We start from the raw sequence: 144,179 nt of genomic DNA, 5'->3' as shown, positions 1-144,179 counted from the left end.
TTGAGGCTTAGACCTTTGGAACGATATATAGTTTGTCAAGATTAATTTTGTCTCGTTTCATTTAATCTATTCGTAAACATTGACACGTGCAAACAAAGAGTTACGACAGCATCTAAGTGCGGGTTAACTGGTTAACAACGTCAAACCTTGCTTCAGTGCAAAGCTCAAACAGCTTCACCAGGCCAAAGAGGACGCCTACAGGAGTGGGGACAAAGACTTGTACAAACAGGCCAAATACACACAGATTACGGAGATGCAAAAGTTAAGCTACAAAAGTTTAGATCATTGGCGCCGATACAGGATGGCTGCCTACATGATGTGCTCTGCAGTTGTTTTTGTGTTTTTGTTAGTTTGTCCTGGCTTTAGCTATATTCCTGCAATCAGTTTCACCAGGGACAAATTGCTGGACATTCGGGAACACACATCTCCCAATATATCACCGGTTTTCGACTATTCTGATGTTTTGCTGGACATTCTTGTTGGGGAGCGGCTGCACTGATCACAAGCTTCAAGAGGACGCGCAGACGGGGAAAAAAGAGCTGGCGCGCTCGTGAAACTCAGAAAACGTGGATTTCAAACGCCGTTGCCTAGCATCCATCTGGCAAATCTCCGCTCTCTACCCAACAAAACAGACGAACTGCTTCTGCTCTCTTGGACAAATAAGGATTTCTCACACTTTTCATGGATACTTGGCTTAATGATGCCATAGCGGACAGCACGCTCCATCTGCCGGACTTTCAGCTGTTCAGAGCGGACCGCGAAGCAGAATCAACGGGGAAATCACGCGGCGGCGGGACATGCTTTTACATCAATGAACGATGGTGTACAGATGTAACTGTGTTAAAGAAGATGTGCTGCTCAAATCTCGAAACACTCTTCATTAACTGCAAGCCGTTCTATTCGCTGCGGGAGTTTCACTCGTTCATTCTGGTGAGTGTTTACATTCCTCCGCAAGGGAACGTGAGCTCAGCTTTGCAGAAACGCGCTGATCAGATCACAGAGACAAGACAATAACACCCGGACTCCATTTTAATCATTCTTGGGGCCTTTAATAAAGCCAATCTCTTACGTGAACTGCCAAAATACAGACAATATGTTAAATGTCCCACAAGAGACAGTAATATATTGGATCACTGTTACACCACAATAAAGGATGCATATGGAGGATTAGATGACCAAGATGGCGGCGCGAACACATCGCGAGGCTCAGCGTCTCTCCAGTTTTTGCAATTTTGCAGTTTTATTCCTGCTCATCTCATACATCATACACCCGACAGGAGCTTTTGGATATCGGTGAGGACTTTACCAGCAGTTTTATCACCAATCTTCGACTCATCCCTGAGATCGCTAGAACACCCGAGGCTTCGCACTCTACCCGGCCGGGAGGAAGTGCTCGCAGGCGGCGTCGAGATCGTAAACAAAGGCGGGGGAAGCGCGGAGGTCTAAGAGCGAAGCTAAAGCTAACACCGCTCCGGCTCTCTTTACCCAGCATTTTTCTCGCTAATGTGCGGTCACTGGTGAACAAAATGGATGAGTTACGACTCCGCATCACCCACAGTAAGAGACTTCTGGACTGCAATGTCATGGTTTTCACAGAAACATGGCTACACAGCGACGTACCCAACAATGCTATTGAGCTAGCAGGACGCTACACGCTCCGGGCAGATAGAACGGCAGATGACTCCGGCAAGACAAGAGGTGGTGGATTGTGCATTTATGTCAACAAAGCTTGGTGTACGAACACTGTCATTGTTGGGAGACACTGCTCAGCTAACCTAGAGTTTCTCATGGTTAAATGTAGACCTTTTTATCTGCCACGGGAGTTCACTTCCACCATAATAACCGCAGTCTATATTCCACCGGATGCTAATGCCAAGCTTGCTTTGAACGAACTTCATGCAGCCATTAGTAAACAACAGACTGCTCACCCGGAGGCTGCTTTTATTGTTGCGGGTGATTTTAATCACTGCAAATTAAAAACAGTACTCCCCAAATTTCACCAGCATGTTTCCTGCCACACCAGAGGAGACAAAACTTTGGATCATGTTTATACAAACATTAATGGAGCTTACATCGCGAGCCCCCTCCCCCACCTCTGACAGTCTGATCACCTTTCTTTGTTTCTCACCCCTAAGTATTCACCCCTCATCAACCGTGTGAAGCCATCAGTGAGGACCATCAAAGTGTGGCCAACTGGAGCTGACTCTTTACTTCAAGACAGGTTTCAACACACTGACTGGAGTATGTTTGCTTCACAGGCTGCCTGTTCTCTCACACGGACATTGATATCTACACCTCCTCTGTACTGGATCACATCAACTCCACCATTGACAGTGTAACAACAGAAAAACAGATAACAACATACCCTAATCAGAAGCCATGGATGAACAAGGAGGTGCGACTTCTGCTGAAAGCCCGCAACACCGCTTTCAGGTCAGACGACGCTCAGGCCTACAGTAAATCCAGGGCTAACCTGAAAAGGGGCATCAAAAAGGCGAAGTACTGCTACAAGCTGAAGGTAGAGGAACACTTTTCCAACTCTGACCCCCGACGCATGTGGCAGGGCATCCAGATCATCAGTGACTACAAGTCAAGCAACTCCACACCAACAGTCACGGACGTCTCCTTCCTTAACGAGCTAAATGACTTTTATGCTCGCTTCAACAGCGACAGCAAGGAGACGGCCACCAAAATCTCAGCCTCTTCAGACCACCAACCTCTCAAACTCACCTCCACAGATGTCCACACTGCACTGAGCCGGATCAATGCACGCAAGGCTGCTGGCCCTGATGGCATTCCTGGACGTGTGCTTAGGGCATGTGCAGAGCAGCTTGCAGGGGTCTTCACAGACATTTTCAACATGTCACTCATCCAAGCAACTGTGCCTACATGTTTTAAGTCCACATCCATTGTGCCAGTACCAAAACACTCCTCCCCAACGTGCCTCAATGACTATCGCCCCGTAGCACTCACACCCATCATTATGAAGTGCTTCGAGCGACTGGTCCTAGCACATCTCAAAGACTGCCTCCCACCCACACTGGACCCACACCAATTTGCCTATCGCAGAAATAGAAGCACAGAGGATGCAGTATGCACAGTGCTGCACTCTGCACTCACACACCTGGACCATAACAACACGTATGTTAGGATGTTGTTTGTTGACTTCAGTTCAGCATTTAACACTGTCATTCCCTCCAAGCTGACCACAAAACTTGGAGACCTGGACATTAACACCTCCCTCTGCAACTGGATTATGGACTTTCTGACCAACAGGCCTCAGCATGTTCGGTCAGGCCACAACCACTCCACCACCATCACACTTAACACTGGCGTACCACAGGGCTGTGTGCTGAGCCCATTCCTCTACTCCCTTTACACCCACGACTGCAAGCCTGTGCATGGATCCAACTCCATCATTAAGTTTGCAGATGACACCATGGTGATTGGCCTCATCAGTGACAACGATGAGACTGCCTACAGGGAAGAGGTACAGCACCTGGCCACATGGTACGCTGACAATAACCTGCTCCTTAACACCAATAAGACCAAGGAGCTCATTGTGGACTTCAGGAAGAAGAAAGGAAGCACGCATGACCCCATCCACATTAACGGGATGGTTGTTGAACGTGTCTCCAGCTTCAAGTTCCTGGGAACCACCATCTCGGAGTACCTATCCTGGACTACAAACACCTCCAGCCTCGTCAAAAAGGCTCACCAGCGCCTTTTCTTCCTCAGGACACTGAAGAAGAACCAGCTTTCTTCAGCCATCCTAGTGAACTTCTACCGGTGTGCGATTGAGAGCATCCTGACCAGTTGCATCACAGTCTGGTATGGGAACTGCTCAGTGGCTGACCGCAAGGCACTGCAGAGGGTGGTGAAAACTGCCCAACGAATCACAGGGACACCACTTTCTGCTCTTGAGGACATCCAGAGGAAACGCTGTCTACGTCGAGCTCGCAGCATTCTCAAGGACTCCTCTCACCCTGACCACGAACTGTTTAACCTCCTCCCCTCCGGAAGGCGTTTCAGGAGCCTCCGGACAAGGACCACAAGATTCAGGAACAGCTTTTTCCCTAAAGCTGTCTCCTTGCTGAACTCTGCCCTCTGACACCCCTCAACACCCCCCACACCACACACATAGACTCCTCCCCCTCTTCAACACTCTGATTTATTTATTTACTCACAACAAGCAAAAAGTAACTTGTTATTACTTGCACTACTGTCTGTTCATCCAGGAACACTGTATAATCCATTTGCACATTGAAATATTTTTTTTTTTTCTATGCACTTTACTGTCCATTGCAATACTGTAAATTATGTTCATAGTTCTGCCTATAGTGTACATACACTTTTACATAGCCCATCTGTATAGTATGTTCATAGTACACCTATCTGTATATTGTGCTTATAGTATTTAATATCTGTAAATTATGTCCATAATACTTACCTGTATAGTTATTGTACATATTATAGACCTTTATTCTGTACTTACTGCTTATTGCACTTCTGGTTAGATGCTAACTGCATTTCGTTGCCTTGTACCTACATGTGCAGTGACAATAAAGTTGAATCTAATCTAATCTAATCTAATATCTCTCTGTTCCACGAGCAGCTTTGGGACGTTCTGATCACCTTCTGGTTCATCTTATACAGACCTACAGGCAGAAACTAAAATCAGCTAAACCTGTATTAAGGACTGTAAAAAGATGGACTAATGAAGCAGAGCAGAATTTATAGGATTTTTGAAGCTGCTGCCACCAATCTGGATGAACTCACAGAGACCGTAACATCATATATCAGTTTCTATCAGGATATATGCATTCCTACCAGGACTCAACTAAATTACAAAAATGACAAACCGTGGTTCACTGCAAAACTCAGACAGCTCCGTCAGGCCAAAGAAGATGCTTACATGAAGGGGGACAATGTCTTGTATAAACAGGCTAAATACACACTGGAAAAGGAGATCAAAGTGGTAAAGAGGAATTATTCGGGTAAAACAAGGACTCAGTTTACTTCGAACAACTCCGCATCAGTGTGGAAAAGTCTAAAGAAGATCACCAATTACAAGACACCACCCCCCAGCACTGTGGAGAATCAACGACTGGCAGAGGATCTGAACGAGTTTTACTGCAGGTTTGAAAAATCACCTGCCCTGAACACCTCCCCACACAACCATTCACAACTCCTGCCACCCATCCTGTACACCTCTCCAAACAACCGTTCACACCATTAACAGCTCCTGCAACCCGCCCTGAACACATCTCCAATCAAGTGCTCTCACCATTCACACCTCCTGCATCCCCCTCTCCCCCACACCTGCAATTCAGATCAGCAAGGGTTCGGTGCGCCAGGTCTTCCGGAAGCAGAAAAGTAAAAAAGCACCAGGCTCAGATTGTGTTACACCAGCCTGTCTGAAATCCTGTGCTGACCAGCTGGCCCCCATCTTCACAAAGATCTTCAACAGATCGCTGGAGCTGTGTGAAGTCCCTTCATGCTTCAAACGCTCCACCATCATCCCCATCCCTAAGAAATCCAAAATTACAGGACTAATGCTAGCCCACCTGAAGGACATCACTGGACCCTTGCTGGATCCTCTTCAGTTTGCCAACAGAGCAAACAGGTCTGTGGACGATGCAGTAAACATTGGACTGCATTATGTTCTGCAACACCCAGACAGACCGGGGACTTATGTGAGGATCATGTTTGTGGACTTCAGCTCGGCCTTTAACACGATCATCCCAAACCTCCTCCTGCCCAAACTAACTCAGCTCTCCGTGCCCACCTCCGACTGTCAGTGGATCAACAGCTTCCTGACAGACAGGCAGCAGCTAGAGAGGCTGGGAAAAATCACATCCAACACATGCACCATCAGCAATGAAGCACCTCAGGGCTGCGTTCTCTTCCTAATGCTCTGCTCCCTCTACACAAATGACTGCACATCTAAAGACTCCTCTGTCAAGCTCCTGAAGTTTGCAGAAGACACCACAGTCATCAGTCTCGTCCAGGATAGAGATGAGTGCCTACAGATGAGAGGTTGAACAGCTGGCCGTATGGTGCAGTCACAACAACCTGGAGCTGAACACGCTCAAAACTGTGGAGATGATCATGGACTTCAGGAGAAACCCCCCTGCTCTCCCCCCACTCACCACAATGAACAGCTCTGTGGATCCAGTGGAGTCATTCAGATTCCTGGGCACAGCCATCTCTCAGGACCTGAAGTGGGACATTCATATTGACTCAATTGTGAAAAAGGCCCAGCAGAGGTTGTATTTCCTTCATCAGCTGAAAAAGTTCAACCTGTCACAGGCACAAAGGACACAGTTTTACTTGACTATTATTAAGTCGGTTCTATGCTCTTCTATAACTGTCTGGTTTGGGTCAGCCAGCAAATCAGATTTAAGAAGACTGCAACATACTGTTAGAACAGCAAAAAAGGATCATTGATGTGAACCTGCCCAGTCTTTAGGACTTGTACAACTCCAGAGTGAAGAAACGGGCAGGTAACATCATCAAAGACCCCTCTCACCCCGGACCCAACCTGTTTGCACTTACATTTACATTACATTTACATTTATTCATTTATCAGACGCTTTTATCCAAAGCGATTTACAGATGAAGACAGTGGAAGCAATCAAAAACAACAAAAAGAGCAATGAAATATAAGTGCTATAACAAGTCTCAGTTAGGTTAACACAGTACACGTAGCATGGGATTTTAAATAATATAATAAATAAAAAGAAAACAGATAGAATTAAAAAAAGAATAGAGCAACACACACACACACACACACACACACACACACATATATATATATATATATATATATATATATATATATATATATATATATATATATATATATATATATATATATTGCACTTTCGATTACTCCCCTCACTTGAGGGTCTTTGTACTGAGTGCGCTGATCCATAAGGGTGGGTGATTGCACTCCGCTCACTTTAGAGGGTTGTTAAGCTGAGTGCTTGCTCCCTAGAGCTCTATTCACACTTAGGAGCATGGTTAATACTCCTAGCTCAGTACTCTAGCTTTTTTTTTTTACACTCCGTAGAGCTCTGCTTAGACAGAACTATTAATATGTAGGCTCTATCGTGAGCCTCACTTACTGTGTCTAGCGTTAAGTGTAGTCAGGTCTCCTCTCCTTTTTGAGAGTTGCTTCCTCTCATTTTAAAGTCATTCTGCTGAAGCCTCCACTCCCCATAGCACTGCTTAGGCAGCACTATTGGTATGTAGGCTCCTTATGTGAGACTCACTAACTGCTTCTGCTGCTGAGTGTAGTCAGGTCTGCTCTCGTTTTACAGAGTCATCCTGCTGAAGACTTCACTTTTCAGAGCTCCATCTTTGGCAGTAATATGGGTTTGTAGGCTCTTTCTTTTTGAGCCTCACTAAATGCTTCTGCTGTTGAGTGTAGCTAGGTCTCTTCTCTGTTTAGAGAGTTGTTATGCTGAGACCTCTTAGAGTTCAAATTTGGTGGGTGAGCTAGTCTATGATGTTGGTGAGCTCTGAGCCTGCCTGTAGAGCTTTGTAGCTCGGGTGCTGGCCAAAGTGATTTAGTTGGAGCAAGGATGAAGTTCTTTTGTGATGGTCTTCATCAACCTCTACGATCTGAGCTTAGACGTGAGGGTCCGCATTGTTTTTTGGACTTCGCTTTGTTGACTGTTGACTCTCTATTCACTGTGGGAGAAGGAATGTGTTCATAGCATTCAGGCCAGTAATGGCAGCCACAAGATCTAGTCAGCCACAAACTCAGGGACATTCAAGGTTACTGATCGCTACTTTAGTGATTCAACCCACTCATGAAATGGCGGCCGGAGCACACTCTCATAATGGTGGCGACAGTGGAGTCCGTTCACAAAATGCTGGCCACAACAATGCTCCGTCATGCCACAGCTGCCATCCATGAGTCAAGTCAAGTCACAGCTGATTGTCATGAGTCAAGTCAAGTCACAACTGATCGTCCAGAGTCACGTCACATCACAGCAGATCATCTTGAGTCTTGTCATGTCACAGCTAATCGTCCAGAGTCTCGTCACTTCCTGTTTGTTGCACTCAGATCTTTAAGGTCAGTACTTCAGTGTCCCAGACTGGCATCCAGCGTGGAGGATCCACCACTGGTATCAGCAGTTGCTGCTGGTATCAACAAATCCATTCGCTCTAGCCCTCCTGTTTACTGATCTGATTCCTCTGTCTATAGCGCTTCTCATAATGGGGATTGCTTTATGGAGTGTTTGGGCTGCATAGACTGAGACTATTGAAACAGCGGCGCCTACTATGTTTTCAGAGGTGGTGACTGATGCTGCAGAACCTCCCAAGGTAGTGGAGTTTGCTGCTGTTTCCCCAGAGGCGATGGTGCCTGCTGCAGCTTCTCCAGAGGTTGCAGTGCTCTCTTTAGCTCCTTGTACGGTGGTGGTGCCCAGCAATGCACTCTCATCCGGTCATGACGTGGTTGAAGGAACAATTTATAAACACTGTACTTTTCCTGTTAAAGAGAATATTAATGAACTCTCCCTATTTTCTGATGGTACTACTGTAGAACCTCCAAAGGTGGTGGCATCCATTGCAGAACCTCCAGAGGTGTCAGTAGAATCCACCTGTGTCCTGTCACGGCTATGGAGGCAGTCTGTGAATCCTCTTCCTGTCCTGTCACGGCTATGGAGACTGTCTGTGAGCTGTTTGCCTGTTCTGTCATGGCTACGGAAGCCCCTTTTGTCCTACTCTGAACTGGCCAAGGAGGCCATCTCCGAACCCTCGTCCTGTTCTGAACCAGCCATGGTGGCTGTGAACTGTCTGTCCATCCGGTCTCAACTGATGTGTCTGATTTTGAACTTTCTGTCTCTGTCAATTAATCTAAACCTGAGCTGTCTGTTTGTCTCAATGCATCTGTTGAGTCTGAATTTGAATTATATGTCAGTCCCGGTTAAGTCATTGAATCTGTTTTCAAAACATCCATCTTATTATAAAACAGTCTGATTATCCTGCTTCAATCACTGAACTGTCTGCCAACCCAGTGTCAATCAATGCATCTTATTGCGAACTGTCTGTTGGTTTAACTCTGCAGTTAAACCTGATTCTGAAATGTCTGTCTGCCCACTCTTAACTAATGAACCTGAGGGTGAATTGTGTGCAATTCCAGTCAATGAATCAGTGTTTAACTTTCTGTTAGTCTGGTTTCAGTCAATGAGCTTGATTATGAAATGTCTGCCTGCTCAGTTGTCACCAGGGAAACTTTTAATGGTCTTCTTGTGTCTCCTGCCCCGGTCCTTGAGACTGTATATGCTCTTTTTGTCTGTGGGTTTCTGATCAGCCTGTTCGGCCGTGGTGCTCTACTGATCCATCATGGTGCTCTTCTTTTCCATCTGCTCCGCATAGGTGGGCTCCGTGGAGGTCTTTTGCCCTGTCTGCTCCACACTGTCTGCTCCATACTCAAAATGTATTTATTTATTTATTTATTTATTCCTTTTTTTTAGCTTGTAGTTATTTGAACAATGTCTAAAACCTGGCATCACAAATGCTTCCTGTGTTTAGTTGCCTCTTTAAGAAGAATTGCTTTATGTATCCCCCAATTGTAAGTCGCTTTAGATAAAAGCATCTCCAAAATGTACAAAAATGTAAGTGAGATAGAGAGCATATCTAAAATTCATGGTTGCTTGTGTAATCATAAAATGTATCTTTATTATTTCCCAGTTCTAATCTGCAACATTTTATTATAAGGTATGAAGATTTTATGATATTATAAAAGTAACCATAATAATTTCCTGTAAAGCTGCTTTGAAACAATGTTTTGTGAAAAGCTCTAGATAAAGTTTACTACCGGTATAAAACACAAACAAATGTAGAATGGGACAGATTACTAAATATATTTACATTAATGCATTTGACATGCTTTTATTGAATTGGCATTCAAAGCATACATTTGATATGTTCATGCATTATTTGAGATTGGAACCCATGACCTCTCACAAAAGCTATGAATTTGTCTTTTGTCCAGTATGCAACGTGGCTCCTGTCTGTTTATTTGTAGACGTCCAAGATGCTCAGTGTGGTCAAGTGACTGCTGACTTCATGGACCATGTGAGTTCTCTGTTGCTCTGAGAAGGTGACCTTGGCCTCATTGTCTATAAACATCTCCTGGAGGTCAGCCAGCAGTCAGACCACACCAAGGAACCCGTAAATGCTGACTGAATCCTCCAGGATCTGCTTTGTCCATCTGTAAAGAGCATACAAATATCAATATTTACAGAAGCAAATGTCAGATATCAAGAGTCTACTGTGACATTATCCCTTAATGGGTTCAGGTGTACCAATACGTCACGAGTTGAAGAATGTTTTCCATCCTGTTGTGACTGAGCCAATACCAAATATAACAAAGATAAACACGTGCTAAAGCTGTAAATACAGCTTCATCAAATGTCACTTTTCATTTGCGTGTTTTGTTTACTTCATACCAGTATACTAGTGGAAAATTCAGAGAAAAAACAATGCACTATGGCTGCTGCAAATATGTTAGGAGTGTGAGATGGGTTTGGAAACAGTTACATAATATGACTGCATAAGAACATATATTATTTTGTGACTTGTCCCTTTACTTTGAGAGTTAAGGTGACTCTTGGAGATTCCGGTGTATGATCCAGCATCAATGACATATGAAAGTATCACAGCAGCCTATGCTACTTTTAGCTACTTTTAACCTCATGACTGGACTCACTTTTCCTGGAATCCATCCCAGCCATCGGAGCTTTTATAAAAACACATACTATATAACAGAAAAGCTTGCCTTTTGAAGTTCATAAATGCTTTAAAATGTTGTGATTAATGTCAAAATTTTGAGAGTAAATAACCAGGCTACAGAAGGTGTTTTATTGAAACACTGGGTGGAACATCTTAGGTTGGACTTGGTGTTCTCTGGCATCCATGACTGTGGAAAACCAGAAGACTTTAGAAAGCAACTGAAATATTTTTCTATTATTAAACCATGGCAGGTGATGGAAACACTGAGGACAAATTACCAATAGCAGTGGGGTTACCAAAGTTTGCAGATTAAGCCAGGAAACCTGCACCAGCATCCAAACACATACTGTAGTAATCAGAATGGCATTGCAAATATCCAAATAAAGTAGCGAGAGATAAACACATCAATAAGATCCTCTTTTGGATGTAACTGGGCACTGAATAATGTAAAAATTGGGAACCTGCAATTGTTACTTACCAGAACTATTTCTTTTTTAACCCATATAAATTTATTTTGTTGGCAGAATTTAATGTATTTGGGTTGATGTGGACATGTGGTGATATTAAATAATATTTTTGACTTGAATATGAACAGTTAATTTTGATGTTGCCATTTTTTTGTATGTTGCCCACTACTACACTACATAATAATTGTGGTTTTTAGTTTGTTTGTGAATGCTAAGGTCATCTTTATATTAGTGTACCTCAAAATACTGAATTTTACTGATCCTGTACTACACAGTAACAGTTATGTTTTGGGATGGAGCTTCATTTTTTTTCACATCATACCTGTATATATGAAATCACCACTTCGTACAATAGCCATGTTTTCCAATAATATCAGATTAGAAATATGTCAACAGGAAAGAAAACACAATGTGTTATTTCTCTGGTCATTTTTAACCATTCAGGGTTTGATGTTACATCCCAGCAACGAAGCAGGATTAACTGTAACCCTAACCTGTCTTCTTCATGACTGACCTCTTTTTAATTAATTTCATCATATATACTTTTTTTTTTCAGGAGATCCAGACAAATACAGAAGAATAAAAATCTGAGAAACCTGTTCATTGCGGATAGAAATACACATTAATGTTTCACTAAGTTTATGTCCATGGATTGGGATTGTCTTATCTGTGAAAGTTACACAGCTGGTCAGAATGAAGCACTGGCAAAACAAGCTGTCTAGATAAGCAACTCGTTAGGTTTTGATGAACACTAGGATAAAGCTGGGAATTACTGGGTGTGGATGTGACATAACCTCCCTCCCTAACTTTGACTTCTGACATGCGTATGGGGCAAACCTTGGAGAGTGTAAACAACATAAGCTGGGCTGCTGTCAACATCTAGTGGAGAAAGGCTTCAGTTGGAGATTGTGTGGGTTGAATGGAGGGCAGAGCAGGGTTTTTTTTTTTGTGAAAGACATGACGTGTTTATATATTTCTTACAGATTGACAAGCAGAAGCTTGGTTTCTACTGCTACATTCTATCCGATTATCAATCGGTGGAGGTTGGTATCTTAAAATAAGTTGGCGTATAATGCTGGTGAATTAATTGGTTCTGCTTGAGGAAGATATGCCTATATGCCTTTTGAAAAAAAAAATCAGTAGTAATTAGAGTAGCAGTAACCCCTTGGAATACTGACTGATCAACAAAAATTATGAAAGAGTTTTGTGTTTGCCAAAACAGCATGGATTGGCGACAGGAAGGTGCATCTATTTGCATATGATACTAGAGCTTAATCCACAATTAGCCTCTTCAACCTTTTTCCTAATCCTACTAAATCTAATTCAGAGTTCAGCATCTGTACTGAATTTTGTAAATGCTGAGACACTGCTGACTCAGACAACGTTACTTAGGGTGACAAGTGAATGTTATATTGACAGATTACTTCCATTAGCAATGTTTGCTATGTGCCACACATCACCAAGCAGATAACACAAATGCAAGCAAATAGAGTTTTCCCTTAAGCACACAATACCATCTGTGTGGGGAATGTGAAAAAAAGAACTATAGCGCATGAGGTTTTGCTCAATCTCAGTCCCAGTTCACCTTAAATAATTATTAGATTTCTTGTAATTATCATTCTTGGTCATATGCATTTCAAACACTGATAGTCTCAAACATATCCATCATTTTTAAGAAGTAAATTGTGACCTGCTATGTTGCCATCCACATATTTTTTATGAGAATTTGCACATAAAATCTTCAAATGCACATTACAAATGAATGTATGCTCAAATGAGGCTATATAAACAAAGAGGCAGGAATGCATGCACATAAACTATGATGGAAAGTCATCTACTGAATAAATTATTGTATAACTGGACTAACTCATTTACACACCATGTAAAATTTGTTTTAGTCATTCTGAAATGTCTTAATCAAAGTCTGAAAATGATTTAGTATAATTACTTCCCAGAAGTCTTACACAAATGCATTCCCAAAAATCAGGTGTCTAAATGCCAGATAACATGACATGACGTGTTTGTTATTGCATTTAGTAATTTATTTACAGTAAGGTGTAAGTTTGCAGCTTACTTTAAACTTGTGGTTTACGGTTGCATCTTTTTAGCATTTTATAACTGATACTTTCCTACTAAAAGAAGATGTTGTTTAGCTGATCGAGTGGAATGTAAATGGTGATTTATTACAAATGATATATGCGATTTTGAAAATTTTCATACTAATTTAAGTCAGATTGGAAACATAGCTACTTAACACTCCAATTAAGCACAAGAGACCACAGCCTGTTTGTCGAGAAAAGATAAGCAAAAAAATCTATATGTGGTATACCAAATGGTAAATCTAAATGATAGTTGCATGTGCAAAGAACACCATCACCACAATGCTGTGGGGTTTGAAAAATAGTTTGCCCCATAAAAACTGATTTAACGTTTTAGTACATGAAGGAGTATATATTCTGGTAATACTCTTAGCATTTATGAATCAGTCTTATGCTTTTGGTTTTGTTTGCAGTAATTTTCCTTATTGCACTTCTAGTCTCCTGTTCTTTATTTAAAATGGGTGGCACTGTTTTTATAACCATGCAGTTATGTCTAAATGCGTCCATGCATATTTGCGTGGGCGGCTTTTGTTGATTACAAGAAAATGGCCAAAACATGAGATGGGCAAATTCATGCTTTTTTTAAGAGGTTAATGAATGGTTTAAAGCACAGGGAAAAGCAAAGCTCTCATCTTCAGTGCTCGGCGACCTCAAATGCACCAAATTTACTCACTTTCTCTGCATGTAAAGTTCCTGTAAAAGTGAGAGTCAGCAATTACAGAAAATCATGTGGTTATGACCTTCAGCAGAATTTTGCATGGTAGCCAGCAGATTAAGACGATTGGTATGATGCATTCGCCAAGTTATCCATGTCCTACATGCCCATTTGGTCTGCTGACAAAACCTCAGTGGAGCCTGACTTGAGCCTGAACTAGACAGCTTTTGTGACATTCAAGTTACAGCATCTTATATGAGTCCCATTAGATGCTGAGTTGTACATACCACAATACATTGGTTAACCAAACTATTTAGCAATTCTGTTGCCGCAAAAGAGCACAACAGTAACTGCTCGCTTTCACAGCAGACTTGCTTCTGGAATTCATTCATTTTCTCCATGAGGATTTCAAAAAATCCTTCTATAAGCCAAAGTAAGCCATCAGCAACAAGCCAAATCAAAACACAAAATAGTTCTCATACATTGCCTTATGTGATTCAGCATGTAACCACAGCTAAAAGGTATTTAAAAAAAATTAATAAAATGGAGAAAAAAAGACTTAAATAATTTTTTGATCAAATGAACTACTCATCGCATGAAGCCTCGTGGATGAATCAAATGTCATGACAATCCAAACCTACTGACTGATACTCACTGACTTTATTGTATGAGCAGGATACCAAGTATTTGAATGCAAAATACTAAACATACTGTACATGCATATAGTTTGAGAGTGTTGGTAGAGTGAATCATTTATGTCATCTACGATGCTTTATGTGAGTGGACAGTCACTGTTTGGATCTTCTGATATAATTTCCATATCCATGGCAACATAGGCTTAACTGACACAGTGTGTACACTGGAGTGTGTACACAGCAGCTTGAGTCTGTCTATAATGGAAGTGTTAAAGCACATCTAAGAATGATCACTCACATCTACTAATCGACTGAATGCTGGATACTTGATTTGAGCAAAGGTAAAATGGATGAATAACCAAGCATCCAACTTTATGTTTTACAGAAAATCCACTGGTTTAAATATTGACTAATTATATAACTTTGATGATAATGTTTTGTTCCTAACTTCATAAAATGTGATTAAAAAACAAAGATTACTTCAGTTTGTAGAGACAAGAACATCACAAGCTGGATTTTATGTAATGGGTAAAAGTTATTCAACACTATAAAGTCTGACATATCAAATCATACTAAAAGATAAAAAGGTGTATATATATATATATATATATATATATATATATATATATATATGGTCGCCGTGATTTTGCCAAGTAAGACATGTTCCTGGATCAACATCTCCTGATGATCAACATTCCAGTCCAAAATATATAGACTTAAATATATCCCCACACCTAAACCTAACCCTATATATATATATATATATATGTCACAGGTCGGGGGGGGGCCGAGCCAGACTGCACCCACCCCTGAAACCCAGGATCACCTCGGAGAGTGGACCAGAAGAACCAGACGGACGAGAGTATAAAAATGAACAAGGTTTTATTTGATTAAAAGCAATTTAAAAGTTCAGTGTTCCTTCCGTGTCTCCCGACCAGAACGGAGCCAAACCTCGGACGCCGGGAAGGCGTGGAGTCGTCGGCAGTTTGTGCCTGTACGGGGCCAGCAAGAGCCAGGGTAGTCTGTCACCCGTCCCGGAGTGAGGGGGGGTATCCGGGTAAGTAGAGCTTGTGGATGTTTCGGTCGAGACCGGGAAAAGGAATAATTCTCGTGTCCACCTCTTTCTACAGGGGCATCACATACAGCATTCAGCCCAGAGGATCCTGCGATCTGCACAGCAGAGTAAGTAATCAACAGCAAGTATGTGTTCTTGCATAAGTGATGGGGCTTACGGCTGGGAGATGCTTCGGTTGTGACCGGGAAAAGGAATAATTCTTGTGTCCACCTCTTTTCATAGGGACATCACATGCGGCGTTCGGCCCAGAGGATCCTGCGATCTGCACAGCAGAGTAAGTAATCAACAGTAAGTATGTGTTCTTGAATAAGTAGTGGGGCTTACGGCTGGGAGATGCTTCGGTTAAGACCGGGAAAGGAATAATTCGTGTGTCCACCTCTTTTCATAGGGACATCACATGCGGCGTTCGGCCCAGAGGATCCTGCGATCTGCACAGCAGAGTAAGTAATCAACAGTAAGTATGTGTTCTTGAATAAGTAGTGGGGCTTACGGCTGGGAGATGCTTCGGTTAAGACCGGGAAAGGAATAACTCGTGTGTCCACCTCTTTTCATAGGGACATCACATGCGGCGTTCGGCCCAAAGGATCCTGCGATCTACACAGCGGGGTAAGTAATCAACAGCATGTATGTGTTCTTGAATAAGAAATGGGGCTTACGGCTGGGGGATACTTCAGTTGAGTGCCTGGGTGTGGATTACGGTGACGGTGGTGGGCTCTCGGGGTGGTGAGCGTCCGGCATTAACTCTATATATCTTCCCCACACTCTGTAACTTCACTTCAAACGGTTTATTGTGCAAACACACCACTTCAGACACGGCACACCCACTCTTAGTGCAAATAGAGCCAGCACTCACCCAACGATGGCTCCGTCCACTTCACAACGTTATCACTCCCAGTCCAGATGTATACAATTGATCGAAGTCCCAGATCAGGTCTCTTAACTTCCCTCCGATAGTGATGGTCTTCACTTACTTTCCAGAGCTCACACTCTTTCTGTCCTGAATATCTCACTCGATCGCTGATATATCTGTTACACAGCCAGATAACTGAAACCCCACAATAGTCTTCAAATACCTCCACACGCCAGCCCAAACGTCCCAGGAATTCACCTCTCCTAGGGGAACACGTCCAAAGAGAAGAACCACACACGGGGGCAAGCCAACCAGGAAGAATAGCCGGGAGAACGAACGACCAAATAGAATCCACCACCCTCCTCATGGTCTCTGCACTTCTCTTTTTATGTGGTTACTCCGCCTCCATAATCCTCTCACAGATCGCCACATCAAACTCCCCACACCAGATGTCAATCTGTCATTAGCGTTGTTATTGCGACATCGGGCGCAACCCGGAAGTGGACCGGTGTTACCGCGACACCGTCCCGAGGGGAACACAAAATTCCGGCGGGACTTAGTTCCGCTTCCCTTTTGTCACCCCGTGACATACCCCCCTGCCAAACCGTTCTAGTCCCTAGAACGCCTTTCAGTCGCCCATTCTCCATAGCGTGCCGGGGGCCGACCTCGGTTCTCCCTCTGGGACCGTCGTGGTGGCGAGACAGGGTCGATGTCCGCAGGCATATCCATCGGGTCTCTGGGGGACATTTCTGCGGGGACATTTCCCCGTTCTCCTGGGATCACGGCCCATCCTGCTATCCACGGGGCTACAGCTTCAGGCTCCTTTGGCGCCTCCTCTACGGGGCTGGGATAGTTCGGACAGGGGCGGATCATGTTCCGATGGACCACTCTAGCGGGCCCGGCTTTTCCTTCGGGCCAAATTGTATATACTGGCTGTCCAGGCCGCTGCTGGCCCTCGACCACGTATGGTGCATTCTCCCATCGGTCACTGAGCTTCCCCTTCCCTTGTCGCCGGTTGTCCCTTACCAGGACCCTTTCTCCTTGGAGAAGGGGGGCTTCCCGAGCCGTCCGGTCGTACAGCCTCTTGTTTTTCTTCCCAGCCGCTCGGATCCGTCCCGAGACTTGCTCGTATGCAAAATGGAGGCGTTGGTGGTGGCGCCTTACCCATTCAGTTACGTTCCCCTCCTCCTCGGTTGCTGCCGTCCCCAGCAATAAGTCGGTAGGCATCCGCACATGCCTGCCAAACATCAAATAAGTGGGGGCGTAGCCCGTGGTACTGTGCGTACTATTATTGTAGGCCTGAACCAGATTTGGTAGCGCACTCACCCAGTCGCTCTGATGTTCTTGGTCTAGCGTGCCGAGCAAGTTCAATAGGGTCTGATTGAACCGCTCGCATCCGCCATTTCCCTGGGGGTGGTAAGTAGTGGTATGGGTCTTGGTGCAGCCGTACACTTTACACAGCTCTCTGATTACCCGAGACTCGAAGTTTGGCCCTTGGTCCGAGTGTAGGAACTCGGGGCAACCGAACGGCTGGAAGACAGCTCTCCACAGAGCAGTGGCGGTGGTGTTCGCCGTCTGGTCCAAAGTAGGAATGGCCCAGGAGTACTTGGTGAACAAGTCGGTAATGACAAGGATGTTCTGATAGCGGTCTGCCGGCCGACCCAAAGTCAAGAAGTCTATTGCGACTATGTGGAGAGGAGCCTTTGCCTGTATGGGGACCATCGGTGCTCGTGCCTCCTTCCTGGCTTTGAACAAGGTACAACGTACAACGAGGACAGGCCTGAACGAAGGTACGTACCGTTGCTTCTAGGTTGGGCCAGTAGAAGTGTCGCCTCAAGAGAGAGACCGTTTTCTCGTGCCCTTGGTGGCCCAGCTGATCATGGTACGCTATCAAGAGCTCTTGTACCTGGCCTTCGGGGACAACGATCTGTCGGAGTTCCTCGTCCAGCCCCGGATCTCGGACAGACCTACAGAGTACTCCCTCCTTCACCTGTAGTCTGGCCCATTGTCCCAACAGCTTCCTTCCTGTTCCCCCTTGGGCCCGTTGTTCGGCCAACGTCGGTTTTCGGCCCCGTTCCAGCCACCGCATCAAGCCACTGATCTCCCTGTCGGCCTGCTGTCGCTCTTTCCAGCGGCAGGGGTCCCATCCCCAACTCACAGGCATCCCCTCATGTTGAGTCCCCGGCGCCTCCACAATGCCCACCATATACTCCTCTCCTTCGGGGTCTGGCGTGGGTTCCGGTGGATCCCTCGGACCTTGAGCTTCCGGGAGTCGGGACAGGGCGTCAGCGTTGGTGTTCTCCCGTCCTGGCCGGTATCGGAGCTGGTAGTTGTAATTGGCCAACTGGGCCACCCAGCGCTGTTCCACTGCCCCCAACTTCGCCGTCTGTAGATGTACTAGGGGGTTGTTGTCAGTTACTACCGTCACCTGGGCACCCCACAAGTAATCTTTAAACTTTTCGCTGAGTGCCCATTTCAGCGCCAGCAGTTCCAACTTGAAGGAGCTGTAATTGGCGTCGTTCCTCTCTGCTGGATGAAGGCTCCGGCTTGCGTAGGCTACGACCCGCTCTACACCGTCCTGTTGCTGGGCCAACACGGCCCCCAAACCCAGGTTGCTAGCGTCTGTGTATAGGACAAAGGGCTTGGAGAAGTCAGCATACGCCAGAATCGGCGCCTGCAGCAACTCGTCTTTCAGTCGCCGGAACGCAGCCTCACACTCGGGGCTCCATAGGATAGCCGGCGATCCGCGACCTCGGGGGCGTCCTGTCCCAGCCAGCAACTGATTTAGGGGCTTTGCGATCTTGGAGAAGTCCTTGATAAAGCGGCGGTAGTACCCCACGAAGCCCAGGAATGACCGGACCTGCTTCACCGTCTGCGGGGCAGCCCACTCTCGCACCGCCGACACCTTCTCCGGGTCAACCGAAACTCCCGCCGCGCCCACACAGTGTCCCAAGAATTTGACCTCCCGCCGTAACAGATGGCATTTGTCCGGCTGGAGCTTCAGCCCGTATTTCTCCATGGCCCCGAAGACCTGCTCAAGGTGTTGTAAGTGGGAGTCGAAATCTGGGGAATAGACAATCACATCGTCCAGGTATACCAAGGCGGACTCCATCAACTGACCTCCCAGGCACCGCTGCATCAGCCTCTGGAAGGTGGCAGGAGCGTTGCAGAGGCCGAAGGGCATCCGGTCCCACTCAAAGAGACCGAACGGGGTGGTAAAGGCGGTCTTCTCCCGGTCGGCCTCGGCCACTTGTACCTGCCAGTAGCCACTTGCCAAGTCCAGCGTGGAGTACCATGCCGAGCGTGTTAAGCCAGCCAGGGAGTCCTCGATCCGGGGTAGGGGGAACGCGTCCTTCCTAGTGACCAGGTTCAGCTTGCGGTAGTCGACGCAAAACCTCCATGCGCCAGTCTTCTTCTGTACCAACACGATGGGAGCTGCCCACGGGCTGCTGCTCTCTCTAACAACCCCTCGATTGAGCATACCTTGCAGCAGTGTACGGACCTCCGTGTACAGGGTAGGTGGGACGGGTCGGTACCTTTCTCTACTGGGCTCTGCATCTCCGGTGGGGATCCGATGTTGCACGACGTTGGTGCAGCCGTAGTCCTCTTCATGTGCCGAGAAGACATGTTGCCACTTGCTCAGCAGGTCTCGCAGCTTCCTGGCCTGTGTCGGTCCCAGCTCCTCCCCTTGCAGGGAACTTCCCTTCAAGTGGCCGGGCACCTCCTCCCCTAGACTCTGGGGCGACGAGCTCGCTTGGGTAAGGGCCACTTCCACCACCGCGGGGTGTACTTGGCGAAAGCTCACGTCCTGGTCCTCCCGCACCTGATGGGATTCTACCGGCATTACCTTGACCAGCCGCTGATGTTTATGTAGGTGCACAACATGGGGCGTCCCGTTCCGAACTCTCACCGGGATCCGTCCTCTTCGTGCCACGGCCAAACCTCTGGCGACTTCTACCTGCTGGCCATCCCAGTGGGGCTCCACCAACACCCATTCCTCCACTCCCACGTCCTGCTGGAGGACTCGCACCCATACTAGGGCCTCGCTGTTCGCTGGCACGGACAGGGCATAACGGCACGCTACCCGACCTGTCCCTTCGCGGCCTTGCCGGGCCCGGGACATCTGGATCCGTCTGCAGTCAGCGGCCACACGTTCCCATTCCTGTTGTTCGGCCAGCGAGGTCCCTCGAGCGGGCGTTGCCCGAAACAATTCTTCCCAACATGCAGATAATACATTCATACCTAGCAAGGCCCGGTGACTCCCCAGACAGTGGTCCTTTACGATGATCACTCCCTTCTGGGGCACGATCACTCCGTGGATCTCCAAGTCCGTCAGCCTGTAGCCAATGTAGGGGATGTCCAGACCATTTGCTCCTTTCAGGGAGAGCCAGGGGGCCTCCGTCCCATGCATCCTCTGATCTCCAAACAGCTCTTGCGACAGGCTCTCCGCGAATAGGGTCACCTGGGATCCGGTGTCGACGAGACAGGGCACCTTCACACCACACACCTGGACCTCCACCACTGGGCTATGCCCGACCAGCCTGTCCTTGGAGCCTGCTCCGATGGGTGGGTCATCTAAGGGGGTCCCGACCACACGACCCACTGTGGCCGGTCGACCTAAAAACCCCCCTCCGAACCTCTTCGAGGACCACACTGTCGGCTGTAATGGCCTGGTTGGCCACAGCGGTTGCAGATAGGTCGTCCTTGCTCGTCCCATTCAAACTGTGGCCGGTTGGGCCGGTTAGGTCGCCTCCCTGCGTCCCTGTTCCCATCCGAGTACACCCGGTCCCGCGAGATGGGCCTCACCTCTGGCCTGGTAGCCTCAGAACGCAGCTCGTCCACGAGCGTCTTGGTTAGCTCCGCCATCTGCTCCCGGACATCCTTTAGGAGTTCGAGCTTCAGAGTCTGTCTCCACTCTGCCATGTCGGGGACAGCCACTGCGGAGCTACTTACGGCCGCACACACAGGGGGTTCTTGCACCTCAACCTGATCGTTCTCCAATGCCACCGCTTCCTTCTTTAGGTCTTCGAAGGTGAGTTCCGGCTCCCTTCTGAATTGGACTCTAAGTCCCTGGCGTACTGGGCCTTCCCTTAGCCCCAGCAGGAATTGGTCCCTCAACAGAGTCTCACTATCTCCGAGACCATGGTCTGGGCGTCCCTGCAGCCTGGTAACTCGCTCCCGTAGTTGGAGGGCGAAAGCTCTGACGGATTGGCGGGGGCCCTGCTTGCTGCTGAAGAACTGGGCCCGGAGAACCGCAGTTGGAGTGGCGTCACCATACCTTTCCGTCAGGAATCTGAACACAGACTGGGCGGTGGTTCGGACAGCTTCGGGGGCGGCTTGGACTTCCCGCCGTGCTTCCCCGTCAAGGGAGTTGAGGGCAAACTGTAGCTGTTGGGTCGCGCTCAGTCCCTGTAGCCCGGCCAGATATTCGATCTGCGCCCGCCATTCGGAGAGGCGCACCTCTGACTCATTTCCTCCATATTTCTGGACCCAGGGGTTTCCCATGAACACTGGCATGACTCGGGGTGGGGCCCCCAGTGCCTCGTCGTCGGCCATCTGAGAGTCCCTGGTCGCTCAACCAGAGGTGAAACCCTGCCGACTGCGCCAAATCTGTCACAGGTCGGGGGGGGGCCGAGCCAGACTGCACCCACCCCTGAAACCCAGGATCACCTCGGAGAGTGGACCAGAAGAACCAGACGGACGAGAGTATAAAAATGAACAAGGTTTTATTTGATTAAAAGCAATTTAAAAGTTCAGTGTTCCTTCCGTGTCTCCCGACCAGAACGGAGCCAAACCTCGGACGCCGGGAAGGCGTGGAGTCGTCGGCAGTTTGTGCCTGTACGGGGCCAGCAAGAGCCAGGGTAGTCTGTCACCCGTCCCGGAGTGAGGGGGGGTATCCGGGTAAGTAGAGCTTGTGGATGTTTCGGTCGAGACCGGGAAAAGGAATAATTCTCGTGTCCACCTCTTTCTACAGGGGCATCACATACAGCATTCGGCCCAGAGGATCCTGCGATCTGCACAGCAGAGTAAGTAATCAACAGCAAGTATGTGTTCTTGCATAAGTGATGGGGCTTACGGCTGGGAGATGCTTCGGTTGTGACCGGGAAAGGAATAATTCTTGTGTCCACCTCTTTTCATAGGGACATCACATGCGGCATTCGGCCCAGAGGATCCTGCGATCTGCACAGCAGAGTAAGTAATCAACAGTAAGTATGTGTTCTTGAATAAGTAGTGGGGCTTACGGCTGGGAGATGCTTCGGTTAAGACCGGGAAAGGAATAATTCGTGTGTCCACCTCTTTTCATAGGGACATCACATGCGGCGTTCGGCCCAGAGGATCCTGCGATCTGCACAGCAGAGTAAGTAATCAACAGTAAGTATGTGTTCTTGAATAAGTAGTGGGGCTTACGGCTGGGAGATGCTTCGGTTAAGACCGGGAAAGGAATAACTCGTGTGTCCACCTCTTTTCATAGGGACATCACATGCGGCGTTCGGCCCAAAGGATCCTGCGATCTACACAGCGGGGTAAGTAATCAACAGCATGTATGTGTTCTTGAATAAGAAATGGGGCTTACGGCTGGGGGATACTTCAGTTGAGTGCCTGGGTGTGGATTACGGTGACAGTGGTGGGCTCTCGGGGTGGTGAGCGTCCGGCATTAACTCTATATATCTTCCCCACACTCTGTAACTTCACTTCAAACGGTTTATTGTGCAAACACACCACTTCAGACACGGCACACCCACTCTTAGTGCAAATAGAGCCAGCACTCACCCAACGATGGCTCCGTCCACTTCACAACGTTATCACTCCCAGTCCAGATGTATACAATTGATCGAAGTCCCAGATCAGGTCTCTTAACTTCCCTCCGATAGTGATGGCGCGGCCTGGTCTTCACTTACTTTCCAGAGCTCACACTCTTTCTGTCCTGAATATCTCACTCGATCGCTGATATATCTGTTACACAGCCAGATAACTGAAACCCCACAATAGTCTTCAAATACCTCCACACGCCAGCCCAAACGTCCCAGGAATTCACCTCTCCTAGGGGAACACGTCCAAAGAGAAGAACCACACACGGGGGCAAGCCAACCAGGAAGAATAGCCGGGAGAACGAACGACCAAATAGAATCCACCACCCTCCTCATGGTCTCTGCACTTCTCTTTTTATGTGGTTACTCCGCCTCCATAATCCTCTCACAGATCGCCACATCAAACTCCCCACACCAGATGTCAATCTGTCATTAGCGTTGTTATTGCGACATCGGGCGCAACCCGGAAGTGGACCGGTGTTACCGCGACACCGTCCCGAGGGGAACACAAAATTCCGGCGGGACTTAGTTCCGCTTCCCTTTTGTCACCCCGTGACATATACAAACCTGATTCCAAAAAAAGTTAGGACACTGTACAAATTGTGAATAAAAACAGAATGCAATGACGTGGAAGTTTTTAAATTTCAATCTACACAATCTTGACATATCAAAAGTTTGAACTGAGAAAATGTTAAATTTTAAGGGGATAATAGGTTGATTTTAAATTTCATGGCATCAATACATCTCATAAAGTTGGGACAAGGCCATGTTTATCACTGTGTGGTATCCCCTCTTCTTTTTATAACAGACTGCAAACGTCTGGGACTGAGGAGACAAGTTGCTCAAGTTTAGGATTAGGAATGTTGTCCCATTCTTGTCTAATACAGGCTTCTACTTGCTCTACTGTCTTAGGTCTTCTTTGTCACATCTTCCTCTTTAGATTGTGCCAAATATTTTCTATGAGTGAAAGATCTGGACTGCAGGCTGGCCATTTCAGTACCCGGATCCTTCTTCTACACAGTCATGATGTTGTAATTGATGCAGTATGTGGTCTGGCATTGTCATGATGGAAAATGGAAGGTCTTCCCTGAAAGAGACGACGTCTGGATGGGAGCATATGTTGTTCTAGAACTTGGATATACCTTTCAGCATTGATGGTGTCTTTCCAGATGTGTAAGCTGCCCATGCCACACACACTCATGCAACCCCATACCATCAGAGATGCAGGCTTCTGAACTGAGCGCTGATAACAACTTGGGTTGTCCTTGTCCTCTTTAGTCTGGATGATATTGTGTCCCAGTTTTCCAAAAATAACTTCAGATTTTGATTCATCGGACCACTGAACAGTTTTCCACATTGCCTCAGTCCATTTTAAATTAGCCTTGGCCCAGAGAAAACACCTGCGCTTCTGGATCATGTTTAGATATGGCTTCTTTTTTGACCTGTAGAGTTTTAGCCGGCAACGGTGAATGGCACGGTGGATTGTGTTCACTGACAATGTTTTCTGGAAGTATTCCTGAGCCCATGTTGTGATGTCCATTACAGTAGCATTCCTGTATGTGATGCAGTGCCGTCAAAGGGCCGAAGATCACAGGCATCCAGTATGGTTTTCTGGCTTTCACCCTTACGCACAGAGATTGTTCCAGATTCTCTGAATCTTTGGATGATATTATGTACTGTAGATGATAACTTCAAACTCTTTGCAGTTTTTCTCTGAGAAACTCCTCTCTGGTATTGCTCCACTATTTTTCGCTGCAGCATTGGGGGAATTGGTGATCCTCTGCCCATCTTGACTTCTGAGAGACACTGCCACTCTGAGAGGCTCTTTTTATACCCAGTCATGTTGCCAATTGACCTAATAAGTTGCAAATTGGTCCTCCACCTGTTGCTTATATGTACATTTAACTTTTCTGGCCTCTTATTGCTACATGTCCCAACTTTTTTGGAATGTGTAGCTTTCATGAAATCAAAAATGAGCCAAAATTTGGCATGAAATTTCAAAATGTCTCACTTTCAACATTTGATATGCTATCTTTATTCTATTGTGACTAAAATATAATAAATATTAAAAAAGTTAATGATATTTGTAAATTATTCAACTTATTTTGCTCAAAATTTGTACAGTGTCCCAACTTTCTTGGAATCAGGTTTGTATATATACAGTGCCCTCCATAAGTATTGGAACAGTAAAGACAAAATTGTTCTGTTTGCTTTGGAGTCAAGAAATCTGTAAATATGATTAAAAGATGAATATGAGACAAAACTACAGAATGTCACATTTTATTATTGGGTGACTCAACACAAGGTGTTTTAGCAGCTAAGAAGATCAGCACTTTTAGAGTTTCATTTCTCTATCTGATGTGAGCAGAAGTATTGAAATAGTGTCCTCACAGGTCTTTCTAAGAGTTCAGCTGTGTCCTGTTGCATTAGTTCTTCAGATATTAAAAGCAGGGAATGTGTCTTCAGTTATCAGTTATATCCATTACTTCTGCATTCTGTATTCTAAGTCTTGCATTCGATGATGACACACACAAACCAGGATGAAGATTAGGAAACCGACTCTGAAAGAAAAGCAATCAATTTGGATGCTAAAAGAAAAGAGGAAGTTAATTAGAACTATAGGGAAAAAAAGGGCATGGAGAAATCAAGCATACATGGCTGTCTCTAGAACAGGATCTCTTGATTTTAATGATGCCATAATGTATGATGGAGTTGTGATGGATCATCAATTAAGCTTCACAGCTTCACTGACCACATTGCTACAACGACCCGGTCCTGCAGGTTTGCCTTATACAACATTTGGAAGATTAGACCCTTCCTGTCAGAGCAAGCAACCCAACTTCTTGTCCAAGCTCTTGTTCTCTCCAGACTGGACTATTGTAATGCTCTCCTGGCGGGCCTTCCTGCATGTACTGTCAAGCCTCTGCAAATGATCCAGAATGCAGCAGCGAGGGTTGTCTTCAATGAGCCAAAAAAAGCTCATGTTACTCCTCTCCTCATCAGGTTACACTGGCTACCAGTAGCTGCTCGCATCAAATTCAAGGTACTGATGCTTGCCTACAAGACGACCACTGGCACGGCACCAACTTACCTAAACTCACTGGTTAAATCTTATGTGCCCTCCAGAAGCTTGCGCTCTGCAAGTGAACAACGCCTTGTGGTGCCATCCCAAAGAAATTCAAAATCACTCTCACGGACCTTTTCCTGGACTGTGCCCAGCTGGTGGAATGACCTCCCAATCTCAATTCGTACAGCTGAGTCTTTACTCATTTTCAAGAAACATCTAAAGACTCATCTTTTTCGCCTGCACTTAACCTACTAACACCAGTACTTTTCCTTTTCTTGTCTTTTTCATTTAATAAAAAAAAAAAAATGTATATACACCTGGCTATGCGTTCTATACTAGACTAACTGAGACTTGTCATGGCACTTGAATTTTGTTGTTGTTCTCTTGTTGACCTGACTGCTTCTATTGTTCTCATTTGTAAGTCGCTTTGGATAAAAGCGTCTGCTAAACGATTAAATGTAAATGTAAATGTAAAATATTTGGGGCAACAGAATGTGGGCAAGACATTTATTAGAATTGGAGTGACACATTTTTAATGTGACGTAACGTCGCTCGATTTCTTTAGAGTCATGGTCAATGCAATATTTCATGGTAAAATCACAATCTCACACTTTTTAACATGAAAGTTGTAATTACAAACTTGTGGCCTCTTCAGTAGCATATATGCATGGGCTTCAGGGAAAAAATGAATGGAGAAAATGCCATTTCCTGTAATCTAGTGCCTAGCCTAGCAAAAACTTCAGATAACTAAGTGTAATTGTAATTCAATGCTGCAATAAAGACTACATGATGCCTTTAAAAGCAACAGGGGGAAAAAATGATGTCCTGCCAACAAACATGGTATCGAGGCTAATTGTTGAACAATTTTGATAGAGAAAATGAATAGGATTTTGATATCAAGAACTTCACAACACTGTTGTGGTTTATAAACAGCATTGCTGACCTGCAAGTAAGTTTTAAAAATATAAAGAGTAGTTGTGGCCTTTCCTAAATAGTGCACATTGCAGAATTAGCATCTTAATGGTTTCCAATAAGGTTAACATATCCTAGACCATGATAGAGCGGGTGGGCTGTGCGGACACAGATGACACAGGTCAAAGGCTTGTAATGTCCTCATCTGAACTTATGACCTAAGTGTTTCTCTCTGCTTTACCACACACACACACCGACACAAATGCCTCTGCCCACACAAACTTAGTCACTTGCAAAGTAGCCATTAAAATCAGTTGTTAGAGACCTCACACCATGTCACAAAAGACCTCACACCATTTCTGGAGCTGTCACACAGAAATATACTCCGTGACCTTAACAGGTGTCCACAGTGGTCCAGGAGCCTTGTGAGGTTCAAATCTAGACCCGGCTGAATGTCTATAAGACATCGTGACATGCTGTTCACAACCAATTTTTCTTGCATAATGTAACATATTTTTAAGTGAAATGTGAAATACACTTATAAGGCGCTTTCTTTGGTTACTCCTTTATGTAACCATAGCTTTTAAGCCATAAGCAGATGTCATCTGGTGGTTCCCAACCTTCCTTGAGTGTTTCAACCCTTACCACAACACTCTTCAGTTGGTGGGTCGGCAGTGGTCTCTACACATATGCTCATGGCTTCCAGCTTTCTTCCTCTCTTTTGCTCCATATCCAGCATGAAGCTCGCTCAGCCTCCTCTGCCATCCCACGAGAAGCTTGTTTCTTGCTCTTCTCGTACATGCCTACAGCTGACATCAGCCTTCATACTGATTTGGCAGGAAACAGCCATGCCTGCCATCCTTTTGCTTTACACTCCTGAATTAAAGGCTGACACTTTAATGGTTTCCTCTCGTGAGCCTCTTCACTACCATCGTCCCACGGCACAGTCAGCTCAATTAAAATGATTTTATGGTCTTTGGCTGACCACAAAACAATATCTGGGCGAAGAGCTGTGGCACCACATCTGGGAGCTGCAGCTTCCTTCCAGCATCGACTGGATTTTTAACATGACAAATGTAGGATGGAACCAAAAAGGTCTATAATACCTGGAGAAGTTCAGTATTCCTATTCATCTCAATCAGGGCCTGAAATAAACACAGTTTGTTCCTTGCAGTTGAAAATGTGATATATTTTATTTCCTTTAAAATGGTGGGCGTTCTGGCACAATATGGCTGCCATCACATCATCCAGGTGGATGCTGCACATTGGTGGTGGTTGAGGACTTTGAGTACCCAGAAAAGTGCTATATAAATGTAACAAATTGTTATTATTATTATTAATAATAATAATAATTTTATATCACAGCTCAATAAACAAGAAGTTAATATTACACAACTTTCATTAGACAGAATATTTACAGTATAACTGGATGAATATGTGGTTTCGAATCACATCGAATGAGTGTATGATTCAATGACTCAATCATTACGAAAGGGGCTTGGCACCACCTACTTGCAAGTTTTATTTTAAAACCTATATTTTTGATTTATTTCATAATTCAATAAACAAAATGTTATATTTAACAACAGCCAATTTAATTATAATATTTATCATATATACACACATAATCACAGGTGAAAAGTTTTGTTTCTGAATTGATTCATTCTTAATTCAGAAGGTAAAGATACAGTGTCAGTTTAATAAATGTTTGTAAACCCAGCCAGTCTATACACAGTGAAGGCATTCTGGATGTAAACAATATATTCTATGCACTAAATAAATCCATCTGATAATCCTGAACAGTCTGCATGTGATAAATAAAACTAAATGCACCTCAACGACAATCTGACTGCCACCTAATATGTTTTTGCTTTACATTTGCTGAAAGTTAAGCATTTTTTTAAAAACTTTCCACTGGTCTCAGATGCTCTTAACAGTTTGACTGATCTACTGTGAATCCCACAATCCACTGCTCAAGCATATCAGCCGTTCCGTGCAATATTATCAGAGCTCATTCAGCCAGAGTGGGCGTAGGGGACAAGGACATATATATAGCCTGTTCTTTATCCAAGAAATGATACAAATGTGTAATTGTGCAATCTGTGGAATATAGTCAAAATACTGAATGCCTAGAAATAAGACATGAATATGAGTGTGTGCAATTTTCCCACTATCATTTTGGAATGCTCAGGTTTTTTTTTAATGCTTTGTTTCACATCACAACTCACATAACAAATGGAATTCACAAATTATTAAGTTTCGAGGTGTTTAAGCTGGCATGTAAAACTGGTAATAAGGGCTAATTTTTGGTACACTGGGCACTCATTATGGACACTTGCATGAGACACATGCAACTAACGTCTAAAATCACATTGCTGTATTTCAGTCAATAATTTTTATAATTTCTCTTTGACAAAATATTATGTGGTAATACTACAGGCCTAAAGGGTCTGGAATCCTATTTTGAGCTCTCATTTGAAACTGATGCATTTATGCCATTATGAACTTATAGCTCCCCCATGTGGTACGGAATTAGATTTTTTTAAGTTGACCTTGGCATTAAATGAATCATTTTAGTTAAAATATGTCTCTGCATTAAATGCAAATATAAATTCAAAAGCACACCAGGCCTCTTTCAGATTAGCTTTAGAGAGTGTTATCATGAATTAAGACTAAACAAGACATTCACCCTTGTTCTGCAAGAAGAATTAAATCACTAAACTGTGGATGATTTGGCTACTGCTGTGGATGATATGATTTCCGTTTCTTTCAGCCAAAATAAGAACAAATTAAAGTATACAAGCACATGCTCTTTGAAGGATAACAAGAGATAGCAACCAGTGAGGATGGTGTGCTGTGTGCTCCATGCGTGATCATCATCATGTCTTTCTGTCAGGCGTACTGTAAGTTACTCTGAATAAAAGTGTCTGTTTAATGACTGACTTACTAATGAAAGGTTCTCAGTGATTCAGAATCTTGTGAAGGACAAGGTAATCACAGCACTTGATAATGGGTAATGCTAAAACGTTTCTGAAAAGATTAAAGGCGTAAATTACTCAAAAATGAAAATTCTGCAATTATTTACAGGATTCTCCCTCATATTGTTTCAAACCTCTCCAGTTATTCTTTAGTGTAAGACATAAGGATAAATTATGAATGATCCATAAGGAGATGTTTTCAATACAATGACAGTTCATAGTCAAGTTTCTCAAACTCCAAGTGATTTCAAAAGGTATAGTGCATAAAACATATACACATTTATGATACTTTTATGAAATGTATGTATTTTTGGAGCTTCATAATCATGGTCACCGTAAACTGTTGTTGTATGAAAAATTTATCAAGATTTTCACAAAAATATGAAGCGGCAAAGTCTTGAGCAGCAAATCAGCATATTATAATGATTTGTGAAGATCATGTGACACCGAAGACTGGAGGAATGATGCTGAAAATTCAGCTTTGATCACAGGAATAAATTATATTAAAAAAAAATATATATATATATATATATATATATATATATATATATATATATATATATATATATATATATATAGAAAAAACATATACTTTGAACTGTAACTTTTTCCTCAAATAAATGCAGGACAAATTCTAAAACATGATAACATCTTACTGCTCCTAGAGCTTTGAATAGTAGTGTGTGTATGTACACTACCATAAGTAGTCAAGTCAAGTTTGGATAACCCAAAGGATAAACCAAGATGGCAGCGCGGTCAGACACAGCGGCTACTCCGGGTCCCTAAAACAGTGTTTCTATGTCACGAAAACAATCAGAAACACATCTATGATCAACAAAGCCTTCTGGAAATCAGCAAACTGTACAAACATCAGCCTTCACTGGTGACTTACTGAGAAGCTGTGAGGCCTCAGTCTGCTGCTGAAGCCGAACCCTGAGACTGTGGCCTCACCTACTGATGCTACTAGCACAAGAGTGTGCGAGGGGACAGAAGTGTGGAGGCACATGAGCTAGGCTAAGGGATAACTGCACTAGTCCAGTGATTCCATCACTAATGCTCTCAAACGTTTTCAATGAAACATGGCTAAACGAAAATATCCTGGACTCTGCTATACAGATGCATGGTTTAACCTGCTACAGAGCGGAAAGAAATAAAGAACTGTCTGGAAATACTCATGGGGGTGGCTTGTGTGTGTACATCAAAAAAGAGTGGTGTAATAATGCTGAGGTAGTGACAAAGCACTGTTCATCACTGCCAGATGATGCTACCTTTCAGTGCACAGACTGCAACATGTTTAAAGAGGCAGCCACCTACAACAACCACACAGACCTGTATAAGTACACTGAAACAGTGACTGGTTATATTAAAAAATGCACTGATGGTGTGACCAGAAGCTGGAAGCCGTGGATGACAACAGAGGTTCATGGGCTGCTAAAGACCAGAGATGAAGCATTCAGATAAGGAGATAAAGCAGCCCTCAAAACAGCAAGAACCAATCTGTCCTTTGGCATCAAAAATGCAAAACGGCAATATGCTCAAAAAATCAACAATCCCTTCACAGACAGGAGAGACACACAGAGCCTATGGCAAGCCACTCAGGCCATCACTGACTACAAGCCCCTGCCACAGGCCTATGATGACACATCTCTCCTGGATGAACTCAACCACTTTTATTCATGGTTTGGCCTTAACAGTTCCCTCTGTAATTGTATCCTGGAAGACCTCAGTCAGTCCATGTCTGCCACAACACCTCGAGCACTACCACACTGAGCACAGGTGCTCCACAAGGCTGTGTGCTCAGCCCGCTGCTCTTCATGCTAAAGACCCACGACTGCACTGCCAAGTTCAGCTCCAACCACATCATCAAGTTTGTGGATAACACAATGGTGGTATGGATCATCTGCAATGAGAGATCTGGCACTAACAACCTGTCCCTTAATGTATGACAAAGGAGGGTGTGATGGACTTCAGGAGAAACTACTCTTACCACACCCCACTGACTATCGACAGCTCAGCTGTGGAGAGAGTCAGCAGCACTAAATTCCTGTGGGTGCACATTACAGAGGATCTCACCTTGACCACCAACACCATGTCACTCTCTAAGAAGGCACAACAGTGCCTACACTTTCTCTGCCCTGTGAACAGAGCAAGTCTCCCTCCACTCATCCTCACCACGTTCTACAGGGGCACCATAGAGAGCGTGCTGACCAGCTGCATCACTGTCTGTTACGTGAACTGTAGTGCAGCAGACCACAAGACCCTCCAGCAGACAGTGAACACAGCTGCACAGATCATCGGTGCCCCCTCCCCTCCATCCTGGACATTTTCCTTATTATGAAGGACCCCACCCATCCCTCCCACAGACTCTTCCTGCTCCTACCATCAGGAAGACAGTACCAGAGCATCAGAGCCCGATCCGGTCAACTGCTCAACAGCTTTTTCCCCCAGCCCTGATCTCAAATCACCCCGCCCTCCTCTGAAACCACACACAAACCCCCTACCTCCTGAAACATGGACCATCCCACCTCCTCCACCCCCAAACATCCCCAAACCTTACCACATCACAGAACAAAATGTCTGAAACTCTCTGTTTTTTTCTGTGCAGTCCGAAGTGTGCTAAATGCAGGTGAGTGGACCTGTACAAACCACCTGTAGTTACACACTCTCCTCTTTGGCACTAGACACTTTTCACACACACGACCGGCTGGAGGCGTGACGTGTGGTCGGAGCTAAAGAATCAAGAGCGCAAGGTAGGCTTTTGCGTTGAGAGCGGTTGGAAGTTGTGTGACATTACCGTGAGAAAAAAAACCATCATCCAAAACAAAGCAGCAACGACTCGCTCCGAGCGGGGCTCGAACCCTGGGTCTCCGGCATGGGAGGTGGACGCACTAACAAGGAGGCAGAGATATTTGAAGCAGTTTTACTCACCGCCTGTGGTTCCAACACACGATTGTGACCCTTTTTCGTTGGGATTGCATCATCCTTAAGAAATAAACGATGTGCAAATCCATCGTCAAACTGGGCCTTGTTTGTAAAACAAGCATCTTCGAAATGCGAAGAAACAAACAAAACCACATGCACAACTCCGTTGATGCTCTGTAAAAATAAACTCCATCCACTGGTCCCTTAATGCTGATCAGTGAAATGTCTGTGCTGCTCAGCCTCGCTATACGGGAGCGCGCGCTCTTCCGGGAGAAGTGCCCTCAGGACCCATATAAGGAAATTCCGCTCCATCTAACGTCACACAGAGCCATACTCGAAAAAAAACTTTCCGAAACTTGTGACAAACCGGACGAAGTATTTTGGGAACAAAAATACTCTTTCAAACGTGCAACTTAATTTTTGAAACTTTGTCCATGTTTAACATGGGAATCCAACTCTTTTAACAGTTTAAAAAACTAAGTATGCATGAAATAGCATTTCACCCCCCCTTTAATAGTTGTATGTCTGTAATTATTTAGCACTGTGGTCCTGTGAGCCGTGACATTTTGTTCCTCACATGTAGAGGAATGACAATAAAACTCAACTTTACTTGACTTGACTTGAAAGGAGGTCACACAAAGTCAATACCATGTGTCAAATCTTGCGTCATAAGTCTTCTTATTCTTTCAGTATTATCCGCTAAAGTTAGACTGGGCATCCATTAATCATCATGTTATCACGTGTCGTGTACACAGGAAAACGTAGATGGAAGCTTCCAAAGTTAGCTACCAACACATCTGATCATTTGGAAACTGAAAATCCAGAGCAGGACTTTTAATGCAGGACATTAAGGTCCTCTATGATGTTTCCTACAGGCCCCTAGGGAGAAATTTGGCACTCCTTATTTGTTTGGCATTCCTGAGCCTGAGCAGAGCTGCAGTCCACATGTGTCATTGCTCAATGGGTATGACAAAGCACAAGGTTCCAGCATTAGCATATCTCTCCAGTGAATGTCAGCCACTGGCAGGTTTATTTATAAAGGTGTTTATCAAGGTTGGCTATGTCTGCCTCCAGTCTTGCACATTCTCATTCTCATGCACAGCTGATCGCGTCCCTGGGCTGACAGTGTGAGGAACAGGCAGAACAGAATAGCTTGTTCCTCAGAGCGTTCTGTCTTTGGCTTATACGAGTGATGACAGCACATGTAATGAAGCAATGAAATGTTTTAGACCTCCTTACTTATAGGCCAAAGAACCAGTTAGAGCCAAAAGCAATCAGGGTATTTGAAGTGTAACGTGTGCAAAGATATATTTATATCAACATTAAGGTTAAAATAAGTTCCATATAATGGAGAATATATCTTTTTGGTAATGTGACTGTTTTTCACCATGTATTTACTGCAGTTTTGTTTGTGTGTGTTCACTAGTTCACAGTCCTGTCATATGACAAAATAAATCTATAATAAATTTATATTTAATTAATAAATATGCCATCCATTATTACTGATGTCCATTTAGTTACCATAGTAGAAAAACAAATTTCCACAGGTGTATTCATCACAATATGATTTTTATTCATGAACCGAATGCTGCCACATAATACAGTCCTAACATGAATAGTATCCAAATGGTCATTTACTCTCAATGTGGCATGAGATTTAGTCATGACTAGTTGAACAGAATGGAATCTGAATGAGTGTATTAGATCGTAAACATCACATGGGTCAAATGGTGCAACTCAACCAAAAGCTTTAGGCACATACTGTATACTGTGACAATCAGTATTTGTCCCTTATCTGGTAACAGATCAAATAAGATAGCGCTCCGTCTCCATGCAGCATGTGCAATTGTGACAAGCTTCAGTCCTTAGCCTGTGCTTGATGTTAGAGCACATAGAGGTCAAGGAGGACAAAATCAGTTAGTGACCGCCTTAGCCATAATATTCATAACAGACCTTCAGCTCATATCCTCTTGTTTTAAATATTAACCATTATCTCAGGAGCCTGAAGGGGATGTGTTAGGGAGGAGGAGGTGGAAAAGAAAAGAGATGAGCTTCAGCTGCTGACCTCGCAAGTATTTTCCAAAAGTGGCACACTGGGACAAAGTGGATCTCATGCCTATTACACTTCCACCCTACATGCTGCTCTCAACTAATGGCTGAACTTTAAACCACCCAACATACGCTGTTATTTCCAGTCCAATGTCTTCATCAACTGATGCCTGGGAGTCTAAATCAAGACTGGAATTCGGGTAAAACTGATATCATTCATTGCTTGTATGTTAAATGTATGTTGCAGAAAGATAACATACAGGAACATGTTTTTTGTGCATCTAATTTACATGATTTAGTTTCAGGGTCTGAAGAAAAACATAAACTACAAACCTTCACCTGTGCGTGCCACATTGTGTGTCAGTCCCAAAATTGTCTTACAAGACGCAAACAGTGTTGCGGTTCAATTTTGATTCAAAGGTGTAGACACATACAGACATCACCATTCAGCATGCAAAACACAGCAATACTAACCTAATTATTTAAGATAAGACTCTAAACATGCCAAAACAGCTAATTAAACTTGAATGTAGCTACTGTGTGATTTAGTCATGCTGCGATGCGCTCTGTGTCAGAAAGAATTAGAAACCGATTTGTTTATAGAAATGACAATGACTTAAACATCACAAGTTGAACGTGATCTGGGTCAGATGATTGTGATGTCACATGAAATAATGCTTCCTGGATCAAAGTGCTTGACCTAATTTTCAAACCCACTTTTCTGTCCAACAGAAACATTATTTGATAGAAGTATTATCAGTGTTGATTGGCACCAGGTAAATAACAGCCCCTACAGGCTAACGTCCTACATGTGTTTATATAGTGAAGATATATATATATATATATGTGTGTGTGTGTGTGTGTGTGTGTGACAAGTTGTTGTAATAATATATTTAAATAATTAATATATTAATATATTTATTAAAACAATGTTGTGTTCTTCAGATGACAGTAGTATTGTAAATTTGGCCTCTTTGTTTCAAATCAACTGTGTATTTTTCTAACTGATCCAGCTAAAGATCATGTGCATACCAATATCATTTTAATGCCACTGGTATAATTTTTGATATTATCTTGAAGTTGATTTTATTTGATTTCATTTTAATTTAATTTCGTTTAGCCAGATTTGTATTCCCTTTTTTAATTGTTTATGGCTTAGTTTAGTTTAGTTAACAGTTGTTATAATTTTTCACAAATTCACTGGATAGCTCTGAACCTGTGAACGTAACATTGCACATTTCCTTCCAGAAATCAGATCATGCATTGAAACGAGTAATCAGACACCTTGGATACAAACACTCTTCTGAATGATGCTACTGATACTGAACGCAATAATAATAATAATAATAATAATACATTTTATTTGTAATGCGCCTTTCTTAATACTCAAAGCACAACAATCATCATTGCGAATCACCAGATCAAGCATCATCAACAAAGGACTCAACCTTTAAATGAACAGATTGCTCATCAGGTCACAGTCCACAATGATGATTCACAATAAAGATGGCACTGACTTCCATAAAGCCCTTATCAAGGAGTGTACAATCCAAGGCATGCTCTGTATTATCTTGCAAGTTTTCTTCTGTATGGTTTCCACCAGCGCCCCGAATGAACCCTTGCTTGGCATTAACTTTCACCCACCCATCATGACAGCGGATAGACGTGCTCTCTGACAGCCCAGAATTAAGCCATTGCACAGTCGATGCTTGGACTCGGCCTGACAGAAACGAGAGAGAAATCATTCATTCAGGAATAAGAAACCCAAATGTTATAGATGGTTATTCAAAACAGCTTTAAAAGTGCTGCATTTTAAACATGTATTAAAAATGTAATCAAGATGCATTTCAGTGGAAACGATACATTTTGGCTTTACAAATTTGTTTGTTGTGATCTTGCATAATAATGCAGTGTAGTAAGTAACTTAATAGACATTTTGAGTCTGATTATTATTATTGCTTATGAGTCATGTTTACGTTTGCTGCATGGATTTGCGTCAGTAGATTCATTGTAACCGGTCTGGTGTTGGGTTGAGTGACCGCTGGTAAGAAACAAAGGCTTTCCTTAATAGAGGGGAACACTGTGCTAATGACACCTTAAAGGAACAGTTCACTCAAAAAATGAAGATTCTGTGAAAATGTCTTCACCCTCAGACCATCCAAGATGTAGATGAGCTTGTTTTTTCATCAGCAATGCTACATATCTCCAAATACTTGCCTATGAACAAACAAATCTCACAAATCATCTTGGATTAGAGTGAGTATATTTTCAGAAAATTTCAATTTGTATCCACCATAGCACCCACTAAAGACAACAGCCAACCTGGTTTCAGCATTGAATACAACCACATATAAAAATGCACTTTTGCACAATGTAATCTTGTGATAATGTCATTTTTCCCTAAACACAACAGCAATAAGACGTAAAAGATTGCATGTCTTTCATGACACAAACGTGTCTCTGTTATTTTCTGTTATGGCATGCTTCTCCTCTGCATCTCGTGCCTCTATCCAGACATGTTAGTCATTCCAAATGAATAAATGATGCTGTTGATGGGGCTCTATCGTATGCATCATCAAAGTCAGATGCCTCAATCAGTTTCCAAGTGAGATTCATTGCCAAGTTCCTGTGGGCTTTGCACAATGACAGTCAAGTCCTTTATTCCACTAACGTCAGTTTCCATTCACAAAGACAAAGCATGTCACACGGCCAGATCACGCTGCTAAACACACTGAGCCATTGACAACAGGGTCATCTTTTACAGGTTATTGATTACATTTTACATTTTTATCCACAGGGCTTTGAGATTGTGATCCATTTTGATTTATTTGACTTTTTTCATTGATAAAAAATGAATGTCACAAAATATGGAACAGCTTCCATTCCATTGAAATGTCTTTAGGTAACGTATTTCAAGTAAATATTTCATATTCTATATATTCTTATTTTAGTGATTAAATTCCAGTCACTCCATGTTTTATAGGGATAGTTCACACACACACACACACACAAAAAAACCTCACCCTCTTTATTCTACTGAAAAAAGAAAAAAAACATGTGGCCAAACAATTTCTTGTTCCCATTGATTTGTATTTATTTGTGAACTTACCCTTTAATTAAAAAATTAATAATCTTTTGGTAACATTTTGTTTTAAGGACCAATTCTCAGTTTAACCAGCATGCTGTTTTTTGTTATAAAGCACATATTAATGGCTTATTCTGCATGACCATATTTTAGATTCCTTAATCCTTAAACCCCATACCTAAACTTAACAACTTCCTTAATATCTTTTTTACTTTTTGTTATATGTAGGTCACATTAAAACTGGCTTGGGAACTTTTCACCATGCCTTCGCTATTTGTTTTTGCAATTTTAAAAAGGTTTTTTTTTTTAATGCTATAGATTCAGATAGATTCTTATTATAGACTATAGATTCTTATTTATTTATTAATTTATTTGTTTTTTATAAAATATGAATTATACCTTATATACTTTATGTGCAAATAGGATAATCTAAACAATAGCAATTGGCATAGTATTGAATATGTCATGTCAGTGCTTTTTTTAGTGGTGATTAACTAAACCTAAACTTGACATGAATATATTTTTGTTACTGGAAATAAAAGTGTTAAGACTTAAAAAAAAAATAATAATAATAATAATTATAATATATATATATATATATATATATATATATATATATATATATAAACCTTGATGTATTACAAAAACTAAATTTTAAATAATAAATAAAAAACGATCTAGATATTTTAAATAAATCTAATACAAATGACAAAAAAAAAAGTAACTAAAGTGAATATTATTGTAGCATCTCAGTGATACTAAAATAACACTGACACAAATTATGACTTAACATAATTTCTGCCATTTTACCTCATAACAGTATTTATTATTTTATTTATGCATTTCAAATGTTTTGGTAAAAAGGAAAAAATACAACCAGAAGTAGAACAAGCGTAGTGGTGCTAGATTCACACAGACAAGCATTGTTGCTATGTGAACAGCGATGCTGTTGTGTGAGGGTTCTGAGCATGCTCAGATGATCAGTGCCAGCTCCCTCACTGGAGAGTCTGCGCCCGTCTCACACGTACACATGCAGAGGAAAGCATACCGTATAAGAAACTAAATGCATCTTCTGAGAGTCATATATACAATTTGAAATCTGCTTTTAATCTGTGACATATTTGTACAATTGTGTTTTATGTAGGAGCAGAAAAACAAACTCATCCATGATCAATCGCAGCTGGCAGAATAGCAAACCCCTGTCAAAAGCATGTAGGATGAGCATAGCATGGGAAAGACATGGGTGGACTCAGAGCTGAGAGACACGGCTCACAAGAACACCTCATTCATGCCAGACACCCAAAGAGTGATAGTATTGGCCCTTCCAGACCACGAGAGATGTACACAGCTGGTCTCACTTTCAGTTCATGAGTGTGAGTATGCATTGGTCGCATCCCACAGGATGTTTCGTGTTCTTTACTGCTGATAACTGCAGACTGATAACACTATTTACAAATTACTATAATAAGATTTAACACAATTATTCAACTCATTAGTTCAAATAATAAAAATGAATTTGTGAATTTTTTTAGACTAGACTAGACTGCACTGCACTAGTTGAATTTGTCTGCAAGCTTAACAACTTAAGTGAATAATTAATCTTTGTTTATTTTGCAAATAATTTGATTTTAAACCCTGTGTTGCAGACGGTATCACTTGTTATCATGGTGTTTATCACCCTCTAGTGGCCATTTAATGTTTTGAATATGTCAAACACGTTTAGAGACCATATAATTACTATAGTGATGTAGTATTTTGCCAGAAAATCATTTGTGTCAATTTGTTTAATTATTTTTTTCCCAGTGTTACAATTCTCAGTGTTACAAAGCCAGATTAATATGCAGAGAAAAATATAATTAACTGCTTCTTTGTTCTTGTTGTCTCTTTAGTGTTTCTTTGAACTTGCAATGTTGCTTTGGTGTTAATTTTACTCTCTTTAATAATACTGATTTGCTGATTTTACTGTTTAGTATATGTAGTACTTTAATGTGAAAGTAATGCAATTAGTAGCCAGGGATATATTGTAAATTCATCTGAAATATATCACTATTTTAGCTATCCGAATGTCAATTTCAGAACTGAACAATGGTAAAGACAAACAGCTGCAGATATTATTACATGTCAGCCTGCCACGCATATATGCCTTAAAGGGTTAGATCACCCAAAAATGAAAATTAGGCTGTGTTTTACTCACCCCGAGGCATCTTATGTGTATAGAATTTTCTTCTTTTAGACGAATCCAGTCAGTTATATAAAAAAATGTCTTTGATTTTTCAATCTGTTTCATGGCACTCAACTGGTGTAGCATTGCTTCAGTCCAAAAGAAAATAAATAAAAAGTGCCCTTCCATAAAATCGAACTGGATGGACAGGGTTACACGTTTATGGCAAGCCGTTCTCACATTTAATCTATAAACTGCACTAGTATCTTATTTAATTTTACTAGTACTTATTTTTAGATATTAGTATATTTTCCATTAAGTATTCTTACTTATTCATTAACTACTAGTGCTTATTCTTTAGGTACTAGTATCTTTTGTAAAGTTACATTAATGTAAAAGACGTCCGCTGCAGCACCAGCGTGACCCGTACAGGACATCAATGTAAAGACGTTCGGCATCTGCAGCACCAGTGTCACATGCAAAAAACAAACAAACAAACAAACAAAAACTACCGCCCTGACATGATAGGGTCATATTTGTTGGGGTTAAGTCTTGGCCTAATGGTTAGAGGGTTGGACTCCCAATCGAAGGGTTGTGAGTTCTAGTCTCGGGCCGGATGGAATTGTAGGTGGGGAGAGTGCATGTACAGTGCTCTCTCCACCTTCAATACCATGACTTAGGTGCCCTTGAGCAAGGCATTGAACCCCCAACTGCTCCCCGGGCGCCGCAGCATAAATGGCTGCCCACTGCTCCGGGTGTGTGCTCACAGTGTGTGTGTGTGTGTACACTGCTCTGTGTGTGAGCATTTCGGATGGGTTAAATGCAGAGCAAGAATTCTGAGTATGGGTCACCATACTTGGCTGAATGTCACTTTCACTTTCATGATACTTGTTGTTTTACTGAAGGAAAAATGGTAAAATAACAGCTAATAAAATTGGTCTCTTATTTCCATCCTGCCACCAGAGGTCACTCAAAGACCAACAAACACACAAAACTTTTAGGTTCACAAAATGGACAAAAATATGTTTTCTTTGTGCTTGTGTACAAATAATTATTTCTTTTTCTATATCTCTCTCCTATATGTTGCTGGCTCATTAATATTCAACATACGATTACCATACTGGGCAGAAATGCACATTTTTAAAGTACTAGTTCTATTAAGTTCAGGATATCTCTGGTCTTAAAAATTACTAGTAAATAAATAATACGCACTGGTTCTAGTTTTTCTTAACAAGAAGAATATACTATTGGTACGAGTACTAGTATCTAATGATTACGTACTAGTGTCTAATGAATAAGCACTTATAACTTAAAAAAACACTAATACCTAAATAATACACACTAGTAGCTAAAGAATAAACACTAGTGCCTCATGAATAAGCACTAGTACTGAATGGAAAAGATACTAGTATTTTAAAAAATAATAATAATAATAAGTACTAGTAGCATGAAAATAGATACTAGAACAGTTAATAGATTAAATGTTAAAATGGCTTTCCATAACACGTATCTAAATAGGTGCGGAACCTTTCCTGCGCGTCTCTTGTTGCACACGGACTGTTTAGCGAGTACTCGTAAATACCAGTAAAGATGGCGACGCTCATGAAGAAGCCACATGTCGTTGTCGAAGAGGGAAATGGTGAGGAAATTAAACTGTTTCACCGTCAAATTATGATGTTGCACCTATAGCATGCCGTTTCGCCAGGATACGTATTATCAGTCGCTGATCAAACGTCTCTACTCTATCGTTACTCTACTGTGTTCAGCTGCGGGGCAGAGGGCTTTTACTGTAGACACAATTAGCCTCTTTTTTACAGTAGAAATATAAAACAGAATACACAGTAGTTCTCTGTGCCATCGTTAGTGATTTATTGGGCATTTATATGACGTGTCTGTTAAAAATATTACGTTTGGTTTATTGATCAGCATTCTTTATCTCTTTTATATCTACGGATTCAATTTTGATTGGATAGAATAGAGTTTAGGGTCCTTCTAACTTTATGGTACAAATAAAATGTAAACGGAAATCCTCTTAACCAGCTTTATGGGGTGAATCCTGAGATACTTATACAGATTCGGCCCATATATTTTATGTCTTAAGATCAATAAATTCTTCAAACGGATTCAGGAAATTTTGTTTAACATATGGTTGCCTTTAAAGCTGATGCCATGACTGTGTTTATGTATGTTTTTTTATGTGTGATGTGGATGTTCAGAGGAAGAGTGGGGCGTTTCTGATGACAGCATCAGTAATGATGGAGAGTGTGGACCAGAAAGTGGTCAGGAGGGATCCAGTGTGGGAAGTGAAGTAGAAGACAGCGGTGATGAGGATGGGAAGACTGAAGAAGGACAGAGTGGAGATGGTGTGGAAAATCCCAATGTCGGATGGGCTGAAGCCATGGCCAAAATCCTGGGGAAGAAAACGCCAGAGAGCAAACCCAGCATCCTCCTGAAGAACAAAGAGCTGGACAAGATCAAAGAGAAGGAGAAGAAAGAGCGTCTGGAGAAAAAGAAAAAGGTAAGCTAATGAAACGCAACATCAGCCGGCTTCACCAGAGCTCATAGAATTCAATTTAAGATAGCCTTTTTATTTAGTTTTTTTTTTATGTTATAAATTGTAAAATATGCTTAAAATCAAGTTTCTAAGAGCTGGAATGAATTGCTATATATAAATATATATAATTTTTTTTTTTTTTTTTACTGTTTACATTTAATTGACTGTTTTTCTGTAAAAAATTATAATAATAATTTAATTATGTAGTAATTTATCCAAATGAGAGCAGAAGTGTTACACACCATGTTACTTTGTGTGTGTGTGTGTGTGTGTGTGTATATATATATATATATATATATATATATATGTATATGTATATATCTTGAGCAGATGTAGATGTTACTCATTTGATGTTCCACATGTTCATTTGTGAATAATAGCAACATTTTAAGAAATATTAAATACATTTGAAAAAGGGTGAAAGAACACCCTTTTATCTTCAGTGCATTTATTTGAAGAGGCATTAAACGGGGCTACATGCAGGTTTTACTGTATAATTGACAGATCGATAAGAAACGAGCGTGGGAGAATATGTGCAGAGAGAAGCCTGATGTGGTTCGAGACCGAGAGCATGAGAGGAACCTACAGAAGATTGCTACCAGGTGAGACATCATTTAGTCAAGCAGTTTATGAGCTCTTTGGTTTTGTGTTTCTCAGTCTGTTGAAGTATATTCTTGTGTTGCATGATATCTGTAGAGGTGTGGTGCAGTTGTTCAACGCAGTGAAGAAGCATCAGAAGAACGTGGATGACAGGATTAAGGAAGTTGGGGCTTCAGAGAGAAAGAAATCCAGAATTCTGTCCTCAGTGACTAAGAAGGACTTCATTGATGTCTTGAGAGGAGCAGACGTGGCTCACAAACCAGCTATAAAAAAAGAGAAAGTGGTGAGATTACTTCTATTTCTCGTATACACTTAGCAGTGTTTCCTCGTCACATGGCATTACTTCCTCGCTTAAAGTGAAAATGTACTGTATGTACCAGAAGGGGTGTAACGGTACACAGTAGAGCTGTCACTTTTAGTTCGAAAATCGATTGCACAATCGATCGGACCAACCCAAAAAAGTTTTGAAAATGAAAATAGTGAATCGATTTTAACCAAATATGTACACTATTAATTTTAAAATAATTAAACAATAAAAAAATATACATGTAACAAAATTCACAAACAAGCAGAAAAAGAAAATAAAGAATTCCAATAGTACAGTATGCCTTGTGAAAGCTAGACACAAAATACCAGCAATTTTCCGCGCCTATAAGACCCAGTGACGTCGAAAGCGTCCACACCAAAAGCGAATAGAGTGTCTGCCGCGAATGATTTCAATGTTAAGTCAATGTAAAGACGCGTTTACGCGTGTCTGGAGGTCTCGCAGCGCGGTAGACGCGAATTCGCCTCATTCGCGCGTCTAGTTACAGGAGATTCTGAGTTATGAAAAGGACCATTGCAAGCTGACAGCGACCGGTAATACCCCAACCTTGCGCAGCTGTACCCGAGTGTCCCTGGGACATCAGTGCGGTCAGAGCGCGTCTTCTCAAAAATTGGACATATAGTGAATAAAAAAACGCCCCTCGCTGGACCCCAAAAATGTTGATCGACTTTTTTTCCTGTCCAATAAATTTGTAATGGCCCCTTGCCTTTTTGCGCATGCCTGCCTAGTGCTGCCTAGCCTAAGTGTTGGTTACATGCAACAAAAAAAAACACACATGGCTTGTTCTCAAGTCCATTTAAAGTTTCATTTTTTTGAACAGTGGTTTGAAATGGATTGATCATTATTTAAAATAATCTTGGAGATTTTTGAATTGCCTAAATCATAAATGCAGTCGGGTTGAAGCCTGCACTAATGTTTTTCTTTTGTTACGGCAGCCGTCCCCTCTGCATATATATTTTTTCGAGAATGTTGCACTCCTTTTACTGTATGTTATTCTGCACGAAACTTAATGCCAATAAATAAGAAATATTGCTTACTTGTGCGTTTCCAGCGCTCTCTTTACGTTCGTCCGTTATTTGACGTTGAAAAAGGAAACACATTTTTTTAGACATGGAAAATGTTTTTTAGACATGAACACTTATGTGTTAAAAATCGAAAATGATTTTTTTCACAAAAGTGACAGCCCTAGTACACAGAAGTCAAGGTTCGGTATGACTCCATTCAATACAAGTAACAGGAAATTAATTTTTTTCATTTATTTTGAACAGAGAGTAGTGCTACATGTAGCACGTTAAATTTCAAGATTTAACACAAAAACAGAATGGTCAGACTTTAGATTTGTGAAATGATGCTTCGTAACTGTGAGTTCACACCACTAGCGTCAAAGTGGCCGGAAGACATTCATTTTCAATGTGAGCCGGCGTCAAGGAGCGGTGTGACTTGGCTGCTGAGAGCGTCGAGGAGAGTTGAAATCAGGGCAACTTTATGGTAATGAGCTATGACGCGTACATTAAGTAATGTTTATACTTGATTAAGTAAAATTTTCAATGCAGGACTTTTACTTGCATCAGAGTATTTTAACAGTGTTTTATACATTATTAGGTAAAGGACCTTAATACTTTGTCCACAACAATATTTAATGAGGTTAACTTGTCACGTTACCCTCAGGTTAGTCTGCACGAGATCAACAAGCTTGTTTGCTTTGCAGCCGCTTTAAATACGAGAGAAGCATTCGATCTACATCAGAGCGATCACGAATCTTTCTGCAGCGTTTTGAGCAGGGCAGAGCGATTTTTGACGCTCTCTTTGCCGGCTGTGTGAACGCACAGTAAGACCCCTGCGTAAAACAGCAGACAGACTGAATGAAAGTGCAGATTTATTCTCTGACAGCAGGTGGGGCTTATGGAACAGCATTTCCTTCGTTATCGCTGTAAACAATGCAACACTAATATATATTACATGAAGGTAAGAGGAAAAGAAAATGCCATGGCAACACTTCTAAAGTTGGTCAGTTCCTCTGAGAGATAGATTCATGTAAACCCCCACATATTTGTCTTCCTGTATTTTGAGCATCATGAACAGTGAGCTTGATCTGCCTGGTACAGTATTTTCTCCTCTTTACAGACTTCATAAACAATTCCACACACATTACATTTGGGGAATGATTGCAATGCAGTTTATGTGAAATAGAGATCAGCCAAAATAAACCTAACAACTGATTACAATTTAAAGCCGGTTGATCGGTGCATCTCTAGAGCCTAAAACTTTCCCAAACTGCTGATTTAAAGCAAGTAGTTGGTTGGTTCTCCGTGTCCTTGAATGTCATTGAATGCTTCCTCTCTTTCCTGTTGTGACCGTTAGCGGTGCATGACCACGCGTCCCCTTCTGGACTGATGCTTATTCATCTGACTGCATGAAGCGAACTAGGGCTGGGCGATATGGCCAAAATTTCATATCCCGATATAGCTCATTTGATATCCCGATAACGATATAGCAATTTTTCTGTTCTTTCAGTTTATGAATAGTCTATATAAAATTGCAATGTGGAAATGCAGTTTGAAATGCTATATAAAACAAATAAAGGTAGTATGGACTAAATATTTATTTTATTTAGAATCTTTTTTTCAAGCAAGGCTGTTGGTAATGTTAGCTATGGCTGTATGGTGTGCTACGGGTAAAAGTCTGTTGCAGCGTCTGTGTCTGGAGTTTGTTTTGAGCGCTTACATCACCACTCGACGCTGCTTTTGTAGTTTTTGCTCATTGACTCTCTCTCTATTCTTCTTCGTGGTTCTTGCGCAGGTGATAAAATAAATTAGTAGTGTTGGAGTCCGTAGTTGGCACTGGAAGCCAGCAAACTTTACAAACAACTGTTGTCTGGTCCACGTCAGTCTTCTTATATCCAAACTACGTCCATGCAACAGAAGTCGCCCCTCTTTTAGGTACAAGCTCCTCGGTTTGGGTTGGCTGGTCATCTTGTTGAGAATTACCCTGGTCTGAACCGTGTCTACTACCGTCTTCCTCCATGTTTGTTTATGTATTGCAGCGTGCATGGGCATGCCGTGGCGTGAGGTGCATCTTGACGTAAAATTTTGCCGTAAATGATAGAGCCTTATATAAAACAATATACATTTTCTATCGTCCAGACGATATATTTTGTCATATCGCCCAGCCCTAAAGCGAACCGTGCCGTCCGTACCGTGATGATTTGGGACTAATACATCTACTGTTAATTACTACAACAACTATTATTATTATCATTATTACTACTACTACTATTATGATAGCTGGATTAAAATATTTATATATAATATGTATAATATATAAGATATAAAAAAACTAAATGAGTAATTTAGAAATATTGCCCTGGCAACTAACTGAAGTAAGTTTTAAATTGCATTACCAAAATTAGTAAAAGTACAATAAAAACAACTTAAATAACACTAAATTGAATTATAAAAGAACTTAAACTGACAAAAGTGCATAACAGAATTACAAAAAATTAAATTAAAATGCAAAACTAATTCAAAATATGTTATCATATTCATTCTGTAATTATAATAGTATATAAATTAGTGTTCCTGTAGCTCAAGTGGATGCGTTAGCAGCACAAGGTTGGGGGTTCAAATCCCAGGGAACATGTTAGGACAAAACTGTTAGCCTGAATGCAGCGTAAGTTGCTTTGGATAAAAGTGTCTGCTAAATGCATAAATTTAATTTAAAATGTAAATTTAATATAAATAATGTTATTTAACTTTTTATTGTATGCAGTTAATCAGTGTGGATAATTAAAAAGTTGTCTTTGTAATCATGTAACTTTTGACCAAGCAATACACACAGCATGAGTAAAGATTGTTGTGAATGCCATTTCTTGTTAATGTCAAAGTGACTCTGTTAACATTCAGTGTAGATTTACGGTAATCAAATAATTTTATTAACATTTCTAGCTCTCGTTGTCATTAAACAGGGTCTCAAAGGTCTAAACAGATCATATCTTTTATCATTAATTATTAAAGATATTGTACCTACTATTAAATATTACTGGGTATGTACTAGTGTTAATTTCGTTAATGAATATTCATTCAAAAAGATTTTCTGTTGATTTGTGCTTATTGGTGAAAGAGCAACTTCTGATGAAATGTAAAAATAAATTTCCCAAATGACAACAATCACTGCAATTAAAATTGAGCAAAATAATATTTTTTCTTCTTCATCATTTTAACCATTATACAACAATATTCAATTCAATTCAAGTTTATTTGTATAGCGCTTTTTGAAAAAAAAAACGTTACAAATTACTTTACAGAAAATTATGTTTCTACAATATTTAGTAGTAGCTAGTAGTTTGTGCACATTTGACAGGATTTTAGAAAAAAATAATAATACAAGACGTAGTCAGCTAGACGATGAACTATCAATATTATTAATTAAGTTATTATATGATTCAGTCACACATTTAGCAATATTTGTTAGTTCTGTTTGTTGATTCAGGGTTAGCATCATCTGGGGTCCTCTGAGGGTCAGCATCATCTCTTCTCAGGTGTTCTGGATCCAGACTGGAGCTTGTTTAAATCCTAGTTACCACGGGATGTAAATCCCGTGGCGAAACATAGAAACAAAATACAGACATCATTAGCATAGCTGCTGATCCAACAAAGTAAAATTAGTTTAATCCAAGCTAATGAATAAAAATGCACCTTTGATCAGGTGCAACTACACTCACAATTAAAAATATACATTATTCAAATGCTTGGAGAAAGAGATGTGTTTTTAATCTAGATTTAAACAGAGAGAGTGTGTCTGAACCCCGAACATTATCAGGAAGGCTATTCCAGAGTTTGGGAGCCAAATGTGAGAAAGCTCTACCTCCTTTAGTGGACTTTGCTATCCTAGGAACGACCAAAAGTCCAGCTTTTTGTGACCTTAGGGTGCGTGATGGGTTGTAGCGTGGTAGAAAGCTAGTTAGGTACGCAGGAGCTAAACCATTTAGGGCCTTATAGGTAAGTAATGATAATTTGTAACTGATACGGAACTTAATAGGTAGCCAGTGCAGAGACTGCAAAATTGGGGTAATATGATCATATTTTCTTGACCTGGTAAGCAGTATGAAGATGTGTAAGTTTCCACTGACTAAAACTAGACTAAAATTATCAGACATTTAGTCGACCAAAAAAGGACAAGTTGACTAAATATGATAAAAACTAATAATTACATTTGACAGAGGACTAAGATTAAAAATAGCTGAAATTTACACTATTCAGAAATAATTCAGATTATGTCAAATGAGTTCTGAGCATCATGTAGACTGTGTTCAAGAACTTTTGCTTTTCTTAATTTCATTCATTCGCTGTTTACACTCCTGCTTTTATTGATTTCATTCATGTAAAAATAAAGCAGTGTATGAATTATGAGACTGACTCTTGTAACTTTTCTTGATATCAGCAGCCTGTAGACGTGAAAGGGGAGAATCCGTCCTGGAGCGTGTTGAGGGATGATTTTATGATGGGCACATCCATGAAGGACTGGGATAAGGAGAGCGATGAAGAGCGTGAGGAAGGAGAAGATGACCTCGAGCCTGCTGAAGACTACAGCAGTGAATCAGACTGAACCATCACTACTGCACCTGTGCATCGTGTAGTGCACACGTTCAAGTGCACTTACAGACCCTGAGATCACTGCGCTGAGACGCCAGACTCAGCATCACCTGGAGATCTCCGAAGGTGGATCATGTGCGACAGGAGAAGGGAGAGACTGTAATCTGTGATGTGACCCTGATCGTGATTTGCTCGTGTGTCCTGGTAAAGCAGGGGCTGTTTCTGAGTGCACTGATGAGTGCTCTTCTTCTGTATATAGTCATTTATACCACAGTGTCTTTTGCTAAATAAATCATTTCCTTCATTATTTCTTTTGGTTTTATATTGGTGCAGTATATCCTGTTACAGGTAAAGTGAGTGAAGTCTTGATTTCTCTAGTGCCTTCTACATTACAGATTGTGTGAGCAGCTGTACAGTGTTAAACAGGAAAATGCTTCAATGAACATTATGTAGAATCATGGCTATTAGTTTCCAACACTAAATTATTGTATATTTACGGTCTAGAGAATGACTGTTTAATGTCACTCTTTATTAAGTGTTTTGTGTCATGTTCTTTCTGCTTTGTTTGGGTCATTTGTGTCAAATACAGTGACCCAGATTTGACCTTTGATATTAAAATTATTGTGTACAACAAGGCTTAAAGTGCCCCAGACAGCAAGACTACACTATATTGCTGTTTGGGGCATGATGTGACCTGAAAAAATATAATGTAATGTAAATATAATGTAAAATATAATATAATGACCAACGTCCTGCAGAGTTTAGCTCCAACCTGTCTCAAAACACTTGGCTAGAAGTTTCTATGAATCCTGAAGACCTTGCTGGTTAAAGTGTGTGGATGAGTTTGGAGCAGGAGAAGGGTTGGACACCATTGGCTTCTGTGATGTTTAAGTTGACCACCGGGTGGCACTGCTGTCAAAGTAGTGCAGGGATCTACTGCTGGGGTGACATTCTGACCTCTAGGACAAGAGCATTCTGTGAATAAAAACTGAACTTTTTAAAAAAGAAATGTGCATTGGCTATGAGCCGTATGGTGTTTTTTATTGGCTTGAGCTCATTAGGAGTGTTTGCTCTGATATAGCAGGTCCTTTTGTCAGAGGTGCACTGTGGGTCTCTCTGATTGGACGGCTGCCAGGAGTTGACTTTTGAACTTCGTCGTGCTGCTGATTCTAGTCTTTCTCTTTATCACTCTCAGTCGAGCTATGTGTACACACACTGTTGGGATATATTTACTCAGTGTCTGAGAGGGTACGCTATCACCCTCTGAGGGTACAGCTCTTTATTTTGGCTAATGTGAAATGCCCATTTGTCACGAGGACACTGTGTGTGCCACTCAGGAATGCCCGCCCTAGCTAGGGCATGTTGACACGGCTCCCTAGAATGGCTCAAGCTCCTCTGTCGCTCCCGGACTGCTCTTCTTGTCATAGCCGCCCCATTGTCTGCATCACAAAACCTCTTCCTTCGCTTCATCAGCTTCTCGGGTCGCGGCAAGTGATTGTGAGAACAGTCAGGTGGACCGTGAAATAAAATTGTTGTGCTATTTTGCTACACTTAATATAATTTTGTGTATTCCCTTACACCCGTAACCCTTTCTCCCTTGCAATGTCACATCTGTCTTTGTTGGTAGTGATTTAGTGATAACATCTGGTTTACGGTGGTGGGCTTCTGAGGGCCTGTCACTCCTGACAGATTACTGGAGTGTGGGGCGGGCACAGGAGGCTTCGGCAAATTATTGTATTTTGATTTTTTGATGCAGAAGCTCAAGGGGTGGGAAAGTAAATCAAGCAGGTCCAGCAAGGCAGATTGAGGAAGAGTGGAATAATGCCTGCTGTTACATGTTTCCTGGGCCTTGTGATCACCCAACTTGTTGCAACCTCTCAAAAAACGGGTTATCAGATAGATTTAGAAGTGATGATGCAACAGCTGGGCCTACTTTCTCATTCCTTATCAGTTGCTGTGCCATAAGCTATTAGAAACTAACAATTTCTTCTTTTTTTTCCTTCTTTTTTTTTGTCAGTATTTTTATGCTACAATCCTGTTACGAATATGTTTGTAAAAAAAATGTAAAAAAACACATGGCTTGCGATATCAAATGAAAACTTTGAAACCGTGATATCAGTCAACTTCCACATTATCTTTCTGAAGACATTTAATAATTCCATAATTTAGCCTCAGTGTATAATGCTTCAAAATTCAACTCACCCACACACATTTTTAATGTTGTTTGTGTATAGTATGTACACTTTATCCCCAACATCAGCTATCTGAAAGACACTTTAAACAAACCACTAAAGGTTTCCATGACTTCTTATATGTAACACCATCATAATAATGTGATAAACACTGGTGACATGTTTCGTCGTTTTCGCGCAGGTGAAATATCCTGTAAGGACTTTGGTCTCTCGAAATCTTTTTCCCTGAAAGTCCTGTGGTGTACACTGACGTTCTTGAGGGGAGGTTCAGATGAGGGAGAGCAGAGTGGGAGCAGTGGGCGTTAGGACCTGGCCGCAGTGCTGGAGAGATGGACACGCTGAGATATTTACACTGAACCCGCGCGCTGACGAATCCCTCGGACTCACCGTGAGGACCACAACCACGTGGGGAAGTCAGTCCTATATAAATCTCTCTCTCCAACCGGCTGCCTTCAGATGTGCATGTGTGTGCTGGCACGGGACCGTTGTTTTCCACCAGAAGGAATGGGGGAGTGCGTAAACTGAAGAGGAAATCGCTTTTGCCTGCTCAGTAGTAGTAGTGAGCTCTACAGTAGTTTATCCCATCACTCCATACTCGCAACTTTAGGACGCGTGAGACAGGTACAGCTTTATTTTCTGCAGCATCTGTTGGTGCCAAACGCGAGGAGGAGGAGAGGCGATGCGCCTTGCGGAGTGAGCTGAGGCTTTCCCTGGACCTCCACATCTTCTCACACGGCGAGGGCGAGTGATTGTGCGGCGCTTTGGAGAGAGTTCGCGGCGCTCTGATGCGGTGGAGGTGCGCGCAAAAAGCCCGCAGGCGACGCGTCTGTCATCAACAGAGCTTCGAGAAGCTGAAACCTTTGATGACCTGTTTTAGTGCCCCGTGATTTTGTGCACTGAAGTCATTTGGAATGAAGGTCTTAGTTTCTCTACCGAATATAACGGATCTGACAGACCATTTCGTGTTGGCTCCTCGGATGGATTTGCGGGAACAATAAACAGACGTTTGCCATTGCTAATAGTGCGCAAACGCGCAGAAGTTTAAGTTGGCTTTGCCATCGAGTTGAAATGATTGGGCTTCTGCTTCACCTAATTTACTAATTAGCATTTTTAAACTCGCTTCAGCTACAAAAACAAAAGCACAAAATGAACTTCGTCTTGAGTCTCCTTCTGACCTTGGATTTAGCCACAGTGGCCGTCAGTCTGTCCACATGCAGCACTCTGGACATGGAGCAGTTCAAAAAGAAGCGGATCGAGGCCATCCGCGGTCAGATCCTCAGTAAACTCAAGCTGAGCTGTCCCCCCGAGATCTACCCCGAGCCCGAGGAGGTGTCCCGGGACATCATCGCCATCTATAACAGCACGCGAGACCTGCTGCAGGAGAAAGCCAACGAGCGCGCGGCCACCTGCGAGCGACAGCGCAGCGAGGAGGAGTACTACGCCAAAGAAGTGCACAAGATAGACATGCAGCCCTTCTACCCTGCCGAGAGTGAGTGTTTCAGCCCTGTTCTTTGGGGAGGGGTTGGGTAATGTTTTTATGTTTGTAGGTTCGAACCCCAACATCATTGTGCTGAGTTTACCTCAGTGGTTGAAAGAGGGTCTGGTGGGCCCCAGAAACACTGGACAGGCTCCCTGCCACCCACACCCTCCCACAGCCTAAATTAAAATAGCTATATTTATAACAAGCAGTGTTTGCAATGTCTCAAACATGTTGATGTTTTAGCATCTTTCTGTTATTTGACTGATTTTTTTTTGAGTCTACTGTAAATTGCTTTGGATGAAAGTATCTGTTAAATGCATAAATCAAATATGGTTATCTATAGAGCTTTCAAAACTGAAAATTGGCACCACATTTAACATGGTTGTTAAATGCATGATCAAATATACTGTGGCATGGTTCCTGTTGTCATGGTGCACCCCAGATCTACATGCCCCTTTGCAGCTAAGAATTAAAAGTGCTGGTTATTCTCTGCAGGTCAATCACATAGTCCATAGATAGCTCCGTTTTTTGTTTTTTTTTTATACTAAAAAGTAAGGATCAATCGTTGTAGCCTTGAGTACTCATTTTCCAGTTGTTGTCTAATATGAACCTCGTGTTAGATGTGAGATAGCATGGTTTTACTTTGCTTTCCACAAACTAAGATGTTATAGCCAGATTTTTCTTGACTGCATTCTAGATTACTAGTTTGTCATTTAGTACAGTTATTAGAGGTTCACCCCCCTTGAGTAACCCGAGGTTAGGCTCTTTTTTCAAGAGCACACGATGTGTCATTCCTGGGATCTTTCAGTTACAGAACAGATTTAACCACTAAGCCACAGTCACCACATCATAGGCTATAATGTGGGCTGCCCTGATCAATATTTGTGCAGCTGTCTGCAGAGTCTTTACATCATTTATGCAAATTTCCTGGGCAAATCGTTTGAAAGAATTTTTCATGTTCACTTTTAGCAACCAGGCAGATCAGCGTTCCAGTATTCTGCTTCTAGAATGTTATTCTCATTCCTTCCCTCCATTACTCTCTCTCTCACACACATGCACGCACACCACTTTAGAATAATGCTTCTCAGTGTGCCTAAATACTACCCCGCTGTGTCTTCAAAGTCAGGCCTTTATAAGCAAATAAGTGCTTTTAAATACCCTTACTGTGCCATTAATTATGTAATCGTTTTCAGTCTCCAGATCAAATGTGAGTATACAGGTTGAAAGGAAAAATGGTTAGGAGATATCTTATGCCCCTAGGTATATTTTGCATTAAATGTTATTCTTGGCTCTATATGAATAGAGTTGGCACAGCACCAGCCCCAGTCAGCAAGCATTTATGGGATATAAATAATCCTGTGTCAACGTCCGGAGAAATGCCACTGATTATTTTAAAACTGAACCTTTATATTGTGGGTAAGATCACAATGGCCCTGTTCCAAATCCTAATGAGCTGCCTACGTAGTTAGCATTGTAGGCACACTCCCTTGGATAAAGTATATGCTATAGGCAATGATATATATGCATAAACCTTTGTAATCTAATTCAACTTGTGCAGTTTTTCCATGCACCAATGCAAGTGTAAACTTAAAGTGAACTTTTGCCTGTATGGTGATTAGATTCACTGTCTTGGATGACCGCCTTTAACTTGAGCATAGGTACAGAATGACCCATCCAGTTTGTGATACCTGTGAGTTGTCCTCAATGTGGTGCGCGGCAAGTTTAAAGCAGTATCACCTGTATCCCTAATGGATGTTCAAATCCCAGAATGCATTGCGTAGAGATTAAGCAAAGTGAAACAGAAATGTTGATTAGGGTAAAACGGGGCTTAAGGCACGCATTAAGGAGAATGTTCTTTTCAATACTCCTGTACTGTATGTATAACTGCAAAAAAAAAAAAACAACAAAAAAAAACACCTTTTATTGAATGTTGAAAGAGCAGAACATTAAGTGAGATAATAAATTATAAAAGTGGTTTCTTTTGTTTAGAAATCACGTAACATTTAGGTTAAAAGGCTCATCGGTAATGTTATTTTTGTTTGTGTGTTAATAGATTACTTGTTCAAAACAATCACGTCAGCAAAGTTTTTTGTTTATTTTAATGCAAAGAAAATACATATTTTGTTCAATACATCTGTCATTAAGTTAAAATTGACATTAAAATGTTTATTTAAAAAAACAAAAATGTTAAATCCCATAATACTTTAATATGGCTTCACAGTAGTAAGAATAAATTTAAAAAAAGCAATAAAAAACTAACTATATAATTTCAAGAAATGGGAAAGTAGACCACATCTATTTATCATCATGTTAATTATTGTGCCTTAAATTTAAATGTGATGTTTATCTGCTTACCCCCAGTGCATCCAAGATGTAGGTGACTTTGTTTCTTCAGTAGAACAAAAACAAATATTTTTTAACTCAAACCATTTCATTCTGTCCATTGACCAAATGGACCATTGACACTCTATCTACAATCTCAATTAGGAGTGTCAAAGGTCCACTTGAGAGATAGGTGGTGGTTATGCACTTATAAGGCTGCGATCCATCGTAAAGCAAGAAGAAGAAGAAGACGTGTCTTCATTTTTGTTCTACTGAAGAAACACCTATATCTTGGATGCCCTGGGGATAACCAGATAAACATAAAATTTTCATTTTTGGGTGAACTATCCCTTTAAGCCCTTCAGCAGAGCTGCTTTTTACCCCCAAATACCATACTTTACATACTCTCGAATCATTGAAAAACTGTTCATTTAATTCCCTCGGACAAAATTAAACATTAAGTGTTTGTCTCAATATATTTTGCAGATTTATATATATGCTACATAAATAGACAACTAAAAATATTAGATCAAATTAGTGCAGAATCAGCTTTGATTTATCGCATTAAAGATCAGCCAAATTTCCCTAGTTTGGACATTTATAAAAGTGCCTCAGTTTTGGTGCCATCTAGTGGTTAAGAGGAGAATAAAATGAAATCAATAGTAGAAAGTATGAATGAAAACAAACAGTTCAGTCTGATTGGGCTTGAAATAATTTTTTGTGTGCTGTGTATTTTATTTCAAGTTTAGCAGTGTTCGCTTAGCACAGTTTGCTAACACCAAACTATTGAAATCAATTGTGAGTCAAGTATCCCCCAAACGTCCTCTGAGAAGTGTTATTTGAAGTCGCTACTTATCTAGAGCGTTCCAAATTGGTCAGTTATGAGATTCCATTTCAGATAGAATCCTTAGAAGGCAGCTGCCTATGTAAACAGTGCAGATTTGGAATGGAGCCAATGTGTGGCAAGGAAACAATGAGCAAATAGAAAAGAAAGAAGACTAGATAATAACCATATAGGATGTAGTTAACTTTTTCCTGGAAGTGAACTTTGAATGAGGTGTCCTGTTTCAGAGTGTTGGCTAATGCGCTCACATGCTATCAGCCTTATTTGGTTGGGTGCCAGGAAGCGCTCACAGGCAGCACTGCAGGGCACAGCGGCACTGGAAGCCACACAAATATGTGAGAGAGAGAAAGAGAGAGATATAGAGTGTGGCTCATGCAGAGACAGAGCGCTGGCAGAGCCTACACAGCACTATTTAAACTAGAGAGCTGTGTGCGTATAGGCCTACTCCGTGCCACATGCTCCATGGAAAATTCCACGCTGAGACCCACTGTTGCTGGGGTGTGGAGCTGGAGACACTGGAGAGGTTCTCCCCACACCCCCCACCTCCAGGCGATCTCACGTGCTCTTGGAAATATAGATTCTTCAGTGGTTCCATGGGTTCAGCAGAGAACTCTCTAAAAATTTCTTGTTGGAGCATTCTTCTGGTTTGGGTGTCTTTAAAGCACCAGAATAAAATGCTACACTCTTAAAAACAAAGGTTCTTTATTGGAATCTTTATTGGTTCCATGAAGAGCTTTTACCATCCATTGAACAATTGACTTCAGTTGATTGTTCCCCGTACACTATTAAAAATGAATGTTCTTTATTGGCATAAATGGCTCCTTGAAAACCCTTGGAACATTGAATTGCACAAAAGTTTATTTTATAATGGAAAAAGGTTCTTCAGAACATAAAAATGTTCTTCAAAAATGATTGGGTTCTTCAAAAATGATTCCTTAACCCAAATTGGTTCTTCTATGGCATAGCTCCAAAAGCCCCATTTATTTTAAAGAGCGTGGAGGGAAAAAAAAGATTCTTAAGATTATTCAAATGTTGTTCATCCTAAGACAAAAACGGTTCTTTTAAGAACTGTTCACTGAGAGGTTCTTTGGGAAACCCTAAATCGTTCTTCTATGGCATCGCTGCAAAAACCGCCTTTTGGAGCCTTTAATTTGAACTGATTTAACTTGCTAATCTACACATTGACACATCTGCACATTCTCAAACCTTTTGGACTGCAGGCGTAATGATTTTTGAAAGAAGACACTTGGGAGGTTATTGAATTAGAATTAGAAACAGTTTAGCAATGAAAAGAAAAATAATCAGAAAAGTGTAAATTAGTTTAAAAGTCATCAGACTTAAATTTTTAATGGAAAAATATGAAGCTGTCAAAGCCATTACAGCCAAAACCAAAAGTCAGAGCTTGTTCTGTTTAGAATTCCAGGAGTATAATTCTAGAACTATTCAGTGTGTTATTTTCTATGCCACATGAAATTTTAAAGAACAGTGCAAACCTTTCGATTCATTTGGCTGTTGGAAAAGTACATTAAGTTGGATTACCACTTAAAATTTGGCTTAAGTAAGAAGTTTTTTGAAGAACTACGAGAGTAAAGTTATGAAATCAAGCTCCAAAACCCCTTCAGGTTCTAACTTGAATCTTTTTAGGAGAAGACCCAAACTGCATCCATATGCAACTTTCCTGCTTTATTATTAGCTGTAATGTTGCTCATACATCATTCACCCAGTGAAATTTCCAACAGTAAACACACACAATAACAGCCATTATTTACAGCCTTTCTACATTCTGCCTTGTTATTTAAGAAAGAAACCAACCCGTTCAAATATCGTCCGTCCTGCAGGAATGTCCATTAAATCTAATGTCCCATACAGCTCAACAGGTCCATATGTTTTCGCTGTGGTATTAAATGTCCATGCATGCATGAATGCTAACATACCGTGGCCCCACCGGTCTGTTTGTGAATGCAGGTCTCTTGGAGCCCAGCACAGAGCTCCCTTGTGACTGAACGCACAGGAACACAAGGCTGTCTCTGTGCACCGGGACCAGGCTCTAGAAAATGGTTTATGTTGCAGTCGTTTTATGACTTTGTGTGGTTTATGCTGTTCAAGAGCATATGACTTACTATATATGCACTTTGAGTGCTTGCTGAAGTATGCTCTCTGATATCCAGTGCCATATTGTTCACTGCTAACCCAGCTAACCTGTAAACTGAGAGAAAACAGCTTGATTTGGCTGTTAAGCTTCATAGCATTGTCTCCTCCATGCAACTCATGATTGCACTGCCACTTTTACATGCAACAACATCCCTATTATTCATCATTTAAATGGTCATAAAATGAATTATCGAAATAAAGCTTTGCAGTGTCAGATTGGCTTGATCAGCATTTAGCTTCATAGAAATGAAATATTTTGCGTTCTTACACCCTTTTCATGACTGTTCAGTGCAGTAATTGTTGAAAAACATTTTTTTTAGTTTTCATATAGGCCGCTTCGTATGATTTATTATAGAACATTTATCATTACAGAAGTCTGTACAACGTTTGTTACAGTATGTGTTTATTTAATCACTTTCCAGATCAAATTCAGTGAATGTAAAGCAGGACACCTAGTTTGCTGAGTAAACATACGTTGTCTCCTGTACATTACACATACTAACATTAACTTAAATGTTACCCAAAATGAAGAATGACTGCAGTCAGTTCCAGACGGCTCACATTCGGCCCTGTGGGTAAAATCTCAAAAAAATAAAATTAGCAAAGGATTCATACTCATTTCACTAATATATCATTAACAAGCTTTATGCTTAACATATCAGTCGTTCTTGTACAGCCAAGCGAAGGCATGTTTGTGAAAATGCATGAATCAGGTTATCATTACTTCATCAGAATGTACATTAAGTAGTGATTTGTTAAGTGCCATATAATGTTGTAATGTACGTAGATGACGTTATTATGAAGTGTTACCCGAAGCTTGGTGACACTGAGGTTTGGTCTCTAAGCAAACACTCAGTCATGAAAAGGTTTGCAAACACCCAAAATTTAAAGGCGCTTCAACAGTATTGCTTTTGTTGCTATTTCTGCTCGTCTGAGGTCAGCCGTTTTGTTAGTTTAAGAGCAAAATAATTTAGTCCTTTTAACACAGTTGTAGACAGAAGTTGCTCTTTCATCTTTGACAAAATTACAGGGTGCATGAACTAATTTGTTACATATGGCAAATGGAGCTGAGCTAATTTTACCCAAATAACAAAATATTCCAGAGCATATGTGTTTTGCTGTATCAACATGCTCACAAGTCAATACCACATAAATCATAACTAGATGAGAAAATTAATAACTTGCAGTATTGTATAAAGTGTACTTGTACTACCTTCTTTTTGAACTACTGCAGTGTTGTTTTTCTGCATGTCCAAATGCTGTGTGTTTACAGCAATGCTTGTTTAGAAAGCTGAAGTTGTTCTCGAGTGTGTTTGGAGTGCATGGGTGTAAGAAGTGTGTCAGCGTTTGTGTATGTTCCAGAAGAGGCCGGAGCGTGTGCGTGTGCATGACGGATTATGTTTAGTGACTCTGAGAGATCTCCCAGCGCCTCTCCCTCTGTAAATAAACACAGGCGAGCACTGTGCAGGCCATCCCAAAAACAACTCAACACACCAGAGCGTGTGGGCCAAGGGCGGGCGCTCAAACCTCTACCGATTGGCCCGTCACAGCTCCTCTGGGGCGCGTTTGAGTGATAAAGATGGAGACAAATGGAGTTTGATCGTGAACTACCTGCGGGGAGATAACTTGTAAGATTGCGAACACTCTCAGAAAGAAAGAAAAAATACAATACTGTCTGTAATGTGTAAACCTTAGATACTAACATGTACCTTTCAGGTATTAATGTGTACAATTTAGGGGTCAATAAGGTTATAAGATGTACCTTTTTAGCTTTTGTACCTTAGGATAGCGCCCTAGCTTTGTACCATTTTTTCTAAGACTGAACGTTCAGCCAATCAGAGAGTGTCGTCCTCCAGCTTTGATACCCACAGATGCATGATGCCCACAAAACTAGAAAGCACTTCCTTGTTCTGGCCAGCTCTAATTTGATTGAGTGAGTTTACACAGCCTCTGAGAGTAAAAGATTTTATCAATCTGGAAACAAGGTAACAGGTTAATGCAACAAGGTTTTCTTTTCTTTTTTTTGATACATTTAAGTGAATAAGAAGTTGAACAGCATGAAAAGATATGAAAAGAACAGCATTTATTTGAAACAGAAATATTTTGTATCATTATAAATGTCTATAATGTCACTTTTGATCAATTTAAAGGTACAATTTGTAAGAAATTTGCAGTAAAATATCCAAAAACCACTAGGCTAGTGTTATATATTTTGTCCAGCTGATTACTAACAATATCTCTAATGTTTTCAACTACTTGAAAATCATGAGAAAATCCCCATTCTAAGAAGTGACACGGGGCAGTGCAGTCGCCTGTCAATGACGTTAGTTACCCTTTGTTACCGCCTTTACTGACGTAGAAACCACGTGACAACAGTGTCGTGGACAAATGCAGAAGTAGCTTCGCGACAAACTTCAACTAGAAAGAGATGCTGATCTTGCTTGTGTTTTACTCCACAGGTGAGTTGTTTTGATTCGTATCTTTACAGAAAACGTATGCTATTATAACAATCAACCAGATTAGTATTATGGGGCTTACATGCCAAACGCGGGGCATTGCGTTTGATCCATAATCTGATCGCGTCTTTGCATTGACTTTGTATCTAATCTACTCTCGCAAAAAAAATGCACACGTTTGCTATGTATGCCCAATTATTGTGTTTGAATGTACACGAGTGTATACATTTGTTGAACAAGTGGTAATCGTTTTCATATAATCTGACTAAACAGTAATCAATTAAATCCATGATTTATCTTTCCGTCTGATTGATTGGGTAGAAGACAACAAATCCCCTCATTCCACGCTCCTTATTAGCGTCATCAAACCACGCGATTGTTATTGTTTTGGTAGTGCGCCCTCTAGTGGCAGGTCCTACAACCTGTACTTTTAATGCATAGTTTGTGAATAAAAGAGTTAATTAAGAGTTAATTACAAACTGTGTCTTATTGTTTTACATGTCAGTCAGACTTTTCTTGTCTAAGTGGGCGGTTCTTAACCAGAATGATCTGCGATGTGGACCACACATTCATGATATTAAGAAAGCTTGGGGAAGAATGTACCGAGTTGGATCCGAGCATTAGAAGTAGACTCAGTGCAGATTTACCACCTGTGTGTTTATACAGAAATCACAAAACCCTCGGTTTCCTCGTTGGTCCACCAAACATCTCTCAGTGAGATTCTCAAGAGGGGATATTGTCGAAAAAGTGGGACTCTGCACTTACGCAAGACCTGGACCATCTTCTGCTTCTACTTGGGAGTTAGTAACAGTCAAACTGCATTGCGTAACAGGGAAAGAGCGAAAGGAGTGAGACAGAAAGGATGAGAGAGAGTGGGATTGTGAAAGAATAACAACTGCTCTTCCAGCGCTTTTATACTGTTTACAGGCACAGCGCAGGTCTCATGTAATACAATACTCTAACACGAGCAAAGCGCAGTGTGGGAATGAAATCTGGGGCCCATCTTCGTGTCCAGGGCTTCGAAAGAAGTGAGCAGGGAAGATTGAGATGCTTTGAGAGGTTAAAATCTAGAGAATTTCCAAGCATACTGAGTTTCCAAAGACTGTACACACTGAATGTGAAAATACTGTCTGATGCCACATAATCATATTTGACATTTTAACACGCAGAAATGTGGAGCAGGATTTTTGACCAATGAAATTTCATGGTGATCCAGGCTGGTTACAAAAAGTCCCACTGACATGGAAGAGATCGCTCTCGGATGAAGGCAAAATGTGTGTTTGTGGGTGCAATCTCAGCTTATTACTGGTGTTTGCTAAGGCCAGCATCACGCTTACTATTACTCATATTTGAGTTCACCCTATAAAGCCTACCGTATCCTATTTGATACACAATTATAAGGCAACTTTAAAACTTTGCTGATAAACCTGTTGCACACAATCTACTCCATGCCTTCTGTCGTTTGATTGATAGTTTATCATTTTTAGCAAGTAAAAGGCCCTTTATAAATGTCCTCGTGGCTCATGTGACTTTTTGCTGAGTCTCAAATATGATAATCAGGGTTTTGAGGAATTATTATTTGTTTATCATTATATTGCATTGCATTATCTGTTTTGATAATTTAAGCTAATAATATCAATATTATATTAATAAGACATATTATTGGTAGATGTAGAGTGACAAATGATATTTATTTCATTTTATTTAAGTATCTGCTATACTTTTATAAAGGTTTCATTCATTTGGGTTTCGAGCATCAGAATTTCATCTTACTTGTAAATATCAGCATCTGCACCAAATGGCATCTTTTGCTCAATTATGGGCCTCTGATGCCTCAGATATGACACTCAACAAAAAACATGATCTTTATTTTTTACACATTTTTTATTTATGCATTTTAAAAATGTGATTTTTTTCCCATGACTATAATTTCAGGTCAGGCTTTAACAGGTTTAAGGATTTAAACTCCTAACCCTAGTAGTAAATGTCATCCATTACCATTTGTGCTACAGATATGATGTGGCTTGACAGGGTGAGGAGTGATAAACATTTTCTTATACTTTGACAGCTGAAAAAACATCCATTACAAAGAACATGCAAGTCATTCACACTGAGACTAAAGTGGATCATTTTTTAAGGAAAAAAGCATCAGCACCTTAGCATTGTTGGAGTAAAGTATGCATGGCAAGGATGCTTTAAAGTTTTGCTTTTCAAATTCATATTTAAGTGTATATTCTTCCAGCTCTCTGTCTGTCATTATGCTGTGTGTGTGTGTGTGTGTGTGTGTGTGTGTGTGCTGGACGGTTGCTCAGAATGAGTCCTAAGCGACCTTCATGGAAGGGCCTTCAGAAGTGTGGGGTATTTTTAGTTCCCAGGGATTATGAACAGAGTTGTTTTCAATTTGCTTTTGGCAGGTGAGCGTCGGAGCGAAGGGAAGAACTCTTCCATCTCACATTCCCTCTCTTCTCTCTGTTTTCCCTCTCAGTCTTCTCTCTGTCTCCCTCCCAGTCTTTCATTTCTTTCCCAGCATTCCCTTCTGGTCTCACTCCCACTCCTCTGCCCTCGCTGCTCGATCTGGCTTCCGTTCGGCCTCTCAAGGTCTCGACTCTCAGCGGCAAATTTTTGGAAGCTACTTTGGCTGCTTCCACACAGTCGGTGTTTGAGATCGGAAAAACAGTGTTTACTAACAGGTGCGACTTTCCCAATGTCCTGTACGTACAACAGCAGACAGGAACAGAATAATGTCTTGAGTAATGTGTGAATAGGTAACCTGAAAGTCATTTATCTTCTTGTTGATTTGGGGAGTGCAGGTCGTTCTTAGGCTTTTTATTGCATTTAATTTTTATTTCTAAAAAGCAGCTCCCGCTGCTTTCATCCTCTGCAGCCAAAGACTCTAGTTCATCCAGCTTGTTTTTTTCTTCTTTCTCTTCTGCCCAAACACTTAACAGGAGTTTTGTCTCATTTTATGACTGCACAATAACACTACATTGTGCCAACTTTCATAAACTGAGAGAAGTTGACAGCTCTAACATTGGCGATTGACAGAAAAGAAAGTGAATTGCTTATTGCCTTATGTCTCTGAAAGACATGTCACAGAACTAGTTCTCACACAGCACATACAAACCCACTCTCAAAATCCTCAAATCCTATAATGCATAGTAGATACTTGAATAATTCTGACCACAGCTTTTGAATACTAGTGCATTTTTTCATTTAAAGGGGGGGGGGTGAAATGCTATTTCATGCATACTGAGTTTTTTACACTGTTAAAGAGTTGGATTCCCATGCTAAACATGGACAAAGTTTCAAAAATGAAGTTGTACGTTTGAAGGAGTATTTTTGTTCCAAAAAAACCTCTTCCGGTTTGTCACAAGTTTTGAAAGTTTTTTTCGAGTATGGCTCTGCGTGACGTTAGATGGAGCGGAATTTCCTTATATGGGTCCTAAGGCACTTCTGCCGGAAGACCGCGCGCTCCTGTATAGCAGAGCACTGAGAGCACAACAGACTTCTGGATCTGTGTCACAGCTTCCAAACGCTATCAAAGCAAAAGCCTACTGGCGCTCGTGATTCTTTAGCTCCGCCCACACGTCACGCCTCCAGGCGCTCGTGTTTTTCCGGGAAAAATCGGTACAGACTATCTTTCTCTTATGAATATAATAAAAATAAAGACTTTTTGGAGTTAGGAAGGATGCAGTACTACTCTATAGGTACTCAAGATTAACAGGATATTGAGTGAAAACGAGCATTTCACCCCCCCTTTAAGACAGAGAGGAGGCATATTTAGAGAGTGCTTGATTGTTACCGCAGTAAGTGCTGTAAAACTGTGTGCAAATAAATATAGCAGACAATGATAGCATTTTGACACGCTGTGCACCAGTGAATGGAAAAAGTAGCTCATTATTGGAAAGGCGATAATGTCTTGAAAACAGCTTAACTACTGTCATGTTATTGAATTTGTAGTTAAGTTGCAATTAATGTAACTATTACTGTGTATGTTAAATGTTATGTAAAAACCCTTCTGAGCAGTAGCCTACAGTGAGGCGTTGTCCGTTCAGCCTGCGCTGTCCTGTTTCCTCTCTCCGAACCTCCCAGGACAGGACGAGCACGGGATAGTCCCACTGAGGGAACGGGGGAATCCGAGAGCATGTCTTACAGAAGTGAGAAATGCTCTAAAGTAGGTCAAATACTTTCCCTCGGCTCTCCTTCCTGGAGTTTTAGCACAGTGCTTCCAGTATTTGGTCTCAGTTTCCAGTTTCAAATGGTAAAAGTGACTCTGAGGTTGCGAACGGTTGCATCCGACAATTTTGTGAACTCATAAATCAGAATCAAGTCTTTTAAATGTGAACAAATGTTTTAATATTTTCCTCATAACTCACTGCTTGTAAAGCTGAGAAAACAAATATATCCCCATAAATAAGCATCTTAGTGTCATAGTTTTATTGAAGCCACATGTCGCTCCACAGGTCTCCACAGTAACTAAAACCTTTTAAAATAATCTAAACAGCTGTCTGTTGAGTTTAACATATTTGTATTGTAACATTTAGAGCTAAAAAGGTTTGTTGTGTTGGAAAGCTCTTCTTTCACATGCTCAGATGTTTAAAGGAATAGTTCACTCAAATAAAAAATAAAATACTGTTATGTTTTCTTGCTCTCATGCAAATTTTGCTTTTGGGTAGGAGAAATTGAGTTTTACCCTGGAGGAAGCATTATCACAGATTATGGACCGGAAGCAATGGTTTGAAGATAAAAACATCTTAAAGATTGATCTGTTTCTTACAGACACACAGCTTTTCACTTCTGAAGACATGAACTGATGGACTGGAGTGCTGTGGATTATTGTGATGTTTTTATCAGCTGTTTAGACTCTCGTTCTGATACACGACCTGGAGCATCTGTACTTGTCGATTTGAGTGTTTTACTGTAATGTAGATAGTGAAAAGGTGAAAGTGTACACTCATGTGTTTGTGTAATTTGTTTCAAATGCCAACTCCTTCCCTGTCAAACACACATCCAGAGAGAGAGAGACGGTTGGGTCAGCAACAGGAGTTATTTTGAGACAGCCGTGTCACTGAGCAGACAAGCTCGCTAATCTATCTCTTCATTAAAGCCTGGAGGAAGTCCAGCACACAGGAAGTAGGACTGGGGTCAGTGGTGGAGCAGAGGATTCTGGGAGGCATTTCCTGACGCAGGTGTTTGATCAGTGAGAGTTCAGGGGCGCAGACCAGTCACCTGGATCCGTTCCTATTTAACCACTTAATGCCTTCAAGATGTATATTCCTCCTAGGGTAAACAACTTATAAACTGGCAGGGCTTACGATTTTACTGCTGTAAACAGACGAGACGTCTTCACAGATGTGCATACAGAGGTCCAGTTAAAGTTAAGTATCAGATAAGTGGTTTTCACTTGCTAAACAACTGGTGGCCACCACAGTGCAGCACTGGTGTCTTTCCTCTCAGGAAGGAAGCTCTTGTGAGATCAAGCCGCTGTGCATATTTTTTGGCGCACATCACAGGTGTTTGCGATGGGAAACCTGATTTATGAGAATGTAAAAAAGACTATTTGTTAATATAGTGTGTGTGTGTGTGTGTGTGCAATATGTGAATCATTCATCAGGGCTAGTGCTCTTTTTGGGTTCATCCAGTTCAGTTTCAGCTGCACATCTGACTGATCTTTTCGTACGTTATCTCTTTTTATTGAAAAACAGTTACATTATTTTATATTACATCATTTTCTGTGAGTCTTCTTGGTAATAAGATGCCATCAAAAATCTTTTGTGAGCCAGTAAAATTCCTTAGATGGGAATAATTAACCCTTGTGAGATATTTGTATAGTTTGAGATCAAAAAGAAAACACACCCAGCTGAGAGGGTTAGTATGTACAACGTATATATACCATAACTGGTATTATGAATATTTATCAGATGATAAAATATATCATAAGGTTGCTTATAATGTATTAAGAATATCCTTATAATATAGGCTTTACTATTTGTTTAAATGCATTTTGGAAAATATAGTTCTTTAAAATAAAAGCAGATGCTCAAATAAACTATGCCATGATTTTGAGGATGGAATTATTGTTTTATGTTAAAACTGTGTAATCCAAATTGATCAGCATTTTATATGCAATTCAAATACACAAATCTTAAATTTAGGCCTAAATTTGTTGTTAAATTTAATTTTTTTGTGTGTGTCACATGACCTTTAGGTTTAAATGACAGAGCCACAGTCTGTTTGCTGGTGTCTGAACACAAAACTCGACAGCACTTCCTCTAATCTGATTCGTTGGCTTATTTTTGAGAAAGAAATCACGGAGTTTGCAAGGTCATTAACATCTCGTTCTTGAGTTTGACGTTGGAGCCACCTGGGAACAATTAAACAATGTACCCATGAGCAGAACTATATATTTCGCTCTGATTTTGTGAAATAATCAGTGCGTATCACTTTTGGAAGTCTGATATTTTCTGTGTAATTCTAACACAGTCTCTCTGTGAATGTTAAAGTGTTTCTGATGAGTTTGTTCAGATCACAGCCGCACCACATGTGACTAATCATTTTTATGTCACATTCGTATAAATCAGCGGTTACAGACTCTCTGCTCCTGAATCTGTGTAAATCAGCGGTTTGCTTCCTGACTCGAGCCAAATTCCCCAGTAGACCGGAGGGTGACAGCGAGCTTGTGTTGCACAGAGATTAGAAGTGTCATTATACGTGTGTGAGCGCTCACTTGTGTGTGGTTTCAGTCAACCCTGCTCAAAGCGTCCAGTGTAGTAGCAGCACAGCAGAGCCTTTCATGAGGTTGAGATGTAAACACTGCTTCATCCTAAGTAGGACTTGTTCTGTTGGTGGAGGGAGGGAGGTTCAGAGAAGTGCTCTAGTCTCGGCCCTTCTGTTCAGAAACCCTTACACAGATTTATTTACTTCAGCTGCTTGAGATCTTGATCATCAGAGAACTGTCACTCCTCACTTGTGCAAAACACAGAAACCAGCATCACTTTTAAATCCCCTGCATGTTTTCACACTCTATAGAACCAAAAAGGCTACAGAATTGCATTTTCTATTTCAGTTCACAGGTGTTTTAAAGTGCCCTATTATGCCTATGGTGGCTAATATCGTGTTGGGTTTTGAAGCTTTTGAAGTACATTTTACAATATATTCACATAGAAAACTTTTTTTTTTTTTTTTTTGTAATAATATTTCAAAATATATTACTAATGTATAAAAACAATTACTGAAATTGTATTTATGTTTTGCAGTTCCCTGAAAACTGCTCAAGCACACATTTCACATACATTCACTCAGTACAGCACTACTTATGCATTCAAAATTGAATATAGGAAAACACTGGAGAGTTATATGAGAGACCTTGCCTGGCATAATAGTCAGTTATTCAATTGACAAAAATAGTGAAAAACAAAATACTACGAAAGACCAATCGGAGTAAAGTACCCCTAAAGCTTTGTAATAAAGTTTTTTCTCTTGAATTAAAAAAAAATGATACAGAGTTTTCCTTCAAAGCCCCGATTGTTCTTAGTCACTGCAGCTGCCAAATGTTTTCCTCTGTCCGTCTCATGTGGACGGACGTCCTGCGTGCGTAGGCTCATTAAACAAACTGTTGAGCCTCTGTAATCCCTGGCTTCTGTGCAAAGCTTCAGGCCTCATCTCTCTGTATTACTGCAAACATTTACGGCAAAAAAAAATAAAAAAAATACTGTGTTTGACCCCTTTCACCTTCAGAACTGCCTTAATTGGCATTGATTCAACAAGGTGCTGAAAGCATTCTTTAGAAATGTTGGCCCATATTGATAGGATATCATCTTGCAGTTGATGGAGATTTGTGGGATGCACATCCAGGGCACGAAGCTCCCGTTCCACCACATCCCAAAGATGCTCTATTGGGTTGAGATCTGGTGACTGTGGGGGCCATGTTCTCATTCTGTTTATGCCAAATTCTGACTCTACCATCTGAATGTCTCAACAGAAATCGAGACTTATCAGAACAGGCAACATTTTTCCAGTCTTCAACTGTCCAATTTTGGTGAGCTCGTGCAAATTGTAGCGAAGATGAGTGGTACCCGGTGGGGTCTTCTGCTGTTGTAGCCCATCCGCCTCAAGGTTGTGCGTGTTGTGGCTTCGTAAATGCTTTGCTGCATACCTCGGTTGTAACGAGTGGTTATTTCAGTCAAAGTTGCTCTTCTATCAGCTTGAATCAGTCGGCCCATTCTCCTCTGACCTCTTGCATCAACAAGTCATTTTCACCCACAGGACTGCTGTATACTGGATGTGTTTGCATTTCACACCATTCTTTGTAAACCCTAGAAATGGTTGTGGATGAAAATCCCAGTAACTGACCATACCACGCTCAAAATTGCTTAAATCACCTGTCTTTCCCATTCTGACATTCAGTTTGGAGTTCAGGAGATTGTCTTGACCAGGACCACACCCCTAAATGCATTGAAGCAACGCCATGTGATTGGTTGATGAGAGAATTGAATTAATGAGATACTGAACAGGTGTTCCTAATAATCCTTTAGGTGAGTGTACATATATATAGAAGATAGATCAGTGAGTAAGATCAAAAAAATATATTTTCCTCCAAAATATTTTTTGTCTTTTTTTGTATTTTTGAAATGTAAAAAAAATTATACATTTAAAAACATATTTTGTCCCCCATATATTTCAATCCAAGAAAATGCATTAATATATTATATTAGATTTAAACTTTATTTGTTGTCTATAACATGTTAACATGTATATAACACAAACTCTAGGTTATTCCATCCATATTTTGGTGAAAGAAGATTCAAACTAAATAGATTTTAGATTTTCACATATATTTAGCTTGAAGTTCAAATATATTTTGGCCCAAAAAAATCAATAAATACATACAAATTCTTATGGGAAACATGCAAAACTCATGCTGAAACACATTAGTCGGACACAGTCGCGGGATGATTTTGAACAAACTGAGTATATTGCTGTATGTCACATGACATCACGCCAGCGTAATTCATGCGGTGTCACGGCGGCCGTCAGACGTTCACTTACACACTCGTGCATGTGGCTTTGGTTGTCTTTGTTAATTTGTTGAGCTACTGTGCGGAGTGTCGCTCTCATCTCACTGTTGCACACATGGCTCTCGGCACACTCGCGGTTGCTGTGTGTGTGTGTGTGTGTGTGTGTGTGTGTGTGGAGCCTGTCAAAGCACATGACGTACACACGTGGTTTGGAGTACTGTGTGAGTGTAAGGCTACTGGGTTCACTCAGGAACCATATGGAGCGGGTCTGTATACCTCGGCTGACCCTCGCGTGACGGCCCGGCCCCAGAGGTGTGTCCCACTATTGTTTCATCACTCTCTCAGCATACACACGACGCCTCGACGCGCCCCACGAGCACATAAAATGTGGCGTCACTGCAGCAGTGCACATTGATTTACACAGTTTGAAATAGTTTAAACGCCTTGAGTGCCATCAGCTGTGTGAGAAATATGCAGACCCTGGAGAAATGCACTTTAGCATACTTTTAAAAAGAATATTTAAATGATACTTAAAAAGAATATGAACCGAATTGTTTCTGACACTTAATTGCATGTTACTTTAAAGTGTTTTAGTACAAAAAGCTGCACAGTTCTTTTTCACAAGAGGAGTTTCCTGCAACTTCTCCTTGCTGAGCCAGTTTAGACTTCATGTTGACATTAAACTTCTTCCGATGGGCTATTACTACATATACAAACTAAATATTGGTGTACTTGACTGGCAGAGGGATGGGATTCTCTGTACGTACTCTACCTCCACACATGCAGAGTGTCCTAGCGAGTCAGTAACGCTGCCCACTGTTTGTTCCAGATGTCATCTCTAATACACATTACAACCCGTACTTCAGGAGGCTCAGGTTTGACATGAGCTCCATGGAGAAGAACGCCTCGAACCTGGTGAAGGCAGAGCTCAGGATCTTCAGGCTGCAGAACCCAAAGGCCCGTGTGTCTGAGCAGCGCATCGAGCTTTACCAGGTGAGTCCTGTCCTCTCCATCAGCCCTTCAGCATCATTGCATTTCATTGAGAGTTGAGAGGAGCTATTCTTTCCATTGAGAATACACAAAGCCTTAAAGGTCACACATTTCTGGAGTTTAATTTTAGGTTTTGATGTCCTTAAAGCTGCAGTAGGTACTTTTGTTTTTACATATTTGTTAAACCTGTCATTATGTCCTGACAGTAGAATATGAAACAGATAATCTGTGAAAAAATCAAGCTCCTCTGGCTCCTCCCAGTGTCCTATTGCCATTTGCAGAAATTCATCTGCTCCTGGTAAGAAACAACCAATCAGAGCTGCGGTCCGTAACTCTGTTTGTGTTCAAAATGTAGAAAAATTTATATAATAAGCGAGTACACCATGAATCCATTTTCCAAACCATGTTTTTAGCTTGTCCTGAATCACTAGTGTGCACCTATAATAAGTGTTTATATTCGGACTATTTTATATTGCTTCGGGGATACCGCGGCGGAGTAACCCAGTACCTTTGTGATTCTTCATAGACATAAACAGAGAGAAGTAGTTCCGGCTACGATGTTCTTCCGCAAGCAGGCAGTTCTGTTTATTAACCGCTAGAGCGTCAAAAGTTCCCTACCGCAGCTTTAAGAATACAGTATATATTTGCGGTATAAGTACCAAAAACCATCTCATAATATTTTTAGTATTTATTATTTAGTAAATATGGCAGCGTTTATTTGCCATAACATTGCAGTTCTTACCTTAAGCCCAGTTTGGTAAAACTTGGTTTAATATGTTTAATGCATTTTATGATGTTGATATAAAAAAAAAATATATATATATATATTTTAATTAAATTATACTAATATATAATATAAGTTTTTTTATATAAAAATTGTAAGTTTAAAATAGGTTAAATAAAAAGTAATTTAAAAGTAATCTATGAAGTAGTGAGAGTACATTATGTTATTAACGTTACAGTTTTCATTATGTTATTAGTTTCTAAGTAATATACCCAGCTCCGCCTGTGAGGAAAGTCAGTAAGTTTTAGTCCAATGTGGTAACATTGCCAAGCATTTTCAGGAAAGAATAAAATCCTCTCCAGGTCAAAATGACTGGAACACAACACAAGGGTTTAGTCTTCTGAACTATGAATGTGTCTGCAAACAATACCAGATTGAGCTGCTAAAGAAACCCAGGCCACTTGGACTCACTAATACGCACTCAGATCAGAAAGCCATCTTCACACCAAGCGAACAAACCAAACAGTGACGTCAAACAGACTTGTGTATGCAGTGTGAAAGCGCCCACACATGCACTTTTTAACTTCTCTTCTCCTCCTCCTCTGTCCTTGTATGTTCGTTTATTTATCTTAAGGGTGCTGTAGGGCTCGGGCCCATCGATCAACGGGGTTTTATGTGTGTGTGGAGAGATGTGAGTGTGGAATGCTGTTTGGTGATTTAGAGTTCGGAGGGTCTCGAGGGCTAAATAAAATCCCAGTGCTGGCGAGGTCCGCGCTCCCCGCCTCCCACCTGCCTCTCCGTTTAACCTCGCTCCCCTCCTCTCTGTTCATGTGTCAGGTCCGTCATGACAGGTGCAGTAAACACTGGCCCACTAACACAGAGATGGTGAATGTCTTAGGGAGGGTTTAAAAGGACTTTGCAGGGAAGGGAGAGGTTGATCCGCTTCCATCTGTATTACTCATGTTGAAGATCCTGTCGTAACTGGTCAAGTTCATACAGTCGTTATATTTAAAATCAACTTCAGTACTTATAATATAGTGCAAAGTAATACGTTTGAATGTTCAAAAGAACAGCTTTTATTTGAAATAGAAAACTTTTGTCACATTATAAATGTCTTTACTGTAACTTCTGATCAGTTAAATGTGATGTAAATGTGATGTTTATCTGCTTACACTAGACGACAAGGAAGTCGACCGTAAGTTGAAGTCGGCCGGGTGCCGTCATCTTGAAACAGAACTTCACTTGCGTTAGCCTCCCATTGACTCCCATTAGTTTTGGCGTCACTTTGACAGCGAATAACTTTACATCTGAGGCGTTTAAAGACTCCGTTTGTCCATTTTTTATTTCTATAGATACACGACAATGTATAAAGGGCTCCATTACCTTCTATGTTACATTATGGCCCCGTAGAAACAGTTTTTGTAAAAATAGGCTAACGATTGCGTCATAACCACTTGACTCTCTGTCGCATTACCGTACAGACAGGAGGAGACGCTCGCAGGCAATTAACTTAATATGGCGTACTGGCGTTACATTTTAAAATACTATACAAAATAATACTTACTCCTGCTCACTCACACAAAAGAACTCCCCGCTCAAGCTCGCCGTCTTGCAAGATTAACGATGGCAGTTTGCACGCACAGCTACTAGAAGATTTACATCTGTCAGACAGGTTGCTGATGTCGTCAAGCTTTTTTTGAGTCTGCGCGTCAGAAACGGAAGTGCTAAAAAACGCTAAAAATGGGTTTCACTTGTCTCAATTGAGTTCCAATGGGGTCGCTGTGTCCATTGCTTTTACTGTCTATGCTTTGCCCCAGGGCGTCCAAGATGTAGTTGACTTTGTTTCTTCAGTAGAACACAAATGGAGATTTTTTACGCAAATTAAACCCTGCGGCTCGTGACTATACATTGATGTGTAAAGACACGTAACGTTCAGTCAGACAAACCGATCGTTTCATGTCTTTACGCATCAGTGTATCATCATGAGCTGCAGGGTTCAACTTGGTTTTGTTTGTGTATGTTTTTTAGACTCTCAAAGCCGTGATTCCCATTCACTTCTATTATAAGACTGACAGACCGCAACGGTTTCAGTTAAAAAATCTTAATTTGTGTTCAACTGAAGAAACACCTGCATCTCGGATGCCCTGGGGGTAAGCAGATAAACGTCAAATTTTCATTCTTGGGTGAACTATCCCTTTAAAGTATTAATTTCTTTAAAAATAAACAAATAAATAAATAGATCCCTTATATCTAAGTAATTCAGCAGCTGTTAAATCAATTAAGTGTTTTTACCGTTCAGCGTGGAGATTTATCTTCATATCAGCAGTGTTGTAACTAGACTCCCAAGGCCCAAAAGCGTCAGCAAACCCCTGTAGCTCCAGTATAACAACCCTACAATTAACAATCTCCATTTTGGCCTCCGTCTGAGCCTCTCCATCCCACATTCACCTCCGCGGCCTGATGGAAGGAAGCTGAGCTGTTGCAGCATCGCAGCTGAAGCAGTGTTTTACACATTAAGAGCTGAGCTGTCCAACGTAAACACGCAGCCACGAAGGACAGAGGAATAACAGTGCACCCTGTCCAGCATCTGTTTCCGCCACCGCAGCCTCTCCAAGCATTTCCCAGACCTGGCTAATCAATCAGGGAGCTTGCAGTGGGAGGAAGGGAACTGCTGTTGAGGCGCTGGGCAGGGTGCCGCTTCATACTGGCCGAACTGGCACGTCCATGATGGTGTTTGCACTCTGTGGTGGACCCTTGCTAATGCCTATCCTGTTTCTGTAGATTTTAGGTCATAAAGAGCTCACGTCACCCACGCAGCGCTACATTGACAGCAAGGTGGTGCGCACCCGTACGGAGGGCGAGTGGCTGTCGTTTGACGTGACGGAGGCCGTCAGCGAGTGGCTGCTGCACAGAGGTAAAGGAGCACGAGATTGTGGAAGCCAGTTTAGTGTTTATGATCATTCATGTATCAGTCCTACTGGAAAATCCAACTAAAATTTGCGACAGATGGCTTTTAGTGCCTGTGTGTATGTTAGTCTTCTCCAAAAACATTAGACCCTGGACCACAAAACCAGTCTTAAGTGTCAATCTTTCGAAATTGAAATTTACACACCATCTGAAAGCTGAATACATAAACCTTCCATTGATGTATGGTTTATTAGGATAGGGCAATATTTGACTGAGATACAACTATTTGTAAATCCGGAATCTGAGGGTGAAAAAAAAAATCAGAAAATCATCTTTAAAGTTGTCCAAATTAATTATTAGCAATGCATATTACTAATAAAAAAGTAAGTTTGCATATATGTAAGGTTGGAAATTTACAAAATATCTTCGTGGAACATTATGGGAGTTATCTTCTACTCATGGATATGTGTAAAAAAGAAGTGTGCTTAACCGTATTAAATATGCACTAGTAGACTACTTTGAATCTCAATAGTATATTTTTAAAATAATATTAATTATTATTAATGTTATTAATATTAATTAATAAGGCTACTAAAGTGTACTGACTAAAACTATGTTTCATAACACACTTAAAAAAACACTATAATAATGCCAAATTAAACATTTTATTTAATTCATGTTTTAATAATACATTGTCATGCTTTGAAGTACCCTTTTTCATGTGCTGATTAACATACTTATTCACTTGTAATTTACTGGATTATAATTTAGCCAGTGTTATTTGATATCAGGTAATATATTTTAGATGTTCTAAATTGCTAATTTTTTTTCAAATCTGTAGTTACACATTTATTTAAACACATAATATTCAAGTTGCTTTTCAGTACATTCAGCAGTAAATTTTCACCATATTTCTAAGACAATAGAAGTAAAGTAAATTACCTTAAACAGTAAACTGATAAACATTTCTATTTAATTGTAAATAACATGTAATATTACATTTAGTTCACACTTATAATAAATTAAGAAACTTATATTCAAAGTATATTTTCTACTGACACACTAAATCAAAAGATATAATCTAAAAGCAAACATGGTTGTGAAGCATCTGCACAACATTAATGGATTCAAATCCTTCATGCATGGAAAGTTGTGTGAGTTTTCACCATGACTTTTCAAAGTGCACGAGAATAGCAGTAATAACAGGCCAGAGCAAAAGCAATGATGAAGGATCAGCATCGGCATACATGAGCTCATAACAGCCCGGGCCCAGCGGCTCTCCATCACGTTACGCAGGAGAGCGATAGAGCTCAGGCTGCAGCAGCAGATCTTCAGCGTCACTGTGATGTGGATGTGATGAATGCTGGAGCTGAGAGATGGCAGTGACGCTGTGTGTGACTCCTGAGGGATGATGGGAGTGGGCTAGGTCTACATCAGGCGCCAGATCCAGAGATGAGCTCATTAATCTGCAGTAGATTATCTGACCTTGCTGTGCATGTGTGTGTTTCTCACTGTTTTCCTCTCCCACCAGACAGAAACAATGGATTCAAGATCAGCCTGCACTGTCCCTGCTGCACATTTGTGCCGTCAAATAATTACATCATCCCCAACAAGAGCGAGGAGCTGGAGGCGCGCTTTGCAGGTGGCTTTGGGTGGGGGTGCGAGTCTGTTCGTTTGTGAGTGAAGGGTGTTTGTGTGTGTGTGTATGTGTGTGTGTGTGTGTGTGTGTGTGTGGATGTGGATGTGAGTGTGTGTTGGAGGAAAAGAGAAAAATGGAAATCCATGTTTTTGATTCTTCATTGATTCCATCAGACTTGTTTTATGTATATAGTTGTCTGAAAGGATTGGGTCTGATTAAGGGCTGAATTGGAGCAGATCAATTCAAAACAAACGTTTACTTAAAAGTACATTAGCAGTCCAAAATCTGGACACACCTACTCCTTCTAGATGAGGCCTATTTGTCACGTTTTACAATAATAATAAAGTCATCAAAACAATGAAACAACACAAATGGAGGCTTGGGAATTATGTAGTAACTTAAAAATGTTAAACAAATGAAAACTAGCTTATATTTGAACTTCTTCGAGAGTCTCCACCCTTTGTCTAGGTTCCAGCTTCTAGTCACATACTGCATTTAATAAAAAATAACTAAAAAATACGTTTTTTTTTTTTTTTTTTTTTTTATGTTTGATGGACACATGTTGATTGTTGTCCTTGGATATATGATCTTATTAAACTAAATGATCATTAAATATATATATATATATATATATATATATATATATATATATATTAGTGGTGGGCCGTTATCAGCGTTAACGTGAGACTCTTATCGGGCGATAAAAAAATATTGCTGTTAATCTATTCTCAAAGTTGGGTATGATGACTTTCACCTTGATATTTTATATAACCGACTGACTGAGGTCAGCCTAAAAAGATGCTCAGGACAGTTGACGGGTCACTGCTGCACATCGTCACGAAAGCTTATCTTTTTCACATGTTTTTAAGCCTTACCGCTTGTCGATTTAAACATTAAAGCATCCAAACACAAGACGCGGAAAAGCTGAACGGAGTAGCTGGTTACGCGCGCGCTGTGTTCGGTGTGCACGAGAGAGAGAGAGAGAGGGCCGCATATCAGCGACACTGAACCGAGCTCTCTTCTGGGAAGTTCACCTCGAAGTCCCTCCTGCACCTGAACGAACAAATACAAATCGCAGTTTGAACCAACAAAAAGATGTGAAAGAGCCCAGTTCAGTACTCGCAGTGTTCTGGTGTTCAGGGCTCACGCAGAGAAAGGCGTCTCAAAACACTTGAACATCGAATTTGCTTATTTTTGCTCTTGTGCCGTCAAATACATACAAAATATGTCAAAATATCCACATTGGAAATTATGCTCGGAAAAAATGTCAGTTATTTCTTAAGTGAAAGTAAACAGTTGAGGAAAAAATGGGATGTGTATTATACTGGATGCGTTCATCGTCTCTTAAAGTGGCCGCGCCTAATTTAGCGACTGGCTGCTGTAATGTTAATCCAAGAAAATGAAAATGAAAATCACTCACTGCTCTTGACTGAATTACTTTGTAGTTTTAACAGTTAAACCAAAAATTATTCAGACACCAGATATATGTTTCAGGAGATGAGCCCCTTTTCTAATGCACCATCTAGCTTGATGAACCCCTTCTCAAAGACTTGATGTTTGTCAATTTTATTTGGGTAACACACATATTCAGAATTCGAATGAGCCATTTTAATCTAGATTAATCAAAATTAATTTCAAGTTCAGAGTGAGATTAATCTAGATAAAAAAATGTTATCTATGCCCACCTCTAATATAATATATATACAATTGTTATGATTTGTATTATTATATAAAGAAAGTTTTGAATGTGTTTTATTAAGAATATTGATGTTACCCTAAAGGATAAAAGTTAGTCAAATCACAGTTTAATTAATAGTTTAAGTATTTTAATGAACCTCTTCATGTTTATTAAAATGTTCCTGAAATATTCCATATGTTGTGTTCATGAAATCATGTTTATAGATAATTTATACATTATTCATTCTGCATTAAAAACTTTTTTTACATTTTTATATTTATTTTTTTATTTGGCTACTGGTATTTTAGATTAGATTAAACTAGATTCAACTTTTTAGTCATTGCACATGGGAAGGTACAAGGCAACGAAGTGCAGTTAGCTTTTAACCAAAAGTGCAATAAGCAGTAAAATCACTGTAATGCACATCCTTTCATGGTTAATTGCATTAGTACACATTAAAATGTATGCATTTGGTAGACATTTTTATCCAAAGTGACATACACTGAATTTAAGACTCATAGAATTTTTTTTTTTTAGAAAGGAACATCTTAGGTAACAAAAAAACCTAGGTAAAAAAAAAAAATCTTAATTCAATATTAATCGAAATATTATTCTTATTATATAATTTATATATTATATATTTTATATTTTCCCAAAGACACAAAAATCATAAAATACTTCTTTAGACAGAAAAATGTTACTTAATGTATGTCAGTATACTATTTTATTATTTTTATACTATTACTATTCACCTTAAACAAAAGCTAAATTAGTTATTATATGAAAGTAGTATTTCCACAAAAACAGTTTGTTAGGTTAAATTAGTTTACTTCATATATGTCATAGTCATGAACTTCCCTATTTTGGTCATGTTCCGTTCCTCGTTTTGTTAATTGATTAATCCCCACCTGTTTCCGTTCCCCTGATTTCTTTCCTTGTGTTTAAAAACTCTGTCTGTTCAGTTCCTTTTTGTCCGCTATTGATGTTATGTTCTAAGGTTGAAGATTTGTGTTGGCTGTACCCTTTTTCTCCCTTGATAATTAAAAGAACTCTTTATATAAATATATATATATCGATCTCCATCGTCGTGCACCTTGTTTTACACACCAGCATGTATTACAGAATAGCGGACCAAAAAAGTGTGTTTAGCTGCGATTTTCTTTCTTTTTTGTTTTGTTTTTTCCCTCTCCCGGAATGGCTATCCCCGTCAGTCCGACTCCTATGCCTGGAGCAACGGGACCGTTCGCTGGAGAACCATACCAGGGACTTTCTCGATCTGGCGTGACTTCTGACAGACTTCCTAGCCCTCTCAGGCCAGCATAGTAGAAAGCACACAGCGAGCAGTGTAAGGCACATCCTACCAGCGAGTGGTCCTAGGGAGGATTTTGCCGTTTTTCGTGGAGTGGGTGCTGGAGAAAAATGGATCACTATTCACTGTCGGCCCTGCTGAGGAGGATACCTCGAGCCCCACTCCTGAACCAGAGACCAGCCAGCTATCATCCCACTGCACAGAGCTAAAGCCAGAGCACACCACAGCCGCAGAGCCCGAGCCATCCATAATAAATGAGCCAATCATTGGGAGCTAGGACTCAAGAGGGCGAATGACCAGGTGTGTGAGCCGGCAACATTGTGCGTCGTGGGATTACTGATGGAGATCAAGGGCATGGAGGAAAGCCCTGCCCACACTCTCCTGTGTCTCCACTTGTTCCGTTCAGCCCTGAATCTCCTGTGTCTCCACTGGTTCCTTTCAGCCCTAAATCTCCTGTGTCTCCGCTGGTTCCGTTCAGCCCTGAATCTCCTGTGTCTCCGCTGGTTCCGTTCGGACCTGAATCTCCTGTGTCTCCGCTGGTTCCGTTCAGCCCTGAATCTCCTGTGTCTCCACTGGTTCCATTCAGCCCTGAATCTCCTGTGACTCCACTGGTTCCGTTCAGCCCTGAATCTCCTGTGTCTCCACTGGTTCCTTTCAGCCCTGAATCTCCTGTGTCTCCACTGGTTCCTTTCAGCCCTGAATCTCCTGTGTCTCCACTGGTTCCTTTCAGCCCTGAATCTCCTGTGTCTCCACTGGTTCCGTTCAGCCCTGAATCTCCTGTGTCTCCACTGGTTCCTTTCAGCCCTGAATCTCCTGTGTCTCCACTGGTTCCGTTCAGCCCTGAATCTCCTGTGTCTCCACTGGTTCCGTTCAGCCCTGAATCTCCTGTCTCTGCTGGTTCCGTTCGGACCTGAATCTCCTGTCTCTGCTGGTTCCATTCAGCCCTGAATCTCCTGTCTCCACTTGTTCCGTTCAGCCCTGAATCTCCTGTGTCTCCACTGGTTCCGTTCAGCCCTGAATCTCCTGTCTCCGCTGGTTCCGTTCAGCCCTGAATCTCCTGTGTCTCCGCTGGTTCCTTTCAGCCCTGAATCTCCTGTGTCTCCGCTGGTTCCGTTCAGCCCTGAATCTCCTGTGTCTCCACTGGTTCCGTTCAGCCCTGAATCTCCTGTGTCTCCACTGGTTCCGTTCAGCCCTGAATCTCCTGTCTCTGCTGGTTCCGTTCGGACCTGAATCTCCTGTCTCTGCTGGTTCCATTCAGCCCTGAATCTCCTGTCTCCACTTGTTCCGTTCAGCCCTGAATCTCCTGTGTCTCCACTGGTTCCATTCAGCCCTGAATCTCCTGTCTCCGCTGGTTCCGTTCAGCCCTGAATCTCCTGTGTCTCCACTGGTTCCTTTCAGCCCTGAATCTCCTGTGTCTCCGCTGGTTCCTTTCAGCCCTGAATCTCCTGTCTCTGCTGGTTCCGTTCAGCCCTGAATCTCCTGTCTCCGCTGGTTCCATTCATCCCTTAATCTCCTGTCTCCACTGGTTCCATTCAGCCCTGAATCTCCTGTCTCTGCTGGTTCCGTTCAGCCCTGAATCTCCTGTCTCCACTGGTTCCATTCAGCCCTGAATCTCCTGTCTCCGCTGGTTCCGTTCAGCCCTTAATCTCCTGTGTCTCCACTGGTTCCTTTCAGCCCTGAATCTCCTGTGTCTCCACTGGTTCCGTTCAGCCCTGAATCTCCTGTCTCCGCTGGTTCTGTTCAGCCCTGAATCTCCTGTGTCTCCACTGGTTCCTTTCAGCCCTGAATCTCCTGTGTCTCCACTGGTTCCGTTCAGCCCTGAATCTCCTGTCTCCACTGGTTCCGTTCAGCCCTGAATCTCCGTGTCTCCGCTGGTTCCTTCCAGCTCTGATTCTCCTGTGTCTCCACTGGTTCCCTCCAGCCCTGATCCTCCTGTGTTCCCTCCCAGCCTCCCTCTCCCGCCTCCTCCTAGACCAGTCAGTTCCTCTGCTCCATCTCCGCTGGTGCCTGTCAGTCCTGCAGCTCACTCTCAGTCAACGCCATCTGGGTGCTCTGGTCTGCCTTGGGACTTCCAGTCTCCAGCTCTGCCTTCAATTCATTAAATTCAAATCATTAATTTCTGTTCCTTTGTGTTTCCCTATTTTTGTCATGTTCCATTCCTCGTTTTGTTAATTGATTAATCCCCACCTGTTTCCATTCCCCTGATTACTTGTGTTTAAAAACCCCGTCTGTTCAGTTCCTTGTCTGCTATTGATATGTTCTAAGGTTGAAGATTTGTGTTGGATGTGCCCTTTTTCTCGCGTGATAATTTAAAGAACGCTTTATATATATCTCCATTGCCATGCACCTTGTTTTACACATCAGCACATATTACAGTATAATTAAAGACAACGTAGAAAGACCTTAATGTTTTATCTTGATGTATTTTGCAAATCTGCATCCTATTTTCTGTTATATACAAAATATACAAAATATTTTTTCGGGTAAACAATTTAGTTTGTACATTCCTGGTCAATTGAACCTACGTTGCAAAAACAAAATTTGTGTAGAAACTGAAATTGCTAGTAAATTTGTTAATAATTTTAAATTTACTAGTAAAATTGGTCAGAAATTGCTAGTAAATTTCACAAATGATTACAAAGAAATGGAAAGTAAAACACTGAATTTAGCACAAAATTAAGTAAAACATCCTCAAATGATGTTTATTTACAATAAAAACAAAAAACAGACCTTGCTGTACTGTTTGAGCTACAGGAATGTTTTTGTTGATAAAAACAGTCTAACACATTGTCTGGTTTTTGTGCGGTTCGCAGGTATAGATGACAGCTTTGTGCACATAGGGGATCTGAAGATGTTTAAAAAGCGGCGTCAGAGCGGTCAGTCTCCACACCTGCTGCTGATGCTGCTTCCTTCATACCGACTGGAGTCGCAGCACAAGAGCCACAGACAGAAACGTGCTCTGGATGCAGCCTTCTGCTCCAGGTACTACCTCCTCACAAACAGAGCCTTTCCCACTGTCTGCATCTGAACCGCAGCTGAATGTTCACCACAGCACAGTGCTTCTGCTGTCTCTATAGATACTCATCTGTCATCAGTTAAACACAGCCAGACTTAATTCCAGGATTATGTAATCGGCGGGCCACCTATCAATCCAGACTTGACTTAATCAGTTAACTGGAAAACCTTTCACTGTCGGATTAAAGCTAAATATGGCTTGATTATCTTTTAATAAAAGTCATCTGTATTATCACTCGTGCAGCCAGTTGCTGTCACGATCATGTTTTCTCTAACATTATACCAGTGTGCTGTTAAATTTATATTTCCTGATATATCAGATTCCATGTAAACATCCAGTGTTAACAAGCTGAGAAACTAGCAGACATTTCTCTCCAACACAAAAATCGACATTGAAAATCGATTCAGTGTAGAATGGACTGATCTGATTAACAGCATTGGCGAGAATCCAGGATTTTAAGAAATCACTTGATGGAACTGTTTTCTTTCCTGTGTTGACAAATTTCCTATTGCAATAGAAGGTTTGGGCTGGATGTCTCAAAGGACTCATCCTTTTCTGTTTTTTTGGTCAATAGCCATTAGACATTAACCACATCGCAGCTGTGAACAATGATTTGCTACATTCTAATCAGATGAAAGATGTATTATATAAGAGGCAGGGACATTTTGATTCTTGGGAACATTTGACTGGTCAAAACTCTGTGTAGTGCAATATGTTAAATGTTCATAAATGCTTAGATGAATGAATTAGAACTGAAAGTTACCTCTGCAAAAATTGGTAACTTGCAATTGTTACCTTAAAGAGCTATCTCTACTTGATTTATTCCACAAAAATCGGTTTGTTTGTAAAAAAACAAATGTTTATACTGTAAACTGGTTCAGTGATGTTAAATCGTATGTTATCAGTGTGTTCATGGGATTATACAGTATTCATAGAGCTAGAGAAGGCTCCTGCAGTTATTTATTTCTCAATTTACTCTTAAATATATATATATATATATATTTGAACTTAAATTGCCAATAGTAAGAGTTGGAAGGTTTATGTGCATATACTGTAGTTTGAAAGAGCACCAAAAATGTGCCACGAAGAAAGGTTGCATTTCAAACTTTTCAGGCCCTCAATACATCGGGTTAAACATCAGCTGCTTTTGTCTCCCATCATACCACAGGAATGTGCAGGACAACTGCTGTTTACGCTCTCTCTACATCGACTTCAAGAAGGATCTGGGCTGGAAGTGGATCCACGAACCCAAAGGCTATAATGCCAACTTCTGTGCGGGAGCCTGTCCGTATCTGTGGAGCGCAGACACCCAGCACAGCAACGTAAGACAGTTTCAGTTTCTTAAAAGTTTCTATTTGTCAAACAATGAATTTTAAATAGTATCAATAAGTGCATTTCATGTCCTGTTTCAGATCCTCGGCCTCTATAACACTATTAATCCAGAAGCGTCCGCATCTCCTTGCTGTGTGTCTCAGGATCTGGAACCCCTCACAATCCTTTACTACATTGGAAAAACCCCTAAAATCGAGCAGCTCTCCAACATGATTGTCAAGTCCTGCAAGTGCAGCTAGGAACGATCAACTCCGTTTCCGAGAACACGCATTCAAACAAACAAACATACAGTAATTTAAAACCCAATCACACACATGCTGCACAGAGCAATTCCTACAAACTCTCAAAAACCAAGATGACAGGTAAAAACACACATCTGAATGTGTGAATGTGTGCTGGAAACGGCCCTGTCGACATGTGTCACATCACCCGCTCCTCACTCTATGGATGTGAGTTTGGCAAACACTGGAAGTACGTGATAGGTGTTTATATGTGAAGCAAGCGGAAGAGAAAATCCCTTGTTCAATTTATATCAAACAAACACTTCTGTTTTTTGTTTTGTTTTGTTTTTTTGTCTTTTTTGTTGTTGATTTTGTTTCCCTCAATAATATGGATATTGTTTGTTTGGTAATATATAAAACCCATTATATTGTTCACCAGTACTGGTGAAGAGCTGGAAACTTCTGGCAAACCGTTGCCACAAACTGTACAGTTGTCGCAAATGAACTTCGAGTTTGGTGCAAATAAAACATTTGCAACAGAAAAACACAACAGAAAGATGAAATATTACAAAAAGGTTAATGCAAAGCTCAGAAATACATAGTTTAGCCACCTTACATGGTGTAAACAAAAAGGCAAGACCAACAAGTCACGATGTTCCAAGCAGCCAAAGACGTTTTGTTACATTGCAAACAGAAACATTCTCTACACACTGTGGAGACGAATGCTGAAAAAGGCAAAACCATTGCATTCTTGTATCTTTGTAGATGAAAAAATATATAGTTTCCATCAAATGTCTGTGCCATTAAGCCAAATGTTTAATTATGCTGGATATAAACATGGAGACATTGTTCATCAAGATTCTCTTCAAACAGTCGCTCTGCTATGACAGGAATTGATCTGAAAGAGAAAAGTGACCATAGAAGACGTTTGAGCTAGTGTGCGATCTGAAAAAGCAACATGTACTTGTGATGTTAGTTGTGTTTCAGAACTTAACAGCATGTGAAACTGAGCTGGCAAAACAAGAAGAAGTGTTTATGATTATGTACGTATATGTGGAAGTGTGATAAATGCCTTATTCTGAAGTTAAAAAATGTATGTCTAGCTAGCTCTTACTTCATTCTTGACACAAATCATTTGTAAACACAATTACTAGCAAAACAAAATGGTGAAATGGTGCCTACTAGTTTCTTTAGGATGGGCAGAAGACTTTTTATTTTAAGGTGATGTTGTTACAGTGTAATTATACAAGTTTGTTCTAAGTAATATTATTTAAGTACATGTACTTATTGTAGGGTTATATACATGCAACTACATCACCTTAAAATAGTGTTCACACAGTTTGCATGGTTTGAGAACAGTCCACAAAATAAATCAGCTGACAGCAGCCACAAATTTGCATAAAAAGCAGGCGTTTCTGAAAAGAATGACTGTGACTTTTAAGTACTCACTTCTCAGAGCTATACCAGAGCATGTCGTGCCTGGCTGAACTGGAATATGAGTGATTAGTAAATAACATGATAGTACTTGTGCTGAAATACAGCATGTATAAGTGAATTCAACTCAAGGTCCCTTATTAGAGCAGGTGAAGCTGTGATGTCACCAGTGTTGAAAGGAAGTGATGTCATCAGACTAGAATATAGACTGAGGCGATGGCAGGTCATATGCAATAGGTATGTTTACATGCACTAAACTAAAATGAATCCAGTCTGAATCGAGTTCTGTTTACATGAGCCCTAAATGTTGATTCTGGTTTGCATATGTGCATAACAATAATCCAAAGAAAACTTTAGCGCACATGCAGCTCCCAGTCGCCACATTCATGACATATAAATAAATATTGTCTCCACCACTCCAGATCATGAGACAGAACATATCAATTAACATAACACACATTTGTATGATATAAGGCCTATCCCCGATGCATATGATTAGCTACTATTTTTGCATATTTTTGAATCTGATTGAGAAAATAGTCAGATTTTACATGCTTATTTTTTCCTGTTTATTAAGGTATAAGGTGTGTAGACCAGAAATAATCCAATTTACAAGAAAACAATTAAGCATGTAAAGCAATATGATTGAAATCTCATTCAGATTGAGCTCAGTCTAATCATCTGCATGAAGGCTTTTCAGTCTGATTGAGGCACCAATCCAATTATAAGCAGATTATTTGGGTGCATGTGATATGAGAAGAGTATGTTGCTTTAGTAAAGTCAGAGATTTTGATGAAAGGATTTGAAGAATGTGAACAGACGTATGATGGACGTTTAAGTGAGAGACGTAACCCCAGTTCATTCTTTTGAACGTGTTGTGCAGAGACCTGCTTGACGAATGCACTGCCGCAGACGCTGACATCCATAACGCTTATCATGGAGAAATGGTTCAACACATCTCAAAGTGTCTTCCTGAATTTGTGATTTTGTTTTCTCTCAGAGAAAGTGATCCTTTGTTACGAAGAATTGCACTGACTATTTTATTTCTACATTTTTTTTTTTATTTGTAACTTTTGTTTGTTGGTTTTAATTTGTAGTTCTAGCTTCACACAGATGATGTGAGTGGCTTCCAGGTGGAGGTTCCCCTTTTTGACTAGTCCTTATCTTAACCAGTGTTAGAGAGAAACTGGTAGCAGATCAGATGAAAAGAGCAACATCCTTTCATGCCGAAGATTTTTAGGTGACACTTATTCTATTTGAATGCCAGTGGACTTCCTGCAGATACAGGAAGTGGAAGGATACACCAGCATTGTCACACTAGAGCTGTTTATTGTTATTATTGTCTATGATGATGATGATGTTGATATTGTTGACCCACTATGATGTATTGTAACACATTACTGTTGTGGTGCTCTAGTGGTAAATAAATTATTTAAGTGACAAGAGATTGTGAGCTTGTGCTTTACTTTGCTATTTTGCATATATTGCATAATTATATATATATATATATATATATATATATATATATATATATATATATATATATATATATATATATTATTATTATTATTATTATTATTATTAATTATATCATTATAAACATTATAAATGTCTTTACTGCCAATTTAATGCATCCTTGTTGAATAAAAGTATTGTTAATAATAATAATATTAAATAGTACTCACCCCAAACTTTTGAATGGCAGTGTTTTTTTGTTTTTTTTCCCCCATAAAAATATGAAGCTTAACAACTGTTTTCAACATTAAAAATAATAATAAATGTTTCTTGATCATCAATGCAGCATAGGAGAATGCTTTCTGAAGTAATGATTTTAGAGAATTATTTTAAAATCATCTTCATAATATTCTATGGATATGATATTTTCCCAAACAATCCACCCATCTAAGATTATACCCTGAAATAAATAAGACTTGTCTTTTATATATATATATATATATATATATATATATATATATATATATATATATAAAGTAAAGTGAGTTTTAAACATGCGTGGTTGAATAAAGGAAGTATTTTAGTGAATTGTCCCAAATCCAGACGATTCCAAATCTGAAAAAGGAAAAGGCTGCTCTATAACATAAACAGACTATATTACACTGCCTTATGATGAAAACCTAAACATTTAATCTCCATTTACTCTATTTGTTTATTTAACTCACATATGCAATGAGCGTGAGCAAGCCACCATGAACTACAGTACAAACCCTTGAGTTTATTCTGACGATGCTCTGTTACTGTATATCCTCCCATTAGCCCTGGAGCTCTGGAGTCGCGCCAGGCTCATTAGCCCAGTCTGAGGTTCCTCATGTAGGAGTGAGACTCGAGCAGCAGAAAGCTCTGGAGACTGTCAATCTGGAATTAGGTTGGGATTGATTAAGACTCAACATTCTAGAGATAAATGCTCTGCAAATGCATGATGTCACGCATATAGGCTACGTGAGAAATGCAGGTTTTTACCAAGTTCTTGAGACTGGCGTCAAGTTTTTTAGTTGTATGCCATCTTGGTACTTCACCACAGTCTTTTGTTATTAAAACTCTCTCAAGGCAGGCGTTGCTGATTTGCAACAGTTAATATTTTATGTATCTGGAGTACTAAAAACTTGTTACTAAAACTTAATTTGAGCCTGAGAGGGTTAAAATGGCTCTGAAAAAGGACAAAAAATTGTTTGAAAACTGTATTTCATTGTACAAGAGTCAATTGTTCATGGAGAAAATGTTGTATTTTTGTAAAGAGACACCTCTTGACCCCAAGTTGTGTAAATTGCACAGTAAATTGACTTTTATAACCCGAGTAGACTTTTTGCCTCAGAAAATCATTCATCTTAGATGCTTTAATAACAGCCTCTTTGAAAAGCGGCATCACATTGCAATAAATTCATAAAACAATCAGTTGGAAATAGCTGGGGTTTTTTTAAATTCCCTTTCTAAATTAGAGAGGATGTTTTTGGTTCTGAAAACACTACAATGAACTTACTTCCTAAAATCTAGGACACTTGGATTCCTGATGGTGTGAATCTTCTTTGCTAATAAGCTGACTTTTACTCGTCCCAGCAGAACTAGCTGTGGCTCCGTGTTTGTTTTGGACTCTCTCATGCATCTTCAGTCCAAGGTCCCTTTCTTCAAATGTACTTAGTTAGTTGGATGTTTCAAGATAAACTGGCATAAAGAAGCATAAACCAAGATTTTCCATTCGTTTGAAGCAAACTTAATTTCACTAGGCTAAGTTTGCTTAAGGCCAAAACAGGATTCTCTTCAAACTGTTTTTCTTCCATGCCAGCACTTAAAGGGATGGTTTACCCAGAAATGAAAATTTGCTGTTATTTTACTCACCCTCTGGCCATCCAAGGTCCCGATTTTCTTTAGTAGAACAGTAAATAGGTTTTTAGTTGAAACCGTGCTTCTCTGTGATTCATGAAATGCATATTCTCTTTTTTTTGAGAATGAAAAAAGCATATCAAGAAACAAAATAAATTCCTGTGACTCCTGATGATCTATTGGTGTCTTTTGAAGTGAAACGATCAGTCTGTGTAAGAAACTGAACATTATTCACAACATTATTCCCCGTAATCTAGAACCTCAGACCACAGGGTAATTTGATTATTTTCCATGAACTGGTTCTTTCAAACAGTTCGTTTCAATTAGCTGCTTCAAATGTAATGTAATGTAATTTTGTAATATACAATCACATCATATATACACAAGTATATTATTAAAGCACCCAATAATGGTGAGAAATGAGAATGTTTTACTAGTCTTAATCAACTCACCTTTTTACATAAACCATCATAAACCATCAAAAAAGTAGCTCACTGGTCCTCAGTTCAATGACTGTTAGTGGAACTGGAGCGCTGAATTAGTTTATTCATCATAGGATCATATATGACCTAACCCTAACCCTAACCAATATATTATATTATTTTAAAGTATATTATTTCCACAATTGAGTACTGTACTCCTTTTAAAAGTATGCTAAAATGGACTTCTTTTTCACAAGTTTCTAATATGCGAATTCCCAAGAATGGGATGCTTGCATCACATTATGAATTGGACAATGTACAGAACTGAGCTTGCATAGCTAGAAACGTTTGCATCCACAGAGAATGTTCCAGGCTTTCATTATATTGGAAAATCAAGGTCAAAGTGCAATTGAAAAGAAGCCGTTTCTTTATTTCACTTTGTCCTCACATTCTTCAAAAAAAAAAAAAAAAAAACCATGTCTCTTTTATCTCTTCATATCATTTCTCTCAGTTTCTCTCTCACCGACTACTTGCTCTCTGCTTTCATTCCGTCAAGTGTTCATGTGCGCACACACACACACACAAACACACACAGCACACTTGTAATCCAGCAGGAGAGGTTTGAGGTGAAAAGGTCTCCTGTCCCTTGGGATCAGAATGATTTGGGGAGTCGGTGATTCAGCCGCAGATGGCTGCTCACAACAATATGAAATTAGCGAGAAGCATTTTCAGCAGTGATGTCAGCATGAAACCATGCAGGGACCCCATTAGCACACAGAGGAATTTGGAGACTACTTGTCAAAGGCTGTTTGTGTGTCGTTTCATGCAAAAAAAAAAAAAATGCATTTGGAAATGCAAAGAATTTCTTTGACATCTGTCTCCAGTGCTCCTGTTCTGTCTCTTGTGTGTCAGCAGTAATTGTCCTGCAGAAAGAGGCTTGTATTGCATCTGTAATTAGACAGGAAAGCTCGCTCTTTTGAGCTGCAGATTAGTAACTTTGTGTTGCACTGAATGCAGCACGAAGACAGAATGACTGAAGTTTTGCACCGAATCCCAGTACAAAGTGTTCCTCTAGCCACCCTTCCCTTGTGTGTTTGACAGGAGTCTTGGAGATGTCATGATAGCGGGATCTGTGGAGCCCGGACATTCAATCCCTGTGCAGCACCGGTCTGCCTGGCGACGGGGCCCCCATTGAACGACAGACCCCTGTAACCCACACACACAAATATCTATACAGCCTGAAACGTAGCAGGAAAGAGGACAAACACAGTTGAAGAAGGAAGTCTCCCAGCGAGGGATGCCTCTATAGCACATACTCGAGGCTAAGTGAGGAGATGCTGGTTGTCTGTGCTGGTATCACTCATGCCCTCTGGAAAAAGCCAATGCTTCATCTGGAACTGTTTTTTTAGAAGATGCTTTAGATGGTTCTGAATGCTCATTAAAAACATATTGTTCCAAACCGGTATGCATTAACACAATTAATACCCGTGGCTCCTGACGATCTATTGGTGTCTTATGAAGTGAAACAACCAGTCAGTGCAATAAACTGAACATTATTCACAACATTATTACACGTAATCCAGAGCCTCAGACAACAGGGTAATTTGATGTCTTTTCAACATGAACTGAGCACTGGGATTAAAAAAAGAAAAAGCTAACCCGATCTCACTCCCAAGGCATTAGACAGTAATAATCATGCCATGTTGACAAAACTATACCAGCATATACATTCATGATGATAAATTTCCCATGTTGTTTGCATTAGTAAATATTTCTAATTGAAAGCGTTGGCAACATCACTATGCAGAAGGGTGCTTTTGGTGTCTTCAAAAGTCTTGGACATGCTGCATTTATCGATTTAGGAGTGAGAAGGGATTGTTTTGCTTCGAACCATCAGTAGGTTTGTCATTCAGGGTTTGGAATGCAATGAAGGTGAGTAAATGAAAGAATTAACCTTTTTAATCTATTTAAGGCAACACTAAATGCAGAAATTGGACACTTGAGGGGCTATATGAACCCCCTGTGCAAAAAGTAAAATTCAGAATACTTCTTTCTTATCATTGTGAGTGTTACACACAGCGAGTGTTCCTCTACATCAGGAACATTACATGCGTTTCAGCCTGGGAATTCGTTTTCATTCTCTCAAGAAAGCTTGCCTGCTGCTGAGTGAAGGGAAGTTTAGGATCCCTGTGGAGGATTCCAGCTTTACATAGAAAATATGACCCACCACAGTATAAAATAACAATTAAAACCCAGCAGCCCCTGGAAGTAACCCGGCTTCCCTTTGGAGCTGCAGAGAAGAGAAGCTTTTAGTGCAAAAGTGCACATTATTCAATAAAATTAAATGCACTTCTGTTTCACAAGGATGAGAATGGGCTACTTTTTTTTAAATGTGAAGTTGTGATATAAAAAAAAAAAAAAACACTACAACACTAATGTATTATAAATATTATGCTTGGAATATTTGTACTTGCTACTACACACACACACACATATATATATTATACTTCTGCCTGCAATTTTTTTTTTTATAATCTAATTTTGTGACATTTAAAGGTATAGTTCACAAAAAAAAAAAAAAATACATTTGTATTTCTGTCATCATTTACTCACCCAAGTAAGTAAATGATGATAGAATAAGTTTGTTGAACTTGCTCAATCGGTCATTTTGAGTTAGCAATACTCCCATTTCCTGGTTTCACGAGTTCACCCTTACATCTAATCTGAAGGCAAATAGTAGGCATATTTTGGCGTGCTGTCCTGGGGGAGGGGTCCGGGCCCGGAGCATAGCCCGAACCTAAATAACTCCCCCTATCCCTAATTTGGGATAAATAGATTAGAAGTGAGGAGTTGGGGTGGAGGAGGGTTGCCGAAAAACTGTCGTGGGACAGTAGGTAGGAAGACTGGATATATATATATATATATATATATATATATATACGCTTGCGTGCTATTTAAGATGATTAGCTAAACGAGATGCACCTGTGCCAAATTGGATGATTATCTGATCGTGCTTCTCCCGAACTTTGTTAATAAAACCACATTAACTATACAACTGCACAAGATAACTCATGATATGTTGTCACATTTGTGAACTCAAACATGAGCAACAACATGTAAATGTTATTAGGTTTTCTATATAAAGACATTATGTGGTTTTATACTGTTCATATAGAGTAATCAGCCACATGGAATTTACAGCTCAGGTGATTGGTTCAAAAACAAAAGGCTTCTGAACAGGATTGCCCATGAAGATTGCAGCCAGATCTTAAATCGACTTCCAGATGTAGCCGAACTGCCACTGAGATGAAAGGGAATGCTAACAGATACCGCTCTCTAAAGGTATATTCAGACTCCTCACATGCAATAAATCATCATCATCAATTTATGAAAAGTCTAACTCCTGAGATTCCTGTGTGCTGCTAGTTTAGGTCTCACCTACAGTATATATGTGACGAGCAGGTTTATTTGGACTGTAGCAGGTGAGACATTCCTCATGGCTGTGCTGGATAATCTTATTCAGCACATGAGTGACCGCTGGGTTTCCTCACCTCACAAGAATGAAGCTCTGTGTGTGAGAAAGCTTCAGTTCAGTTCAAACTGTGAATAAAATATTAATTAAATAAAAAGGCACTCAAGTGAACTTAGACATACTTTCATAAATGTCTTTCTGAACACATTTTAGTATGCATTTAAAAAAGTGCACATTAATGTCAAATTAAACGATTTAGCTTAAAGTACATTTTAAATCATTGTTTTAATCATCTTTTGTCATGTCGTACGGAAGCACGTAAATTATTTAATTATAATTTGAATGTAGTGTGTTAATATCGTATTAAGAGTTAATATATATTAAATTTACTAAATTGCAACATACAAGTTTCATAAGAAATGGCATTAAAGAATATTTTAGTTTACCATAAATGCTCTTGAGTAACACTTTAACCACATTTCAAAGACACATTATGAAATGATATATAAAGATGTACTTAAGTTCTACTTAAATAGGACAAAAAGCACTCTTAATATGAATTTAAGCTACAATACATTTTCATTTAATCACATATATAATGATAAAAAATGCAAATATCTAATAAAAAAGTGTGAAATATTATTGCAATTTAAATTTACAGTTTTCTATTTTAATGTATTTAGAAATATAATTTATTGTTGTGATGCAAAGTGTTGTGATGAATTTTCAGCATCATTCCTCCAGTCTTCAGTGTCACATGATCCTTCAGAAATCACTCTAATATGATGATTTACTGTTCAAGAAACATTTCTGATTATTATCAATGTTGAAAAACAGCTGTGCTGCTGAAATCTGAAGCATATTTTTCAGTAATCTTTGGTAAATAGAAAGACGTTAAAGACGTTAGTTAGACACATCTCCAAACAAGAGAAAGCATTTGAGCACATCTGTCAGTTCGTGTTGGTGAGATATTGGTGGAGGGCAGTGAGGTCAGAGCGAGCCTGAGAGGTAACAATAACCATCGCTCCTTTAACCTTGTTCAACCATGTCTGTGTAAGGAAGCAATTAAACGGCACTCCATCTTTGGGTGGTGATGAATGCTCTGCACTCAGGTGCCAGTAGGGAGCCGGGTTTGACCTAAAGAACCAGCTCAGCTTCCCCGCTTCCAAAGATTAATGGCGTATAATGGGTCGCACCCAGCTCGCTGAGATTAATAGTGCGCAATGACTAACACCAGCCTGCAAGATTAATGGCACATAATGGTTCTCATTGCTGGGTGTAATCCAACTGTCAGTGTTGGCTTTGAGCAATTGCATAGCCAACATCATTTTTCTCATGTCCCTAAGAAGTCGTGGGCAACTCTAATAATTCCCAAGTTCAGTAGGCCTCCAGGGATCTGCTGCACCTCTGCTGTGTCTCAAGGGCTTCAGCACCTCCTCCAAGACCTCCAGATTTTCTCGATGTGTGTGCTTTTGTTCTTGCAAAAGATTGTGACTGCAGTTTCAGGACACCCACTCTCACATATTGTCTCTGCAAGTCATCAACTCCTGGGGTGACCAAGTGCATTTAAGCCTGCTTCCATGCAATTAAATATGTCCTCAGAGAAGATGATAACAGCTTTTGTGTGCATGAATTACCGGCTACAAAAACAGACAAAGGATTTTTTGCATTTTTGCCATTTTGTGGAAGACACAAAGGAAGAAAAAAGGCTTCTTTGATCTCCTTGAATCCACTCCGCACAAATACACAGATCCAATTGTAGCTGCCACGAATCTGCTGTTTACCGAAGTTTATCTGCATCCCATACACTACAGCTTTGCTTGCGCTCAACGACTTGGGCTGTGGCATATATGGGAATCAGCTGAGTGACTTTTAAGAGAGACTGGCCGACAATCTGTCCCTGTCGGATCACATTACAAGCTCCTGCAAGCTTACTCAGACAAAAACAAATACATAATCATGTAAACCAAATACACCAATATATTCATGGAGGTTTAGAAACACTGAAACTACATGCATGCACATTCTCGACACACTCTAGCCCACAATTTCTTTGGTAAGGTCAAGCGCATTAAACAGAACTGAATGCTAAAGCTTCCATGTGAAATGTGCTTTAATTGAATAAAGTGTTTCTCGATTTGCAGCCAGGAAGTCCAACTGTCCCTGTCCATCAGACTGACGGGTTTAATCGAGGTTAAACCTGCCAACATGCATGTGTGTTTGTTTGTGTGTGTGTGGCGAGCACTCCCTGAAGCAGCCCACCCTTATATACTAAACAATGTGCTGCCTTTCTCTCTGCCAGTGTGGATACACTATAGCGGGCATCTCAATGCCACAGTGTGCTCTGATACCACACTAATGCCCTACTAGAGCAAGATCAAACACACCACTGCACAAGCTCAGAGTAACTCAGCACACACACGGACAAGGACATCAAGTTTATCAAGTCAGCCAGTAAACTTATATTTGAGGTCAGACCTTTTCAGTCAAGTCTTTTTATGCAGTATCAAACTTTTGTCCATGGAGTTTGCTTATTGGTAGTGTTTGCTAAGACCCTTGTAAAAAAGAAGTACAATTTTAAAAAGTGTACTTACTTAAGAGTACTCAATAATATACCTAAGAGCGATCTGAATATAATTCTTTTGGACACTTAATTGCATGATATTTAAAATTAAATGAAAATGTATTAGTTTAAAGTTATTTCAAATGTCTTTCAAAAAAAAGGTTAAGTTCCCTTCCAGAATATAAAAAATTCCTGATAATTTACTCACCCTTATGTCATCCAAGACGTTCATATCTATCTGTCTTCAGTCGCAAAGAAATTAAGGTTTTTGAGGAAAACAATGGGGACTTCAATGGGGATCAAGGGGCTGAAGGTCCAAATTACAGTTTCAATGCAGCTTCAAAGGGCTCTAAATGATCCCAGTTGAGAAATAAGGGTCACATCAAGCGCAAAGATCAGTAATTTTAACTTTACATTTTTTTTTTTATGTATATACTTTTTAACCACAAATGCTCATCTTGCACTTGCTCAACTTTACGCATTATGTAGTCATGTCGGAAGTACCGATCCAGTGTTTACAATGCTAACATGCAATGCAAGTCAAACATCTTTTACAAAAAAAGGTGAAAAAACTATGTTAGACGATTTTGAAGTTGGAGGAGAAAATGAGATGGAGTTTTTTACCCTACCCTACCTTTTTGAACTGGAGCACACAGGCGAAGAGCTAACCACTGGCGAGGATTGCAGAGTTAGTGCAAGACGTGCATTTGTGGTTGAAAGGGATATACTATTTTAATTTTTTTAAGAAAATGACAGATCGTTTTGCTTTTTTGGGATCATGTAGAGCCCTTTGAAGCTGCACTGAAACTGCAATTTGGATCTTCAGCCCACTGGTCCCTATTGAAGTGCATTATCTAGAGATAAATCCTGAAATGTCTTCCTCAAAATCCTTGTAAATTTTAATTCTGGAAGTGAAATAATCCCTTAAGAATGCAGCTTTGATCCACTTAAGTAGGACTTAATTCATGGACTCTTTATTTTGTAGTTTTTCTGTTCCCCTTTGTTTCTGAATTCATTCCCGTTTAGTTCATGTTGCCTTGACCCTCTGCAATTTTCCCTCTGGCTATCTGAGCCGCTCAGCTCGATCATGTCACAATGGGACACTAGTTGGGACAACCTGGCATTGCAGCAGGTCTGCTTTTACTCTGGGTGTTGTGGAGGATGAACCATTCCAGATTCTCCCACCATTCCTGAGCTTCATCCTGTCATGGCTGCCATTCCAGAGCCTGATCCCATCATGGCCGCCATTCCTGAGCTTCTTACTGTCATGGCTGTCATTCCAGATTCTCATCCCATCATGGCCACCGTTCAAGAGCCTGGTCCCATTATGAATCTGTTTCAGAGCTCACTCAAACCCCAGAGCTCAGTCCTGTGTTGGCGCCAGCCCATGAGTTCTGTCTCGACCACAGTAGTCACCTGTGAACTTTCAGTCTGCCTTGACATGACCGTGAAAGTTATGCCTGAACTCTGCCTGCCCTGTCACAGCCAATGAGGCCATCCCTGAACTCTCTGCTTTCCCTGTCTTGGCCAAAGAGGCTGTCTCTGAACTCTCTGCCTGTCCTGTCAAAGCCAAGGTGACCATTTCTAAACTCTCTGAACTGTCTAATCTGTCTTCACTCCACCTCCTTCCTGGACTTATTTGGAGCACCTAGAATCTGCTCCTTAGAGGAGGGCTCTGTCATGATACACTGTCTGTGTTCCCCCAGTATTTGTGTCAGTCATGGACTCTTATTTTGTAATTTGTTTCAGTATTCACTCCTCTGTTTAATTCCTGTTGCCTTGTCCCTCTTACATTGATTTTTTCAGTGTTTTGTTTGGTAGTAAATGTTGTTAAATACTTCCACATTAGCACATATTCTCCGCTTTAGCCCCATTCTCATAACTCACGCAGTGAGCCTGGCTGAGTCCGGCACTGACAGACGTTAGTGGTGCATCCTGGGTGGTTTGCTGAGGGTGTAGTGCCTGCTAGCTGCCTTCACCGACTGCTGGAGCTAACACTATCTCTTCTCGTAATGATGAACGATACCTGTATGTCTCGCTGGGTGGTTTGAGACGTTGAACTCCTGAACTCCCCCTGTGGTGACTGACAGGGAAAGAGTTCCTCCCGGGCACAGGTGTGAGTGATAGGGGAATGCTATTGAACATGAGGCTGGCGCGAATATGTTTAAACAGGGCAGAAGTAAAGAAAGTGAGCTGATACTCAGACAGGTGCTGTCCTAAACAGCTACATTTAGTTTCACACAGGAGACTCCTGAGCCCTGAATTACACTACAGACAGCTCTCATCCATTCCCCCCTTTCAGCTATTTTGTGTAACAGAACCTTTTAAAGGATGAGGAGGAGGATGAGAAAAAAAAAAACAATCTTAAAGGGACAGTTAACTCAAAATTTGAATTCTATCTTAACTTACCTCATGCCCTTCTAAACCTGGGAAAATTACATAAGTTCTGTCTGGGCCTGAATTGTTTACAGCAGTGACTGATGGATGTCCGAAAGTGGGTTTTGATTGAGTAACTTTATTTGATAAGTGTTTCAGATGGTTCAGTATAATTTGGTGAACAGGTTCATTCAGTTCAATAAAAAGAATGGTTTTAAAAGGATGACTTGTTCGTAAACCAGACATCACAGACTGTTTGTCTGAGTCTCTGGATCTTTTATCTTGTGAGAGGAATTTTTCATTGTTCAGAAGTTACTCTTTCATAGCTCAGGAGGTAGGGATCATAGTTCAGATAATCTAGTTTTGGATAAATTTCATGATAAATATTTTTGTTTGCACTACAATCTCTAACTTTTTATTCCAGTATCTGGTCACACGTTATATGAAGTGGTTTTAACTACAATGTACTAACCTACAAAACTATGTAATTACATGTTGTTCTTAAAGGGGTTCAGTTTTGGGGTAAGGGTTGGGATATGGTAAGGAGTAAAGTTAACAGTGTGACTACAAATATTAATAGAATGTGATTGCAATGAACTAGCATCTATGTAAATAATACTGTAAATATATTGTATTGAATATTTTATCATAAAATGTGACCCAGTATCTTGTTGAGAACTATTTTGATGCTCTAAGTAGAAAAGAATGTGCTGTCTATATAGCGATGTAATAGAAATAGTCGAGCTATTAAAGAGATTTTCTTTCCTGTGGGAATCCAAGAGCTCTGTGTGTTTTTCTGAAGAGTTACAGAAGTCCGCTGGTCTGACAGAGGGCATCTGATGTTCTTTACTCCAGCAGGGAAAGCCCCTCTCCTCCATATCTCATCCAAAAACAGTGAGCTCTATTCGATTCTCTGTGTCTGTGGCCAGTTTTACAGACAGACTGTGTGTGGGAGGCAGACAGAACAGAACAGAGAGATGCCGAGTGTGTGACAGACTGTATAGGGCTTAATCAGGGCTGGTGTGTGTCTGCTGCATTGTCAGCAAGTGCTGGTGCTTTCCTTTGTGAAGGTTTAAGCGCTTCCTGTCATTTGCGAGTGAGTCAGAGTGGCTTGGGAACATTGCTTTCTCATACTCATTGTATCCCAAATAACATTCTGAAGGCCCTCTATTCCAGTGCCAATCCCTCAGAATTAAGCTCCAACTAGACCCTAGAAGTTTCTAGTACCTGGAAGAGCTCGATTGGCTGCTTTAGGTGCATTTAAGTAGAATTTGGAAATACATTTTACAAGATGTGGGCCCTCAAGGAGCAAGACTGGACACCCCCATTCTAATTTGATCAGACATATCATGTTTGTCAGGTTCCAAACAGTTAAATAAAAGTTATTTAAAATTATACTATTAAATTGTGCTGTTTCATTCAAACGGAGCTGCTGCCATTTGATGAAAATGATTTTGTGTACAGTAATGGATTATAAGATAACAAACAGGTAAGATGTTAAAACGGTTTAATCTTAAACCGCTTTCTCTTATAGCCATTATTATTCCTGTGCTGAAATGCCTTGTACTAAGTGGTGGTCACAGAAGCTTTGAGTTCAAATATTTAAACTCAAATCAATATTTTGTGTCTGATTATTTAAATATGTAATAAGCAGGATAATGTACATCCAGCTGCTTGTTATCGCAGAAAATAACCAGAGGAGGATCTGATCACCCTGTCTGAGGTTATTCGGCTGGATGTATATTAATCCCTAATTAACAATTGCCATAAAAGTACTATAAAAATAGGGACTTGTGAGCTTTATTTCTAGTCTTCTGTAGCCATTTACTTCCAAAATGTTATGTATGTAGTAATGCAGCAACATTTCTGCACTTAAAAAAGAAATCGTCCAAAATCATTTTGAAATGCCACATTTTGACTGTATCAGCATCTATTTCATGCACACTACTTGAGTAAACTCCAACAGGTAAACATGTCAGCAGTGTGGACGCACATCTGCTAGAGTAACAAGTACCATGTATTGACTGGTTTATTGCTTACCTAATTTAATTACCCAAAATGTTTGCCTAATTGAAAACTTTAGTTTTGTTTTTAATCTTAGAACAACTTTTTAGACCTTTTAGAATATCCCCCTCCACTGAAGACTTATTTGTATCTGTATTCAGCTAAAAAATGGTCAACTCAATCTCATTGCAATTTGCAAGTATTTTTTTATGGTTTGGCAAATTAGTAGCTACTTGCCTGGTAGATATTTGCTTACATCCCAGAGACGGTTATGTTTAGGTGTTGATGCATTTATTTTTATTTTTTTTAAAAACATACAAATTTATATGAAATCATAATCTTTTTAAATAGCTACTTTTGTTTTTTCCATAAGATCGGGTTATAAATGGCATCTTGGAATGCAAGGGCAGGTTTGACATCACTGACACTAAATGGCGTGTCTCTAACCAAATGAAGCACCAAACCAGCACTGACCATCGTTCGACCAGAAGGGGTATTCATGCGGGACTTTCAGTGAATTGGGTCGTATTATTCTGGAAGCTGGAACCCGGGGTTGGAGGTTATCTCTCTGCAATGTAGATGTTAGAAAGCCTGCTTCTTTAACACACAGTTGTTTCTCATTACCCCTTTTTCTCCTTTTGTGTTTTTCCCAGTCTATGTGACCCAAGATTCCCTCCAAAACACAGTTTTGAGTTTATCTGATGTCATCTCCTGGCCAGCTGTTAAGTGATAGTGTTAACCTGGACTCCACTGAATGGGATCCCACTCTTCAGCTGTGACATGCCAAAGCCTTTATGAAAATGTCTCATGTAGTAGTCGCGCACCACCAGATTGGAAAATGGCTGATGTGATTTTGGATGCACAACGAATGGCAATTAACCCGCTCAACTGACAAGCGTGTCCTCTTGACCCTCCCACAAAGAAAAAAAGCAGCTCTAAATTGCTCATTCTTACATTCCCACACAATTTCAAACACACATCTGCAACCAAACACAGTGAACCAGCAATGAACCCTGTAACTTCAGAGGCAGCTTCTGGTCTTCCCAGTGAGCTTTCATCTCACTTTTCCGCAGCATTATTAAAATGGGAAAAGAATGTGAAAAATTCACAGCATTTGGGCTGAAGAGAATAATCTTGCAGGTATGCCGGGGGTGGAGGACAGCCGAAGTGAACCACAGCAGAGGAATCCACAGTATGCACATTCTTGAGTGGGTGTGAGAGCTGCCGTAACTCACCGAGTGCATTGTCTCCGAATCTGGAGATGGTGGGTAGATGTTTTGATCAGAATCAGGGGATAAAACTACAGCGTGTCCTGGAGATGAGAGAGTTAACCAGAGCTCTCTTCCAGATGCATCTTTAAAGCATGACCAAGCATTATCAGTTCAAACCCAATTAAATTCTCAAGAGCATGCTGTTATTTCTCTGAAGGAATATTGATGGATGAACTGTTAATTGAATACATTGAGTAAATTTGGCTAATTGACCAGCTGGCAGGAATGTCACTTAATATTTACCTTTTTTTTTTTTCAAATAATGATGCTGTGCTTTCTAGTAATGGGTGGCATAACTGGCTACATTACTACGTAACCCACTCAAAAACATACATGATGCATTTAGGAATTTGTTTACATGGTTGATTCTTAGTCTTGAGAACATATATTTTAACATACAGTGATTTTGGACATTTAAACGGATATAACTCAAATTATTATATTGTATAATATTGTATACAACAAACTTGTGTAAGATTTTTGTGCTTTCTATAATTAAGATACATTGGCATGAGAAGTATAATGACGTTAGATATTAAGTTGTGTTTTCTGCTTAAATTGAGAAAAAAATATAATCTTATTTAATTTATCTTGTTTTAAGCAAAAACAGTTTTTTTTTTTTTTTTCAGAAAACAAGAGCTACAGTAATATGTTTACTGTATGTTTAGATATTTCTACTAGAAAACAAGACAAAAGTCTAAAAATCATGTTGTGCAGTGTATGTGAATCACAAAAAATGCCAACCTGTAGGTGTAAGAGGGATGACTGTGGGTGTGTGTGTTGTTCAGTTGTGCGTTGATTCCAGTCATTTAACTGTGGTAGAATGCCCTGTTTTGTTGTTTCTGTCTCTGTGAATCTCAGGGCTCAATCTAATCTTGGGTCTCTAACATATTTACTTTGCAGCTCAAAGATTCATCCGGGGTCACATCATAACATAACACACAAATCAACCCTGCACTGCTCTAGAACAATAAAGCCTTGTGTTATTAACGGCCATTTCCTGTCGGAAGTCTGAGATTCTCATCTGCTTAAACCTTAGAACCTTGGCTGACATAGTTAGTCGCTGGGAAGTCTCTCATGGCCCGGTCTTTAGAAGAAGCAGAAGTGAGAAGAAGGCCTCATCTCCAGATGTTTCTCAGTTCAAATCTAAACATATTTTACAGTACAATGCTATGGTGCTACGGATGTAATAACTGCAAAAATCCTTAAATTTAGTTGAATTCATATTTTGTTGTTGTAAACATCTAAGCTATTTTTATTTATTTATTTAATTATTGCTTTAAACTATACAAATGCAGTATTGTAAGATATAAACTTAGAATTCTGACTTTTTTCTAATGTTGTAAAGTTTCGGAAAGTATCTGGACATTTTCCACCTGTTTGTAACCCTACTTTGTTCACAAAATTCCGAATTTATAACTCATAATTCTGACTTTTTTCCCCCTCAAAATTTGGTTATGTTTCTGCCACACACAAAAAACAAAAACAAAAAAAAAACATAATTCTGTCTTTTCCCGCAGTGGCAAGTTTCTATCTTAAATTGCAATTTTGTATCTCGCAATTCTACATTATAATTATGGAATTCTAATTTTATATCTTGCAATTCTGAGATAAATAAATGAATAAAATCAGAAATGTCATATACAAACTTTAAATTAAAAAGAAAAAAGTCTGAATTTTGAGTTAAAAAGTCTCCATTAACTTTTTTTATTCTTTTATCTTGCGAAAACAGACTTCCATAGGTTGCAGTTCCATTGCTTCTCAAATATACATTATTTTTAGGAAAAATACTGATTAAGTTAATAATCTTTTGCAGTGCAGTGACAAAGGGCTGTGTTACTTATTTGGAGCTATTATCTCCCCAGACAGAGAGGAGCTGTACAGAGCCAAGAAAACAGAGAGCAGAAGGGAATCCCGCATAACAGAGGTGTCTGTGCTGAAAGTGGATCCGTCTGTAGCGTGTGAAGCGAATGGATCCGTGTGCCAAATCTGAGGCATGTGAGGCCGTCGCCTCTTCTGAAAGAGCTGTCCGACGTGCAGGCACCTGCTGCCGTCCCACCCAGCAGCCCTAACACACGCACACCGTCTGCTTTACACCTTGGCCGCCACCTGATCCTTTAGTTGCACATAATCCTGGACAAACGGTTTCTTTTTCCTACACACATGCATTAAACAAAAACCATTACATAAGAAGCCACACCACTTTCTGTCAAACAGTGATTTTGCATGAAATATGTACAAATGATATAATTGGTGCGGAAATGTGCTTGGACATGCTCAGCACTAACATGATCTCCTGGTGGCCTCATAATGGTTTTTGAGCTTATAATGATATGACTGCACAAAATGATGCACATTGTTGGGTGCATGTATGTATTATTTAGCATGGATAAGCATTATTTAACAACTGTTTTATATGTTTGTATTTGTATTGTGTGAATGTTTTCATATTGTGTGTGTGTGTGTGTTTGACAGCTGTAACATAAATGCTTCAGAGCTTAAGAGAGCATGGACACATTTCCTCTCCCTGCCAATCTAACTACTACATTAGTTAACATAACTTTGTTGATCATTACATCAACTTGATCATACAACTTGATAACTGGGAAGTGGATTTCTAGCTACCAAGCATGCTTTAGGACAGGATGACCAGAATAAATGTTGCTTTTATTAAAGGGAAAGACTCAGGAGTGTCTATGTTATTTTTAACATTGAAAAATGTATTTTCCTTGCACAAACTGATTGTTTCGCTTCATAAGACCGCAATATACCGTCAGAACCATGGGTAAAAATTTTATTAATGGCAATTTTCATTTTGGGTGAACTAACCCTTTAAAGAAAAAATCTGTTATGTTTATTTTTTTTAATGTTTACAATTATTTTCTTTTTCTTTTCTTTTCCTTTTTTCTTTTCATTTTTTTTTTTTTTTTTTGCCAAATCATTTGTTTTTAGAATTATTTGAAGAAGGCATTCTTTACTATTAACAGAAGCAGAGCACAAACGTAAGCACTCAATATTGTTCGTTTTAAACTATTTCATGTTAGAAATCTTAAACGACCGGCAGTAATATGGAGTGATGCAAGTTTCAGTCTGACCTACTGTATGTGTCATTCTGTTTTGCATCACTACTGTTTTATCTTTGCTGTAAAGACAAAACAACAAAAAGGTAAATTATGAAAAGAATGTGGTCAGAAAAAGTATGTCATTGCCTGTCTATTGAAATATTGTTTGCCTATGATGCCTTAAAAAGCAGTCACTAGGTTTTTGAGCAAGGTCTATCTTTCTTTCGTTCTCTGTGTGTGTGTGGACACAAAACGGCCTCAATGGCCTCAGCGCCAGTGGAGTTTCCCCTCCTCACAGCCCCTCACCCCCACCTCCAACACTCTCTCCAACACTGTGGAAAATCTGACCGTTTTGCTCCAGGGATACTCCACTGTCAAACAATAGCCATGTAACATTACAGTTCTTCCCCATTCAGTTCTATTTTTTGCTCATTTTGATTAATCTTCCCTCTGGATGGAACAATGTTATCTGTGCCATTACCAGAGGATCCCCTTAAACCCTTTTCACACCGACAGCAAGCAACACAAGGTCCACCCAAATAATATCGGGCAGCACAGCTGTTTTCAACATTGATAATAATCAGAAATGTTTCTTGAGCAGCAAATCAGCAAATTAGAATGATTTCTGAAGATCATGTGATGTGACACTGAAGACTGGAGGAATATTGCTGAAAATGTGTATTGTTTTGATCACAGCGATAAAGTACATTTTATTATATATTCAAATACAAATCAGTTAGTTTAAACTGTAGAAATATTTGATTTTTGATCAAATATATGCTCTCTAATGAGCATGTGATTGTTTATATATATATTTTTTTTAAAGATTTGTGTGTTTGTGTGTGTGTGTGTGTGTGTGCGTGTGTGTGTGTGTGTGTGTGTGTGTGTGTGTGTGTGTGTGCGTGTGTGTGTGTGTGCCACAGAAACTCAACATGTGTTACACATTTCTTAAGAAATGCACTGGGGCGGGGGGACGTCACTCAGAAAAAAATGGCAAGGAACATAGAATTGAATGTGAAATGTAAAAAAAAAAAAGACTGAAATAGTATTTTTTTCTCCAATTTATTTTATATAATTTTATTTTCAACTGAATATTTTTTTTAGAGTGTGCATACAGATTTTGCAATCACAGTTTCTGTTTTATTTTTAACCAACAAAAACATACATAAATGAGGAGACATTTGTTGTGAAAGTCAAAAAAACATAGAACACTATTTGACAAATCCTTTTAGTTCCATAATCAACTCAATAAAACTGTCCTGTCTAAAGTATTATCACAGAAGCCATAAAGAAGAGAAAAAAAAAGGTATGCTCTATGTGTTTTTGGTTTTACTCTGTGAACTTGTGTTCACACACTGTTCTGATTATCTGTTATTTTGTTTCGTCACGCAACATTTTTGAGTTCAGTATAGACCAAACAAACACTGCTTTACACCTGGTTGGGACACGCCGCCACACTGAGCCCCACTTAACAACTTTGTTGATTATAATGGAATCTAGTTTTATTATCTACGATCTAGATTTCCAGCGATGTGCTACACGCTTGAGAGACGTGTTCCTGTGGAGATTCACAGAATCCATTCTCACAGCTTAAGGCAGTGGATGCAGCATGCGACAGGAGATGAATCATAACATCGGGAAACAGTTGTTAGATATAAATTCTAATAAGGCCATATAAAAGCACATGGAGCAAGTATTAAAGGCATGCAGCAGGGAGCTGCGGCCAGAGAGTGTGGGACCAGGATGGAGAGAGAGGTAAAAGAGAGGTCACTGGGAGGAGAACAGCTGTAGATTGGGATGAGGAAGAAGTTAGTAGGACTCTAAACGGAAGAAAGATGGAGAGGGAGAGTGAATGCAAAATCTGAAAATGAGACACAGTGTTTAAAGCCAAGTGCACGCTACAACTTCTGAGCACATTTATTAGTCATTTCTTGTTTAAAGGAATACTGTAGTTCACCCAAAAATGAAATTTTGTCATCATTTACTCATCCTCAAACCTGTATGAATGTCTTTCTTCTGCTGAACATGAAGGAAGATATTTTGAAGAACCAAACAGTTCCGTAGGATTTTTGTCACAACAAGTCAATGGCTACTTTCAACTGTTTGGTTAATAATGTTAGTCAAAATATCTTCTGTCTTCAACCGAAGAGAGAAACTCATAAAGGATTGGAATAAGCTGTGGGTGAATCTTTCTTTCTTTCTTTTTTTCTTTTTTTTTGGATAAACTATCCCTTTCTTGCACACACATTAGAGAACAAATCAAATTATCTGTGTTTAGTCTTTGGGTCAATGACAAATAATCAATTTTTTACTTGGGAAATCATTATGTCAACAAGTCGTGGCTCACGTGACTTAAGCTCTGCACAGGCTTTTGTTTCTCAGTCGTATCATCTCAGCGGTGTGGGAAATTCTATGATAAACAGTGCTGGATTTGTCTCAAACAGCAAAGGCTGCTGATGCTGCATGTTGAGTCATTTGTATAAGGTAACCATTGAACCGTCAACTAGTTGGCAACTTTTGTAAAAGTAAGTAGTCATGCAAGCACTAAAGTCAATTCTAAGATCTTTCCCCTTCCGTTTTACACCAATTCATACACATAGCAATAAGAAAGATGATTCATGTCAACCTGGGTTTGCAGTTTTTGCAATGATTTACACAGAATAGACAAAAGAGACAAACAATTTGGATGAAACAGTGGCTGGGGAAAGAAGTTTGACGATTACTTTTGACTCCACTTGTACACCATTTTTCGGTCCTCTTGCACTCTTTTGCAGATGAGACTGAAATTTGTCAAATGCAAGAAAGGCTGATAAGCTTCATTCAGTTAATGTGAGCTTGGCTTTAAGCACTTAACTGAATTTGGTCATGAATCCATATTTTACATCAAAAAGATGGTGACCCAACATAGTACCAGCGTTAATCAATTAATTAAACATCTGCTACTTTTTCTGTGCGGTTTGGCCGTTCATCCACATGCAAATGCACCAGGTCAATGAAACCGAACATTTTTGAAAAAATCCTGCCAGGGTAATGGTTTTCAGAAACCGTTGAAACCAGAGATTTTCTTGCATATGACTTCAGAGTACATGCCGGTAGCAACCATAAACTTTTTTTTTTTCAGAATTCTGATTGGCCAACATGGCTTTAAGGTTATATCACGCTTTAAAGCATGTTTTGAATAAATGAATACCTTTACTGTCATTGTCCAACTGTACAAAGGAATTTATGCTTTTTTATACTACATAGGTTGTTTTTGCATTTTCATGTGGGCAGGTTTTTTTCTTCTTCAAAAAAAACTCTGTTTAAAAAAATACCCATGTATGTGTGGACTAGGCCTTAATGATATTACTATGAACTGGATAGGTTCAACAATATGCAAAATGATTAACATGACAGAGATTGAATAAGAACATGGAAAACTTTGTTTTATAAATGTTTCTAAATTTTGATGGTTTCATGCTCTCAGCAGCCAATAATTTACCACACAAAAAAACATTGTGGTTAGCACAAATATTGTTTATTCTTGCTGAAAGTGAACCCATATTTAATGTCATTTGTTGATGGTTTTTGATGATGAGGGCATGCCACGCAACCTGCCTCAGTTGTTATTTAATGCTTATTTGACAGTTTTTTTACCAATTATGTAATTATATCATTATACCAATTATATTATAATAAAATACCATAGCGTTTAATTGGTCAACAGTCTTTAATGTCAGTTAAAGGTATGGGAAGTGACGAGTCCATTTAATTTGCAATCTTAACCATGCATGTTTAAACTGTTAGTTGCATTTTAAAATTTGGATTTAGCCTCATTTTAAACCACTGTTAACCATTGCCTTTATGTGTTGGATTGAAGAGTCCTTTGAAAACATTCTACCATTCAGATCATCTGTAACACTAGAAAAAGCCTTAAAGCTATTGTGGTTCCCCCTCCATATTTTCTTTCTAACTTCCCTCTTTCCTTCATTTCCTCAACATACTGTGCCCCTCGTTTGCCCAGGCTGATTTTAGCATTAGTGAGAGAATGGAAAAACTGATTGCTCTTTCTCTCTGTCTAAATTCACATTTCAGCTATGATGAATATAGCATGTCGAAGATGCTGAAATATAACTGAACATGAAAAGTCTGGTGAAAAAACTAACTCTAACTCAACTGTGTAACATTTCTCCAGTTTTTGAATCTTATCCACTCTTGATAAGGAGTTGGAAACCTTTTTTTTTTTTTTTTTTCAAAAGCGATGGCCCTTTCCTTGATACTTCTAATGTCTCCAGTTTACAGTCAGTTTGGCCTATAATTTAAACTGTCAATAAATTAAAATAAAAAATCCAGATTTTCTCACACAGCTGACAGAAAAATTCAGCTGAGAACCTGATGGAACCAAAAAAATACAATTAGTCACCTAGTAGCATCTGTTAAAAATAGCTGCAAATATAGTTGTAGTAGAGGTTGGGAGGATCTGAACTTGACACCACCTGATAGAAAACACATTTCCTTTCCTTATTGTACAGAATTGTGGAAATTAGTGTGGTATACTTTTGGTCTTGTCTTGTCTTGCATTACTAATGAGGAGCATTGTTTGAATTATTTGTCATCATCATTAATTTGATTGTATGGAAAGCTTTCTGATTTAAATGCAATCAATAACTTATTTCTAATCTGAATTCTTTATATACTGTTGCACCGGATCAGAATTTAATAATGAACTGTGTCAAAAATTTCACCAAAATTAATAGAAAAGCCCTCCCCTCCCAAAATCAATATATGATTAAACACAAGTCTTTGCTATTTTGGCAACGAAAATAGTCCCAAACAAATCCATTGCAGAACTGTTGCACATTTAAAGGTAACACACAGGTGTATTTCGTTACTGAATGAATGTGCTTCTTTGAATGAATTGGATGAATAAATAATTCTATGACTCACTCTTTAAAGGGGTCAATAACTGGAAAATCAAAATTCCTTTGATCATTTGACATTTAAAGGGGTCCTATGATGTGATTTCAAATTTTCCTCTGCCGTCATCTATTGCCCATCCTGGCGGCTACCAGGCGAGAACTACTTCCAGCAGTAGCACGAGCAGTTTGAGGGTCACAGTGGTGTCAAACCCCTCAGGGAACCTTTAGCACCTCTGATCCAGTTGAGCAGCCAATGAAACGCGTTGGGCCCTTTCCAAAGAGCGTACCAGTGGTATCCTGTGGGGCTCCTCCCGATGACCGGATGTTGATCACTGCATCGAAGGGATGACATGTCCCAGACCTGCCTCTTCGATGATGCAGTCGAGGATTTTGCCCACCATTTCTCGGCTGCACAGAAGCAGACGGAGTTGATCCGACACATCCTGCCCCAGCAGGCATCTGTTGCTTCCACCTGTCTTCCGGCCTCAGCGCCCCAGTCTGCTCAACACAGAGGGCGGCTCCCTGCATCTGCCTCTGTTCATGAGTAGCATCTGCAGCAGCCTCCAGCCAAGCAGCATCACGGAGCCGGGCGTAGGCAGGCCGCCCTCCCTGTCCAGGCCCCCGTCAAACCTGGCGGCAAGCGGAAGAGCTAGCAGCTCTGAGAGAGGCGACCTAGAGATGGAGGGATTGCAGTTTTCTCTGTCTCTGGGTCCCAAGAGGACACAGAGAGTTGCAGATGGCCCAACACCAGACCTCACTCATCCTCATCCTTGACTAGCTGGCAGCAGCGGGCAGTTCGAGAGCATCAACAAAGGTCTTATTCATGCACCCTCTGCCAACCTGTAGAACCAGGTAAGTGTTGCACCGCACAATCAAACCCCTTTCTGGTCTGCTCACAAGGCGGGTCCCTGTGTTCCACTACGGGTAAGGTGGTGATTCCATTGGTCCCAAGAAAGGCAGTGGGTTATGGCCAATCTTGTACCTGTGTGTCTTGAACCAGGCCCTTCAACGGTTACAATTCAACATGTTAATGCAGAAATGCATCACCGAGATTGGTTTGCAGCAATCGACCTGAAGGATGCACACTTTCATGTGTCAATCCTTCCACGCCAGAGACCATTTCAGCAGTTTGCATCGAAGGCCTGTCACAACTATAGATAAGGTATTACTATAGATAAGAACTGAAAAGAGTTCTTACAGAACCGAGGATTTAGAGTCTGTTATAAATGCTTTTTGCATTGTTTTGCTTTTACTAATACTTTATACTTAGGCATAAGTGAATCTCTGGTTAAGCGTCTTCAGTATGTTCAGAATGCTGCAGCAAGACTTTTAACTAATAATAGAAAACGGGGTCATATAACACCTGTGTTGGTATCTTTGCATCTCATATCAATTGTCTAGAGTTGTTAGCAGTGCGCCTTGCCTTGAACCATCTCAAACTGTACTTATGAGGCAAGCACATGCTGGTCCGAACGGACAACACAGCGACTGTTGCGTGAACTAACCAACAAGGTGGTCTGCACTCCCATCACATGTTGCAACTCACCCCCAACACCCCCAACCATGATCCTGTGGAAGGGAAGTCCGTAAGTAAGCATGACCTGGTCACCAGGTTCCTTAGGGGAGCCGGAAGGTTAAATCCTCCCCAGCCCCCCTCCATAACCTCTTGGGACCTATCTCTAGTGCTTAAAACACTACAGCATGGCCCATTTGAGCTTTGCACACAGTAGACCTAAAGTTTCTTTCATTGAAAACTCTGCTCCTGCTTGCACTGACCTCCATCAAGAGAGTGGAGAACCTGCATGCATTTTCAGTCAACGATTCGTGCATAGAGTTTGGCCGGCTGACTCCCAGGTAATCCTGAACCCCTGGCCTGGCTATGTGCCCAAGGTCCCCACTACTCCGATCAGGTGGTGAACCTGCAAGCACTGTCCCTGGAGGAGGCAGACCCAGCCCTAGCTTTGCCCTGTCCCGTCCGAGCCCTGAGATGATATGTAGACCAGACAAAAGCTTTAGGACCTCAGACCAGCTCCCTGTCTGTTATGCACAAGGGGAAGCCTATCTCTAAGCAGAGGATGGCCCACTGGATTGTGGATGCCCTCACCCTGGCTTATCAGGCACAGGGTGTGCCCTGCCCGCTCAGGTTGCGAGCTCACTCTACTAGGAGTGTTGCATCATCCTGGGCGCTGGCTCATGGCACCTCGCTGACAGATATTTGTAGAGCTGTGGGATGGGTGACCCCCAACATGTTCGCTATATTCTATAACCTTCGTGTGAAGCCGTTATCCTCCTGTGTTCTCACCTAAAACTACTCCAGAGTGTCATCAGAGTTCTTCTGATGAATCCTTGAGAACCGGTAGTAGGCTGGGTTCTATATGTGAGACCTAAGTTGATCCTATATGTGTAAATTGCACAGGGCACTGGCGCTTTGGTAGAGGATCCCAGTTTGTCGGTCACTGATGTGAAGTCGAGAATAACTGAGTGAAAGGGAACGTTTCGGTTACGTATTCGACTCGGTTCTTCAGTGAAAACCTGGTATGCATTGTACCTGCTGCCTTTTTATGCTCACACTGTGATCAGCTGCAGCTTGATGTAATAATTGGATGCCAATGTGTATTGGATCATTTAGTTTACACTCAAAGTAGATTGGTCTCTTGAAGCGAGTTCCCAATTCGTCAGTCAACGGTGTGACATCTCTATTCCCTCCTTCAGGGAACAAGGGTTACATAAGTAACCGAGATGTTTTCTAATGCATACCTAAGGTGTATTTTGGATTCAATTATTCCAGAAGAGATACCTCACCTCACTGCCAAAGATTTAATCAGAGAGACATATAAATGGTTTGCTTTATGAGAGGCTTAATAACAGCCAGTTTGAAAGTTTTGGGGACATATCCTAATGACAATGAGGAAATAATAATAGTCAAAAGAGGACCTATGACTTCTGGAAGCATCTCCTTTAGGAGCTTAGATGGTATAGGGTCTAACATACATGTTGTTGGTTTAGATGATTTAACAAGTTTATACAATTCTTCCTCTCCTATAGTAGAGAATGAGTGGAACTGTTCCTCAGGGGGTCTATAGTGCACTGTCTGATGTGATACTGTAGCTGACGGCTGAATGGTTGCAATTTTATCTCTAATAGTATCGATTTTAGAAGTAAAGTAGTTCATAAAGTCATTACTGCTGTGGTGTTGGGAAATGTCAACACTTGTTGAGGCTTTATTTTTCTTTAATTTAGCAACTGTATTGAATAAATACCTGGGGTTATGTTTGTTTTCTTCTAAAAGAGAAGAAAAGTAATCAGATCTAGCAGTTTTTAATGCTTTTCTGTAGGATATGTTACTTTCCCGCCAAGCAATATGAAATACCTCTAGTTTTGTTTTCCTCCAGCTGCGCTCCATTTTTCGGGCTGCTCTCTTTAGGGTGCGAGTATGCTCATTATAGCATGGTGTCAAACTGACTCATTTAAAATATATCTTGCTGCTGCGTTCTGAATTAATTGTAAAGGTTTGATAGAGCTGGCTAGAAGACCTGCCAAGAGAGCATTGCAATAGTCCAGCCTGGACACAACAAGAGATTGAACAAGGAGTTGTACAGCATGTTCCAAAAGAAAGGGCCTGATCTTCTTGATTTTGAATAAAGCAAATCTAAAGGACTGGACAGTTTTAGCAATGTGGTCTGAGAAAGTCAGCTGATCATCAATCATAACTCCAACGTTTCTGGCTGTTTTTGAAGGAGTTATGGTTGATGTGCCTAACTTGATGGTGAAATTGTGATGAAACGATGGGTTTGCTGGAATCACAAGCAGTTCTGTCTTGGCAAGGTTGAGTTGAAGGTGATGGTCCTACATCCACCAAGAAATGTCTGTTAGACAAGCTGAGTTGCAAGCAGCTACCATCGGATCATCAGGATGGAATGAGAAGTGTGTCACTTCTTCTCTTCCTGTTTTTTCTGACCCCAGTGTGCCAGTGAGCATTTTTTTTGTTCAATGTTCATGTCTTACCTTTGCAATTTCTGTATTGCATTAGTTTATAATATTCTTGTGGGGGATGTGTAATCATTTTTTGTCTTTTTTTTTTTTTGGCTCATTTTATCTGTAGAAGAAAATTGCCTAATAATCCTGCACACCTGAATATAAGGAGTTTTTCTCTTCCAGCCTTCATGGACAATTATATATTACACATAAATGATTAAATGCTAAATGAATAGTAGTTATTAAGATTGATGTCGTTTGGAATTGGTAACGTGCTTGGAAAAAATATCATCAGAATATCAGCGTGCCTAATAATTATGTACACGTTGTAAATCAATAAAGGTTTTGGTGACACTTTATAATAAGGTCTCATTTGTTAACATTGGTAACTGCATTAGCTAACATGAACTAAAAATTAACAATATATTTTCACAGAATGTCTTCATGTTTGCTTATGTTAGTTCACAGTGCATTATCTAATGTAAAAAAAAAATTATGTTTAAGTTTTGAATATTAACTGACATAAATACACCCTTTATAATTATTGTTCCCTATCTGTCGGTTACTACGAGTTATGTCGCACGATATATGGGATCTCTTATCTCAGTATGGAGTTAGACTCGGTGAGTATGACGGCACGGCTCACCAGCGAGCGTGCCCAGTCAGTGCTGAACTGCCTGAGTTTCTTCAGAGGCGGGACAGTGGTACCACTGAAACACTTTCAGAGGCTCCTGGGGCATATGGCATCTGCAGCCGCAGTCACTGGGGCGCGACATGTAGCGGGCAGGCAGCTTCAGGATCCTGGACAGGACCTCGACTGCTTTGGCACATCAACTGTCTGGAGTTGCTGGCAGTGCATCTAGCCCTACAGCGGTTTCAGCCTCTGTTGCTAGACAGGCACGTGTTGGCACGCATGCACTGGCACACAGCTGGCCTCGGGCTCTACGCAAGTATGCGTTTCTCCCAGTGAGCCTGCTCGCACAGATACTGTGCAAGGTCAGGGAGGACGAGGAACAGTTCCTGTTGGTTGCGCCTTACTGGCCCACCCGGACCTGGTTTTCGGGACTCATGCTCCTCGTGACAGCCCCTCCCTGGCACATCCCCCTGAGGAGGGACCTTCTCTATCAGAGGCTTGGCACCATTTGGCACCCGCATCCAGATCTTTGGAGCCTACACGTATGGCTTCTGGACAGGGCGCGGCAGATCTAAGTGATCTGCCCCCAGCGGTGGTAGACACTATCACTCAGGCTAGAGCCTGCTCTATGAGGCAGGCCTATGCTCTGAAGTGGAGTCTGTTTACGAATTTGTGTTCTTCTAATTATTAGGAGGCATTACCTAATAATTAGGTTCCTGAGGGGTGCCAGAAGGTTACATCCTCCTAGGACACCCCTGATTCCCTCCTGGGACCTCTCTATTGTCATGGCGGGACTTCAGAGGGGTCCCTTTGAGCCACTGGATTCAGTCGAGCTTAAGTTCCTGTCTCTCAAGACAGTGCTCCTGATCGCGCTCACCTCCATCAAGAGGGTCGGGGACCTCCAAGCATTTTCGGTAAGTGAAGAGTGCCATGTGTTCGGGCCGGCCTACTCTCACATTGTCCTGAGACCCCAGCTGGGATACGTGCCCAAGGTTCCCACCACTCCCTTCCGAGACCAGGTGGTGAACCTGCAAGCGCTGCCCCTGGAGGAGGCAGATCCAGCCTTGCCGTTGCTGTGTCCCTTCAGAGCGCTTCGCATATACGTGGACCGCACCCAGAGCTTCAGAAGCTCTGAGCAGCTCCTGGTCTGCTTTGGAGGTCAGCAGAAGGGGAAGGCTGACTCCAAACAGAGGTTGGCCCACTGGATAGTGGATGCCATCGCCTTGGCATACCATTCCCAAGGCGAGCCATGCCCCCTGGGGGTGAGGGCCCACTTCACACGGAGTGTGGCCACCTCCTATGTGCTAGCGCACGGCGCCTCTCTGGCAGACATCTGTCGAGCTGTGGGGTGGGCGACACCCAACACCTTTGTGAGGTTTTAAAACCTCCATGTAGAGCCAGTTTCTTCCCGTGTGTTGGGTAACAGGTAATTGGCGGGAAGGGCTGGCTCGGTGTCAAGCTTGCTGTGCCACTCCCCCTAAACACGGGGATGTGAGCGCCTTTCTTCTCCCAGTAGAGTTCCCCGGTTGGCGTACCCTGGTCGAGCATCCTCCAGCACCCTCGGCAGTCAGACTTGGTGGAGCAGTCTGTCGCCAGGCCCAGTACTGGTGTTAGCATGCCCGGAGTTCCGGTCAGCCCCTGATCTGGGATGGGTGTTCATATGGCTTGATTCCCTACGGGTAATCCCATATGTGTATTCTTCCACGGTAAGGTTTCCCTCTTGGCAAACAGGTGTCTTCCCTTGACAGACCCGCTCTGTCAGTCTCTTCTGGCAGCTGTTCCATCCCTACTCTAAGGTAGGACCTGCCTCAGAGACCCATTCCATATGTAGTAGTGCCCCCGGGCCAGTCCATATCAGTATCTCCACATGTCACCTCCCTACGGGTAGGATGTGGTCTGCGTAGCGACCTTCTCCTAAAGGCTCGCTTCCCCATCGTCTTGCCAAGCTGTAAGAACAAATAGGGAAGATTTGAAGCAATCTTTCTACGAAGGTTGAAATCTCTTACACTAACTCCGGAACAGCAGCATGGCCTTCTCCAGCAGCGATTTACTCTCCCTTTGGCCCCTTCGGTACCAAGGTCAGTGAATTTGCGCTGGGGCTTTGGGAAGGTTACAACCTTAAGCTTAGCTTTTGTGGCACGCCAGGGCTTGTTGGCAATTGCAGCGCCACAGGGCTGTGACGGTGTTCAGGTTGTGGCATTTTCCATAGGACCCCATATGTCATTCGACATAACTCGTAGTGACCGACAGATAGGGAACGTCTCGGCTACGTACGTAATCCTCATTCCCTGATGGAGGGAACGGAGACGTTACGTCCCCATGCCACAACCTTGAACCAGTCGCTGTTGCCGGGACACGTTCTTGGCTCCTCAGCGTAAAACCTAATGAGTGGATGCACCTGTCGCCCTATTTATACCCGTTGACACGAGGAGTGGCTCAGGTATGTTTAATCCACTAGCCAATTTTAATTGCCGTTTTCTCTTAAACTCAGAAATGATTGGCCTCCCAAGTGAGACCCCATATCTCGTTCGAAATAACGTCTCCGTTACCTCCATCAGGGAACGAGGGTTACGTACGTAACCGAGATGTTCGTATTAATTCATATATTTGATGTTAATAACTGAAACCTTATTTTAAAGTGTTACAGAAATGTTATGTATTGTTCTGTGTTAGTGTGTTTCACAGACTTGATGTTTTGGATTAATCGTTTAATTGCTTTATCCCTTAAAATTAGACTGCCAGAGGGTTACTGTAAATGCATGTGCACACTGGGCACAGTTTTCCTGATGCCACCAGTGTGGCATTTTCACTGATGGCTTGGGCCCACCATCGTTGCTTGCATCTATATATTTATTTTCTTTTTTTTAGTCAGATTCACTTCTTAATCAAAATAAAAGCTGATTTGTGACAAAGATTCATCTAGACAAGCTGTCATGACATTTCCATTTTTTCCCCATTCATTTCCTTTGATTTGAACATCTTCCCAAAGGCCTTTCCAGAATGTTCTGCACCATTCACAAAAGACACTGCTCACCCTGTGCAGCTCTGCTCTGTATCTCTCAAACATAAACAGAGAAATTAGATCACTGTCCAGTGACACAGAGATCTGGAACGCTTTGTAGAGCAGCAAGGTAATTGTTCACACTGCGTTTGAGACATCTGGGGGAAAAATGCCAGACAGAGCGGACAAAACCTTTATTTGCCGTGGGAACTGACATTTGCAGACCCTGTTGGCACACAACAGTAAATATAAAGTTATTCAACAGATACCGTCCCATGATAAATAGTCCGATCTCTCTAAAGGGTTACATTGTTGATCATTTAGCAGAGGTGCACTTTTCCCTTCTTCATAACTGAATCTCTCTGGCAGAAACACACTAATATACACACAGAGAAACATTGCATCACAAAGGTTCTCTTTTCTTCCAAATCCTGAGCCAGGGAGGGAAGGAAAACACAAGGGGATGATGTAAAGATATCACAGCGCTCCATGTTGTCCTCATTCCTCACGGCATACATCAGATCAGATGAGGCTGAGGCAATCAATAGAGGAAAAAAAATAAAGGAAACCCCCCTCCCACAATGTGTTTGAAGCCCGCTTCTGTTGGTCATCATTTATTAAACTAATCATTGGCGTGAAAGGGTCATGTTAATAGCTGCTAATTAAGTCCTTTTGAACATTAGTCAGTATGTGGGAATTTTGGCAAGGTTGTAGAGATTTTGTGATTTAAGAGCTATTTCTACTTTGAACAAAGGCATACAGTGGATCAGAAAGAATCAGGTGTGTTAAATGAAGAGCATGAAATGTCATTGAATTCTAATTTTCTAAACTGACTGAGGGATTCAATCCAGAACAAAACACTTCTTTTTGTTTATCAGTGTTGATATGTGCTGTGGTTTTCATTGGTGGAACAAAAAGCAACTGGAAATACTATGTGTAGAATGACAAACTCTCCTGGCCTGTCTTTCTGAGATAAATACTTAGATTTTTTACACCTTAATGAAGCCAAAACAGAGTTCATAGTTTTTGAACCTTCAGAAGCTTCTAGTTCATTAAATTTAAACTTTAGTGGCTTGTTTCTATTTGTCAACCTACTCATGAAGAATTTGAGTGTGCTATTTGATAGTGCTCTGAGATTTGACAAACAGTTTAGATCTATGGTCAAACCTTTTTTTTTATCACTTTTGTGTTTTAGCTAAGATTAAATCTTTTGTCTCCTATAAGGACTTTGAATGGGTGATTAGCACTTTTATTTTAAGAAGGCTTGATTACTGAAACTCCCTATATAACGGAGCAAGCATCTCCTTTTGTCTTCAAATGGTACAGAATGAAGCCACCAGCTCCTAACTCTTGCTTTAATTACTTTGCACGGGCTTCCATTTCATTACAAAATTAATTTTAAAGTGTTGCTTCTTACTTTTATATCACTGAACGAACTAGCGCCTGGGCTACTTTCTACTGGGCTACTTTCTATTTTTAGACTGTTGAAGCTAATTATTTGAAGACTTTTTGCTGTACTGCATTTTTATTAATATTATTATTTATTTAAAATTGATGGAAATTTTATAGCTGTAATTTGACTATAAATTCCTAAACCTCTGATTATAATTTAAATCATTTGTAAAGCTTTGAAAGGCATAAAAACATGCACATGATAAATTAATTTAAGGTGCGATGAAATGCAGCAATTTTAGAAACTTTCTTTTTAATTCTACTTCAAAAAAAAATTTCTGTGACACCACGGATGTATTTAAGGTTTTTATTTAGCTTTTTAGCTTTTAGCTTTTTCGGACATAGTATTACAGTAAAGTCAACCCAAAACAACTCCCATTTATTCATTTTATTATGGCAGTGCAATAGTGCCATTAAGTCTAATATTCATAAAACTAACCGTTTGTGCAAGATAAAACACAAAAATATTATCAGGTGTAATTAACTGGCTCAAATGCAATCATTTGAAAATACAAACAACACAATTACATCATCATCATCAATACTTTCTTGCATTTCCTAAGGATGTCACAATCTAGTCTTAGTTGCATAGATTTCGAAATTACTTCCTGTTCCAAATGGATCTCGTCAGTGCAATGCCCTCACTGCTGGTGAAAAATCTCTGCTGGGGACTGGGATTTTACAGTTTTCCTTCCCCCACGCTGAGCACACACACATTCTGTGGAGGATGATGGTAGTTATTTGTCCGTTGTGTGCGAAGGCTGGACCCAACCGGCCGGTGGGTGGAAGAGCGCCTCTGTGGCTGGTTTCTCTGTGGATCTGTGCCAGAACTTTCACAATAGGCTCCCTGATGGAGATTCTGATTGCAGATAAATGCAACACGAGCATTAGGGGTGAGGCTGGATGAAAGTGTTTGCCAAACCTGTGTGCAACACTCTCCAGATTTGATCTTCTCATGTTGTAATGATCAGCATCTCTTCTCGGCCTGTTGTCTTCAGCAAGTCGTGATCATGTCATATTAACAGCTGTGCCTTTCCTTACATCTGTGGTATATATTTTGTATTTTGAGAATGAAATGATTATGCAAGTCACATTCACCTGAGCGTAACACTAACAGAAGAGTGGAAAAAGATTTAGCTGGGATTTGCGCTCATGACCCCCTTTTTTTCAAAACAATAACTGTTTTTAAGTAATGGTGATGTCACTATCTGTGCAGGGGCGGATCTAGAAAATTATATTTAGGGTGGCAAAATCATCAAAATCAGCATATTAGAATGTGACACTGAAGACTGGAGTAACAATGCTGAAAATTTAGCTTTGATCACAGAAATAAATAAAATTTTACAATATATTTACAAAGAAAAACGTTATTTTAAACTGTAATATTTCACCAATATAATTTTTCCTGTATATTTGACCAAATAAATGTAGCCTTGCTCACAAGATCAAGACTTATTAAAAAAAAATCTAAACTTTTTATATTATTGTGGAGCTAAGCATATTAAAATAATAACTGTAATCTCTATTGGTTCTGGTGATGTATGACCAATAAAAGACTCTCAAGTCACATGATGGCAGGCGACATAAATAAGCTTTTAGCATTTAAAAAGAAAGAAAAAATGCTTCCTATACGTGATGTTGATGACAATGTTATTGATCATTAAAAAATAAAATGCATCTGTTTTTGGTAGGTTTTTGGGTCATCACTTGAAAAAAAAAGTGGAGAATCTCCTGATTTAATAAGTATTTAGTGTTTTATAGTAGTAAACTGTATTGGCACCAACTGTTTTAACATATAAAAAATATGCACATTCAAACATTTTAGCCAAGACTGTATGTTCAATGTGATATTATTACTTAAAAGTTTTATGAAAAATAAGTTTCGGACTCACTTTATATTAAAGGGTTAGTTCACCCAAAAATTTAAATTAGGCCATATTACTAACCCTCAAGGCATCCTAGGTGTACATGACTTTCTTCTTTCATACGAATCCAGTCAGAGTTTTATAAAAATTTGTCTTTGATCTTTCAAGCTGTTTAATAGCAATCATCTGGTGCTGCAGTGCATCAGTCCAAAAGAAGTAAAATAAAAAGCACCCATCCTTAATAAAAAGTGCCTCAAATGGCTCCAGCGGGTGAACAAATGCCTCCTGTAGGGAATCAATGCATTTTAAACGTTAAGAAAAAGAACAATATTTAAAATGTAATAATCACTTTAATCTAACCTGCGCTCACTGTTCTACATGGAAGCAGTTCCGGGAGGAATGACATATGGGGTCAGATGCAGTTACATCTATAAATACACAGTTAAACCTTACTCTACCACCACATCTGTCCTTAACCTTAACCAAATCCCACCGCAAAAGTGTTTCAAGTGTTTAGTAATTCAACATCAACACACTGTGAATATTGTGCCTAATAATTCATTATTTCATTATTAAGTACATAGTATTTAAAGACACCTAATATAAAGTGGGACTGAATTTTTCCTGAAATTATACCGTGCTACACTGAAACTACTGTCATTCCTAATGAAAATCCAAATCTATTTGCTGTTCTTCATTCACAGTGCTGTAGCTGAAATGAATACACGTATGTGTACTGTAATTTGACAACACATTAAGTTATCATAAGTTTATTGCTGTAACTCTTCAGAATTCCACCAGTGACTCCTTCAGTGAACGATTGTATGATCTCTGGCTTTGATCTGGACTGGAGTGTTGGTTTTCATTGTTTTGTTACACAATCCAACATTCCTGCGATAACTTGGATGAAGGGCCTCCTCTCCGCAGAAGCTTTGGAGTGTGGCACAGGCAGTGATCTAATACAATTGTGAAAGATTTCAACAGTTATGTCCGAGGTGAGAGGTCGGTCCAAGCATGTGTTGTTTGGCTGGGCCCCTGGGGACGAACCGGGAGCGTACAAACACTGAGTACATCTGAAGTCATGTCACATTTGTGAAGTGATCTCATCATGACTGTTCTGAGGAGGAACACCTCAGCTGTTTGGGAGCGATAAGAGGACCTGAAAACCACTGAGTTAAAGTAGAGATACCTAACAGCCAGAAAGCCTCCATTACAAGTCACCAATTCCAAAATGATTTAAGTAAAAGTATTGGAGTATCTGATTTTAACAGTACTTAAATATTTAATTAATACTGAATGTAGGATCAAAGATGCACTACCGCTCAACACCCTAAGAGAAATGCTAGTACAAAACAATAAACAGTTGATTTGTGAGGAGAGCAATTTACATGATTATTTTCTAAAATCAAAACAAAACTGAACACGTTAAAACTGCAATAAATCAGGGTCAACAGCCTATTAAACGTCTACAAACACTGATGTCTCAGTTAAGCACAAGAACTCAAAAAGTGAATAAATCAACTAATATCCTTCAAAAGGTCTCAGCTCATGTCCTCATCTCATTTATAATGCACCTGTGATTCACAACTACCTGCTAATGCTCTCACATTTGTGTAAAATAGCCTTGTTGACAAAGCTGCTAACATCTTAACACTATTTTAAACTACTGTACAAAGTAGCCAAACATACTTAAATACTTAAGTACAGTAACTAAATACATTACTCCAATATTTCACACCACTGCAATCAGCATTATCTGAGTGACTGTCATAAGACCAGTGGTACATCAGAAATTTACACACTGTCTAGAAGATACTACATTTGAATTTGAACTTACTTTATGATGGTTAAAAGTACTATAAAAGTGCAATATAATAACGCATTCTGTTAACTGGATTTTGATAAGTAAACTTCTGCAAAACTCGCCCCAAAAATGCTGCTATAATCCTTAAGAAAAACATAAGGATCCAAAAAGCATTCTCCGACGCAGTTCGAGTTCCTGACAAGGAACCTGGAACTGCTTGTTATGTTTATGGAGAAACTGTTTATGAATTATTGGGAATATAAAACGATGAGTGGGTGGATTTTTACCATTATATGCTGGTTGTTTTCACACACTGCGGCCACACAACTGTGTTCAAACACCTTATAAAAGTGATTTCTGCATTCTTTTGCACCTTTAAATGTAATAAACTTCAAATTCATCATTACAAATATTCAATACATGACACAAAAGTTATTTTGTATATTTTAGTATCATAACTGATCATCAACAAATTCAGCTGTGCTTTATTTTCTATTTAACCCATATTTTACCAGGAATAATCCCTTGAGATAAAAATCTCTTCTACCAGGGGGTCCTGGCCAAAATGGCAGCATACAAAATTTCACACATAAAATATAACAAGACAAATATTAAAGGCAAACAAAACCAAAAATCCTGTCACAAAAATGTCCAGCACTCAAGATTAATGTAATATATAAATGTTAAGTAAAACAGGAACATGATTCTTTCAAATGTGACATCAAAAGGTTTCTAAAAATATTTAACGATGGCAGCATGTTTAGCTTCAAAATATTCTGCATTTCATTCCATAGTCTGGGCGCATAACAGGAAAAGGCAGTTTTACCAAACTCGGTGTAAGATCGAGGCAAAGTTAAAAGTAATTTAAAAGACGATCTAGTTTTATAACTACCAGAACAATAAGATAGGAGACTACAGATATACAGAGGCAGTTTACTTATTAGAGCTTTGGCAATAAACATCAACATATGCATTTTTCTCTTCTGATACAAGGAGGGCCCGCCAACCAAATCAAACAAAGTGCAATGATGGGTATGTGTAGGAGCATTTGTCACAAATCGTAGTGCAGCATGGTATATGCAATCTAATTTTTTTTAGTGAAGATACATTAGCATGCATATAAATCACATCGCCATCGCAATCACATCACAATTTGGGTCTGATATGCCCAGGTATTTATAGGTATTTACTCTCTACGTCCCCTTCCAAAGTTAAAATGGGTGGAATCACGAGTTGGTTACGAGAGCGAGTAAACAGCATATATTTAGTTTTCTTAATATTTAAAACCAATTTTAAATTTAACAATGAAGATTGCAATACCTGGAAAGAATCTTGTAATAGTGCTACAGCTTTTTTCATGGACTGTGCAGCCGTATAAATAATTGTATCATCGGCATATAAATGCAGTTTAGCTGAAGTTATATCTTGACCCAAACCATTGATATAAATTGAAAATAAAATTGGTGCTAAAATGGATCCCTGAGGAACACTTTTCTTGATTTCTAGTTTTTTTTTTTTTTTATGTAATTTTCAACTGACACACACTGCGATCTTTCGGATAAATTTTTTTTAAACCAATTTATACTAATTTTACTAAAACCTAAGAAACTGAGTCTTTTTAAAATAATTTTGTGATCTACAGAATCAAAAGCTTTAGAGAGATCTACAAATAAAGCAGCACAGTAATTTTTATTATCCAAAGAACTAATAATATCATTTGTGACAAGAGTTGCCGCTGTTACAGTGCTATGGGCTGACCAAAACCCCGATTGAAACTCATTTAAAATATCATTTTCTGTTAAAAACTGTTTAACCTGATCATTTACAAAAGACTCAAAAACTTTTGCCATAACTGATAACCTTGAAATAGGACGATAGTTATCCAGTTCATGAGGATCACCCCCTTTTAACAAAGGAAGAACCATGGCTGATTTCCATGCAACGGGAATTACATTTGACGTAAAACTAAAATTAAAAATAGAAGTAATAGGTTCTGCTATAATTTCTGTTGCAATTTTTAAAAAATAAGGTTCAATATTATCAGGCCCTGTTGACTTTTTACAATCTAAATTTAGTAGGGCTTTATGAACCTGTGATACTAAAACAGGGTTAAATGTAAAAAGCTGAGTAGAGCGATATATTTCAGCTTCAACATTGCCTTTTATTATATCGTTGGTTAAATGACTAGGGTCAGGGGCTGAACCCGCAGTAATAAAAAAAATTATTAAAAACCTCAACAATAATTTATTTCCCTTTTATAATTTTTTCCTTTACTTTTAAATAATCAGGTAAACTCATAGAGGGTTTTAGACCAGAAACTGATTTGCACAACTTCCAAAATTTGGAGGGATCATTCAAATTTCCACTTATTGCATTTAAATAATATTCACATTTAGCTTTTTTTTTTTTTACCAATGTTGTACTATTATTTCTTAATGTCCTGTAATGTTCCCAGTCCTGAAGATTATTTGTTTTCTTTGCTTTAACCCATGCAGCATCACTTTCTTTGATACGTGAGGAAATTAAAAAAAACAGGGGTTATTTCTCCCTCTTACTCTGAATTTTTTAAAAGGAGCATGTTTATCACATATACTTAAAAAAGTACATTTGAAATACTCCCATGCTAAATCTACATTAGGTATCAAAGAAACCACATGTAAACCACTATCATAAATATCTTGTAAAAAAGCTTGCTCGTTAAAATGCTTAAAATAACGTCTTGAAATAATACGTGGTTTGCATTTTGGGGTCCTACAATTTCTCACACATACTATAACACAATGGTCACTTACATCATTACAGAAAACTCCAGAAGCAGAAAATCTATGAGAAGCATTAGTTAAAATGACATCAATTAATGAAGATTTGCTTGGGTCTTTTTGATTCAACCGTGTTGGAGATTTTATCAATTGCTCCAAACAAAGAGTGTCACAAATTTCCTTGAATGGATCAGACAATTTTGATGACCAGTCCCAGTTTAAATCCCCAAGTAAAATCAATTCGGAGTTAGTCCAGTTATGAAGAAGATCAGTAAGTGAAGTGATAACTTCACTTGATGCTGCAGTGGACGATAGCATCCAATGACGATGATGTCATGACCATTTGGAAAATGAAGTTTGATTGCCACCAATTCAAAGAAATTTGGCTTACTAACAGAGTACAAACAGGTGCAGTTCCACTTTGACTTAACATAAACTGCAACTCCACTACCTTTCTTTGTGCGATCTGATCTAAAAACATTATATCCCTCAATATGTATCATGGAATTTGTAATGGATTTATTTAACCATGTCTCAGAGAGAACCATAATGTCAGAGTTCGTTGATTCAGCCCATATTCTTATGTAGTCCATTTTATTTATCAGACTGCGAACTTTAAGGTGGAAGAAGCGTAAACCATCACTAGATTGGTTTGAAGCTGCACCATCTCTGGGCCTGGATTAGGGTGGATATTACCCGAAATTAAAAGCAGAAGAACAACAAACCAGCTTTTCCTCACAGAGCCAGTGGTCGAGCGATCACTGCAGATGGATGTCGCATAAGGAGACAGCTTTCCATTTCCATAGGCCCACAGACATCGCAGGTTTTTTGGCCTACCTCTCAAAATAAGCAGCCTCCAGTGAATAAGGTGAATCTTGAGTACCCAGGTCCTCATAACAGTATCTCCGTCCACCAACTCAGAGGAGGTCACGGTATTCGGAATGGTCCAAAAACAGGGCACATATCCTGCTCTCCCTTCGGGGCTTGAAAGCATGCAGTCCATTAAAATCCACAATTGCAAACAATTGAGCAGACAAAAGAGTTTGGAAAATGTCTTCATTTTAATGATAGTCTTAAACAGTCATAAAACAGATCTTAGATCTAAGATCTAAGATTATAGAAAAAATAAAATAAAAATAAAATGCTGGACAAGACAAACAGCGAGACGCCAGAACACACATGCTACATGTAAGCCGCCATCTTGGATTGGAAAAGGCAATATATATATTTATATTTCAAAGACGATAAAAGTTATTATGAAATTACATATAAAGATATACTTAAGTCCTACCTAAGTGGGTCAAAAATCAATGTAAAGCTAATTGCAGTTAACAAACTAATACATTTTTATTTAATTGTAAATATCATGCAATTAAGTGTCTGAAAACATAACATTCAAATCACACTCTCAAGTGCATCTAACTGCACTTAAACTATATTTCTTTGCATAATATATTTAATTTCAGTTAATATGCAATTATGTGTCTAAAAACATTACATTCAGTTCACACTCAAGTTTATTCCTTTAAAGTATTATTTGTGTAATACTCTTTTTAAAAAGCATGCTAAAGTGTATAAAAGAATTGATAATACTCTGGTTAATACAGTATGATTATGATTTCAACATTTTCCTATGCATTTAAAACACATAAATGTCCCATATGAGCTGTGCCTGGACTGATGCTAAACAAATGCATTAAGTCCAGAGAGAAGAGCTGCTGGAAATGACTCTAGACCTCATCAAGATGAAAGAGTTAAGTAGGACCAGGCGTATCAAGGATTTCTGAGCTTCATGCATATATACCAGGATATCCTACTATCCCTCACAGCGGCTGTGAAAACACATCATATACACATTATGAAATAGCATGACTGTGTAAATGCAGTCTTCTGCAACAAAATTCCTCAAATTTATATTATGCACACACACACACACACACAGAGTGCATAGAAATATAATATGTACACTTCTTACATCCATTTTATGTGCTGAGAAAATTGCAATCACAGAGAATGGAGAATGGTCAGGATAAAAGAGGGACAGTAAAAGAAAGCACGGTTTTGGAGCAGAAGTGAGACGTTCAAGGATTGATCGTCCCACGCTGATTATACTAACCTCCTGAACTGCATTTAAATTCACTGTGACCTTGTGCATCGGCATGAGTCTACGCTTATACTGCATACATGTGTCTTGAGGAACATTACAAATGGATTAGAAGGTAGCATTAGATCTGTTTTATGTGTCAAAAAAAAAAAACTAATTTTTCCCATGAAACTACAAATATGACAAATAAAATCAAATTATACATAAAAGAATAATAATTCCACAAAACGTACCACTTGTGTCGCTCACTTTAAAAATAATAATAATATTAATAAACCTTTAAAATCTAAAGCTAACATTTGCCCAGTGTTCACTAAAAAAAGTCTGTTTGTTTTTTGTCACATTAGTTTGTCTTTGCTGTTAGTTTGCTTATTTTAGTTTTGATTTATTACTATAGTTTTTAATAATATTTTTTAAATATTTTGATCTTTTTTTCCCTAATTTTAAAGTTTTATTCATTTTTGTTGTGTTTTTGTATATATTATATAGTATTCCATTTAGTATTGCTTAATTTTTATTTGTTTTTTTGTAATAAGTTCATATTAATAAGTTTTTTAATACTTTATTTCAGTTAATGTTTAATTTATTTAAAGTAACAAAAATGTTTCAGTGATTAACATAAATAAAAGACATATAAAAATACATTAATAATTAATTATTACAAATATAAATATTAATATTATTTTAAGATAATGTTTTTAGTTATAATTTCTTTTTTATATATTATTTAGTTTTTGTCATTTTAGTTTTAGTTATTTTAGTATGCATTAAGTTAGATAAAATAAAAATAAAAATAAAAATCTTAGAACTACCTGAAATGAAATAAGTTATTATATAACATATTATTATATATTATCTATTTTATTTCATGGAATTTTTTTTTTGTAATGTATTTATTTTGGTCATGGGCATTATGTAATATCATTTCGATATTTAAACACCTAATTGTCCTGATATATTTTTTTTAATAATCATTAAATTTACCTAAACAATTTTTTATTTGTTTTAGAGAATAACTCACACATAAATATGTTCAGACTATGATTTGTAACGTATGTCATGTGAGTTTATGATAGGAATAGTTCCCCATCTAGTTAATTGTAATAGCAGCAGCTCTTGTGAATTGCACATGGGTGGCCGTTCAGCAAATCCAGCTGTCCACCTGCACACCTTTATTACCCACAGCCACCAGCCCTCTGTGACCGCAGGGATCAGTCAGAAGACCTTGACTCGGAGAACACCTGGGCCGTGCAACTGATCCGCAATGAAAGCAGGACTTATCCCGATGGTTCTCACAGACGCAGCCATCAAAATGCAGCGAGGACACCAGCCAAGCATATGCATGCACATGCACAAGCACCACCATCATCCCCATCATGCACGTGCACCGACTCCAGCACACAAGAGCACAGAAAGAAAGAGCCCCTCACATCCTTTATTTAGGATCATGTTCTATATGACTTTGGAACGGCACCAGCGCCTGTTTCTTCACTTAGCATGCACTTTCCAAATGGCTTTTACACATTCACTGATTCCTAAAAGCTGGAAAATAGCGGAGCTGAAATAGAAGTCAGTCAGAGCCTTGTTCATACAGGAATATTCATTACCACCAAAAACCTTTTCCAATCTTTGCCAAAACATGTAAATTGAAAGCATATGTTGTTTGTTAGGCGGGAAGTACAGTATCACCATTCATCACACTATAATACCTATCAGTTTTCCTCATCCAGGTCCAGGCCTGGAATAATCTGATCAAGATTTGCTTGCTCTTTGCCTTTGATCTCATCCTAAATCGAAGCTGATGTGTCTTTGTTTTTGTTTTTTTTGAAGGCACAGTATTTTTAAGAACAAATGTAGCATGTTTTTATTGTTGTTGCTGTTATTATTATTATTATTATTATTAAGCCATTATTAAATCAGTATCTCTCATAATTGTTCTTTTTTCTGAAATGTGCAAAAGCACACAGTAAAGACTGTAGTAGTACATATGTATTGAGTGCAATACTATTATCTATGCCACTAACTTAACTGTCATGTGCAATACCTGCTTATTTTTCTGCTCTTATAACGTTTAATAAATTCTCTATTCATACACCTGAACAAACATCACATCTCTGCGCCACCACTGTCCTGTTTTACCCAAATAAACAACAACTTGTGCAAATCATTTTGTAAATTTGTGTTTGCTTGTTTCTTTTGCCTTCTGTTTCTTGCCAACAAACTGATTCTAAAACCAAAATTCTGATTCTAAAACTGAACTAAAAGTAAAACCATATTTTTAAAAAAGTGTTACTTGAAATAAAATAAACATCATCTTAAATAAAATAAAATATTAAAAGAAAAAAGAAACCTTTTATTATTTCATATAATTGCCATGGTAACATTTCTCATTTTCATCTAAGTTGAGTCAAAACCTGATAAACACAAATTAATAAATTTTATATAGACAATAAAAAAGCCAAATCAAATTTGACAAAAAACAAAACAAAGTGAAAACAGAAAATATAAAAATGTTATTTAATTCAGAATATTAACAAAAGCTACAGTAGCATTACAATGATTTTAAAATAACTGATTGAAAACAAAACCATTGTGTCATTCTGATCCTATATTGTTCTTTCTTATGTGAAACACAAAATGAGATCAAGGGGTCATATGATGAGATTTCAAGAATTTATTTCTCCTTTCTCTTTGGGGAGTTAAGAGCTCTTAAATAATATGTTTTTGAACCTTAAACCACATAAACACATTTCATTACACCAAATACACTAAATAATGTTCTTTGTAGCAACATCATATGACCCCTTTAAGCAAAACATCTAATCTACTTTTTCCCATTAAAAATAAATAAATAAAATTTAGGTGCATATAGTCGTAAGGAGAATTTTATGACATATATCGAACAGTCTTTGAAGCTTGGAAGTATAAATCAACACCAATTTTCCTTTAAAGGGAAACAAAGTTAGACAATCTGTAAGAGACCCATTTTGTGCTGCAGAAGTCCACAAACATCGAATAGAATAGCACTGAAGTGCATAAGCAGATGTGTATTTTGCACAGAAACACATTGAATTGCAACAATAATAATGTTTCCAAACCTCCAGCCCGTCTTCTTCAGATATGTCAAACTTCTCAAACAAACATTACAATGCTCTGAAAACACCTTAGTGTTTCTAGTCTTCTAGTCTTGCTTTACTTATAGTTGTTTCTATACATTAAACTATGTAAATAATTTCAACATAGAAAAAAACTCTCATCATCTGTAATTCTGAATGAATATTGTAAGAAACGTTCAAGGACAACAGATCGCATTGTCCCAGCTTGGTTAAATGCCCCTGACCCCTTCTTCTTGACAGGGTCTTTGACACTTGACCCCTGCTTTACGCCTCATGAAGAAATGTGCTGAACTTGAGCTTGAATATATGAGAGCGGGCTTCCCCAGGGATCTCATATGTCAGTGACGCATCAATAACAGAGATTTATGACCCTTCGCCCCTAAACCTCCTTCCCTCTCCAGACGCCCTTGAAACAGGGAGGATGTTATAAGCCTGGTACGAAGAGGTTCACCATCACTTCTGTGCAATCTCCAGTTCTGGTCAACTGTTCTAAAGGCCAAAAATTGATATTTTGTCAACATTTACTCACTCTGTGTCATTCAAAACTAGTAGTATTTTCTTTATTCTAAAGAAGATATCATGGAAAATGTGTGAGTAACAGAAGTTACTTAAAAAACATGTGCGCTATATTCCAAGTCTCCTGAATCATTTGATAGGTTGGCTTATGATATCATATGTAATGAAAACTAATGAAAATCACTTTTTAAAATTTTTTAAATCCATTGTGTAGAAATCTAAAGCTAAATGGAAATTCCTTTTGTGCCTCACAGAAGAAAATAATACAGGGTCAGAATGAGGTTGAGCGATGACAGAATTTTATTTTTGGGTGACCTATGTCTTAAACACCTGAAAACACAAAGCCACTTAGCCCCATCCATTGAAAAACAATTCTGTCTTAAGTTAAAGCACTCCACACGCGAGTCAGTAACCTGAGAGGCACAAACCTTTATGAGAGCTGTTTAATCTACGTTACCCCACTCAGAGTGTCACTTCAGATAGTACATTCTTTCTTCAATGAATATGTGATTTTGAATCGCGCTGCTTTGTCCAAACTGGTCTCCTGAATCTCTTCTATCATATCAGTTTCCACATCTAGATTATATCTCGGTGGATAATGAGTTTGTTGACTTGAACAGAGAGGTTGGAACAGTCTAATCTTTATCCTTCTCCAAATCTGGATTTTGTTGAATAATTTAATTCAACTCAGCCTCATTGAAATAACATGCCTCTACCATTTTTGCAAAATACAAGTTTGCAGCTGTCATATTTTCGCACATTTCCTTGCATATTACTGTGTTGTGACCTCAAAACATTTCTTATTCAAACCTGTGCAATACACTTGTGGTGTGGAGCACATGGATATGAGTCCTGTCAAATATGAGTCACAGAAAAGGAGCTCAAAGATAAAATGGCATGGCTCCCACAGCAAGTGCACATTTATCTCACATTTGTGTTTGTACCATTGGTTAGGTTAAGTGTAGCTAGTGTTTTTTTTTTATTTATTTATTTTTTTTTTTTATGTAATAGTGGGTTAAAGGTAGGGTAGGTGATATACTTAATAATCATAAACTCCACCAGGGGTGAGCAGTGTTTGCAGACCACAACAGCATCGTAGCACCACGCATCATTGAGGTAAACACAAAGCCCGATGCCACAGGTTTTTCCTCCCTCAACGAGAGCTCTCCGCTGTGGGCGAGATGCAGTAGTGGTGGTCAGTGAGGGTGTAGGCCTCTGGAGTGGACCGAGGTCCTGCAGCCCTTGCATGCACAGAGTTTAACTCTAAAAATTGTATTCTACCAACATCCAGCTGAAACTCACGGCTGTATGTGTGCTTAAAGACAAGTAGATGTCATGAAGACGTACAAAAACACTGCGACTCACAAGACAAAATACACACACAAAAAAAAAAAACATTCTGTTCGTGTTTCACGAGGTAGGGGGTTTGAGTTGATTTGAGTTCAGGGCTCTCACAGCCTGGGGGAAAAAGCTGTTGAGCGAGTTCTGATGCTCTGGTACCATCACCTGATGGTAGGAGCTGGAAGAGTCTGTGAGAGGGATTGGTGGGATCCTTCACGAAACTGTTGGCTTTGCTGGAGCATCGTGTAAGGAAAATGTCAAGGATGGAGGGGAGAGGGCACCAATGATCTTTGCAGCTGTGTTCACTGTTGTTGTATTACTGGTCTGTTGTATTAGAGTTCCCGTACCAGACAGTGATGCAGCTGGTCAGCTGTGTTCCTCTGTAGAATGTGGTGAGGAAGGGTAGAAGGTGTCACGGTCAATGTTTTGTTTATTTGTGGGTATTGTGTACGTGTACATATTGATTTCATCTTTTTCTCCCGAGGTTGAGCTCCACCCCCAAGCACCTGCATCTTGTTCAGCAATAACTGAATATAAGGCGGAAGTTGTGCTTGTGTTGGTGGCTCTCCCTGTTCTAGCGCATATCCGCCACAGTCACTTTCACACTCTTTTGACTGGCACTTGTTGAGAAGCTGCTGCCATCCAGCCATCAATGATGGAGAGCATCCAGTGAGCTTCATGCGTGTCTTGTTGTCCCTGGTACAACACTGCATTAGCAATGTGGATAGCTTGGGTACGAGTCCTGTAATAAGGAGTGACAATAAAGGACTTTAAAGATTTCTAGAAGCTAAAATGGCATGGCTCCTTTAGCAAATGCATTTTTATCTCACATTTGCATTTGTTAACATTATCAGTTAGGTTCAGTGCAGGTGGTATATTATTTTTAAGCATGCCAGAGCATTAACCTTTTAGCCATTTAATTTCCAAACTGCTGCAATACATACAAAAACCAATGTTATAAAACATCACAAGAGTCATATTCAGTTGTTTCAAATATAATGGAATTCTTTTCAGCACCAACTTCTAGACATTTCACTTCTTAAAATGTCACAAAACTCGCAAGAATGTAATGGAGTGCAATATAATCTCATTTTGCAGGAACGTCACACACATTTTGAAGTGAGCCTGAGTTGACAAACTTCCTGCTGTAATATTTTGCTGCATTTTTGGTTGGGTGCAAATACTTGAAATGCTCTTCCAGATTCCCAGACTCATTCGCCAGGCATTCACAGGAGAGAGGGGAAACAAAAGCTTTCGGTTACCAGCAGATCCATGCACTCTGCTTTGACATTTGTTGGCAGCAGCTCTACTGAAAAACCTGGGCCAAAATCATCAAGATGCCAAGCCACAATAATTGCTGTACCACCATAGACGAGGGATCAACATCTGAAAAAACAAAACAACAACATATTTTTTTTTATGGCTGATATGGAATTACAAGATTACAAGATACAGACCCCACAATCTTATTGACTTAGTATCCAGAGGAAAACTGTACTCTTCAGAGACTGCCATTTCAAAGTTTCAAAAACATCCTCAGAAGAAATAAGAATAGATACATAGGAGAAAATTCCTGGCATTCAGTAAATGTATATATCTATGAAAGTAATGGGATTTGCATTACTCTGCCTGACTCTTGATTGCAGACTTTGTTATCTTGGAAATCTCTTTGAAAACTCTAGAGGAGACACTGAGAAACATTTGAGAAGCAGGATCATTTTGCACGTTTAAACATCAGAGATCACAGTGAAGGCAGTCACAGAAATCTCTGAAACTTGAGATGGATTTAAACAAATCTGGCTTGATGTAAACTTGAAATTCTCAAAGTTTCAAAGAATCATGTGGTACCAGAAACTGGATGATCTCAAACAGGTCTGTATATGCGACATCACTGTTGAGGGTATGGCTGTTTAAAATAACACAGGCCTGACTTCAAGGTCTGCTTCTGTGGGAACAAGTCTGTCTTTATGCTTTCTTCATGCCTTTACTTTGCATAGCCGCCAAGTCGAGATTTGGCCACTGTGCGTTCGGTAGCTGGACTTGGATACTTATCGAGAGGAAGAACGAATATCATGTTGACAGAGAGAGAGGGGAGGAGATTTCAACTCCCTTTTCCACCAAAAGCTTCTTTTCTTCTCACTCTTCGCTCCCCATCTCCTTTTCCTCCTGAGGAGAATGAGTGGGGAGGATGGAGAATAATAAATAACTTCACTATTCCAGTGTCTAATTTCAAAGCGAGGTGAAAGGCAGGATCAGGATATGATGAAGGAAGTAGAGGTGGACTCCTGGGAAGAGCCAACTAATGAACTGGGACCCAAAAGAGAGAGGGTGGGGAGGAATGGGCTTTATAAATTAGATCTGGAGCCACCCAGCCTTCCCTCTCCTGGAGACTATAGCATTTCAGCTGAGGACAAAGCGTCTTGCATCCGCGGTTCTATTGGCAGTGCAGACTGCATGTGAACTTGCGCGAGGAGGGAGGATGCATCATTTCAATTTTTGAATGTGAAACATAAAACATTTTCCATTAAAATAAAAATATTTCTGGTGTTTAAAGATAAAGCATGTCATTTTATATGCTACAAATCCAAGCAGTTGACTATAAATAAGCCATTCTTGGGTCAACTTCCCTGAAGATCACTGTGACCTAGTGGTGCTGTCAGAAAATTGCTCTGACTGAGGAGTCAAACCCTGTGGGAAAGAAGTACACTTTAGCATACTTGTATTACTTATTTAGTAATCATACCGGAAATAATATACTTTAAAATAAAATATTTAAGTAAGAACTGAATGTAATATTTTCAAACATTCAAACAATTATAAATCACAATATTATAGTGTACGTTTGACCAGTGGCCAACTTAAGAACTCTCTAAAGTACATTGTTTTTACCTGTTTGGGGCTATATCAACACAGTTCATGAACCTACAGCAAGGAATTGTAATATACCAATAAATTTGAATAAATGCTTATGAATGTGACTCTCAATTGTAATTGAAATTCAAGCCATAACATAATTTAAGGCAAATATAACATGTACGATCATCAAGTCATTAATACAACATAAAGCCTCACCGTGTGTTCAAGCCTTCAACATGAATCTCAAGCTTTGAAATTTTCCTTTTATATATATATATAATTTTAATGTCCCCTCTCCTTGACCGAGCCATCAGATTTCTTCTGTTTTTCTTACTTTGTTTATTCCTAATTGCAGTTCTATGAAAACAAAGACTGAAGATTGAATCCAGAGTGCCATGGCCCTCTAAAGTCAACTCAAAGAGTCCATGACTCTCTCATGTAAATACAAACCCGATTCCAAAAAAGTTAGGACACATTGTATACAAATTGTGAGTAAAAAAGGAATGGAATAATTTACAAATCTCATAAACTTATATTATTCACAATAGAATATAGATAATATATCAAATGTTGAGTGAGACATTTTGAAATATGCCAAATATTGGCTCATTTTGGATTTCATGAGAGCTACACATTCCAAAAAAGTTGGGACATGTAGCAATAAGAGACCAGAAAAGTTAAATGTACATATAAGCAACAGGTGGAGGACCAATTTGCAACTTATTAGGTCAATTGGCAACATGACTGGGTATAAAAAGAGCCTCTCAGAGTGGCAGTGCCTCTCAGAAGTCAAGATGGGCAGAGGATCACCAATTCCCCCAATGCTGCAGCGAAAAATAGTGGAGCAATATCAGAGAGGAGTTTCTCAGAGAAAAACTGCAAAGAGTTTGAAGTTATCATCTACAGTAATAATAATATCATCCAAAGATTCAGAGAATCTGGAACAATCTCTATGTGTAAGGGTCAAGGCCAGAAAACCATACTGGATGCCTGTGATCTTCTGCCTTCAGACAGCACTGCATCACATACAGGAATGCTACTGTAATGGAAATCACAACATGGGCTCAGGAATACTTCCAGAAAACATTGTCAGTGAACACAATCCACCGTGCCATTCGCCGTTGCTGGCTAAAACTCTATAGGTTAAAAAAAAAGCCATTTCCAGACATGATCCAGAAGTGCAGGCGTTTTCTTTGGGCCAAGGCTCATTTAAAATGGACTGTGGCAAAGTGGAAAACTATTCTGTGTTCAGACGAATCAAAATTTGAAGTTATTTTTGGAAAACTGGGACACCATGTCATCCAGACTAAAGTTGTATGGGGTTGCATGAGTGTGTGTGGCATGGGCAGCTTACACATCTGGAAAGTCACCATCAATGCTGAAAGGTATTTCCAAGTTCTAGAACAACATATGCTCCCATCCAGACGTCGTCTCTTTCAGGGAAGACCTTGCATTTTCCATCATGACAATGCCAGACCACACACTGCATCAATTACAACATCATGGCTGCGTAGAAGAAGGATCCGGGTACTGAAGTGGCCAGCCTGCAGTCCAGATCTTTCACCCATAGAAAACATTTGGCACATCATAAAGAGGAAGATGCGACAAAGAAGACCTAAGACAGTTGAGCAAGTAGAAGCCTGTATTAGACAAGAATGAGACAACATTCCTAATCCTAAACTTGAGCAACTTGTCTCCTCAGTCCCATACGTTTGCAGACTGTTATAAAAAGAAGAGGGGATGCCACACAGTGTTATACGTGGCCTTGTCCCAACTTTATGAGATGTATTAATGAAATTTAAAATCAACTTATTTTTTCCCTCAAAATGATACATTTTCTCAGTTTAAACATTTGAATTCTGAATAAAATATTGAATTTTGAAACTTCCACATCTTTGCATTCTGTTTTTATTCACAATTTGTCCAGTGTCCTAACTTTTTTGGAATTGGGTTTGTATTTCTGTAATGCTGTTTTTTATCCAAATTTTCCCAAAATAGAGTTACATTTGCAAATGTGAGAGAGATGAAGTGTGGATGAGAACATGGTTTCCCACCTCCCTTTGCAACTGCTTTCTTCACAGTGCATTCCACTGAAAAACAGTGACATATAGGTGTGGAACAACATGAAGCTTACCAAACAATGACAGAATTTTTATTTTTGAGTGAACGATAGTTCTATATAGTTTTATATTTTGGTTTGGTAAATTTTTCCAAACCACTGCCTGTGAATTGCCTCTGTAACATGAAAGTTTGAAAATACTAATATCTAAAACCAGATGTGGCATTTACATTTATGCATTCAGCAGATGCTTGAATGCTTTACTGAAGTGACAACAGAGGAACATAAGCAAATGGTCACAAAGACAAGCAAAACTATGCCAGGTTTATTGGAAAGCTGGGAAACAAATATGGAAGCCCCCCACCCCCCAAAAAAAACAGGACAAAAATTCATAATTGCGAGAGAAAGTCTTGCAGTCTTGCATCTGCAAGTTTGTCTCCCAGTAGTGACTTTATCTTCTCAGAATTGTGAAGTTCTCACAGTTCTGTTTATAATTTGCAATTTTGCCTTTTTTCAGAACTGTCAGAAACGTTATTACTTATTTATTAACCTTTTATTACCTAAGTAATTATATATATATATATATATATATATATATATATATATATATATATATATATATATATATATATATATATATATATATATATATATATATATATATATATATATATATATATATCCAGTTTTCCCCTATAAAGGAATGAACAGAGAAAACGTTGACCGACATCAAAGTCAAACTTGAAAATAAAATTATATTGGCAACAAAATTCCTTGGCTGCGCATTGCGTATTCCTAAAAACCCAATATCTTGTCATATGGAATTGACATGGGCATACGTATAGAAAATGCTGTTAAACACAGTGAGCAAAACCTGCAACAGCTGACGGCACGCAGAAAATAAACAAACCCACAAGGCCACGGCATTGTTCTCCTACTTATTAAACGTGTTTGGCTTCGGTATGTTTGTTTCAGTTTTTCGCAAAATTTACGACAGGCTTTAATTTCATGTTGGCTGAGTTATGTGGTGCTCTCTGGCAGAGCTACAGTAGAAGCTTTGAAGTACAGCCATAAATGCTGTGCGTACGAGGCCAACATTGCATGCTGCTGTAGAGGTGGAAGCAGGACACAGGTTCGAGCCATCAGTGGGGGAGAGGAGTGTTAAAGCCGTCCTGATATCACCAGCTCTACTCCAAGCTTTTGCAGACCACATGAGAGATGAAAGTGCGCCATACTTTTAGCCACGCCAGAACAGTCAAGGAGTGTTGCACAATGTTTCATGCAAAAGATCTTGATCTGGATCACAAAATCAAAATGAAAGACAGGTGCTATAATATACACTTAAGTAAAACTGCCACCCCTTGTGAAAAAATACACTTGAGCATTCTTTTATAAAGAGCATTTATATTATTTTAAAAGAATATACTGAATGTAATGTTTTGGACACTTAATTGCACATAAAATGCCATTACATGTAAATGTTTTATAGTTCATAGCCAATTTTAACCCATTATGACTTGGGTTAAAATTATGATTATGACTATAAACCCATTAAGTACATCTTTCTGTCTAATTTCATAATTCTGTTGTCTTTGAAATATGATTAAAGTGTTGCTGCTGAATGTACTGTCAAGCATTTATGCTAAACTAAAATATACTTTAATTCCAATTTAATTTAATTCTATTAAAACTTGAATGTTGTGTATTGAATTATTTTTAAATTACACATTTGCAATTTACGTTAAGTTGCAATTTAGTACATTTAAAATACATTAACTTATTTGAAATACACCAACCTAATGTAATATTCAATAACGCAATGGTTAAATTACTACAAGTGTGTTAATATGTTAGTCAACATCAAATACGTGTTAAAGCTTATTAACAGATTATTAAAAGGCAAGTCACCTTTATTTATAGCACTTTAAACAAAAAAGATTGTGTCAAAGCAACTGAACAGCATTAATTAGGAAAACAAGAGCTTGTTCACATACTGAGGTGCTAAACCATTCAGGGCTTTTATAAGTTATAAGCAAGATTTTAAAATCTATACGATGTTTGATAGGGAGCCAGTGCAGCGATGACAGGACCGGGCTAATATGGTCATACTTCCTGGCTCTAGTAAGAACTCTAGCTGCTTCATTTTGGACTATATGTAGTTTGTTTACCAAGCGTGCAGAACAACCACCCAATAAAGCATTACAATGATCTAACCTTAAGGTCATAAACGAAAGGATTAACCTTTCTGCATTTGACATTGAGAGCATAGGCCATAATTTCTAAGGAAAGGTTCCTATCTGATGACGCAGAATTAACAGAGCAGCCATCAAGTCTTAGACAGCGATCTAGGTTATTACATGCAGAGTTTTTAGGTCCTATAAGGAATACCTCTGTTTTTTTTTTTTTTCAGAATTTAGCAGTAAAAATTACTCGTCATCCAGTTTTTTTATATCAACTATGCATTCCGTTAGTTTTTCAAATTGGTATGTTTCACCGGGCCTCGAAGGAATATAGACTGAGTATCATCAGCAAAACGAAAGCTAAAGCTGACACGTTTACTGATGATATCTCTCAAGGGTAACGTAAAGCTTGAAGAGTAATGTCCCTAGCACTGAGCCTTGAGGTACTCCATACTGCACTTGTGATCAATATGATACATCTTCATACACTGCTACGAATTGATGGCGGTCATATAAGAATGATTTAAACCATGCTAATGCACTTCCATTTATGCCAATAAAGTTTTCTAGTCTATGCAAAAGAATGTTGTGGTCAATAGTCTTGCATGCAGCCCTAAGATCCAATAGCACTAATAGAGAGACACAACCAAGATCAGATGATAAGAGCAGTTCATTTGTAAATGTTTGTTTTCTTCTAAAATACACGAAAATTAATCAGATCTAGCCGTTTTTAATGCTTTTCTGTAGGATAGTATACTTTCCTGCCAAGAAATACGAAATATCTCTAGTTTTGTTTTCCTCCAGTTGTGCTCCATTTTTTGGGCTGCTCTCTTTAGGGTGCCAGTATCCTCATTATACCATGGTGTCAGACTGGTTTCCTTAACCTTACTTCAGCATAAAGGAGCAACTGTATTTAAAATGCTAGAGAGGAGAGAGAACAAAAACAACGCTTATAAAATTAATTAATTATTAAAAAGAATAGTTAAGTTGTCATTTATTTCATTATAATTATCTTCAAGTATCCTTTTTTAAGTGTTTTTGAAGTACCCTACAAGTTCACATTTAATACAATTAAACACACTTTTTTTCACAAGGGACAAGAAAATTGATTTACATGATTTCACAATTAACACTGAACTACTTTATTTAAAACAAACATAAGTTTTTCTAGCAGTCATAATGGCAGTTATTCATCAAATTCAGGGGAAGAATGAGCTTGCAGTATATTGTTTGGTAACGTTTGCTCCATTACCTGATTTCCATAACTCTATCAGTGAATCATGCCCTGAAACAATGTGCAAAAATGAAACACACCATCAACAAGCACTTAGTCAATTCCTCCCTGAAAATCATAATACATTGTGTTTTTCGTTTGAAGAGAGACTTCTTATGTGTGAATGACCAGAGGATGACCTGCAAGATTCGTCTCTGTGAAAGAGGAGCTTTGAGAGCTCATCTGGACGCCATCTTCCTCTATTTGCACTGAAAACTTAAATCACCTCAGAATGGGATGACTCAGAACGGTCAGTTGTTTTAGTCATTGCTATGCTTAGTGTGAATGTGGCAAGTCTTTCATCAACACTGACTGATGAGCACAAAGTTGTGTGCCATTAGAGCCTCACGGGGGATGAACCAGTGAGATCATGCTTTATACATGAAAAGAAAACTCATGTGATGAAATATCACAGGCATCAGAGAGCAGTTCCTCCCCTCTAAAACTGTCTAGTATGATAAAAGCAGAGAACGGTATTAAGATAGTTGATGTGACATGTTTTGTTATATGTCCAAAGTGTCATAGAAGTATTTTATAGAATGTATGAATATATAAAATATATACAGTATATAATAGAATATGTTTAATTAATAAAACAGTGCATGAAAATGCATGTCCGGGATCGTTATTTAGCAGATAATTTAATTAAGCTCCAGGATAATTCAGTTAATTTCCAGGCCTCCCTTCCCAATAGCTGAATACTCTGATGCTACATTTACACAACAACGATGTAGTCAAAAATGGGAAAGTTTTTCCCTTGTGTTTTTTTTTAAGTTTTACGTATACATAACATTTTTAAAAGGATTTGCATTTACACATAACCGTGAAAAAAACTGCGCTGGTTTATGTCTGGCCAGTAGTTGGCGTTGTCACCTTGTTAGTAAACAGTACAGTAATCGTATATGATGCATCTCCGCTGTTGGTTGTAATATTGGTGAAGTAAATCCACACTGCTAAAGAAGCGTTAGCAAACTTTTGAGCAGTAACAATACCATGTACTCCGACACTGTTGTGTATGTTTGATTACTTTTTAAATCGACACGTACTATGCTCACTCATGACATTACCATGACAAGTTTCCTGTATTGGGTGTTTACACGGAAATGATAATGGTGGCATTTCAAAAAAAAAATGCTATATGCGTTTTCAGTCCCCAAAACACGATTGTTGTGTAAACAAAGAGGCAAAATGCATTAAACAAAGAGGCAAAATGCCTTAAAAGTTTCCCGTTTTTATCTTTTATCTATATTGTTGTGTACAGCTCCTGACTCTGCAGGGGACTTGATCTTCTGGCTAATAAAGATCACTAGATGTTCCTGGGAAAGGACACTTGGAAAATGACGGAGAGAGAGGTCTAGTGCACCCAGCACAACTTGTTCTGAGGTAAATGTCCCTTTTGACATAATGACAACTTCTTCAGCCTCCTGGGTCAATGTCACATTTTACAGCTGTCTTTTCCATGTCAAGTTTCTGAAAAATGGGACAAAACAAATATAGCAATCTGTCAACTATTGGACAAAACACATGCCTGGGTTTTGATCAGTGGCTGAGGAGGTTTCTTCACTGCTTCAAACTTCTCCTGGAGCTTTACCAATCTCCTGTATCAAACCCATTTATCATACTTTGGCAGGCCAAGACACTTTTGGGGTGTTGACAATTACCAACAAGCTCCTTTTGGAAACCCAAAAGATGCTTTTTGAGGACTCTGAAGGAAACACAACATCTACCAGGAAGGCCAAGCCGAGCTGATGGTGGATGGTGGAGTCCTGCTGGATACTGTAAATAAAGAGTTATTGAGCACTAATGGGGCCACCATTCTGAGATCAGTTCAATACAGTTCAACCATTGCAATCAAAGCTTCCAGAGAAACTGTCCCAGCTGGAGCAATGAAACAAACCATGACAGCCCACACAGCAAGGACAAATGCCACAACCTTGAGTGTCAGTTTAGTTTTTTGTCTACACAGCATGGTATACATCCCACGTTCTTCAAAATGTCTCATTGATATGTGTTCAACTTTGCTGTAAGTGCTTTAATAAAGTATAAGGTGTAAACTTAAAAAAAAAAAAAAAAAAACTAATGGCACCTTTTTACATCACTGAGGTACTGTACTTAAAAAAATACTGTAAGCCTGAGCAATTACTCCATTCATACAATGATTACTGCATTTGATCAAAACCTTACTGCATTAATCAAATGAATCAAATAAATAATCATAGACCTTGAATGTTTTTTTTTGTTTTCAGAAGCAATTGAAATTAATTACATTATCTCAGTCAATACCATATAAACAATTTATCATACAGTATTTTATGTACTTTCTAAACATTTCAGTTCAGTCTTTTTGACAAAACTGGTCCCGTCTCAAGATGTCAGATCCACTATCAAGCTATAGAGGGCAGACATAAACAGACAGTGTGATACAGGACTGATTTAGCACATGGGGGATCTCCTGCTGTCATTTGTATTGGAGACAGAGTCACAGTAATACACAAATGTAGTCCATCCCTCCCACACAGTGAGAGAAAAGGTGGAAGGTGGTGAGATTTAGTATGCAGAATGTGTGGTCTGAGCATTCAAAGCAACTGAAATTTACCAGAATCAAGTGAAACGACACTTCGTTTATAAGAGATAAGACCCGAGTATGTGTTTAAAATAACTTGTAGACATCTCCTAAATCTCTGTGAGCAAACAACGATGGTCAGTGTAACAGAGCTGTGCAACTTTTTATTAGACTGGGATTTTTATACAAGTACGTATGTGTTTTTCTTCAGCTAAAGGGTCTGATGTGGGTCTTGAATGAAAATGGGTGTGAATTGAGAAAAATACCTGGCTATAACTATTTTTAAACAGCCATAAAACAATATTCTGAATAATCTCAGGATATGCTACATTCTGAGGTTCTTGTAATAGAAACGGGAAAGGGTCAGAGTATTGTTCTCACTATGCAGTTTAAACCATGCCTCATGTTAAGCAGCCAGCTGGCCAGCCAGTCAATGGTTGGATTTACTGGCCAAAGTCTACAGTCTAATTTTTACTAGCACTTGGCCTTTGGCGAGTACTCATTCTGAATGCTGGTCTCAAATAGAAACAAAAATTAAAGATAACACAAGATCATAAAGAACTAGTGTGTTTAAACGTCCTGGTTTTCACCTCACTTAAAACTACTGTAAAAGACTAGATGTCAAATGTATCAGTATGTCATAATAACAATGTCAATAATGTTTTACATCTAAAAATCATGCAGTGCAGACTATGACAAAAACTTTGGTAATTTTAGCTCAGATTTGATTACTTTTGGATTTTCTAGTTCAATTTCTACAGCCAGCTGCAAACAGTGCAGTAAGAGCTAATGGTTTTATTAAATTCATATTAGCAACAATAAACTTCAAACACGTTTTCTACTTAATGTTGATGTCTTTATGTGCTCTTTTGCTTGCTGAACCTGTGCCTGTGTTCTTTTTTATTGAAAATACTTGGATTATTACTAAACGTTAGGACTTAGAAGAAGCAAGGCTTGAGGGCTACATGTACAAAAACTGGAGTAATGGGCAAATGAATAGTGAAACTCTTCTCTGTTACTTGACAACAAATCCGCTGTAGCCTACTGCAACACTCAATGCTCACCACCACAAGACATGAGGCATTTGTTTGCCCACGTATGTTGTTACACTTAACAGACCTCATTTATTATTAATGAGAAGCTTCACAGCGTTGAAAGGTGAACGGGATCTGTGACGTGGATGACGGAGTATCGCGAGATAACACGGGATGAATATGGCCGCGGTTAAGCTACAGAAGAGTGTCGTGAGTCAGGCTGGAAAACACACAGCTTCTGTCATCTTTCTTCATGGCTCAGGTGTTTTTAAATGATTAAAACCTCTCTCATGCAGACGCGTTGTCACAGTTTTGAAAAGAGAAGTTATGTCCTACTATAACCCCCGCAGACCATCGCGGTTCACGCACGCGCTGCAACTGAATGAAACGAAAGGGTGCACAGACGCGTTTTGAACTGTGAGGTTGAACATGTCCTGTTTAAAGTTCATCGCGTATAGTGTGAGACTTCTGCTGGCGTGTTCAAAGAAAAATAGGAAATAGTGAGCGACAGAACGAGCATAGAGCATACAGCTGGTATGTCAAAATTAGATGACAACAAAGAGAAAGCGTTTCTCTGTCGCAATCTTCATAGTCCTGCACACTGCACATCTTTAGTATTTATTTAACGTTAGCATTTTTAGTGGGGTTTTCTAAGGCAGGCATCACTGTTACGGTTGTTCATACTTGGGGACATAGGGATTTGAATAAGCCTTTTGAATTAACATTTTGTAATTTGTGCTGCTATGGACATAATAATAATGTTTCACTGTGATAAAGAATCCCAAAGATTTATACTGAAGGAAAGAATGTCATATCTCGAAATGAGGTGCATCTCAATTTGTCTAACTACTGCACTTTATGCCATTTTATAGTATAAATAACCATTTTATAGTATAAATAGTGTAATTAATGTGTTCACACTGAAACTACTTCCAAGAAAAAGTG

General features: G+C 39.8%; 3 protein-coding genes across 4 annotated transcripts in view; all 3 read left to right on the top strand.

Annotated features, from left to right (window-relative positions):
- Positions 1-42,016: 42,016 nt before the first annotated feature.
- Positions 42,017-49,893, top strand: LOC128030897 (RRP15-like protein). 2 transcript variants are annotated; one of them, XM_052618975.1, is made up of 5 exons: positions 42,017-42,155; positions 42,733-43,034; positions 43,575-43,672; positions 43,767-43,953; positions 49,438-49,893. In XM_052618975.1, the coding sequence occupies exons 1-5, from the start codon at positions 42,107-42,109 to the stop codon at positions 49,597-49,599; spliced, it is 798 nt and encodes a 265-aa protein (XP_052474935.1). In that variant the 5' UTR covers positions 42,017-42,106; the 3' UTR covers positions 49,600-49,893. The 2 variants fall into 2 exon arrangements, with proteins under 2 accessions (XP_052474935.1, XP_052474934.1); XM_052618974.1 differs by having other exon boundaries at positions 49,435-49,893.
- A 1,880-nt stretch (positions 49,894-51,773) lies between these two features.
- LOC128030893 (transforming growth factor beta-2 proprotein-like) lies at positions 51,774-86,743 on the top strand. The gene is made up of 7 exons (XM_052618971.1): positions 51,774-53,267; positions 70,878-71,041; positions 74,544-74,676; positions 76,201-76,311; positions 82,109-82,277; positions 83,480-83,633; positions 83,724-86,743. Exons 1-7 carry the CDS (start codon positions 52,925-52,927, stop codon positions 83,880-83,882), a joined length of 1,233 nt encoding a protein of 410 aa, XP_052474931.1. The 5' UTR covers positions 51,774-52,924; the 3' UTR covers positions 83,883-86,743.
- A 56,604-nt stretch (positions 86,744-143,347) lies between these two features.
- lyplal1 (lysophospholipase like 1) overlaps positions 143,348-144,179 on the top strand; it is a 7,490-nt gene continuing 6,658 nt past the window's right edge. Inside the window, exon 1 of the mRNA XM_052618976.1 lies at positions 143,348-143,496. Within this exon, the coding sequence (XP_052474936.1) occupies positions 143,409-143,496 (88 nt within the window). The 5' untranslated portion in view covers positions 143,348-143,408. The remainder of the gene's footprint in view (positions 143,497-144,179) is intronic.

Source organism: Carassius gibelio, chromosome A16 (genome assembly GCF_023724105.1).
Source record: "Carassius gibelio isolate Cgi1373 ecotype wild population from Czech Republic chromosome A16, carGib1.2-hapl.c, whole genome shotgun sequence".
Taxonomy (NCBI): Eukaryota; Metazoa; Chordata; class Actinopteri; order Cypriniformes; family Cyprinidae; genus Carassius; species Carassius gibelio.
This window is presented reverse-complemented; position numbering and strand designations above follow the sequence as displayed.

What these genes read in the sequence shown, in the direction of transcription:
- LOC128030897 (XM_052618974.1), top strand. Translation starts at nt 42,107, where the DNA reads ATGGCGACGCTCATGAAGAAGCCACATGTCGTTGTCGAAGAGGGAAAT. An exon ending in GTCTGGAGAAAAAGAAAAAG is followed by an intron (nt 43,035 to 43,574) that starts GTAAGCTAATGA and finishes TATAATTGACAG; the next exon opens with ATCGATAAGAAACGAGCGTG. An exon ending in CTACAGAAGATTGCTACCAG is followed by an intron (nt 43,673 to 43,766) that starts GTGAGACATCAT and finishes TGATATCTGTAG; the next exon opens with AGGTGTGGTGCAGTTGTTCA.
- LOC128030893 (XM_052618971.1), top strand. Translation starts at nt 52,925, where the DNA reads ATGAACTTCGTCTTGAGTCTCCTTCTGACCTTGGATTTAGCCACAGTG. An exon ending in GCTGGAGGCGCGCTTTGCAG is followed by an intron (nt 76,312 to 82,108) that starts GTGGCTTTGGGT and finishes TGCGGTTCGCAG; the next exon opens with GTATAGATGACAGCTTTGTG. An exon ending in GATGCAGCCTTCTGCTCCAG is followed by an intron (nt 82,278 to 83,479) that starts GTACTACCTCCT and finishes ATCATACCACAG; the next exon opens with GAATGTGCAGGACAACTGCT.